The sequence below is a fragment of the Patiria miniata genome, unplaced genomic scaffold (assembly GCF_015706575.1).
Source record: "Patiria miniata isolate m_02_andy unplaced genomic scaffold, ASM1570657v1 HiC_scaffold_29, whole genome shotgun sequence".
Taxonomy (NCBI): Eukaryota; Metazoa; Echinodermata; class Asteroidea; order Valvatida; family Asterinidae; genus Patiria; species Patiria miniata.
Genome location: NW_024037068.1, coordinates 20,136,014 through 20,280,192, shown reverse-complemented (window position 1 = coordinate 20,280,192; position 144,179 = coordinate 20,136,014). Strand labels below are relative to the sequence as shown.

Sequence of the window (144,179 nt, the reverse complement as noted above, 5' to 3'; positions counted from 1 at the left end):
ATATTTTTTTAATGAAAAAAAAAACCCAACAAGTTAGTACATGCACCAATGATCACCTGGCGCAAAATGAGTCGGCCAGGTGCCGCTTTCAAAGGTGTACCGACGATAAAGAGAAACCTCGGTGTGTGATGTCGTTTGTGTGATATAGGTCGGATCATCGACATATGCAGATTGTCACCTGGGGAACACTTGGTAGTAACAACCGCGACGACCTTAGCACTCGCACCACTTTTTTCCCCCACCGAAACCAAAACGGCATGAACTTGCCGCTTTTTGGTGCAACAGTCACGTCCTTGTTTGAGCGTACTCTGCGTGACGGGTGACCCCAATGCAATGCAATGACTGGTCGCACTGTTAAACCAGAGGAATTCTTATTCTCTTGGATGCGACAGCGGCCTCCGCTCCGTACCCGTTTATGGAATGATGAAAGCAGACCTTTATCTGGTACTCCTGATTGATCACAAATCATTACAAGCACATCGTATAGTACGCCAGTCACACGTTCATCACAAGTACAAGTCATCAAATCCAAAGTCACCTCACAAGCTTTTCCAAAATGAGCTCGGACAAGGGCATTCCTTTGTTCTTGTTCGTTCATCCCCTGTTATTTGTGACTGTACTTGATGTGATTTACCTCCGACTGGACTTGTGATGTACATGTAATTGTGATCGGTCACAAGTACCTCTATTATAACACCTATAAACAGAGAAAGCTACTCTGGTCATTATCGGCATCCAGGCCCCTATAGCTTGTTTAAATGTATTTGTTTAATATTTGCTCAAGCACATTCAGCCTACATTGGAAATGTTCAGTTGCGTTTTGTCGCATGATACCTCTCTAACTTCATTTTTTTACTTGGAGTATTGCCCTAGAAAAAAAGGGAACTCTGTAAAGCGGCCTTGGACAAAGCCCTGGTCTTGCGGAACCCGTTTATTTCCAAATCGCATGCTTCTTGGAACAGTTTCGATAACCCAATAATATTTTTGTCCCGAAACCTCCCGCCAGTAATTAAATATTTCCTTGGGAGTTTTATAGCTTGTGGCTGTGTTAGCCAATAAATAAATAATTTGGACGGGAAGCTTGAGTGTTGCGATATGGGCAGGTCCCGGGGGAAGGGAGGTGTGTACACACAGTCAGGGTGTGTTGCTTGGATGTTGTGACTCATTTTTTGGGGTCACCCACCACTTGGTACTTTCAGTTTAACATCCTTTGTCAACTAGACTCGTATCCAGCCGTGCCGTTTACTCTACCGATCCGGCCCATTTTAACTTTCGATATGCGTGGCTCTATTTGCCCATTTTGGGATTGTTGAAATCGAGTTGCGGCTACTTGAGTGGGTTTCTACGTCACAGCTATATAGTTACGACGTTACAGAGAGAGCCTGGCTTCTGCTCAAATATGGACTAATGGACTTATCATCACCTCTGTAGTGTTCTGCGTTATTTGTGAAGAAATGGTTAAGCTTCCTTGCACACATGTATTTTGTGCATAGCGAAAATGATCTGATACACGGTACCCTGTGGAGACATGTGCGTATTAAATAGGGAACAAAAGATCGTTAGTATAGTATACGTCTCCATAGAGCAATTTCTATAGGTGAATACGTCTCCACAAGGTTATCACGAAATAGATATATGGATTTCACTCAAAAACTATGTTTTTAAGGTGCGTTGATTTATCGCAAATTGAAGTATTTTATGTAATTGTATTGTAAGGGATATTAAGTCCAAATTTCAGCCCAGGAAATTAATTAAGGTTAAAATAGGAGCAAAAGTTAATTTGAAAGTACACTTTCAAACTCGAAAACTTTAGTACACAAGAACAAAGAAATGACTCCACAAGGATACAAATTACATTTCCAGTATATATGTTCGATCCAGTTTACCTTATTAATTAATTCGTCACAGGATACTGCAATGAAACATTTATATTTGATCATCTGAAGTCAGTGTGTAGTTCGTGGAGCTGGCTGCGGTGTTTTTATCTGCAGCACACATCGTCAATGGATCATGATTATTCAGTTAGTCGATGTTTATTCATTAGAAAATAACAATGACGTCACACCATTGCTATCACTCAGCCATGCACATTAAAGCATTAAGAACGGCTTTCGTTGAGCTGCCACAGTGGCCTATATTAGACAGTGGAATGAACTATATGGATTGCAAGATCTGTGGTTCGAAACCATGTCCATGTTCATCAAATACAAGTATTTTTGTTGGTTGGGTTAAGTTAAATTTAAGGGAAAACACTACGAGAACCTAAGTGTATTCCATCCACACAGCGTGATGAATATTCATGTTAGGGCGCGTGATATGATTGGTTAAAATACGATGTATGCTGCAAAAAAAATACGCGAGCTGGCTCGGTGGTTTTCTCCAACTTCTTTCTTTTTATAGCGCTACGTGCGTTGCATGGTTTTATCAATCAAGAATTTGATTGTGAGTTGCTGCCGTTTTCATTGTGCCAGTAAAGTACTTCATCTGTAAATCGTTTGGGAATGTTAACACAAAGCGAAAATGAAATGAATTTTTTTTTGTAATAACAAAAGGTTGGGACACGGCGTGTGTCTTTTCTGAAAAGGACTGGCCCCGTTTAAAGCATTGAGTCCGGCTGCTGTGTTCGACCTCCTTTTGGTGTCCACTGGGGCAAGGAAGAAGGGGCCCATTCCTTTTCTAATTGGCTTGAATCGGATCGGAATGTGCGCGCATTCCTGCGTACCGCTAGACTGTAGCAGCTCAGGAGATTATTGTATACAGTGCATTTTTTTTCGGGGGGGGGGGGTTGTGAGGGGAGGTCATTGGAATCCAGGGGACATAGTCATTTGGAAAAACCCTCAAAAATGCGCCTTATTATACAATCGGAATCATTGGGGTGCCTGGGGAAAGAATGTTTAAATCGAAACTGTACGAGTTGGCTTGGTCGTGCTTTTACTAGACGGGGGTGCATTCATTTTTGGAGATGGGTGTGTGAACAAAAATATCATATTAAAACTCAGGGATTTGTTAAGGTTAATTTGCAAAGCATCTAGGTTTTGCAAAGGCATCCCCATAAGATTGGTGCTCTTTCGTGAATGTATGCATTTTACTGCAGGTAGCAGACTAGCAGGTTTCAGTTAGGCATACTTGGGATGTCTTCATGTGGAGTGATTCATCAAAAATAATACTTTGGCTACTGCAATATGTTGTGAATGAGCTAGGCATGTGGTTGTAACGAGACATTGTTAGTACTGTAAAGCTGGCCCCATAGTGCATAATATTCTATTTATTTGATTCTGAATGGCTCAGAAGTTGGTAGAATAAGCTGAATAAAGAAAAGTGTAATGACGTACATGAAACAAGCGGCACCAGCCTATGATGTACATGTGGTGTAGTGTAGGCCTAGATCCTACATTACAATGTACGTAGATGAAAAGGCGAGTTTGGAACTGGTTTGGAACCAGCTGCACACTGGTTTGGAACCAGCTGCACACTGGTTTGGAACTAGCTGCACACTGGTTTGGAACCAGCTGCACACTGGTTTGGAACCAGCTGCACACTGGCTCGGAACCAGCTGCACACTGGCTCGGAACCAGCTGCACACTGGTTTGGAACCAGCTGCACACTGGTTTGGAACCAGCTGCACACTGGTTTGGAACCAACTGCACACTGGTTTGGAACCAGCTGCACACTGGTTTGGAACCAAGTGCACACTGGCTTGGAACCAGCTGCACACTGGTTTGGAACCAACTGCACACTGGCTTGGAACCAGCTGCACACTGGTTTGGAACCAACTGCACACTGGTTTGGAACCAGCTGCACACTGGTTTGGAACCAACTGCACACTGGTTTGGAACCAGCTGCACACTGGTTTGGAACCAGCTGCACACTGGTCTGGAACCAGCTGCACACTGGTTTGGAACCAACTGCACACTGGCTTGGAACCAGCTGCACACTGGTTTGGAACCAGCTTCACACTGGCTTGGAACCAGCTGCACACTGGTTTGGAACCAACTGCACACTGGTTTGGAACCAGCTGCACACTGGTTTGGAACCAGCTGCACACTGGTTTGGAACCAGCTGCACACTGGTTTGGAACCAGCTGCACACTGGTTTGGAACCAGCTGCACACTGGTTTGGAACCAGCTGCCCACTGGCTTGGAACCAGCTGCACACTGGCTTGGAACCAGCTGCACACTGGTTTGGAACCAGCTGCACACTGGCTTGGAACCAGCAGCTGCAAAAGGCAAGCCTTGTGCAGCTGGTTCCAAACCAGTGTAAGTCACATGTGACGGTCAGTCAATGAGATAGGTAAGTAGTCTGATTCACAAGGGACAGTCAGCAAGTAAGTCAGATCAGACAGGTGCAAAAAGGATACTAGGCTGGCCCCTCTGGGACTAGTACAAATTTCTAGATATTGCATCTGTAATCCTTATACCTCCCCACTTTGGAATCCCTCGGGAAGTTCCAGAACCCCGATTCCATGAACCCTTCCACACTAGCAAGAATCCAACATGGTTTCTACACGGATCCAGCGCTCTACACGGGTGAAATCCAACCCTGGTCAGGACCAGGGTTGTGAGGCTTTACCCGGTAGAAAAATCCAAAATCTTTGGCCGACCCATTTACAGCCTGGCGTAATATGATGTGAATGGTATGTGAGCCTGTGTTCGTTGGGACCCGGTTCCGCTCAAGGTGGGCCCGTATTGATTGCTACACGTGCAGGAGTTATCCATTTAGACTGAGGACTTGGGACAATGGGGTGCGTGCGATTTCAATGGGCCCGAGGACCTGGGCCCAGGTCCTCAGAAGAATTTCGTGTACAAACCTTATGGGAGCTTTCGAGGGAAAAGTTACAGTACAACCAAAAAGGGAACAAAAGAAGGAAAGGATCAGGTCCTCATAAAAACGAGCTGCGTGTTTGTGAGTTTGTTTCTGCAGTCAACAGGGGAAGTTGAACAATATCAGACAATAGGGTCCCCAATTTGAGAAGGTCCTTACTTTGGCGATCGTGAACAAAACATATGGGAGGTCTTCCTAACAAGTTGAAGTACAAATGTACAATCAAAAGAGGGACAATAGGGGTCCCCGATTGCAGGCAAATACACACTTTTATTTGTGCGCGTGCGAAAAGACACAGCCTCATATTGCAATAAGTGGGTAGTGTGTTCCAATTTGTTTGCCGTTTAAGTTCTAGGCTAAAGGCGACTTTAAAATGTCATGACATTTCCGAGGCGCTTTTTGCTAACCCGACTCCGCAGCCAGCTTGAGAAACGGCGAAAATCTGATTTGCGCAATATCGGGTTTAGCACTTGGAGCTCCAAGGAGGGGCATAGGCCCTACAGGGGGAAAAAGTATAGACAGATTTATTATGATGGTATGGAAATGTTTGTTTGGTCTGCCAGTCACGCCTCTTGATACTATTGGAAAGGTATTTCTTCTGTTTTCGGACTTCTCTTCGGCCGGATCGGACAAACCGGCATTTGCATGTACGTCAAAGGGGGATGTTGGCAAAGAGGTCCGTCGCCGTGAGCGGGTTCACTTCACGTTGTTTCTGTGAGCTTAAGTTTGTTCTGCGCAACCGGGTAAAGTCACCGATCATAATACGCAAGCGTGAAACATATACCACGTCTAATTCTAATTCCAGGGGAAGGTCACGTGATTTTTTTTAAGATCTTCAAACTAGTCTTTTGTTTGATCTTGATAAATCCAGTCCTACTTTTCAATTAAATGATTTTTCCATTTCCTTTCCGAGTCATTGCTTCGGAGATTGAAAGTGAAGTAATTTCCGAGAACCGCTCTAGACCATGCACGTTATGGTCAACGGCTTTTCCTGGTTGTAGAAAAAGATAATTACAATACAAGCGGGCAGGGAGGAGGGAGTAAGGCCCGGCGTTACAGCGCGACTCGACGGCGTGGTATGTCGATCGAAGCTCCCTCAGCCGAGTCATTGAACCCGGGCCCTTGTCCCGGGACACTGTCGGTGACCCGGCTAATGCGCTGGCCTGGATATTCGGCTGATGCGATTTGTAGGTGCAGTGGCGACGCAGACATTTTTGTCAGGCTTAGGAGTGAGGTTTAATCGGTCAAAGGGGAGATTGGGGACAGTGGCAATAATATGTATATGGTATATCCGCCCTGGAGCATTCTTGCAGACGCTGATCTGTATTCTGCATCTGCAACATTTTTTTACTGGTCTCATTGGGCCAGCCTCGTATCCTCTTTGCAGGACTGACTGACTCACTGACTGACTGTCACTTGTGACTTAGTTTGTTCGTTGGCTGTTGAAGAGTACCGGGCAGTGCTATCTTATAGGAGTACTCCGTATTTAATTCTACCCAATTCTACCAGATTTAATTTAATTCTACCAGATGCATGAAAAGACTTCTAGTGAATGCATGGCCTTTCTGAATCAATTGAATAGAATTTTGTGCGATCTGCATGGGAACAGCTTCACAATTTGTTGACCTGTATTGTTGAACATTCTGTAGTGCATGGGAATAGTTGAACCTAAAAGGAATAGAAATTTAATAACATGGTATTAATCCGTGAGCTTTGGAGAATAATCCCACTTCTGCGATCGATCAAACTCTCTTTTATAGGCTCATTATACGTTTTTGTTAAAGGTGTTTTTTGTTAGTGTTTGGCTTTAAAGCTAGCTTCTTCGTAAACGATTACAGTTTCCAATATATTCATCGAATTCCCGACCTCCCAGTGTCTGGGTTAATTTCTATATAAATATTTATTGGAAAAACCACAGATTTGATGCTTGAAATTCACGGCACTAATCCTCTTGCTGGAACAGAAAAAAAAACATCTTGGAACTCCCACTTTCATTCGTGTTTTTGCTCTGCTCGTATGTCGTCCAAACTAACTGGATGCCAACTTAAACTTTTAAAGCTTGTGGTAGTACTTATACTCGAGTACAAATTACGAATTTCTCTCCTTTGAAAATGTGCAAAATTTTGCCAGGACCGAAGATATGTGTGTTGAAAGCGGAATGTCGTCCTATCCGATTTCGTGTTAACGGGAGTCGACTAAACTTTGCTCGCACTATCAAAACAAATCCGCTGGTGCACGATTGAGTTGAAACAGCGGCTAAACTGGCAAGCTTAGTAATTACTGTTCTTATGCATCAGCATATACATGTACACTGCCTATATTGTTACGAGGAAGTAAAGTCTATACGGCTACGTCTATTGTCAGCCATTTTGTCATTCTGTTGTTATGGCTGTGGTAATAATCGAAGACCTAGCCATAGCCATGGTGCAAATTGCCGTGGTACGTGGGTTCGAACCCTGACAGGGAACATGGTGCTTGTGTTCTTAGGCAAGGTACACTGCAACGATCATTGCCTCTCTCCACCCAGGAGTATGGGTATACCTGTGTGGGTTGAGACCAGATTGAGCTGATCTCGAGCTGCTTCAGAAGAAAATAGTCTCAAAGCCTGATAATAACTGCGAAGCGCTTATGAGACCGTTGATAAAAAGCCCCAGCAGCACATTAATATATAGCCCTAGACGAGATCGGAGAGAAAGTTGGAAGGGGTTGCGAGCCCCTTTAAACATCACGGTTTAATCCTGGGTTGGTTAACGACAAAGACACTTCAGCCGCTGCACATTGGATGATTCTTTCGAAGTCTGCGGCCTTCGTTAGTCGAATACCAGGCGCATTATACGTAAAGGTTGAGCGAGGAATTTTACCATTGTAAGGTACAGGTCCGTGATGTGTGACGAACGACCGGGCTAGCTCCAGCATGCAGCGGTCCAAGGCCGCAGGGGCCGCGGGCCGGGCCGGGCTGGGGTCGCAGGCAGAAACGCGGTCGCGCAGAGGACAAGGTTGACCATAGGGTTGAACAAGCGCTGGGGGCGTCGCGTATAAGCTACTAGTAGGACCTCGATCGGTACAGCCGGTGTGGGCATGTGGACTGGTCGCAGGCGGATGTTTGCTATCCGTATCGGAAATATTTTCAGACGAAGTTCTGGAGATGAAAGTTTAAGTTCAAAAGAGAAAAGGAGCTGTGGTTTTTTTCTTGTTGAATTCAGTTGTTTTTCATGGCAAATGACATAATTGGTTCTTGCCATATAATCTTTATACGTAGTTTCAGCATATCTCAATAATATACCATAATTTTGTCTTACTGAGAATAAATATCTTGATGAAACATTTCGCCGGTATGTAATTATACAATTTTGTTCACCGAATTTGATGTAGTTCTCTTTTTTAGACTGCGACTGTTGTGTCACTCGAACAGGGAAATCTCCTGTTTTCTTGTGATTGGTAGTGCGGACATTGACACTGCACCCACGGAAACTAACAATGTTTCTGTGTATTTAGTCTTTGGAGACATTGATCATAACTTGTTCTTTGCGAATACCCGAAATTTTGGCTTCATGAAATAGCCGTCTGTATCAAAGCGGTTATCTGTACGTGGACCCATTGGAAAGGATTCCAGCCGCATTTTTGTGCTAATTTACGACCTCCCGCCGTCGGCTAGGCGTGTGCGACCTGACCTGACGGGGCCGGGCTCCCCTGACTAGCTGTAGATCAGCTGCTCCTTAATAACTCCCTTGTCCCCCCCCCCCCTCCATGCACCAAAAAAGAACAAAGAAGGGTTGCAACTTTGCTCCACCTTTGATGTCCAATTTAGGGGTCACTTTTCTCTCTCTTACTTTTATAGGCTTACAGTGGAATTTGTATGAAAGGGTTCTTTGTTGTATTGATGGAGATTGGCTGTGGTTGGTGTGGCCTGTGTTTTTATTTCTCCGTGGTGTGGCGTACTATTAATGGCTTAACGAGGACCTTCTTTTATTTTTAGTCCCCTTACGCCCGTGATGACGGCCACACCGATATTATATTGCGTTTTAGCGGCCGACCTGGTGTTCTGATTGATGAACTTTTTAGGAAGACTTCCCAGCAAGTTGGGTCAAAGATAGTGATGCGTGTTAAAGTTGCCTAGATCATGTGATGAGCGACTCCCATTGTTCCTTTTGTCACAACCTTAGAGCGCATGCGTATTTGCAGGTTCCATGCCACAGTTAAAGTAACTTGCTTCAGTGGTCGTCATTTTGCAATTTCCAACACCCATGCTTTCCTTCATAATCACAGAGGAAATTGAACAGATCACCAAAGTCTGCATGAAGCTTCTAATCAAGTGTGTTTTCGTATTTTATTAATAATGGCACGTAATTATACTAAGTTGAACAAAGAAATTGAATGTAGTGGGGTGCGAACCCGAGCGACCTCCGGATCGCCATTCCGGTGCTCTACCAACTTAGCTATCTGCGGCCCTATGTTGGTGGTGCCCCATTTTGTCAATGTCTTTGTTCGAAGCGCGCTACACTAGAAAACACCTAGTTATAGATTTAAGGACTTTGTTTAAAGTGCGCTAATCTATAAAAAAAAAAAAAAAAACCCACCTAGTTCGATTATTTTGACTAGAAGAAAGTCATAGTTGCACCCAGCTGACTACAGCTAGGGTCAGATGGGTGCAAGTGTGAAATTGTTTTCCAATCAAATTTGAGTGTTTTATAGCATAGTTTAGAAGCCATTAACCGGTAATTGCTATATAGCCATGGATCACGCCCAAAGTCGCGCTGCTACCAACATTAGCCATGTTGCAAACTCGGGAAATAGCAAACAATATGACGTGTTTCCCCTGTTTTAAATTTTAAAGCTGTACAATATTACGTACAGACTGAAGCCTCTCAACTGTCCTTTTTTTAGAACTCTGTACTCTGTTTTCGAATTCCCAGAATAGTCTTGATGTTATATCCATTCAATCTAGTGTAGGAAGGAAATACGCTGGGTAAATGTCAAATGTTAATTGGACAGTGTGCATGTATTCTTGTCCCAACAAGTTACGTTGACGATCATTATTGTACCATAGAGAAACCTCACTTGTTTTCGAATGTAGTTTGGAATTTTTTGTCCATATTTATACTTTTTCTAAAAGAGGTAAAATAATATTGGTATTTTTAGCTGTTTCGGTATGGGGTTGAATTTTGTGTTTTTTCAAAAGTTGTATATAGATTGGGATTGATGTACCGCGCCGATTAATGAAAACCCCTTTTTGCATATAACGAAATTCCACCATAGGAGTCAAGTTTCTTAGGCCTATATATTTTTTTGGTATTAGACAAAGATGCCCATGTTAGAAAAGTGACGTAACAGGAACCAGTCTGTTGGGATCAAGCATGCATGCAGTGCTAAAACCCGTACTGGTAAACAAAAATGGCGGCTTCTCACAACTCATGTTTGTCTTGAATCTCGTGAAAAGTCACAGACATGTTCTCATTCCTGAAAACTTTACTCCGAAAATCGCTATATTGCTGTTTGTAATAATTATGACTGGATCGTTTTGTCTTTGGTTGTGGTGCTATTTTCTCACCACGAATGTCACTTTCACATTTTGTCAAAATTCTCATGTTACCGACCCATATGTTCAATTTGTAGTCGTCAGAATTTGCAGTATTTCGCTCACTATAAATACTGAACATAAACAGAGATATACAAGCATATAAAACCTCTCTGCTCCGTGGTTTTTGTTCGTTGCAAATGTTAGTAAACGGGGCTTTGGAGTTCAGTATCGATGACACGTCCAATCATCGTTTCATCCCGCCGTTCGATGCCCGCCGGTGGCACATGTTTGCATCGCTTCGGTAACGTTATCGCTTCCGTCGGGAGAAATTCCAGCTACGGTGCAACAGCTGGGCAAGTACCGACAGGAATCGATTCCTTTCGATCTCAACATTTCCAGTTCCGCAATAACCGCTTGTGATCTTGATGGTTCAACTGCTCACGCCCACAACGTACTGGTATCGATTCCAGTAATCGACACCAGCAGTATTCGATTGTGCTTGTGTCTGCGTGTGCTTCCTTATCCGGCCCTAGCTTGTATACTTAACCGACCGCGACACATAATTAGTGCCGATTCCACGCGATCCGTATCGAATGTTTCGAATTCCGTCGGTCGGAATTCAAAGGGGCTCCTTTGATCAATTGCATGCTCGTTACATTGGTTATAAATAGTACCCACTCAATCGTTCCAGTTGGGCCACCTTCCAGTGGAATTGTTTAATTTCTAGTATTCTACACGGATAAAATTTAATGGCTTTGGTGTGGTTGACGCGATTTTTTTTTTGAGGCACGGGCCTTTATAATCCGAGTCAAATCTATTTAACTCCTATACGAACAATTTAGTAAAATGCACTAGACAATTTTTTTAAACCTGGTTTTGACTACAGCTTGTCTGAATGGAGCGCTTTGGGCTACGGCTTTGACAGTCGCCTATTGGCATTTACGGTATCACGAGCCAAAGCCACTTATAACACGACCTGACTTTGCCATTGCACAAACATCGGCTTCGTTCTGGATTTGGCACCCTCTCTAACCCCGGATCCATTTGTTGGCATTTACAAAATGTAATGCTAGAGCCATTGAAACGTCTGCTTCTATTAAATTTGTATGAGAAGTGATGTTCCTGTTGAAAGAATGACGAAATTGAATGTTGAGCGGGAATCGTGAAATCGTGAAACTATACAGCCATATTCTTAAGCCGGAACGAAGCCAAAGTTTCGAGAAAATTGCCTCATACAGCCTAATGATATTTATATTTACATGTACATGTATATTAGGCATGCACGCGCCCTTTAACGTGACCGAGGGATGCTCGGTCGAGCAACAGCCGCATCAACAGACCCAATCATCCGTCAGGGCTGATCATTAATTAAGTTACGGCAACACTAGAAGACCGGGATATCCTGTCAGACCGTGTAACCTCTTCTGCCCCGCCGCGCCAGACAAAACACGCGTCTAATGCATCATGTTTTTTAGCGTTGAGGGCGTTGTTACGACTGTATTTTCTGGGTAATTCCTTGCTCTACTGTGAGGGCGCTGTATTTCTGGGTATGAGCATGAACAATATAAATATCATGTTTGTCGAGGCAATTTGGTCGCCTTGACATTGATCTTAAAATTACAGATTGTAGAAATGTATATTTTTGAATTCTAGCAACAAGTAAACTGATGTCAATCACAATGGATTTACGTTTGTTGGTTTCCAAGCGTGACGTCACGTCCCCTTGAATAAAACGGCTTCTGTCTGGCGCCCTCTATAGCTTTGCCCGTCTAAGTTGGAATCCGAGGCCGATTTCAAAGATATGCTGCACGGAAGTAAAAAAATCGAAGCAAATTGTTTGCTTTTTAGAGAAAAGCAATCTACATGCAAACGATCACTTAATCACTTGAGATTAAAGTTTTTATCTCCTTTTTTTTTGCGAAGTGAATAATTCCTGTGCCTTTTCTTAAGGCCTTAAGCAGCTCCATCGAGTAATTATTAATGGTATATTTAATTAAACTTCCACAGCCAAAAAGGCCGAATTGCTGTATAATTTACAATCATTACTTAGAAATTGTTGAGCCCGGGGCCCTTAATTTCAAGGTGTTGCTAGAAGCTTTAGACAGGAAGTTTAGCAGACAGTAATCTAATTGAATTGATGAATCGGTAAATTTCATCGGCACATCAATAAAAGTGTAGTCAAGTATTTTAGAGAAAATTGTTTTTCCTTACAGTACATTCCGTTGAATGTGCTCAGCAGCCTGGCTGCTAAGTTAATAGAGTTATATCAATTATTGTGAAACGATTAGTGACACGCTACTCGGCCTTGGCCCCAGACATCCAAGCTTTCCTTTTTCCAGGGGGTATCCGATTTGCTAGCCGTGACTCAAGGTGTTGTCATTTCCGACCGTATGACTCGGCAACAAAATACTTCCAATCATTGTGAGGCGGTTCACAGGAGTAGTCTTTCTTCAAGTCGCTTGCAGTTTGTTTTTTTCTTTCAATATTTCCCAAGCAGGACCTAGGCACTCAAAACAAAACAAAACCACCAAAACGTGTATTTGCTTTGGATCTTAAACAGCAGGTTTAGATAGTATTATTTTAACAAGTATTTTGGTACTCTTGTTTACATTGGATGCAAAACAATGAAGTATTTACTAACGGGTTCCTTTGACATATTTTGCATTTCAAGATGTTATTTATGAATAATCTTCTTCATGAGCAAAGGAATTTATCTCCGAGAAGTTGACCAGTCGGTCAAGATCTCGTCAAAAAAATGGATCTGCGCAGCCAGAATAAAATAGTCATGGTTTACAGTGACGATTCACTCGCTCCAACGTGGCGCATACCTTTGCGTATAGGTGCTTCCCATTTTATTGAGTGTTCGCATTAGTAATCATTACAGACACCTACGTACTGTAAAAGCCACGAGGCATGTCACAAGTGAAGAGAAAAAAAACACGTGATTTCAAAATTGACCCGCCAACTGTCATGCTCAATAAACTCGTTAAACAACACGAAGGCTATATGCAAAGGCTAGAATATTCTTGCTTGAGGTGTTGGACTCCGGCCAACCCGAGACAGTAGACATAAGAAAAAATCTCCCCAGGTATTTAGTCATAACTGGATTTCCGCGTTCAAGTGGCAGTTTAATAGAGCTGGCTGAGTACGTACATGTACGTCAGAGATGCTTGGGATCATTCGGTGTCTGGCCCTAATGTGTATACGTTGTACATGTACTCTCGACTTGGCCAGCGTGTTTGTCTCTAATTGATGATTGCCGAGTGTTGCGAAGATGTCTTGTTCTGGACGGATGCGGGTGAGTTTGATATACGACAGTAAGACGATAAATAGAATGCATACTGAGGTGGCACCACGCTCGCGCGCAGGTGGTACGCGCGCACTCGGTGCTGCGTCCTCCAATAGGGTTGATTGAAATACACGCGCGCGTCATATTAAGAACATGCGTTTGAGCGTGGCGTGTGCTATCTCAGTTATTGACCTATAGTGGTATAGAATCGCGTTAGAATCGCGTCAGCGCAGCTTGTGGAATATTGTCGAATTACATGATATACAAATGGACGCGGAACGCACAAAATCTGAGACAATTTTTTGTGTACAAAACTCCGTAGGGTTGTCTATAAGGCGCCTGGCTAAGGCCGTGTCCGAAACGGGCTTCCAGAGCTACGGCTACGTCTATTGTCAGCGCGTCCCCGCGTATTTTCAATGGGCGCAGACCTAGACCTAGCTCTAGCCAACTGATTCGGATGCAGCCTTACTCGCAAATGGCGATAGGTAAATACTGATCGCCTTTAGTCTATGAAATAGTAAATTTAGATACCTCCATTTTGTTTTGGAGTTTAGCTCTAATACGGGAATTATGAATTGTTTCGATTCTGTGTTTAATATAAAATTCTTGCTTTTCCTGTATGTCATTATTTTCCCTTCTGTGTTTTTAAATTATTTTTATTGATGTCACTTTTTCAATTTTTGTATTGAATAATACGTTGGAACTGAGCTGGCGTACATGCGTCATGCGCAGTCATGGGCGTGTATTTGCAAGGGAGGGGGTCATGCTCAATAACAAAACGGTTCAAAATAGACAGCCATAGGGGAAAAAATCTGCGTATCGACGCATATCCCCGATACGTACATCCGTATAACTCATTGTCTTGTACAAAAACGCATGCAATCCGTACGGGAAAAAATACTGTAGCATCTGGGTCTGTACAGTATGTTCGCTAAAACCACACGTATCCGATTCCGAACCGCCCATTCTCGCAATACGATCGTATCCGGCACCGGAACAAATGCATCATGCATTATGACCGCATCGGTATGCAGTTAAACTACGTCTATGGGAAAATTCCAGGTACGCAAAATGTATGACTTGACAAATACACGACAGTGGAAGTTAAAAATGTACGGATTATTGAGTTATTCTTAATGACACTTGAATGGCAAATTGTATAGTAGGAAAATGTTAACAGTGTGGACCCTTAATTTGTAGGATGGCCCATAATATGCTATTGTCTGTAATATGCTCAGCATATCTTTGCAAATCAATTTATACGGCAATATGCAGCCATGATATTGCAGAGGTATTTACGACGAACACTACTTGTTAATCATGCACATAATCAAAGTGACAATTTAAAATCCCATACATATTACTTTGCATCAACCTTCACCTATTGCTCCTCACGCACGACTGGACAAAGACAATAGTTCCTCCGCGCCCTTCCCACCCACATTGTGTTCGAGACGTCCAGGGACCCCGACGACCTTTGACCCGCACGTGATTGTTACTCATCTGGTCGCGTGCTCAGTCGTCACCGCGTGGCGTTGGAGGTAATTAAATCAATTTTATAGCCTTCAACATCTGCTGGTCGTATCATAATACATGTACTTGCTTCTCATTCCCTGTCGTCGGATGTGTGTGTCACCTGTTTCACCTTTGCTTGTTTAAAGCCGCCAATAGGGGGCGTTTTATTTTATTTTTCGTTTGCGTCATCTTTTTTAATTTTGTCGTCTGCGTCATTTCTACTTCTCAATTTTTTTTCATTGGAAATCAAGGGACTGTCGGCTCATCAAAATCATGTCGGATATTCTGATTATGTTGTTCAGAGATGTGCTGTACTATTGCCACGTCATTGTGCTTTCCGGGTTGGACGCGTGCCAGTGGAGTCGAAACAATCGTTCAACGAGTGTTTTGCTTGATGGTCTTGTCTCCAATTGGTATAGGCTTCAAATCAAGCTACCTGCACAAAGCTGAAGATGAAACACATTTATATACGATGTTGATGAGCGCTTAACTTGAAGATGTTGCTACCATGGAGTTATAGCTCAGTGTGTTAACATATTAAAATTACCTTCCCCGTACGCATGCTCTTCAACAAACTCGATTTTTTTTCTCTCTCTAAGTATATTTTCAACTTTCATATTTTGTAAGGGCAAAAAAAACCCTTTATTTGGTGTCTGCAACTGTCTTTGAAGAATGGTTTTATTTTGGGCTCCAACAGACCTGCCTTACGAGCTGACTGGCTCCCGATCCGTACATTGTCGATAATGGTCTATACCTTTGGTGAATTGAAACAGCGCCCTCCTTCATCTGCGTCATAATTATCATATATGAGGCATCATCCATAATCAAGGCTTGGCTACGGCCGCACGGGCGTATAACACGCGCACCTATGGAAGCCACTGGCTAGCGGCTGCAGCCACTTTCCATAGACTCGTGTGTTATATCCGGCCGTAGCCAAGTAAACTCGGACCCTGCCTAAGACACGGTAGGATGAAGAAGGTGCAGTGCAGCAATCGCGTCCGTGAGTTGCATCCCGACAAGCTCGACTACTTCCCTGACTCCCAGCTCCAGGCTGACCGTCCAGCCTAGTGCAGTGGGACTCCTTTAGTCCGGCCAACGTCTTTCCCTTTTCCCCCCGTTTGCCGCTATTTTTATCTCCCCGAAGTAGGGCAAGAGAAGTGGAAAACAACTTCGCCCCGGGGTCAAATCGCGAGCAAAGCAAGTCACGAGCTACATGCGCTTCTTTTAAAAAGGAAAGGGTAACGAGAATTTAAAAAAAAAAGTGAAGAAGAAGAAGAAGAAGAAAAAGACGGAAACTCAACGCCACTCTTCTCCCACTCTTTTCCGCTTTTGACCTTTCCTTGTGAATCTCACGTGAATTCACGAGGGTTCGCACACGGTCGCGCGTGTCTCGCGAGACTGGATGCGGCCTGGATCTCGCGAGAATTTGACATTTTAACGCAACATCTAGGAATTTCAAGGTTCATTGGGGGAATGGGGGGAAGACGAAAAACCGAGCGCCTTGTTTTAATGTGATTTTTCAAACCATGGACCTCAGCTTCGGCTCTGTCACACTAGAACCCAGAAATCATGAAGCCGAAGCTACCCCTTAGTGCTGTGGTTTCTCAAGTGGCCGACCTGAGACAGTATAACTTTTAGAATGTGTTTATGACGCTAGTGACGACATCTGAGCTTTTGGTCCAAGTTTTTTTGTTGGCTTTGACCCAGAATTTTCAAAATGCCAATGGATAAACACAAGACAACATTGCTTAATTAACGCCTGCTTAATGTGCGCACAAACCCAATCGCCCGGAATGTTTTGCATATCTTATCGAATCAATTTGCCCTTTCGGCTCTCATGAGGAGAGATGTTGGCGTAAAAGGAGGGGCACAATGCGGAGGGTTCGCTTTGAAGATTTCGAACATGTCACGACATGTTCAGCTCAAGGAGTTGGGACTTATGTCATTCCAGCAGGGTCGGGTTTTTTTTTTTTTAGCCACGCCGCATTCAGCCGGATGTTTTCCCGGAGCACAAATGTTTGAAATGTCACATCGCTGCGTAAAGCGCTCGTAATGGCTGTCTGGTGACGTCTTTCCGCTTGGAGCGCCCTCTATTGACACTCACTCCCTCTTTGCGGACTTTATTAAAGTTGGCAAGAATTGGCAAGACTTTTACATTATGTTAAGTAAACAAAATATGAGGCTCCTTCCGTTTTATATCAGCTTTCTGATTAGACACACATATAAAGTGGCGGATAATAAACTGCCAGTGTTTAAGGTCAGTCGCAATAATTATAGTCATTTCATGACGAGTCACATATTGGAAAGTCCAGTCTTAAATCAAAATCGCAAGCTAATCAAAACGGCTTGTGACAAAGCCATTCCTTTGTTATCGCCCATGCCTTATGTGACTTGTGACTTTCCTTGTGATTGACTAGTAAACTCGTAATTGACTTGTGATTTAACTTGTGATTGACTCACTAATACACCTCTTAGCGATGACGTTTTTCAGCTTTGTTATCTCGACAATGCAACATTCATTACCATGCGCACCTTTACAACTATATTGTATTGGTAAAACAAAAATGCACACGGTGCTTGATAAAAAATGTGGCCCAAAGTTGCAACCGTCAAGAAGTAATCGCATACATTGAGTTATAATCGCCACTCGTGGCTGAAGCATGTGCCATTTTGATTCTCTGTAATTGGGAAGTCGCAATGCGGGCGAAATCCGGTTTTCCGTAATACGTGTCCGGACAGGATCCGACGTGCACAAAAGACGCGCGTGGCTCGGCCAAAAGGCACGCTCATTCACTTCCAGCAGTTGGTTTTATTATTAGATAATGCGTTCCATATATCTCGGTAACAGGAATAACTTATTGACTTCTGTATGTAAATACTGTGTTATTGCATCTGCTCACTCGATTTGTTTTCTCTCAAATGCACGATGGTAAATGTCATTTGAAAAGTAACAATCGAAATTCTGTTAATACGAGTATGTCGGTGGAGGTTTGTTTGGAACGAAAAGGCTTGAGCGCTTTCTCACAACCATTGATAAATATTTTGTATTATAGAAACTCGCCAAACGTATGCATCGCACGGTATTGGTGATTATGCTTTTACAACAATGTATCGTTATCAATAAACTTGAGGTTAAGACCCATCTAAGTGAGACAGTTTTGAAACAAATTTTCATCCGGATTTGCATCGCCTATGCAGGGTGAGTCAAAAAACACGAAACCCAAATGTGGGGACTATTGTTTTATTAAAGTTCTGCATGTAGCACTTTCAAAATCTAGGATTTGAAAGCCCAATTCATAAGCTTTCTTTTAGTACAAGTATCATTCAAATCACTCACGTACTTTTCAGGTTACGGAATTTTAAATACAACCACCGTTTTAAAGCTCTGCCCACGGATCACAGAAAAGGTGTGCGTTCTTTCAGCAAACCGGAAACAATTTACAAACATCCCTATGTGTGATTTGTTTTCGTTTTGCTGACAGAACACTTACCTTTTGTGATCCGTGGACAGGACCTTAAAACGGTGGTTGTGTTTAAAATTCCGTAACTTGAAAAGTACGTGACTGATTTGAATAATTCTTGTACTAAAAGAAAGCTTATGAATTGGACTTTCATACGTCAGTTTTTGAAAGTGCTACATGCAGAACTTCACTAAAACAAAGGTCCCGACATTTGAGTTTCGTGGTTTTTTTACTCACCCTGTAGAAGAAGTTTTCTATTTGGCTAGGCCTATTGTCCTCTTTGCGCCTTTCTGGTTTCCTAAATTCCTCATTGACCGACTCACTGACTACTTAGGCAGCTTGTAGACTGGTGGAGAGAATCGGGCTTTGCTATCGTATTGGTTAACCCTGTAAACGCCAATGAATGGGCTAAATCCTGCCTACTTATTAGTAGATCAGCTGCACGTAAAGGCTTCCAATGAATAGGCATACTGAATCTCAATTGAATAAAATTGTGTGCACTCTGGTGCCAGTTTTACTAGGATTTTTGCCTATGGTCTTGGTTATACAATAGTCAGGCGATACACTGTGTATCGCTCGATGTTGGTTAGTTGTGCTTGATAATAAGTGTGGGTGTAGCGAACAATCTTTGGGTGGGGTGGGGCAGGGCAATGGCATGGGTCAGTGGTAAACCAGAATTTTGCATCCGGATTGGAATGTTTCGTGAAAACGTAATGACCACTTTGGAGACTCGGACGTAGCTGCCAGTTAGGTCGTGTGTTGTACATCCTGTATGGAGTAATATTCCCTGTTGACGAATGTTTGGTCTTGCTGTCATTCTTGGAAAACGGAATCCGTTACACGTTTCTGAATTGATTTTATATCACCCCGACGTGAAATTCCATCTTATAAACGTTTCTGAATGTTTACCAAAAGAAACCTAGAGATTATGGTCACGCAGACAGTAACTTTAATGGATGTTATTGTTTTACATTTCTTTTTTGAAAGAAGGTGAAGGTGAATGGTAGAAGGTGCGTCTACGTAATATTTGTTCAGTGGAACATGATAGAGGGACTAATTTTCCCAAAGAAAATGCACCAGTCAAATTGAACATGTTAATGTTCTATGCGTTGTCAATTCCACATAGGTAGCAGAAAGTTGGCTTCATTAATCCAAACCCACTAGGCCTTTTTGCTAGGATCCATCCTCAATCCTTTAAAATCCTCCAACTGCCTCCATGTAAAAATGGATCCAGCCTCAATCCTCCTAAATCATCCATTGCTTCTTGAATTTGTTCAGTGGAGAGATGACCACGCACTGCCTCAATCTTTCAAAATCCACCAGCTATCATTGTAATACAATGATGAATTGCCGATGATTATGTCGGCCTAAATGTGTGTATTGCTTACCATAAGCAACACAAGGTGCAGCCTAGACCTTGACACAATACATCCTCCAAAATCAACTGACACAGTTTTGCCACTAGGCCTCAATCATTCGAAATCCGCCACTTGTGCGATGAGGATTTTGGAGGATTTACAATCGTCATGGTTATAAAGTGTCACGAAAAAGTGGGAGAAGAAGTCAATCGAACAGAACAGCGATTAAAGACAAAATAGGGAGGATTATGAGGAAACAATGGAAACTTTACCGTATTACTAAATTTTGGAAATAACTCATTTCGTGAGACAAGATAGAGTATAAAATAATTTAAAAGGGTTCAAAATGTCGTTAGAGCTTGTAAAAATCTTCGTATTGTGTCAATGGAAAACATACCATCCGTTCGGGGAAAGTGTTCCACAATTTGGAAATTGATTTGTTATTGTAGCCTGCTTAACCTTTGAAATTTTTGAGGGAAGAGAAGGAAGATTATTTTTTTTCTTTTTGGCCAATACCCTTTTGGAATCATGCCGTATCGAATTCCCTGTTTTTGTCCCCGTAGGCTTCGCGGCGAAAGCAACAACGCATTGTCCGAGCGTAGCGCGTCCGGGGAACCCAAAACTTTTGAAGAGAGAAAAAAAGGCCTTTCTTTTTTCCGTTTTTACAAATTGTTGGGTTTTCTTTATAGCCTCGGGTATGCGGGCCCTGGATTTGTGTTGTTTTCACCCGTGCTCTCTGACATTTCCAGCGGTTGAAAGAGAGACAATGGGGAGGTAAATATTAAAAGTTGCACTTATAAAAATCCGGATTTCGTCAGTATAATGTCTGTGCGTCAACCGATGTGAACACAATAATGTCATTAGAATTTTGTCATTAATAAAATGTAGCCCTAAAGGTACAATTATTCTTGGACGTTTTAGCGCAGTAATCACGCCAGTGCACTAATGAGGGAATTTGTTGTAAACAAGTTACAGTAGCATTTCATTTGTAAGAAAAAAACACATGCACGACTGTTTAAATTTTTAAGGAATCGGTTCTCCAACCATAGAAATTCCTACGTACAAACCGTGACGTCATTTATCGTGCATTTTTATGAAATATCAACATTGCATGTTTCACATGAACTCTTTTTTAAAGACAGAATCGAATGACAATTGCTGATGTTGACGTTAAACTGAATTTGAGGATCTCGCATCAAACAGAAATGTGGTCATTTCCTATTCGAGGGTAGACGGGAAAGGCAAGGCGTTAGGCTCAATACAACTATCATCTGATAGATCATTGTTTTCATGCAACAGTCGTCGTACAATGATACACTAAACATCAAACACTCGACTTGAGCTGCACGTCTACTCAACGCGCGAACCAAATCTGGAAGTGTTACAGTCAACAAACCGCGATTTGATTTAATATACCACGAGTATACTCGCGTTTTTAAAAAGTAAGAAAGAAAAAGGTATACAGTGTAATTGTATTTAAAAGATATAGAATATCCGAATCTTATATCACTCTTCACTGCTCTGATAGCCTCTTATACTTCTCCAGGTTTCTATTTCCGTATTGCGGAACTGGTCATTGTGACTGACCCAGAATGATCGGCCTGGTTTTTTATACCGTGAAGTGGCGGGTACAAATTAAAAAAAAAACTCCCGTAACGACATTCATCGTTGACCCGTGCCGTGTCACAAGTTCGTTGACGGCTCTGCTGGTTTTTGTACCTATTTTAGATCATGGATTGAGTAACATTAACCAATGTTTTATTCATAGGGACTTGATATTTATTTTGGATGATCGATTGTGGTTTCTGTCGTTTATTATTATAGTGAGGATTCCCCACGTTTTGTGGTTGAAACGATAAAGGCCAGACTGACATATTTCTGTAAACTAAGAATGTCGGCTGATATTCGGTCATTGGTTGTAAAAATAATAATATTAAGGCCAAACAAATATTGTTTACTGTAATGCCCTCATAATTATCCCGGTAGATATTTAGGAAAATATGTATATTTGTGTTTTTTATGCCTGTCTGTTCATCTTTTGTACTTATACATGTACGATGTTTACATTCAGTACCTTTAACAGTATTATGTTTAATTAACCTGTTTAGTGGTTTAATTCAACAACAACACACACACAAATTGTTTTCAAAATGTGCGTAATTCTAAATTTTGGTCCAAACGTGGCAATAAAAAGTCAGAGGTCGGAAGTTTGGCTTAAAAAACACACAATGTAAGACGGATTATCATAAACACAAAACAATCACGCCTATATAATGGTGGATTTTCTTGGCCGGTTTAAAACACTATGCTTAAGACCGGTTGGAGTCTCGGCTCGGGGAATTATCAGCATCGAAAATTATAAATTTGTTCAACAAATTTACTTCATGTTTTTGGGACACCCCTCTAGCTATATGATTGTATCCAGTCTCACGAGTAGACGTAACAAAAACCTCCTTATATGGAGATTGGCGTGCGCGTCGCGCTATGTGCCACAGAACGCAGCTGTGCCGGTGTATTGTGAATTTAGGACTATGAAATACTGACTCGCTGCAGTATAGTATTGGGCATGCCTACGTCAGGATTGTGAATAATCACCAAAGAAAACGGCAAAAGGCACCGGATTTCATAGGAGTCCAAATTTCATCTGACACTGAAAAAGTGTTTAAAACCAGTCAGCCATGTCCTTATCAACCGTTTAAAACTGAGCACGTGATGGGCTCTCGACCAATAGGAATGGGTGAACTGTCTTACTATGAATCTTCATTAACCTGGTGGACTCGAAGCAGTGCGCCCCACGTAAAACTGCAGCGTGTGAATGCTATACTGAAGGACACAATGGGTTCTAATGTTACGCGCAGACTAGTGACTGCGTCATACACGCTCACGCAACACTGACTTCTAACGCCAATTGGCTGAACAGCCATCTTTGCGCTTCTTCCGGTACCATTGGTTCCAATGCTACACAATGTGCAGTGGGCCGGGCGTGGTTAAAGTTGAAACGGCATCACACGTACGAACCGGATACGGGTTTGTGTATGGTTGTGCATAATTCACTTAGAAATTAGTCACGCGTACTCCGCGCGCTATACGTGAGCGCGCACGCGCTGCGTCTTACATTTACCTCGGGTAAAAGTAAGGTAATTGTAAAGGCCACACATGGTCTCTTACTGTTCATGCAAGGATTCTGTAAGGCATGGTGTTTAAAAATAGTGAGCAAACCGAGCTCATTTTATCTGCAGTCTAGCGGATAAGTAATTCACTCTTAAACAGCTGGTCAATTAAGACTATATCCGAAAAGATTTTGTCACTGACGATCTATCTCTCGATAACGTAATGACCCTCTTTATTCAGTTGATAAAGTGAACCACTCTGACTATCCAAAGTGCTGCTGCTGCAAGAGGACAGATTGAATTTGGTAAAAGGAAAGCAAACATCCCGATTTTGTCTTTATTTTTTGGGGACTATGATGTAAAGTCAAGAATCAGATAAGATACATTCCTGTGAAAATGCACACCTGGGGCCATGAGGATCCGTACCATGCTATAGTGACTACTGTCACTAGTGACTGGTGATTACTGGTAATTGTAACAATATTGTATTATAATAAAAAAAACTTTGACTTAAGTTTTCTTGTTAATCGGATCCCTGACAATGTTGCTGGTCCCAGAGGGCCATTCCAGGGTCCTCTTTGTACCTGTCTCACTGGCTGACTTACTGAATGTTAATTGTTAGCCTGGCAGTGCTGTCGCACAGGCTACCAGCCAGTGACATTGTACAGGATTAGCCATTGTGAATCTATTAATATAATTGTGTGTGCTCTGGGACCAGCACGCACTAGCTCGACTAGGCTTTTCTTGTCTTGTTTGTGAGGGGATTCGATTCGTTATCATATTATGATTTGTAGATGAAAGTATTTATATTTCACATAAGTGACTTGTCGACAGGGATAGATTGCCTAATTCGGGGCAATTTCATGGATCTGCCACGCCAAGAGTTTTTCTTAGCCCAGAAAAATATCTTCTAAAGCCCGGTTCATACTTCACGCGAAAGCGAAAGCGAAGCGAAATTCGTGATGTCAACAATACATTCGAAGCGCGTCTACCATTGTTGACGACATGAATTTCGCTTCGCACAAGCTTTCGCGTGAAGTATGAACCGGGCTTTAGCCTACAGACTAATCCGACGAACAAAATTTGAAGCTATTTTTGAGGGGGTACCACGTTCGCGCGCATGTCGCACGCGTTCTTAAAAAGGAAACGTGCGCACATTTCGTTGACCCTATTGGTCAAAGGAGCCCGGAGTGCGTGCGTACTATCTACCTGAGCGCGACTCGCGCGAGCCTGGTTGTCACCTCAGAAAATGGCTTTCGCCGAAATCCGGTTCGTTAGTGAAAACGTCATACACACGCGCGCACCACTGATTACTTGCGCCCATTGGATAGACGCTCGAGCTGCGTTAACTTCCGGTTCCATTCGTGCAGTGCTGTATGTACCGTGTGAAGTACGCATGGTTGAATTGAGCGAACCGGATAGTCTATGGGCTCCGTGTGTGAACAACAGAGACCGGTTTTTCACCACTTTTGAGAGACCCTTGGACGGGACCGACCAAAAAAACCCCGCAAATAGTGAGATTTTTTTTCGACAGCTATAGCTAGCTCCAGGTTAGGGCTGGAGCTAGCTATAGCTGCGTGCCATTGAAATGGGATTTACAATAGTACTAAATGTGTATCGGATACCAGCATGTCTGGTCGGCATGTGCACTGTGACGTGACAATTCGCTGAAATCATTGTTTAGATGCCAGCAACATTGACATCCTTCTGTCGGAATCACGAGACCACCCGAGTCATAAATAATTATTATAGGTGACGTCAGAGTCACATGATGAGTGTCAGTGCGACCATGGAGCTATAAACACACCGACTGGAAACACGTGAGGAAATCACAATAAAAAGGTGACAAATATATGAGAAGGTACTCTCGTTTCGTTCCAGTGCGTTACTCTTTATGTACCTAGGAGTGTTTTCTGGTGGTAAACATGTTTGTTTACGCGCGTCGTTGCCATGGAAACTGTGGGTCGCACGAATCTTTGGGGTTTTTTTGGTAAATATAATGCTGGACTAGATGTGAATCTTTTTTAGTGGCTCAATTTCGCTCTACGCTCTGAACACATAATTCATGCCGGACGCGAATGTGTTTCCGTGGGCGATTGAAGCACTATCATGAATAATTGAGTAGTTTTGATGGGAAAATTATGTTTATGCATGAGAAAAGAACAATGACGTCAGAGCATTGTTACTGTTGGGGCAACTAGTAACATTGAAGCATTTTGATAATAAATTGCCACGACTCCCCTGTGCCCAACCACCCCCTTCGACAGAAATTAGGGAAGGACAAAAAGTGAGCTTTTTGATTGTTTAAGGCTGCAGGCCAGTAAATAGGCCCAAAATTGTCTATGCCAACCGAATTAAGAATTGCATGCCCTCATTTTTTGCTATTAGAGCATTTTGTTGGCCATGAACTTGAGGGTTTGAAAAAATAAATAAATAAAGGGTGGAAGCCGTGAATAGGACTGCAAGCTCCCATATTTCTGTAAATTCGGATGAAATTGGGCCCAAAAATTTCTCGATTTTGCAATGGAGTAATGCATTCTTCTTTTTTTTAAATGGCGATGAGCTTCGCAGGACTACCGGTACTTTAAGGAGTGATCATCTTTGGATGGATTTTCTCCCAAAAGTCATTGCTTAACCCCCCCCCCCCCCAACCCCCTCAAAACACTTCGAACAGAAAATGAAAGATGGTGAAATAAACTTAAATATTATTGGATGTGTGTCTCAAGCACCTTGGGGAGTTGTGATTATTTTCCCTATTTTTTTGGAAGTGGGCGTAATTAGCACTGGAGTCTATGGCAGTTCATTTACTGGTCTGCAACCTTAAACGTATTGAGTGTGCTCTCCGGAAAATTGGACCCCATTTATTTACGCCACTGCGCAAGCTGCACAACATAAATCTTCATTGCACAGAGAACTAATTGTATTTTAATAGTAGTTTTGTGTGATGGGAGATCAGTGAGTTTTTCTCACTGAATGGATCACCCAGGATAATAAGAAATAAATAAATAAGTAAATAAAACTAGAGTCTCGATACTAGGATGAAAATCCTGATTCCTGGTTTTTCAGTTATTCGCGACAAAAATAATGGGTCCACGCCAAACCTCGCCAGTCCTTTGCATTTGTGCTTTCAATCAGCATATATGATGCATGACGAGTGGCTTCCATTTTCAGTTTTACTCTTTTTTTTCCTGGTAGAAATCCCACGAGGATCATTAAATAAAGAAGCCCATCATTTTCATCCCACGTAACGACCAGTACTTGTTTCGCCTTGTCCTTTTGTTGCAATCCAAATAATTGATGAATCTTTTGTCTGAATCTGGCAACGCCTACCTAACGGCCAAAAAAAAATCAGCTCTTTGTTTAAGTCGAGAATTTTCGTGGAAATCAGTCATAGTTTAACGGTTTTGTCCTTTTCCGGCGGCCGACTGACTAATTCATGCCCTTCGTCCGTCGGGTATTTTTCATGTCAGCTGGCAAGCGAGAACGTATCCGGGTTTATGTTTAACAACAAAAAATAATAATTTGAGGAGTAACTTTCGTGATGGATAACACAGCACAAATGTCGGAACATTTTTTAATTGTTAATGTATTTCGTCCGTTGTGTTTCGGGGCGGTGCCGGATTTCAAGAGATCGGGAGTGATTTGTGTTTGTACAAAGTGGCTTTGGCGTGGCTTGGTTTGTTAGGTGGAGATATTTAACTTTAAAAGGTAATATGCAACATTTGCAAAAAAAAATAAAAATAAAAACTACCAAATTATTATGAAATTTGACGTTGGTATGTGACCTTTGACATCATTATCACGTGAAGGTTCCCATGTTACATCCATGACCCAAGCTTGGTTCCAATTGGACTTCAGCCTTCGAAATGAAACCAATTTTACATGTTCAGCCTATTTTACAAATTGACCCCAGATAACCTTTGACCTTGGTATGTGACCTTTGACATCATTATCATATGAAGGTTGCCACGTTGCATCTATGACCCCCGTTTGGTTCCAATTGGACTTCAACTTTTCAAATGAGACCAATTTTACGAAACTTAAACCAAAATACGACATACATAGACATACATGGAGATAATTTCCTGAACAAAGTCCAGGCGAGACAATAAGGAGGTGACATACGGAGCTCATCTTTTATTCTTATGTGGATTGTTTCAGTGTTAAAATCAAGTCCAGTCAAATCAAGTAATCTTTATTGAAGCTCACATGTCGATTCACTAGTCAATTGATAATTTGTAACAAGGTTTGAGCAGTAACAATGGGACACCTTAGGGTTGTGCAGGCATGCAACTTTTCCTCGGATCAGCTGATTTCCTCTTTTTTCACTTCCAATGTGTGCCATTGAAATAGAAAAACACTGTACAAAGTCTTGGAAAGATTTGAATTTCCTCTTTTTTTGTGACTTCCAAGTTGCATGCCTGGTTGTGAGTTGACTTGGGATTGGATGACTTGTGACGACTTTACTTACGATACAACACAAGTAGGTCGACTGCAAATCTGGATTGTGGGCGATGTTATGAGGGGTTTATTTAATTCAAACGTGGTAAATTGGATGACGTTCGTCTTTCATATTCATTCCCACCACCACAACCTCCATCCCTACCGTACCGCAGTCACTCACCACCATCATCACTACTGTCATCACCATCGTAACCCCATCATCAGCACGTGTCCACCAGTGAGCCACGGCCACCTTCATATCCTCAGCCGTATGCAACTCGAATCGCAGCCAACGTTGTCAAGTTTTTACCACCCTCGTGACCTTTGCTTCCACTGATAGGCCTACTTGTTACCCGTTATCACCACCAACATCATGCATCCAACTCTTTATCACCACCATCACCACAACCATCTTTGTATCACCACTATTATTTACATATCCCATCTTTCACCCTTCACTACTACCTAGCTCACCAAACTTTCTATTTTTCCACGCCACAAACAAAAAATGTGAACGTCTCTCATCTGCGTCTTGGTTGCTGCCTCAACTCACCACGGAGCTGGGATAACTGCAGGGCGAGAACGGTGACAACTGACACGATATGTATCAACAACTACAATTGGTCAGAAAGCCACCACCACCCACGCAGATCCCACATCACACAGCGCGGTCACATGACGCGCTCCCGATCCCCCGTGCATGCGCACCGTACTCGCTCGACCTTAACTTAACCACCACCACGCGCGCACCGCATAACGTGAACAGACTCAAAACATCATTGATAACTGTCCGCCTGAGCCTGACGTATCATCATGCATACCCGGGAAAAGAAAGGAAGGAAAGAACCCTCCTGTCACTCAGCTGCCGATCGCACAGGATGCAAGGATGTCTTGCAGGTTACTGCTACTATAGTTGAGTGGTGAGGTAGGCGCTGTTACTTCTATAGGCGAGCGTTTTGACACCTAACGGGACGGTAGCGTAGGACGCACTTACAGTATCAAGCTTTGCACGTAAGTGTTTACCAAATTATTTCACTCTTCATAACGAAGTGCAACTACTTCTGGGTTTTGTTAAACATAGAAGAGATAAGTTTGTCAACATTTTGGTCAGCTACTTTTTGATTGCATAAAATCAGGAGTCTTTTGCAATTTTGCTGCCACCAGCTCAACTTAATAACTCTGTTTTCTGTTTCCATGCTCAACATTGTTAAAGGGAATGTACAACATTTGCTTTTGCTGCAATTTTCAGAAATAAATGGATTTGGAGGATTAGTATGGTATATAAAATATTGTTAAACTGACTTGTTTCACGTTTTGGGCTTGTAGATGCTGGAAAAACCAAGAAAACCTATCATGTTCTTGTAGTCTGGTTCCCTGACCCCACTTAAGATGAAACGAAGCAATTAATACACTTTGGGGAATTGTAAGGTCAGAGAATTAGTCTAGCAGGCTTGTACCCCTTCACAGGTGTGTGATCAATTGCAAAGGAAAGTCAGAATAACTAAATATGAAAAATTAAGAACAGTTTTTGAAAAAAGCCAGTTTTCTCCAACGCTGGTCGGCCGACCAGCGTTGGAAAAATATAGTTTTTCTTGAAAATGTCAGCCAACCAGGAGTCACGATTTTAAAGGATGCTTTAGACTATCAGTTCCTAACAATTCAGTAAGGTATTTCGTGATAGTTTGATAATTTCGTTTTTTGATGTTTGCAAATGTTGTATTTTCCCTTTAAGATATTACTCATGCCATAGTCTTTTTCCCCTTGCTAACCGTCAGTAGTTTGACCGAGAATGCTTTGTTGCATAGGCCTACCCTTGATTGACACTATCGTTGACACAGCGATGGATTTCCTTCACAATAATTTGCCAGACTGGAACTAAAACTAGCCGTTTTCTCAGAAACCAGGGACCTGCGATGTCCGAATTCCCTTGAGCGTTGTGTTATTCTGTCGCTAGCTCGCCATTCGCTACGAGCAGCAGTGCAACAACAACGTGGATATGCTGACCTGAAGTTTTATTGAAAATGACTATAAGTGTACATTGCAAATAGCCAATATCTTTGGAACTATAGAAGTGAAGAAACGGTTTTTGGTTTTCATATTTTGAACGTTTATGAGAATTTTTATGGTGCATTTTTTTAAACGTATATTGTCTGCAGTGGCTTTTAGGATATGAGGTATTTATTATACGACTGCATTTTCGAGGAGTGGCAACTTAAACGAAAAGTGAACGAGTTGTTGGCGCATTATACAGAGTTAGTTGTAAGCCGATTAGGAGTTTGTGCATGAATCCAGGCCTTGGATTTTGTCCCTTGAGGTGGCGACGAAAAACACTTTTGTTGAGAGAGAAAAAAGGGGGAAGACCCAAAATCAGGAAAGGGGAACTTGTAAAGGCCAACCACCAAACTATTTAACAGGGGTAGCACGCGCTAATGTCTTTTACACACGTACTCACTTCGGTACTCCATAGAGTACCGAAGTGTGCCGCGTATTCTGTTTCACGCGCATAGTATGTGAAGACCAGCGCGCGTATCAGCGCGTGAACCAGAACAATTAAAGACCACTGACGTAAGACTTCCGCACTTCCGTACTACCCACTGTATCGCATGCCGCACGCGTAAGACGATACGCGTGCGCATTTTTGGTAACCTTTTTGGTCGGAGGAGCCCGGAGTTTGTGTATACTACCTGAGCGCGACTCGCGCGAGCCTGGTGCCACATCATCAGGAAATGGCTATCGCCGAATTAGTCTATAGCTCGGCTGCCTACACGGTATAGACGCGACGGAGGTTTTGGTTCAATTTGGTTCCAACAAGGCGCTTCCGTCTTTAAGAGCGCATACTGGCCTCGTTGTCGCATACAGCGTCACAGCAGCGTGGTGGCGATCATCCAGGGTTGATAGCGGCAGCCCCCTCATCACCTTTGCACCGGATGCGGCCCTGGATTTTTTGTAAAGTCAAAAGAAAGGTTCGTCTTAGAGCCACACCATCACACAAGAGATCGATGGCGCTACCGCAAACTTGTTTAACTCGATGTTAAACCTCTATTAACGTAAACTACGCTCTTAAAGAAAATCTGTTTTTTGTCTATCATTAAGTACACGACCCAAAACGCCCATTAACGATGACAGTGTCGTGATACGTTTAAAGTAGACTTGATGACGATTCAAAAATCCTGAAGTCATTTACTTATAATACTTCCATCTTAAGCAGGTGTTTGGGAAGTTAATAGAAAGTTCGTGCGCACTTTAAGTGTCCGTGTACATTACGGGTGGGTTTTGATGGTCGTTGATTTCCATTTTTTGACACTGAACTCTATTCAGAAATGACAAATGCTAAATATATTTGTTAGTGCGTTTTTATTCTTTGCCACCTTCTGTCTCTGGATAACCGTGGGCCCGACGATCCTCCTGGGACACAGTTAAGGTATAAAAACGGAACAAAAACCATAACAACAATCGACTGATCCACATTTGGCTTGTCCTCGCTCGTGTGTTTTATCGAGCCTGGGAGAATCGTCCCCTCAAATAGCTCAACAGTGGGGATTGGATTTCCCAGGCTAGTCCAGCCTCCTCCGTTCAGAGACTTCAGGTTCACAAAAGGTCGGAACTCATGAAACGGTTTTTCCCCCATCCGCAACGTCAGACCCGGCCCTCACAGACGTCATCGTGACGTCGTTTGCCGGTAAGACCCACTTAAGGCGCACGTTGTTCTCTCCCGCTATGACGTCATGATAATTGGATATTGAGTTGAAACATGCGCCGCGCCGCACGAGATGAGCATGAATGGATCCAACAATGGTATTTTAGCCGTTGATGGGGGATAGCGCGATGCGCACGAGCCAGCGCGAGCTAATTGATTGGGAAAGCCTCTACCTATATCATGGAGGGCCCCACTGAAAGCATTAAACTCACTGCCTCATTGAAACCATCCGCTCCAGCATCCTCGCATCAGCTCTGACAACGGAAATATATCAACTCTTCATTTCCTTGGTTGTCCTGGCAACCTGACTGCCTCCATGACAAGCGCCTGCAAAGTGCGCGCGTGGAATCGTGCGTGCTTGCGTGCGTGCGTGGTACCACGGCCATTCTGCTAGCTACCGAAGATAACTGATGAACTACGTGGGTATAATGAATTATTGACATAACGCGGGACGGCTCGGGCGGCGGACGGAGTGGAACTAGTGGCTCCATTTTTTTACTTTTACCTTCGAACTCCCACTTGCCGATTCCTCCTGATCTCTTGTAACGTTATCCCCTTGTTGTCTTATCAGCGTTGTTGAGACGGTCAGTCAACTTTTATTATATGCCTTCACATTGGTGAGTAGTGCATTAGAGGATCAGACATTGACGAGGTGTTTTGAAGAACTCCGATTCATGTTACCCGTTAATTGCACAACTTTTTTTTAATAACTGGCTTATGGTGTATTTGTCTTACGTGACTCGAGATGATGTGTAGCTCTCTTGACATTTTCTCTCGTGGCGTTTTCCAGCCTAAAAAAAAAAGAAATTTTCTGAGCCTTTGAGGAAAATGCAAAACAACTGTCAATCTTCGAAAGGTTTTCAAAGGAGATTCGCCTTGCTGTTATTCGGTTCTTTGTTTAACAAACACGCCTGTTTTGATTTACATGTACTGGTATCATTCATGCATACTGACCTCTCTATCTTTCTGTTGGCGTCAACAAACTTTGAGAAAGACACTTGATTATTTTGATTGAAACTTTTGTACTCTGCAGTGGCATTGTTGTTATAACAGCCCGTGATTAAATATTAGTTTTGAGTCCTTTAGCCAGCTGTGATAATTTCTCCTTGATGGTTAAGTTCAGTTTTTCAAAAGTTCAGTTTCACTACTGCAGAAAGTTTTTAATAATTTCAATATCTTGTGCCAAAATATGAGCAAACATGTCATTTCGGACGTAACATTGACACCGTGTGCATGTTACATCCAAATATGACATTTGTACCTTTTTTTTTAAATTTCTGTAAAACATTACCCAAATTAACTTTATGTACTTCTTACTATACATGCAACACAATAAGAAAAGCTTTTGTTATGGTAGTTGGGTATCAAATTGAGCAGAAATGATAGCTTGGTTGTGGCCGTAACATTGACACTGTGTCAACCAACAATGTCACACTTCCATTCAGTGATTTTGACACCGTTACATCCACATTAAGGTATTGTTTCTGCTATACTTGAACCATGACTATACCAAAACAGAAGCTTTTCTTGGTGCATTAGGTGTCCAGTCTAGTGATATATATGCAATGTCAGTTTGGGGAATATTTTACATACGTGTAAAAAAAATGGCACAAAAAGAATATTTGGATGTAAAATTGACAAGGTGTCCGAATTAATACATTTTTGCTCATATTTTTGTCAAAGTATATTCAAATGGCTTCATACTTTCTCAAGTATTGAAACACCCCAAGACAAATATTACATTGAGTGATTTTTAATGCATTTCTAATGAGTCTTAACATATATTGTAATCAACTTTTTTTGATAAGTAGTTTTCTGAGCTTTTTAAATGTATTCTAATAACATTCAAACGAAACCTTTATAATGGAATATTGTAGTACTATATATTGAGCTTTTTATATGTTTTGTAATAACTTCTTTGTAAAGCGCATTGAGATTTCGTATGTAATGCGCTATATAAGAATTAATACATGTAATGGTAGGCCTACCATTAAGGAGGCACGTTGTCGTAATTTCTTCGCACGATGAGAGACATCGGTCATTAGGGAGACATTTTCATGTCTCCCTAATGTCACAGCCCCCCTTTAGAGGCAAAATTGTACGTCGCAATAAGATTATATTTGATGCTGGTGGTCTAAATAGTAAACATACCGAAATCTGTGAAAAAAGGACAAGGGAATATTGGGTTAGGGCACATTTAAGTTTGAAAAATGCACAAGTCTATGGGGATGTCTCCCAAATGTCCAATCCAGGGTATTATTATTATTTCTATTATTGAGCAATTGTTTAGAATGCATTGAAAATTTAAATCATATAACCAAATATTTTGATGTAAAATGCAGTTTCCCAACCCGGTGGAATGCCCCAGTTTGTACCTATCTTGCTGACTGTGACTGACTGACAGACTGACTGACTAACCGACTGACTGACACTTGTAACTTGTTTGGCTAGTTTTAGGCTGGTAAAAAAAAGAGCCGGGCAGTGCTGTCGTAGAGGATTACGCCATAATGCCAACAAATAAACTAAATCTGGCCCACCGTGTAGACCAGAGCACATGAAAAGACTTTGAATTAGTAGCCGTTCTAAATGTATTGAATAGAAAAAAGGCAGCTTCTTCATTAGTCCTCGAAAATTATAGATTTTGCAAAACTTGTTAGCTTGGATGTTTAAGTCCAAGTTAGTTTGCTGGGGGATGAGGCATTGCGGTCGTTGCATAAAAACACCAATCAGTGGCCTGCACCCGTTCAAAAACATGTAACCAATAGCAAACAAAATTTGGACTGAAAAGGGGTAAATTTGGAGTAGTAATTGAAAAATAGTTAGGTTTTTCCAACGGTGGTCGGCCGACCACCGTTGGAAATGTTTACAACAATACAATTTTCTTGAAAATGACTTCACACCAGGTGCCATAATTTTACAGGATGCTTTAGACTGTCATTTACCAACATCCTAGTAAGGCATTTCGTAATAACTTGGTAGTTTTATTTTTTTATGTTTGCAAATGTTGTATATTCCCTTTAATGTGGTTCCAGAAATAACCCAAAGAATGTGGAATTTGTTTTTAATTTAAAGAAGCATTCTGGTTTAAATTTCTGTTTTGTATCTCCCCTCTTAGGCTGCATCACTCCTTAGTATTTATTAATTGTTCAGGCTTTGGGGTTAATACTTTTTGTTCCCTGTCATTTCACAATGTGTAGTTGATGTGTGGTTATTGCCGTAGGCAAGGCATCGTCACAAACATGAAAGCTTGGAAAATGAAAGCTTGAAAAAGCAAAGCTTGTAAATTCATATACACTTTCCCACACTTATGCAATATGGAAGTTTAGTTCTTCCCTTTCTAATTCTCTGTGAGAAAACTTATGTGGGAAATCTGAGAGTTTCAAACCATTCAAATGTTGCCTTACATCATTTGTTGTGATCAGAAACACATTACATCATTTGTTGTGATCAGATACACATCTCTTGGCGTCCAAGCACGCGGTGTTTTGCACATTGCAGCCCCTGGATATTGGGTTTGCATTGGACTGTTGAATGAATTGAATTTTTTAACAGCCAGTGAGGTCAATAAAAAAAACAGTTTTCCGTCCCCACAACTTCCCTTTTCCCGCATGCCTCCTTTTTTTTCTTCTTCTTTAATGATCATACATTTGCAATATATTTTGGCTTTCATTTGTTTCAATCAACCTTGTTGCTTTGTATGCAAGCTCAAAATGGAGTAGAAAAAAAGTCGAGGAATTGAGGAATCCGAACACTCTTTATGAAAATCACCGTCTTGGAGAGGGGCGGGGAAGGGCTCTTCCTTCTTTTTATGTTCAAAATGCTCCGACAAGAATTGTTTTTTGTTTTTACCTGGCCTAATCAATGAACAGGAAACATAAATAATATAACAAGAAAAGTCCATCTGTCTTTTTTAACAAAAGTTTTTTGGTTTATTTTTTTATTTTTTATTTGGGGGTTGTAGGAGACAACATTTGGAAAACCTTGTGTCAAATTTGCAAGGAAAATAATCCAAATTCAGTGTAGATTATTAAACAAATTTGGATATGATTTTTGTATAAAAGTTTGGATTATATTGTATTCTTTTAACAGGTTTCAACAGAGCCTTTTGAGACTCAGAGCTTTGAGCTTTTACTTAAGGAATCCTTTTTTTTCTTCTTTCCTTACCCAAAATACAACATTGTTGTATAGCTTGTTTTTATATGGACGCATTAACACAAGATGACACTTTTGGACCACTATAAAGAGCCCAAGCTTGGGGGGGGGGGGGTTGACACCCATGTGTCACTCTTACACAGGCATAGAAGTGGGGTACTTCCTTTGTCTTCGTGTACTAAAATTTTGCAACGTCGCACACTTATTTCAAAATGCTCTTATTTTAACCAGAATTAATTTCCTGGGCTGAAATTTGGACTTAATATCCCTTTTCTAAAACTCTTCCATTTGTGACGGATCAACCCACCTTGGAAATTCCTAGTTTTTGAGTACAATCCATATATCTGTTTCGTGAAAAACTTGTGGGGTACCAAAACGGTACCCTGGAAGTCGGTGGGCATTCCTTGTGGGGTATCTCCCATTGTTCTGGTACCCCATAAGGCAGTATTTATACGTTCATGCTGGTTCATGCAATTATTGCGCGAAGTAAGCACAACTAATACAGGCATGCAACTTTTTCTCGGATCAGCTGATTTCCTCTTTTTTGACCTCCCATGTGTGTCATTGAAAATAGACAAACTCTGTACAAAGTCTTGGAAAGATTTAAATTTCCTCTTTTTATTGTGACTTACTAGTTGCATGCCTGCTAATATTATTCTGTAGGGCAACAATCCCTTTGAGCATCAAGCTCAGTCAGCAATGCTCCCGAAGGTCCACTATGCAAAGCCTCAAATATCATTCCATTAAATTGGAATTTAAAAACTTAATGATACTTGCAGAGGGTGCTTTATCAGGTGCCCCAAGAGAAACTTCCTCCATTTTTATAAGTTCATTGGGATGTTGTGATAAATCAAGTAAATTCAAGCTGAATTTATTTTTGCTTTTTTGTGTGTTTTGCAGTTTTCTTCGTCATCCCAGCGCTCACAGCCCTGGATGCCGTGTCGGGTACAGCGTGGGCCTAAAATGATGCACTACCGTTGTCTAGACCCGCCTACCACGCCCGTACACCAGCAGGCAGAGCCTTCTCCAAGCGCCAACATCCCTAGTCCTGCTACTCCAGTCTACAATGCAGGTAACGGTAAGGGTTCATCTCTCAACATTTCTTACATGTAGCTCTCCTGAAGACAAGCTTTCCTTTAGCTCTCCTGAAGACGATCAGAGCATACTGAATGGAACGTTGAGTTTCACAACCAACCAGTTCTTTTCAGAACCACATTTCTTCTCAAAAGAGATTATTCCACATGGTGTTTATATCGCAAACCTCACTGCATGTAGTATATCCAGGATAAATTGCTGACCAGTTTTTCTGCAGTAGGCCAGTTGTATCAAGTATTTAGTTACATGATTTCGAACAACATTACGTGTAATCTTACCAAAATGAAGTTTACAGTGTGCAAACAATGCTAAGGAATATTCCATGGAATTTGCTCAGAATTTTGCAACTTATACCCAAAAACACAGTACGACTGTTGTGGATAAAGCTGCCCGCAACTCTTCTCATGTATTAAATGAAATGACTTTTTAAGATGTTGCTACATTTCCACGGACTTTCGTGCAAATGATCTGTTACTTTGTGGTGAGGCAACTATCCATGATTTGTCACTTTGTGGTGCCGTACCTACCCATGATACGTCACTTTTTGTTGCGGCCAACGATAAGGGAATGTCTCAAAGGTCGGAATGCTTGGAACGTTCCACCAGGCAACATCGCTTGTCCCAATTGGTCACATGCGTCGTTCCCACTGGGAACAGTCCAGGAACGCTAGGTGTTCCCGCGTGGGAACGTCTGTGCGTGTGCATATACTCTAATGGGAATGGCCTGTTCCAGTTGGAAACACGCTGGATACAGAGCAGAACAGAACACACTGTTCCTAAAAGGAACGTTCTTATATGGATAGGGAACGTTCCGACATTGAGACGTCCCCTAACACTGATGATTTGGAATTTGCAGGTGGGATGGCGTTTCCTGACTGGGCCTACAAACCGGAGAGCAGCCCGGGCTCCCGCCAGATTCAGCTCTGGCATTTCATCCTGGAGCTCCTGCAGAAGGAGGAGTTCCGCGACGTCATCGCCTGGCAGGGCGACTACGGAGAGTTCCTAATTAAGGACCCAGATGAGCTGGCTAGGGTCTGGGGGGTCCGCAAGTGCAAGCCGCACATGAACTACGACAAGCTCAGCAGAGCACTCAGGTGAGTGATTTGATTCGCCGTGGATTCACCCCTCTCCTCAATCTAGTGGAGCTAACTAGCTCTCTAAACTATCAAATAATGTAGCTTCTGTGAAGTGCATGGTGTGGCTTGGACGTAGAGTCATACTTACCTTACACTGAACTTGTATCATTTCAAAATTATTGAACTGATAAAGATTCTGACTAGCGTCAAACCCTTTCTCAAGTGAACCTATCTCTATGTTGCACTCTGGGTATTTTAAGTCCATGGATGGCTTTGATGTAGATTCAGACTTCAACTGAACCATTTCAAATCTAATTGTGGACCATACTTTCTGACTAGCGCCAATGAACAAAGCCATCGACAATTTTGGGAGACCACCAACATAGGGCTTGACGGCTCTGAGAGCTTTTTTGGAGGTTGCAGGTCGAAATGCCAAAACTTCTTTGTTCATTTTTGATTAGAATGCTATTAGGTTATTGATGGGAAAGTATTTGGCTGAAAGCCGTCAAACGTGTAATTTTAAATTGTCTGGGATTGGAGCCTCTTGAAGTCCTTTCTGGTGTAGTTTATACGCATGTATACACAGTCTTCTTCATCTAGGTTTATGAAAAGAACTCTCAAGTTAGGAATTTGACTTGGAAGATACAAAAACACGAAAGTAATGTCAAAATTTAAGCCATACGGTACGTTTACCCTATATCACCTATAGTGGTTAAGAATTTTTCTTGGTATTCCCTATTTTATAAAATTTTGCTCCTGTGTTTTCCCCCCATTTTAATGAGTAGATGGCAAAAAAATATATTATGTTGGATGTTCAAAGTTTGGAGTACATTTTGTTTCATTCTTTTTTAGGTATTACTATAACAAGAGGATCCTCAACAAAACAAAAGGAAAGCGCTTCACATACAAGTTCAACTTCAGCAAGTTGATCTTGGTGAACTACCCCGGAACTGACATGAAGTACATCCCACAATACGTGCCTCCGCAGTCGGCTCCCGCCAACAATGCCAACTCCCCTGATGACGTCATCCTCATTGATGATAACTTGAAGTCTAAGGAGCGGCAAGGAGTCCGCACTATGAGTGAGTCCTCAAGCGACTCGCAGGAATCTTTGGAGGGGATGAAGCGGCCTCCTCCTGTTCGGCAGCGGTCTCACAGCCTTGGAGATGCGGAGCCACTGGGTATCAGCCAGCCAGGGATGCGGAGTGACATGCAGCCCCCAGTGGTCCCCATCGATGCCAGACCACCTCCCTTCTCGCCAGGTTACGTAACCCTGCGTCCCACGTTTTACTCCCACTCGTTGCCAGCGAGTCCCTGTTATCTCTCCCCGATGCCAAGCCCAGCATCTGCCTTGAGCCCGATCTTCACAGCACCCTGTCCGAGATTCACTTACTCCCAGGCTGAGATTCGTGCCCACCAGGAGGCACAGTCCAGACTTGAGCACGACCGCGTCACCAAGCTCAGGGCCCAGACCCTGCCCCAGACCCTGCCCCGGCCGTTTGCCATGTCCCAATCCCCCGGAACAATTTGGAGAACTCACACTGAGAACGAGGTCCGGATTGGGGTGCTGAATTTAGCCCAGCAAGAACCCCAACCGCAGCAGCATCACGAGAACGTGGTCCGCATTCCAGATCGGCCACTCCAATCCGAGCTGTACCTGAGAAGAATGAACGAGCGCAGGCAAGCCCAGGCAGCCGCAGCCAATCAGAAACCCTCCACACTCTCATCTCCACCGGAGATCAAAACACCCTCTACCATCACTTCCCCACCGGATAATGACAACAACACCATGAAAGCACCCGAGCCTGTGCGCCCATGGCAGCATTCATCACCACGGAAACCATCCCCGGATAGGAGATATGCAGCGATGCGGTCTCCAAGGCCATCCCCAGATAGGACAAGAATGGACACAGAAAGTAACAAGGCGGAAAGCACAGAGGGGCAGCAGAGAAGCCCAACTCAAATGGAGAAGGAGGACACAGAACGGAAAGATAAAGAGAAGTGCATTCCCATCAAGCTTCGGGTCAAACGGAAGTGGAACCGGGACAACTCCCGGCCACCTTCTTACCAGGAAGTGGAACCCAAGTCCCCCAAGATCACCCTGGAAAACAAACCCTCTTCGCGATCCCTCCCTTGCACTCCTACCCAGAAGTCCAGTTCCATCGGCACTGTCTTCCAGTTCCCCCCGACAGCCGAGGATCCAGTCAAGGAAGAATCCATGCGTAGGTTCCGAGATTATTTCTTCGACACGGGACCCTCGGGATCCGGCGGTCACTCTCAGCCCATGTTGGAGCTACGCTCCCCAGGTGCTTTCAGTCACTTCAAATCGGAACGCTCTCAGCGGACTCACCTGCTGACGCCTGACCGTGCCTTGGTTCCAGAGAGGAACCTGGTCAAAGTAGAGAGCGACTCCAGCCTTAGTAAGAAGCGATCCTTGAACTCTGACCTCTCCGAGGAGGTGTGGATAAAGCGCGAGCCTCGTCCAGAAGCAAAAGATCCGTAACAACGGATGTTCAAAGATCTTCCAGTACGAACTGTAATCGTTCACCAGCACAATGGTACAGATTCAGCAGTTAAGTACACATAATCTGCACAGTTGACTTTCCGAGTTCAAAGTGTTGTTGACATCGGCAAACGGTTAACTCTGAAAAGGAAAATACTTGTACCTCCTTTCCCTCCTGTGGAACCATTTCTGCCAAAAGCTAGAATGGTTACACCACAATTATCACACTGACTTCGCCATGATATATTTATGTACCATGTACAAGTACCACAACATATTCGTTGGATGTGGACTTAAATTCGATGGCAATTTTTTCTCAGCCATGCTATTAAGTAGTACTGTACACAGTTTAGTTCGCTCCAGCGACGCACCCAATGGGCATTCTCAAGCATGCAAATCAGGTGCCATTCTAAAACAAAAATTTGAATGGCCTACTAGAAACATGAAAATCTGTTATTTTGTGTTGACGGGAAATGACAGTGAAGTTTTGATATTGCCCTTCAGGCTGGAATGATCTGCGTTTTGGGAGTTGCCCTTTCACAACCTTGTTTCCAGGGTTGATGTCTTCTTTTAGTCTCCCCTGGCACAAACATTTCTGCCAAACAACCTTCTCACTAAGTGGCGGGGATTTAGTTACCATGCCTTGGTAAGGTGATACCTGGAATTTTAATGTGAAGTATGTGTCATCTGCCAGAAAAAGCAACTCTTAGAGCTTGTAAGAACAAAGTTTGGTCCCTACATTTCAAACCTTGTGTTTGAATTTGTTTTGGCCAGAGACTCAAGAGAAATTCTCCCAAATGCATTATGGAATCCTGGGAAAGAAGTGCCTTGTGCAACTCTTAAGTAAAAGATCATGAAACCATGACAAAGTACAGAAGAATGCCACTAGGGGCTCCGTGCGCCAACAAAAGAGGGTGCATTTTTACCTCTTTTGAGAGCTCTTTGGACAGGACACACAGCGTGCGCGTACTGTACTGTGGTTCGTGCGCGAAGTATGCACGACTTCCTGAATGTGCAAAAGCTATAGCCACCGTGTCCTCGCGTGAGCGTCAGGCGTCGTCGGCGCACGAATACGTTCGAATTCAACTTGTGATGGTCTCCGAAACTAATCCCCGCCTCCAATGACTTTGGATACATACAAAATACACAGTGGATGGATCGGGAACCAGTCTAGGTCACCCCAACTATCCTTGTGCACGGAGCCCATAACGAATACTTTATTGTACAAACCAGTGTTGAAGTCGACCAGCACAAGACCATTCACAAGAGCACCTGCAAGTATCAGGGGACAAACAATAACAAAGGAATGCCATTGTTGCAGTTCATTTGAACAGCTTGTGACTTGAATTGAGACTGGAGGTCTTGGGTTGGTCTTGTGATGGTCTTGCGATGGTCTTGTGATGGTCTTGCGATGGTCCAATCATCCCCTTTTGCTCCCAAGTTAATGTACATGTATATTAATATCAAGTATTGCAAGCAGAAATGATGTTTTGTGTTCCCACTGTGTTAGCTTTAACACAATGTTAATAACTTCATTGCAATAACCTGAAAGCATGTAGATTTAACAAAGTACACCCCTCTTTCCTCCGGAGGTATTAGTCCGGCCACGTCGGAAGTGGGCATTGTTGCATATGGCTAGGGCTTTTTGCTGTATCGTGCCAGCGGCACAATAACCTGAGCCGTAACCTGGTGGATGTTTTCTTCACAAGCCTTGAAAACAGTGACTCGGCACTGAGTTACTACTTGTAAATAAATCTTGGAAAAGGTCAATCTCAATGAGCTGCTGAACAAAACCTGTTGCTAAGCAACACCCACAGGTTGCCCAGCAACATGGAACAGACCATCAGTCAGTGGGTTATCATGTCGACAAGATATTTACTCCATACATTTTACATTGTCTGCAACAAGTTTGGTCAGCGGGCAAAAACATTCTTGGGAAAAAAAAAACAAGCTACAATCCTGGCCAAATCTCGTTGGGCCCCCAACCCCCTGCCCCCCACTCTATGTTGTCTCTCATTGCGCGGTGTGTGCTCCATCAGCTGGAGAACACAACATTGACCAGGGGAGCGGGGGAGTGGGTGACCGTGGCAGGCTTAGTAAGTGTCCCAACCATTTTGGCCGGGATTGTAGCTACTACAGTACTAGCCGAAATCAACTGGCAAGTACCAGCGAGTTTGGCCGGTAACCAGGCCTGTATGGTCCCTTCAGCAGCTCATTGAAAATGTGCCTGGATAAAAAAATATAATATAGTTTTTCAGAATATTTGAAAACAACTTTGGAATCAGGAATTGTAAAGTAAAGAAATGAGACATACACGGACAATTTTTCTAACTTTGTTTATTTTTTTATACTGAGTGAGGTTTTCTTGGTCACAGGGCTGAATTTTTTCCGTTTTGTCTTGGACATTTTCTCTGTGAATTTTGTATAAAGATATCATGTGGAATGTGAAAAATCCTGAAACAAACAAAAAAATCAGTTGGATCTCAATTTTAAAAAAAATTAATCTGGTTTTTTAAAAAGAATTCAGTGTTCATGAGCCTTTTGAGGGTAATATTTCCAGGTACTGATCATAAGTACAGAAGTGATTGAGTTTCTTTAATGAACTGTTTGTGATTGTTAACATTTTTACAATTGGACAAAATTAAGAAAAATGTGTATTTTCAAAAACGGATAGTTTACATCAGCTGTGGACATTTTGGATATCCCAGGCCAGCAACAGTCGAGTTGCAGCCACCTAATTTTGTAGCCGCAACTCCAATGTGGCCTTTAGTTTATTCAACATTACTACAGATCTGAGGCCACTTTTGGTGTCCACCTTTTTCATTATAACTCAACTCTTATAAAAAGGATTCAATGCTAATCTGATCCTTCACTTGCTTATAATTTATCAGATTCATGATGATGAGGTATTAAAACCATGCAGTTTCCGAAGAAGGAATTTCGGCAACTTCTCAGAAAGTCTTGATTAATTTGACCTCTGACTTGCGTCTTAAACTCCCAAGATTCAGTATTTGAATTTTGCCAGATTTTGTTTCCATGACAACGTGCATTTTGAATTCCAAATGCAAGGCCATTTTTTAGTTGCATTAAAATAAAGGTATATAGTTGGTTTTATGCATTTTTGTGTTTATCATAATACTTATGTATATTGTAATCTGGTTCTTTTAATATATACCTATATATGAATGTATGTTTGCCTGATTAAACATTTAAGTGTAATAGTAATTGAACAATTTTTTTTTCCTGATTTGGTTAAAGGTCACTTCCTTGGGACAACATTGTGGAAATCTGAATATTTTTCTGATCAAAATTGGTGATTTGAAACCCACATGTTGACTTAGTCCTGTAATTGTTAAGAAACAAAACCTTGGACAAACACTATTTATTTGTTAGAATTTATATTTTAAAAAAATACAAATAATATTTGTAGTTTAATTTTATTGATTGATTCAACAGTGTTATTCAGTTTTAAGTCTCAAGTTTTAATTTAATTTAATTTCCTTTATTTTTAGTGAATTGTAGTAATTTATGCAGTTATTTTGTGAACGCAATGTCAGAACATTGAGTTATTTTATTGTCGTTTTCTGTTCGTATATATACCCATTTTCAAGTTAACCCTACTTGATCTACAATGGTCTTCCAATGACGTCACTGGCTATTCGCTAAGAGCGCCCTCTATTTTCGTTCAGAAAGACCCCCCCCCCCCCTAAAATAATTATTGTCATTATTTGACAATTCTTTTTTACTTAGATGTTTCTATTGAATGCTCATGAAAAGTTCTGAACAGAAAACGAAAGAAAATTCGAAATCTGATTTCTTTTGCGGCATTCCCCATTTCACTCAATATCAACATAAGCGTGTGATACCACACGCAAAATTTAAAAAAAAGCTGTTACGCGTATCAGCTGGTGTTATTATATTTTGCAATTTCTCTCAAGCTCATATACAACAGTCGAGGGCATTGATGTTGCTTGCTTCCTTGCAACTTTGTCGACCGCCCAAAAGCTTCGTAGAAAAGGTCATCAAAAGCAAACACATTTATCAGACACATGCAATTTACATTGCAGATTGCTTAAACAAATTCCTACGCTTGCAGCTCTGTCGTATTTGCTCCCATATGTAATTGTCATTTTTTTTTTATATGTTATACTTCAGTAGCACGGTGATATTTTGTTCCTTGTGTTTAATGGCACCGGTACGGTTTACTTGAAGAATGAGACATTATTTCGCTTCAGTAATATGGTGGTTATTTCCATCGTTTTTACGAACCTTTTCGGCTGAATAGGGTTCAAAAGTACAAAACTGCCCATGTGTAAAAAAAAAGATGACGTTATGTCTAGTGGTGACAAAAAATCCTTTCGACGAATCCTTCGTGAAGCTAATTTGACTTGTGCATTTATACGAGAATTTACAATACTCGCGAGAGTTGGAGAGAAAAAAAACAAGACTCCAAATGTCATCCGGCAACGAAAAACAAATGACGTATGTAATTAGCCAAGTTAATCTTGTAGTAGTTTTAATTTGTTTTTATTTTGAGCGTTTTACTCTAACTTTTCACAGCATTGCATTACAAATCGTCTCAAATAAAGAAAATCACGGTTACCTTTGGAATTTTATACCTTATTATATCAAGTGGAATTTTCAAAGGCTTGCAAATTGTGATCTTATATTTGTCCATTAAACGACTTGGAAAATCCCAAAAAAAATTCTCTGGTCTTTTGTTTTTTGGTCCCAGGGGGCCAGGCTAGTGTCTTCTTCTTTTTTGCCCCTTTTAGTCTGGTGGCTTATGGGTGGAATCGTGACCGACTGGTCCAAAGCACCAAACCTGGCAGATGGATTCTAAAAGCCCTAGAGAAGATATTTAGAAGGGGTGACGCCTGAAATTCTTTTGGGAAGGGTGTCTAACTTGCATAAATCGTGAATAGCCACCATGTTATATGTTTGTTACCATGTTTTTGTACATTTTTTTGGAAAAGTATATTTTGGGGATTCTACTTACATTATTATCCTTACTTAACACTTTCTGAAGCTTATAAGCGATTGGATATTTATGATGACATGAAAAATCCAAAATGGCTACCATTATACCCTAAAAGTTTCGTGCACTCACCTTTTCCTCAGATATCAAGTATAGTCGTTCTCAAAGTCGCTTCAAGTTCGCATAGTAACCTTCAGAAAACTATAAAGAAAATCATGTAAATAATGATTACATCATAATATAAAGCCCAAGGGCGGATCCAGGGGGGGGCCATGCCCCCCCCCCCCAAAAAAAAACGAAACCATTTTTTAATTTTTTTATAAGACGTCGCAACAAAGGCAGGCAATGAGTACACCACCATCTTTTCCTCAAAAAAATGGTTAAAGTGGTCAGCAATTGCCTCAGATCGCACCACAGAGCATCTAGAATCAAAACAAAAATTCGGGGCCCTTAAGCGAGCCCCGAACCCCACGCCGTATTTTTTGGACCCACTTTTTGGGGGACCCAAAATGTTTTTGGCCGCCAAAGTTTTTGTTGCCCCCCCCCGCCCCCCTCAAAAAAATTGTGTTCTGGATCCGCCCTTGATATAGCCCAGAAAAAAGGGGGGAAATACGTCTTCGTAAATTATTGGACGACAAATTAGGAGAAGGGTGGTCTAACGTGGGAGAATAGAACGAGTTCAAAGAATTAGACTGGCTACGTAAATCACGGACTGACTGTCAATTGTCACTTAGCCTACAGTGGTCTGGAGAAGCTAAGACTCGCGCTGCAACTGCTGCTTTGTGACGATTATTTTGGTATCAGCTTTACTTAGGCTTGCTTTTCTTTTTTCCTTTAAAAAAGCTTGAAGCAATCCCAAGCACATACCGAGTGAGCACTTGCGGCCAACCCACATGTCAGCGATGGGGCTTGAGTCATGGAATATCATTTGATCCAATCTGGTTAATTTTTTTTCATTCCCTAAAAAATATAAATCACATTGTAGGCACTTGAGGATTATCAAGGGGTTTGTTCCAGAGCTGGTAAATTCCCAACGCAGAGCGCCATGACGTATATTATTACAAGGCCATTGTAAAGTGTCAACGACATGGTGTAGTGTTTGAAATAATGAAACTTTATCTGGTAAGCGTAGAAGACTTGAAGTGTTCTAAGGGCTAGTTGCAAACCCTCTCCCAAAACCCATAGAATCTTGAGCCGTGCGAATAATTCAACAAATAATATTCAACCACCTTTTCTTCTATCGGAAGCAGCCATTTGCTAATGAAGGCTAATGTGATACTGCATATTGGCTGGATATGATTGTAACATTTTAACTTCGAAGAAAATCGTGTTTATGGATCTCACGCTGGGATGAAGTATTTCTGTTTTTATCCCCGACACAAGGGCGGATCCAGGGGGCCAAAGGGGGCCATGCCCCCACCCCCCCCCCCCAAAAAAAAAAACACGAACCCAATATTTTTTATTTTAAGTGACGTCGCAATAAAGGCAGGCAATGGGTACACCACCATCTTTTCCTTAAAAAAAACATTGGTTTAAGTGGTCAGAAATCGCCTCGGATCGCACCACAGAGCATCTAGAAAAAAAAAACGCCGTAATTTGTTTGGACACACTTTTTAAGGTATCAAATTTTTTTTGGGCCCCCAAAAAATTGTGTTCTGGATCCGCCCTTGCCCCGACACCGCACACAAAAACAAACACTGATTAAAACAAAGCCAGGCACCAGACTATTCCTAATTTGCATACATGTTAAGGATTTTTGAACATACAGATGATCCCATACCAGGGTGAGAGAGCAGTATATAATGGTCATTTAAGCAAAGAATGTGTTTCCAAACTCTGGTCAGTAAACCTATAAACACAGTAGCTTACCTGAGAGTTGCTTTGAGGATTGGAGGGGTGGGATATACGATCCAGATTGTTGCAACATGTGGCAAATCACTTTTGTAAGTTGGTGAGGTTCTGAAGAAACCTTAGAAAAACCTCAACATTTCGTACAGTATATATGTACGTTCGCTCTGCCCTAGCCCTTCGTCATGAGACTGGGGGATTACAAAGGTGAAAAGGCATATGGTGACTGGAAGCTTTCAAACATGGAGGTGTGAAAGATGCAATTATGGAGAATACGCTTGGGCAGGGGATACCGAAGCTAGTCTTGGCATCTGTATTCTCATGCTGATGTTGTGTCGTTTTGTTTCTATAGGCAAACCAACTGTCTGCTTCCTTTGCCAAACGGGCAAGATCAGACGCGACGAGGAAGAACTCTGTGCGGTCAATGGGGCCGAGTTTGATACCAATGAGTCCTCCGGCTACTTTCATCATCTGGTATGCAAACTTGTTCCAAAGTATGATCTGGACCAATAGCAAAGCGTTCGAATGCCTCGCCAAGTTTCTCCCCATACTCTCCCTTACGTACCGTTGAGGGGGTATACTTGTGCACGGAGGCAGTCAAAAAGGGTTGCAAAATGGTGTCCATTTTGAAATCCAAGATGGTTGCCATCTGCAACACTTCAGATTTTACCGACATGATTTTTCTTGTTCCTTAGAGTTTAATTAAGGTATCTAGCTAGAGGCAGGTTCTAATCATTCAGTGCCTACGGGACCTAATTTCATGACTCAAGCTCGCCGACTTTTGTGGGTTACCCTTTGCCCTGCCAAAGCCCCAAAATACCTTCGATGGTGAATTGGTAGAAATGTCACACTTTGTTTACTATGTGCGTTTGTAAGGGCAAGCTAATGCGTCTAAAACAAATCAGCTGGTGTGCAACCTCGTTCCCAGGGTGTCGAGCTGCACTAGCGCCCACCACTACCTGCTCTCTCACCCTGGTATTGGATCATTTGCATGTGCAAGACTTTTGAACACGTATGCAAATGAGCAATAGTCTGGTGCCTGCCTGTGCGTTACATTTGCATTTGTTTTTGTATGCGGTGTCTGGGGTAAAAACAGAATCAATTCGTCGCTGCGCGAGCATGGCATGAGCTTCGAAAATAAGATTTTATTTTAATTAAACTGTTACAATCTTAATGAGACAACATGCAGTATCACATTTCATATTAATTTGAACAAATTGGAAAGGAAATGAATATTTAAAATAGGCGTCCACGAATGATAGCGAAAACACGTACTGCACGTTGTGAATAACAACACCAAGTACACGATATCAATCCATTTCTAGCCAATTGCGGTATCGAATCAGGATACAGGAAGAAAGTTTCCTATACAGGGCTTACTATTGGAAACGAGGTTGGAAATAACGTAAGCACTTGGGACGAGGTTGGCTGGTGTGTGCTTTACTCCACAATTAGGTGAGCGCGGACGTACATCCAGGATTTGTATACATTGGCTTATCTAGCTCCCAGACTTATGTTCTTGAAACTCAATGGTTCTTGAGTTTTGAGTACCGAATGGTAACACATAGCAACCAATGAAAACTGACGTCACTCCTCCCTGATCTATTGAACCCTGCAATTGTTTACTAAGAATTATGGAAACGACAGCTCAACAATGACCACAAAATAGATGCGATTTTTTTTTAATCACGTGAAAAAGACAACTTCATATCCACTTAAGACAATGCTACAATTCGGGTACTTCGATGACAACTTGGCAAAATGTCTTTAATGGGAATCAAATTGCTTTATTTCTAAAAATCCGGTCTACTTCTTTGATGTGAGGAAGTGACTACACATCCATATTTACGAGCTTAACACTTCAGGCCCACCTTATACGGTAAGACGTCAATTGCCTGTTAATATGTGATGCCCGAAGTACCCCTATTTTTGTTTCGCCTTTAGAGAGGACAGTTGAGCACAAAACGGACGTTCTTTTCCAACACCTCAGCCGGCGATATTCTCAGTTTAATTCCGTTATTTTGTTATAATATCCATTCAACATTTCTCCCCCCGTCCGGGCCAGAAATAACAAGACACGCAGGTTTTTTGTATATATATTATTCGCGCGTAATTCCTGACGTCAACGCGGCCCGACTCGCGGCCAAATATAGTCTCTCACGCGCCTGCCTAGAATTATTCAAGTTTGGCTGGGATTATGAAAGCGTAGAGTCCTCGGGAATTCTGGAGAAAGAGAGAGAGAAAAAAGAGCGTCGAGATTTTATGAGGCTTGCGTCGGACGTGCGTACCCGGTGACAATAATAGCTCAATGATGTGTGTTAAAGCAAGAGCTTGTGAAGAATCCAAAGTCTACTTCTCTAAAAAAAAAAAAAAAAAAAAAATCGCTTGGCGAATTTGATACGCCTTCCGAATCCACAGACCAAGCGCGTGACATTTCGATTTTCGATCGCGCGCTTCGGAATCTGTCCACCGCTATTCGTTTTTTTCTTTCTTCCTACAATAGAAAGGAAAAAATGCTCTCCTGCTCTCTCTGTCCCGCTAAAGAACTCAAAATCTTCGCTTACAGGTTGGATTCAAGCCCAACGGAAGAGTGGTTGTCGGACGCAGTTGAATGGGATATTTTTGTTGCAAGTTTTGTTCGAAGTGGATTCTTTTTTATTTATCTTCAAATTCGATACTAATAGTTATCAATCTCGCCGAATCTTTTTCCGTGCTTTCTTTGCCACGGTGTATACGATGACAGGTGACCTTTCGAGAAGCGAGAATCGAATTACGGGGGAAATGTTTGTGCCAATTTGGCAAGACGGGGAGGCGTTGACGGTCCCTACTCGAATGAAAGAGTCCTTCTTAATCCCGCACAAACATCTTTTGTGGTTTCGAGGAGAATTCATTTCCATTAACCCCGCCCCTGGGTCGTTTTCCGATTATTGACTTTGCAGAAAGGGTTTCATTCCATTTTCATTTATTGAAAATTAATTGCAGACTTAATTCAAGAGAGAGTTTGCAGCCGTGGCGTAAATCTGTGCCGGCGAGTGAAGGGGATGACCAAAATCAAAAAATTGCCCGGCCCGAAATTCGAAAAGCGGGGGACCACATTACACTTGGGGCGCTCTTCAGGATATAGATGTGTATCAATATGTATGCTCGCGCTTACATCAAAAGAGGTTTACCCGATGTTCCCCAATACCTATGTTCCCCAATACCGATGTTCCCCAAAATCTTTAGGATTAGGGTTAGGTTAGGATTATGGTTAGGGTGAGGATTTCGGGGAAGATCAGTATTGGGGAACATCGGTATTGTATATTGGGGAACATAGGTATGCACCCCATCAAAACAGCGCATTTTAAAAGCTTGTGTACTTTGTTTTTCAACTTTTCAGTACTATTGAATACATTTTAGTTGCTGGGATGTTCGAAAAATACCTCGATATCCGCTTTTTTTTTTGCTCATCGCGAAAAGGGGGGGGGGGTTTGATTCAGTAGCCCATCCCCTCCCCCGGATTTACGCCCCTGGTTTGCAGACAAGCAATCATGCCGAATTAATAGAAAATGGCGGCCTTAGCAAAATTAGTGAAGGTTGGTTGCACTGCAAAGTTCTCACACTAACACTTCTTGCACTCATACCCATGACAAAGTACACATAACTGTACAATTCGTCTACTCCTCATCAAGTATCATACTTGTACTCTTCTGGTACTTTGACCAATCAACAGCTTAGTCCACATTTCTAATTGAAATGACGTCACAATTTCTAAAGTCGACTCCGATTGGCTGGCGTGCGGGTCGCATAAAATTAGCATTGCTCACATCAGACGTTAATTTCGAGAGGATCATTGGTACTTACTGGTACTATTTTTTATGGTAGTCGGTCTAATTAAAGTACCTTTATTTTCAGAAGCATGCCAATGTAGCAAGAAAAAATGAACAAAAACTTCCTTCATATATTATCAACTTTTCCAAAGAATTTTAGTTAAAATACAAAAACTATTTGTTAAATAGATATTCAAAAACAGTTTCCTCGTGTGCACTTTACGGAATACTTAAATCCATAAACGTGCGACTGTAAGATGAAATGAATTTCTTTGTATTGATATCTGTCCCTAAATCGAGTTGGAATGTGTTCGAGGGTCCCTTAGGAGTCATTCTAGGAAGTTTGAAGCAATTTCATTTTTGACCACAATTGACAAAAATAGTAAGGGTTTAGCCTTACATTTGTAATGATATTTGGCCAACGGATGTGAAGTTCTTTTTATTGATATTATCTTTTCCTAAATCCAGTTGGAATGTGTTCGAGGGTCCCTTAGGAGTGTTTCCAGGAAATTGGGAGCAATTCCATTTTTTGACCAAAATTGAAAAAATAAACAATTTGCAAGAAAATGACTTTCTTCATAATGACATAATCTGTCCCGAAATCGAGTTGCAATGTGTTGGAGGGTCCCACAGCAGTCTCTCTAGGAAGTTTGGAGCAATTTCGTTTTTTGACAAAAATTGACAAAATTGCAAGGGGTTAGCCTTACATTTTAAATGAAATTTGGCTAAGATATGAGTTTCTTTGTATTGATATATCTGTCCCTAAATCGAGTTGCAATGTGTTGGAGGGTCCCACAGCAGTCTCTCTAGGAAGTTTGGAGCAATTTCATTTTTTGACAAAAAATTGACAAAATTGCAAGGGGTTAGCCTTACATTTTAAATAAAATTTGGCTAAAATATGAGTTTCTTTGTATTGATATATCTGTCCCTCAATCGAGTTGGAATGTGTTCGAGGGTGCCTTGTGAGTCTTTCTAGGAAGTTTGGAGCAATTTCATTTTTCTGACCACAATTGACAATAATTGCAAGGGGTTAGCCTTACATTTTTAATGAAATTTGCCCAAAATATGAGTTTCTTTGTATTGATATATCTGTCCCTAAATCGAGTTGGAATGTGTTCGAGAGTCCCTTGGGAGTCTTTCTAGGAAGTTTGAAGCAATTTCATTTTTTTGACCACAATTGACAAAAATTGTAAGGGGTTAGCCTTACATTTTCAATGAAATTTGGCGAAAATATGAATTTCTTTGTATTGATATATTTGTCCCTAAATCGAGTTGGAATGTGTTCGAGGGTCCCTTAGGAGTCTTTTCGGGAAGTTTGGAGCAATTTCATTTTCTTGACCACAATTGACAAAAATAGTATGGGTTTAGCCTTACATTTTTAATGATATTTGGCCAACGGATGTGAAGTTCTTTTTATTGATATAATCTTTTCCTAAATCCAGTTGGAATGTGTTCGAGGGTCCCTTAGGAGTGTTTCCAGGAAATTGGGAGCAATTCCATTTTTTGACCAAAATTGAAAAAATAAACAATTTGCAAGGGGTAAGCCTTACATTTTTAATGAAATTTTGCCGAAATATGAATTTCTTTTTATTGATATATCTGTCCCTAAATCGAGTTGGAATGTGTTCGAGGAGCCCTTCAGAGTCTTTTCAGGAAGTTTGGAGCAATTCAAGTTTTTGACCAAAATTGACAAAAATTGCAGAGGGGTAAGCCTTTCTTTTTTATGAAATTTATCCCAAAAAAATGACTTTCTTCAAAATGACATAATCTGTCCCGAAATCGAGTTGCAATGTGTTGGAGGGTCCCCTAGAAGTCTTTCTAAGAGGTTTGGAGCAATTTCATTTTTGACCAATATTGACAAAAATTGCAAGTGGTTAGCCTTACATTTTAAATGAAATTTGGCTAAAATATGAGTTTCTTTGTATTGATATATCTGTCCCTAAATCGAGTTGGAATGTGTTCGAGGGTCCCTTAGGAGTCTTTCCAGGAAGTTTGGAGCAATTTCATTTTTCTAACCAAAATTTACAATAATTGCAAAGGGGTTAGCCTTTCTTTTTTATGAAATTTATCCCAAAAAATGACTTTCTTCATAATGACATAATCTGTCCCGAAATCGAGTTGCAATGTGTTGGAGGGTCCCACAGCAGTCTCTCTAGGAAGTTTGGAGCAATTTCGTTTTTTGACCAAAATTGACAAAAAAATGCAAGGGGTTTATAGCCTTACATTTTTAATGAAATTTGGCTAAAATATGAGTTTCTTTGTATTGATATATCTGTCCCTAAATCGAGTTGGAATGTGTTCGAGGGTCCCTTGGGAGTCTTTCTAGGAAGTTTGAAGCAATTTCATTTTTCTTACCACAATTGACAAAAATTGTAAGGGTTTAGCCTCACATTTTTAATGATATTTGGCCAACGGATGTGAAGTTCTTTTTATTGATATTATCTTTTCCTAAATCCAGTTGGAATGTGTTCGAGGGTCCCTTAGGAGTGTTTCCAGGAAATTGGGAGCAATTCCATTTTTTGACCAAAATTGAAAAAATAAACAATTTGCAAGGGGTTAGCCTTACATTTTTAATGAAATTTGGCCGAAATATGAATTTCTTTTTATTGATATATCTGTCCCTCAATCGAGTTGGAATGTGTTCGAGGGGCCCTTTAGAGTCTTTTCAGGAAGTTTGGAGCAATTTCATTTTTCTGACCACAATTGACAATAATTGCAAGGGGTTAGCCTTACATTTTTAATGAAATTTGCCCAAAATATGAGTTTCTTTGTATTGATATATCTGTCCCTAAATCGAGTTGGAATGTGTTCGAGAGTCCCTTGGGAGTCTTTCTAGGAAGTTTGAAGCAATTTCATTTTTCTGACCACAATTGACAAAAATTGTAAGGGGTTAGCCTTACATTTTCAATGAAATTTGGCGAAAATATGAATTTCTTTGTATTGATATATTTGTCCCTAAATCGAGTTGGAATGTGTTCGAGGGTCCCTTAGGAGTCTTTTCGGGAAGTTTGGAGCAATTTCATTTTTTTGACCACAATTGACAAAAATAGTATAAAGGGTTTAGCCTTACATTTTTAATGATATTTGGCCAACGGATGTGAAGTTCTTTTTATTGATATTATCTTTTCCTAAATCCAGTTGGAATGTGTTCGAGGGTCCCTTAGGAATGTTTCCAGGAAATTGGGAGCAATTCCATTTTTTGACCAAAATTGAAAAAATAAACAATTTGCAAGGGGTAAGCCTTACATTTTTAATGAAATTTTGCCGAAATATGAATTTCTTTTTATTGATATATCTGTCCCTAAATCGAGTTGGAATGTGTTCGAGGGGCCCTTCAGAGTCTTTTCAGGAAGTTTGGAGCAATTCAAGTTTTTGACCAAAATTGACAAAAATTGCAGAGGGGTAAGCCTTTCTTTTTTATGAAATTTATCCCAAAAAAATGACTTTCTTCAAAATGACATAATCTGTCCCGAAATCGAGTTGCAATGTGTTGGAGGGTCCCCTAGAAGTCTTTCTAAGAGGTTTGGAGCAATTTCATTTTTGACCAAAATTGACAAAAATTGCAAGGGGTTAGCCTTACATTTTAAATGAAATTTGGCTAAAATATGAGTTTCTTTGTATTGATATATCTGTCCCTAAATCGAGTTGGAATGTGTTCGAGGGTCCCTTAGGAGTCTTTCCAGGAAGTTTGGAGCAATTTCATTTTTCTAACCAAAATTTACAATAATTGCAAAGGGGTTAGCCTTTCTTTTTTATGAAATTTATCCCAAAAAATGACTTTCTTCATAATGACATAATCTGTCCCGAAATCGAGTTGCAATGTGTTGGAGGGTCCCACAGCAGTCTCTCTAGGAAGTTTGGAGCAATTTCGTTTTTTGACCAAAATTGACAAAAAAATGCAAGGGGTTTATAGCCTTACATTTTTAATGAAATTTGGCTAAAATATGAGTTTCTTTGTATTGATATATCTGTCCCTAAATCGAGTTGGAATGTGTTCGAGGGTCCCTTGGGAGTCTTTCTAGGAAGTTTGAAGCAATTTCATTTTTCTTACCACAATTGACAAAAATTGTAAGGGTTTAGCCTCACATTTTTAATGATATTTGGCCAACGGATGTGAAGTTCTTTTTATTGATATTATCTTTTCCTAAATCCAGTTGGAATGTGTTCGAGGGTCCCTTAGGAGTGTTTCCAGGAAATTGGGAGCAATTCCATTTTTTGACCAAAATTGAAAAAATAAACAATTTGCAAGGGGTTAGCCTTACATTTTTAATGAAATTTGGCCGAAATATGAATTTCTTTTTATTGATATATCTGTCCCTCAATCGAGTTGGAATGTGTTCGAGGGGCCCTTTAGAGTCTTTTCAGGAAGTTTGGAGCAATTTCATTTTTCTGACCACAATTGACAATAATTGCAAGGGGTTAGCCTTACATTTTTAATGAAATTTGCCCAAAATATGAGTTTCTTTGTATTGATATATCTGTCCCTAAATCGAGTTGGAATGTGTTCGAGAGTCCCTTGGGAGTCTTTCTAGGAAGTTTGAAGCAATTTCATTTTTCTGACCACAATTGACAAAAATTGTAAGGGGTTAGCCTTACATTTTCAATGAAATTTGGCGAAAATATGAATTTCTTTGTATTGATATATTTGTCCCTAAATCGAGTTGGAATGTGTTCGAGGGTCCCTTAGGAGTCTTTTCGGGAAGTTTGGAGCAATTTCATTTTTTTGACCACAATTGACAAAAATAGTAAGGGTTTAGCCTTACATTTTTAATGATATTTGGCCAACGGATGTGAAGTTCTTTTTATTGATATTATCTTTTCCTAAATCCAGTTGGAATGTGTTCGAGGGTCCCTTAGGAATGTTTCCAGGAAATTGGGAGCAATTCCATTTTTTGACCAAAATTGAAAAAATAAACAATTTGCAAGGGGTAAGCCTTACATTTTTAATGAAATTTGGCCGAAATATGAATTTCTTTTTATTGATATATCTGTCCCTAAATCGAGTTGGAATGTGTTCGAGGGGCCCTTCAGAGTCTTTTCAGGAAGTTTGGAGCAATTCAAGTTTTTGACCAAAATTGACAAAAATTGCAGAGGGGTAAGCCTTTCTTTTTTATGAAATTTATCCCAAAAAAATGACTTTCTTCAAAATGACATAATCTGTCCCGAAATCGAGTTGCAATGTGTTGGAGGGTCCCCTAGAAGTCTTTCTAAGAGGTTTGGAGCAATTTCATTTTTGACCAAAATTGACAAAAATTGCAAGGGGTTAGCCTTACATTTTAAATGAAATTTGGCTAAAATATGAGTTTCTTTGTATTGATATATCTGTCCCTAAATCGAGTTGGAATGTGTTCGAGGGTCCCTTAGGAGTCTTTCCAGGAAGTTTGGAGCAATTTCATTTTTCTAACCAAAATTTACAATAATTGCAAAGGGGTTAGCCTTTCTTTTTTATGAAATTTATCCCAAAAAATGACTTTCTTCATAATGACATAATCTGTCCCGAAATCGAGTTGCAATGTGTTGGAGGGTCCCACAGCAGTCTCTTTAGGAAGTTTGGAGCAATTTCGTTTTTTGACCAAAATTGACAAAAAAATGCAAGGGGTTTATAGCCTTACATTTTTAATGAAATTTGGCTAAAATATGAGTTTCTTTGTATTGATATATCTGTCCCTAAATCGAGTTGGAATGTGTTCGAGGGTCCCTTGGGAGTCTTTCTAGGAAGTTTGAAGCAATTTCATTTTTCTTACCACAATTGACAAAAATTGTAAGGGTTTAGCCTCACATTTTTAATGATATTTGGCCAACGGATGTGAAGTTCTTTTTATTGATATTATCTTTTCCTAAATCCAGTTGGAATGTGTTCGAGGGGCCCTTTAGAGTCTTTTCAGGAAGTTTGGAGCAATTCAAGTTTTTGACCAAAATTGACAAAAATTGCAAAGGGGTTAGCCTTTTTTTGTTTTATGAAATTCATAAAAAAAGACTTTCTTCATAATGACATCATCTGTCCCAAAATCGAGTTGCAATGTGTTGGAGGGTCCCCTAGAGGTCTTTCTAGGAAGTTTGGAGCAATTTCATTTTTTGACCACAATTGACAAAAAAAATGCAAGGGGTTAGCCTTACATTTTTAATGAAATTTGGCCAAAATATTTCTTTGTATTGATATATCTGTCCCTCAATCGAGTTGGAATGTGTTCCAGGGTCTCTTGGGGGTCTTTCTAGGAAGTTTGGAGCAATTTCATTTTTCTAACCAGAATTAACCAAAATTGTAAGGGGTTAGTCTTACATTTTTAATGAAATTTGCCCAAAATATGAATTTCTTTGAATTGATATCTGTCCCTAAATCGAGTTGGAATGTGTCCGAGGGTCCCTTAGGAGTCATTCCAGGAAGTTTGGAGCAATTTCACATTTCTGACCAAAATTGACAAAAAATGCAAGGGGTTAGCCTTACATTTTTAATGAAATTTGGCGAAAATATGAATTTCTTTGTATTGTCCCTAAATCGAGTTGGAATGTGTTCGAGGGTCCCTTAGGAGTCTTTTCGGGAAGTTTGGAGCAATTTAATTTTTTGACCACAATTGACAAAAATTTTAAATGATATTTGGCCAACGGATATTATTGATATTATCTTTTCCCTAAATCCAGTTGGAATGTTTTCGATGGCCCCTTAAGATTCTTTCCAGGAAGTTTGGAGCAAATCCATTTTTGACCAAAATTTACAAAAATTGCAAAGTGGTCAGCCTTTTTTTTTTTTATGAAATTCATCCCAAAAAAATGAATTTCTTCATTATGACATCATCTGTCCCGAAATTGAGTTGCAATGTGTTGGAGGGTCCCCTAGAAGTCTTTCTAAGAGGTTTGGAGCAATTTCATTTTTGACCAAAATTGAAAAAAAATTGCCAGGGGTTAGCCTTACATTTTTAATGAAACTTGGCCAGAATATGAATTTCTTTGTATTGATATATCTTTCCTTAAATCGAGTTGGAATGTGTTCGAGGGTCCCTTAGAAGTCTTTCTGGGAATTTTGGAGCAATTCCATTTTTTGACGAAAATTGAAAAAAAAATTGCAAGGTTTTAGCCTTACATTTTTATATTTAAATTTGGCTAAAATATGAATTTCTTTGAATTGATATATCTGTCCCTAAATCGAGTTGGAATGTGTTCGAGGGTCCCTTAGGAGTCTTTCTGGGAAGTTTGGAGCAATTTCATTTTTCTGACCAGAACTGACAAAAATTGCAAGGGGTTAGCCTTATATTTTTAATGAAATTTGGCCAAAATATGAATTTCTTTGTATTAATATATATGTCCCCAAATCGAGTTTGAATGTGTTCAAGGGTCCCTTAGGAGTCTTTCCAGGAAGTTTGGGTGCAATTTAATTTTTTTTTACCAAAATTGACAAAAATTGCAAGGGGCTAGCCTTAGATTTTTAATGAAATTTGGCCAAAATATGAATTTCTTTGTATTGAATTATCTATTCCTAAATCGAGTTGGAATGTGTTCGAGGGCCGTTAAGAGTCTTTCCAGGAAGTTTGGTGCAATTTCATTTTTCTAACCACAATTAACAAAGAAATTTGGCCAAGATATGATTTTCTTTTCAATAGAATATCTGTCCCTCAATCGAGTTGGAAAGTGTCTGAGGGCCCCTTAGTAGTATTTCCTGGAAGTTTGGAGCAATTTAATTTTTTGTCCAAAATTGACAAAAATTGCAAGGGTTTAGCTTTACATTAATGAAATTTGGCCGAAATATGAATTTCTTTTTAATGATATTTCTGTCCCTAAATCGAGTTGGAATGTGTTCGAGGGTCGCTTAGGAGTCTTTCCAGACCAAAATTGAAACAAAAATGCAAGGGGTTAGCCTTACATTTTTATGATGAAATTTGGCCAAGATATGAATTTATTTGTATTGATATATTTGTCCCTAAATCAAGTTGGAATGTGTTCGAGGGTCCCTTGGGAGTATTTCCAGGAAGTTTGGAGCAATTCCGTATTCACGGACAATGCAATTTTTTGATTATTCAAAACACGTCACAAGGTCCTATAGTTCAATAGATAGCAAACTTTAGCATCACATGAGTTTGTTTATTCAAAATTCTGCCCGAGAATGCATTGCTCACACGAGATATCGAATTGGCTTACTGTTATCCAGCGAGTAATGGCCATGGGTTATCTAGACATTTTTAAAAATTACGCATGACACAAATATGAACACCAAAAAGTTAACAAAACAGGCATTTTTGATAAGACTGTGTTTTAATTTTCACAAAATCTCACACCAGCAAAATACTAAAATTACAAATAAATACATTACAGTAAAATCATCACATGATTGCAAATAACAAACCATTAGACTTCAATGGAGTCTATAAATAGAAACAATGACGTATGTACAAAAGTGTAGTCTCCTGCACGTGCTCTTCGGTCGCAATGGCCTACAGGCAAGATTCAAGCCCCGGGAACACGTGAAGGAGGCTACGGTTTCGCTTCGACCACTAAGAAAGCTTTGCGCGCGCATGCGCGCAGGGGATAGGGCCGAAAAGAAGATTGGGTGCATGAACACGCCTCAATCCGCCTTCCCCTTCCCTGATTGGACAAACCAAAAGAACCTTCTAACCAATAGGGATGCAGCAAAATCAAAGCCAGTTATTACGTAATCACTCTGAGGCTTATTAGAATCCATCCCCTAAAGGACAATCCAATGTGTTCACACTACATATACACACAAGCATCACTTTAACTTTGAAATCAAAATTGAAGGTGTCTGAATTAAAACCAATCTTTATAAAAGACAAATTCACATTAATATATATATGCTAGAGTGATTCTACTCGGTGAAACAATCCGGTGCACTGCTATGTGGCTGTATAAAATGTGTACAAAGGAGACTAGGTAAAAGACGCAGTACCGTTACACGGGAAAATCAGTCAATTATAACCATGTAGCAAGGCAATATGCTGTAACTAAATCCTCCAAACACGCAATGTATATGGCTGTTGAAGTTCAATTGCAAATAATGAAAAATGTAAAACATCAGACAAACAATGCTATAATGCCATTCTCTAAACAAAATTTGGTGCATTTCCGCTATCACAACATTGCACACTCCTAAGGGATACGTGCAAAAAACGAGAACCATCTAAACTTGCAAGTACTTTAATCCTACAGTTGCGACAAACACTGTAAAATATTAAACAGTACTACGCGTGAGCTTTACAAAAATAACCGAGCGTATTCTATTGTGTCTGACTACGTTTTGACATGACTTCACCTGACTTTCACTGCCTTTAAAATGCCTATTAAATTTTGGGGTGAATCCGAATATAACTTCCTTGTACCTGATTGATTGACTTAACCTGCGAGCCGGGCAGTGCTGGTATATAGGATTACCAGTATCAAACGTCACCGAATGAGTTCTAAATTTTTAGCTTATTGTGCAGACCAGATGCATGAAAAGACATGCAGTGAATAGCCATTCTGAAACAATTATGCGAGACCTTTGAGACGGTGGTGGCAGCAAACACAACGGTCCTGTTTCTATTGTTTGCGTCATTTTGAACATGCGCACATTAGCTTAAACATGGCGTAAACAATTAAAAAGGATCGGTGAGTTTGCTGCCACCAAGCGTCTAAAATGTCTCCCACTGAAAAATGTTTGTTTATGCTCTTAATTTGGGACCATTTTTACTGCTATGCTTACGATGCCTTGTTTACAACACGGACCACTTACACTGGTCCGTGCTTACAATCATAATTGTTGCTCTTCATTGTGCCTATTAACAAATGCCTTGAAAATAACTTTTGTTTGTAAAAAGACAAAAGAAAAACTTTGCATCAAGACCTTGAGGAAACACACACAAGATTTAAAAAAAAAATTAACAATGTCTAATGTCGATCTTCTTGCACCTATCTGCAAAATGGCTACGAAATTATTTTCATTCATTTAAAGACATAATACTTAGGCAGAAGAACAGTTTGAAACAAATGATCACAAAAATACGGGAAAAATTCTGTTTGCCTTTTGATTTCAAAGGAGCAGTTTTAAAGAAGAAAAAACCTCGCTTCTACACAAAAAGATTATAATCTTTTGATGAACGGTAAGAGTCATGCCCGGATGTACTCAGATTCCTGAGAAAGATAGACGTATCTGCAGAAAGTTAACTACTGTACTAGAAAATCCCAGTAGATAACCGCGTTAAAGATTATACAATAGCTATGGAAAAACCAAAGGCTTTACCCTAGACGACTGGTAATGGAGCCTATAATCGCATAACCCAATTTGATTGGATGAAGATTGGTCAATAAGGACAAAACTATTATCGCTCTCTGTTTCTAAATCCACTAAAAATAATAAGTTTTAGAAATTGTATTCCCCTTAAAAAAGGACAATCAGAAAGCAGAAATCACAGCATTTGAACAGTTCCACAAGTTAGTCTATAGTATGTTGTTGGCTGAAGGCCTAGGGCAAGTACAGATAGCCATTTTGCAGGTATTTGTGGGTTTTCTTTTTTAAAGGATCACAAAATGTCCGTCTTTTCCGCAAACTGGCAACAATCCAATCGACTTTGATTTTATTCAGCTATACGACCCCTTAGGCTACGGACGATTAATACCTCTAAAGTGGCGCAAGATTCAGATCTTACCGGCTTTGGAGAATCGGGGAAAGGGATTCTTAAGTACTGATAACACAGTTTTCAAGGGGAGTAAAATTACATCCTGCTAAAACAGCCTTGAGAATTTTTTTTAGACTATCAAGCAGGAATGTTGATGCTTTAACACTGCCGAGTAAAATTCAGCTTGTAGACTAATCCCAGCACGTGACCACTATTCACTCACGAGGACCCCTTCAATGGAGAAACCATTGTGCTAGCTATTGTACAAAGCTGAATAGCTAGCACAATGTTTTAACCACTGAAGGGGGCCTTCGTGATAAAATTGCTAGCAATGCTCAGATTTTTCTACAACTAAGGGATCATTTTAATGGGGGTGGTACATGTAAGGCCAAGTACAAAAATAAACCAGTTCTCGTCCCTGCCCGCTTCCTTTTTTTTCCCCGGCCGCCTTCTCTAGTTCCCCTCCCCTCCCCCTTTTTCTTTTAAATCATATATTTGCAATCTAGTTTGTTTTTGTATTTGTTTCCAGTGAAATTCTATCCATGGACGAAGTTCAAAATATTGTAGAATGGGTGACGGCTCCTTTGGACACAAAGGTATCGGCAAAACAGTCCAGAAAATGAAAGAATCCATCTTAGAATATCTGTCATCTTGGAGAAAAAAAAAAGGGGGGGGGGGCAACTCCTACCTTAAAAAACCCCGATTTGCTCCTTAGCTCTACAATGCTTGACAAAAATCTTGCCTGTCCGAAAATTCTCATGGCTTTTTTATAAGGACCAAAGATCATTAAAAAAACTACATGGGGGGAGGGAGAGGAAATTGGCAATCAAAATGCAGTCCTGCTGAAAAACCAAAGTGAATACAGACTTTCATAGGTGTAGCTAACCATCTACATTAAGGCGCCCTCTTTTGGTTTACCCAGAAAGTGGCAGGCAAAAAACTCTTGAGACTTTTTATGTACACAATCTTCAGTATTTCCTGATAACTGGTGCCAGATTTCAAGACATCCTATCAGCATGCCGCATTTAGTGAGACCATGTTGTGAGTTTTTAGTGAAAATTGCAAATGTGTGCCATGTATATCACTTTGGTATTGGGCGAAATTCCATCAACAGTGATTCTCTTGATGACCCATGAAAACTGGCCAAGATTATTTTGCAAAATGCATACCTTTCAGAAACGAACCAAAGAAATTGATGCATGCAAATCCAATTATCAAAAATTATACTTGATAATTATGACGCCCTCGTGGTCACCACTTGCCTGCCACTTTAAAACTAAAATCAATAGAGGGCGCTCTATACATAAGTAAGACAGTAAATAAGGCAATCGAAATAGAGCTTTTTCTACAATTTCAAAAAGGTACAAATTACACATTTCTGTTAAGCACGCAAATTTGCTGGCAAAGGAGAAAAATTACAAGCCTTAAAAAAGGTCACCACCAAGCTGTTATGTTAACTTCACTGCTTGTTGTGCTCTGCAAATTAATACATAATAGCAGTATTTTATGTTCCTTTTGTGCTTCCAAATTATGCAAAAACTGTAATTATTCACAAACTTCACACAAAAATCATGTCGGTGCATTGACTTTCTTCAAAATTTTGTAACAAAATAGGTGCTTTCTGCACTGCAAAAAAAATCACAAAGCTAAATTACAAAGCTAAGGCTAAATGTGATATGCATAAAAACCACCACAATTTTTTTCAAATCACTCAATAATCTTATCTATTACATTGCACAAATTTTTGAACCTAGAAATTACATAGTCCACAACACCCACCAACACCCTTCCCATCTTAGTCTTAGTTCCAGATGCACATCAATATTTGGTTCCCCTAACACATGCCAGTCCCTTGGACTAAGAGTCAGTAAAGGGCACTATCGACATCATCCACTTTGGTTGGAGACTAGTTTGGGCTATTTGATGCTACTCTTTTTCCATGAGTGATCATGTTCATGGTATCCCACTATAAGTGGTTTTACAGTGTGTTAGGGAGCAAAATCTCAATAGAACATCTTGAATCAAGACTAAATTCTCAAAAGAATTAACCCAAATGGAAACTGGCAAAAAATGTTTCACCAAAGACAAACCAAAATTGTCGCTCTCAAAATAAGCTTTTCTACTGTTGTGTCAAGATGCCCGACTATATTACATCACTATACTGTTTGTCGTTTCTCTTTGAAAACTCCGGCACGCATTTATGCCGAGTCCCAGAGGACCAGGCTACTGTCCTCTTTGTATCATTCCCACTGACTGTTACTTTAGCCGGGCAGTGCTATTGTATAGGATTACCCTGCATAAATGGGCTAAATCTGGCCCATTATGTAGACCATGCATGACAAGACTTCCAGTGAATAGCCATTCCGCATCGATTGAATAGAATTGTGCACGCTCTGTGAACCACCTATACTACGGTAGGCTTACCTTGTCTTTGTTTTGTTTAGAGAACAAGAGCTTCTCAAAAAGAAGCAAAACACATGATCCCTCCACTACCATAATCCTTTAACAATTTGTCTATTTCGCTACATCTGAAACTATCAAGATCTAAGTAAACTGATGCTAATGACACCAAGACAACATCCAAATTGTGACATTTAAACAGATTCATAGAGCAATGAACCAGAGTGTCAAATTTTTCAAAAGTATGGCTGTACAATTTTGAAAACCTTGCTAAAAAAAATAACTGAATGGTGTCAATTATGACATAATACAAATCACTTTGTACAATGATGCCAATCGAACGAGCCATCAGGCCCCGCTCACCGCCCAACAATGCCTCCACTGCATGTTCCACCATGCGTGTCGTATGCGAGTGTACGCATGTCGGACATTTGTGCAAGCATGTCGGACATTTGTGCAAGCATGTCGGATGCAGGCATGTCGGACATAATTCACGGCTGTAATTGGTCAGAACATTGTGGGCGGGGCTTAGTGGGATGGTCTATTAAATAGAGACTAAACTGCAGTTTGCGATCAGTAGGCCTACCAAAAACAAATTTTTCCCGATCAAACACATCAACTTTTCCAAATATGGGAATTCTAACAAAATAGAACATTCACTGTTGCACTTATGCTGGAGTTTTTAAACCACAATTTTAGTGGTTCTAAATAAATAAAGAAATTCATTTTTTGAAATGTTGACTACATGTACATCATTGATCACAAAAATCTTTTTTTTCACATGCCAGATCCATTAACCACAAATAATGAAAACGCTCTATTTTGACGACGCAAAGTGGCAGGCATGTTTTTGCGCGAACATGTTTCCAAAGTTACAATTCATCACATTATTAAGAGTCCATCTACAGTAATACAAACATTATTTTATTTGTAAAATGCAAAAATATGGAGTTTATATGTAGATTACAAACAGTCCTGAAAATTGGTAATAAGTTTAATTTTATACAGCTTTCGACAAACCGTCACAATTTCATTTTTATTTTAGTTTCTCTAATCACCAATGACTTATTCAAAACTTCCCACTCATTTTTTTCCCTGGCTGGGAACGTTCCCCAATCCTTCAAAATCCACCATTATGAAGGAACCTAATGGGAGATTACTTATACCTCCATTTTCAATGAAGGAAAATCAAGCCCTATGCAAAATACATGTAAAATACAGTGGTAAGGTAAACTCTACCTTCCTAAACCCTACAAAATCCTCCAAAACTTTCCCTAGTGGATTTTGAAGGGTTTGGCTAGTTTGTAATTATTAAAATGATGCACAAGCATCTGTGGCATTCACCAACTATTATACTATGTATACAATAATGAATGTTTATGAGTGCAATGGTAAGAATAATTTCATTCAGTGATGGAATGTTCCATCGATCACTGATTCACCTCGTGGAATGGAACATTCCATCTGCCACTGAATGAAATTATTCTTTCCATTGCACGAATGTGAAACATTCATTGTTGTTTTATACAACACCTGAATAAATCCTCATCTATTATTCTGAGCCACCAATAGTGTGACCGTGCAATGAAACTTCTATTTACCGTGGAATAGAACTTCTCTTTTTGCCGTGCGGCCGGGCCGTGGGTTATGACGAATAGTTCATTGACATGTGATCAACGACCCACCAATCAGACAACAAGGATTTATTCAGGCATTGCGTAATACAACATGTACACCTATTATTGTGTACTTCGAGTACAACTCTCATTTTGACTCGTCCAGGGTTCGAATCAAACAGTATAAAAAAAAATAATAATTTCGTGAATTTTTCAACATTTCAGTTTCTGATTGAGATTTTAGTAGCTGTCAGGTTTTGCTGTTAGCTTGTTTTCATCAAATGATTGAACCATCACTTGAGAAAAATGGTTCACGGTTCGAACCCCATCCTCGACGAGCCACAATGATCTAATGCATCTACATGTATGTAATGATTTACTCCATTCCCTATACACGCTTTGATATTTTGATGGTCAAAATTTGGAGTATTGTTTTTCCAGGGGCGACCTGCAACTCTCAAGTTTTTTTTGGTAGGTGGTTCGAGCCCAACCCGGTGACCCGATTGAGACCACAAGTAGGAAAAATCTGATGCACCGCCCTTCTGAGATTAACCAGTACATGTGCATGTCGAACTAATTATTTTTAACACAAATATTGATGAATGACATTAGGATTATGCTTTTGATTCATGTACAACTCGAAAACTTGCATTCCCCTGGTTGCCTGTTCGAATCCACATCTGCGGTAAGCAGTGTAAATGCGTCTCATTATACATTTGCAGCAGATTTGGCGTCGAGTCCATCACAAGTCCGTCACACGTACGACCACAAGGAACAGTGGATGACCAAGTACAAAGGAACGCCTTCGTGCCACAGCTATACTGAGTAACTTGTAGCCCGTCTTGGGACTGGAGGACTTGTGATGGACTTGCGAGAACTTGCAAGGACTTGTGAGGGACTTGACACTGCTTCGCAGTTTAACATCGTTTGAAAACTGGCGATTTGTAATATACAAAATGGGATTTTTGTTTACAAGTCATCTTTGCATCTACATAGTGATAAATTGCACAGCAATATTGTCCTACGACACAACCTACTATATGTCTGATGGTTTGAGGTTCGACCCCAGCCTGCAACAAATTTCTGTACAATATATATTTCAATGCCTTTTTTTTATTTGATTTGTTTGAGCCGATACCATGAACTATACACAATTGTTTACTCGTTATTGCTTGTCTGCAGCTGTTGCTTACCTTTCATTGTCTTTCATTGTTGTTGTTTACCTTTAGTTGTTGTTTACAACTGTTAACTTTGTTTGCGTGTCTACAAGTGGCGCTAAGATGCTGGATCCTTAAACCTCCAAACGTTGCATGCACTACGCTTCAGGAATTCTGAATTCAAGACAAAAAATAACATGACTTAGGTTAATAAAACTAGCCATTGCATAAAAATGGGCTGTCCGTTTCCCAATAAAAAGTATTCGATTATTCAAAACTGCATTTGACCGAATATTCAAAAATTTTAAAAGTTTTCAAGTTTAACATATGCCAGCTGCACCAGCATGCCGCACCGGTCAAAAGTTGGTGCAAAGCTCGCAGCGGAGAACATTTGTGTGCTGCGTCAATATTATGGGCCGCTGGCGTGTTTTGCAGTATGCCTAAGTACAGAGATGCCACAGGACAAGCTTGAAACAAAAAACGGAACTGGGTCTGCTTGAAAAAACCGGAACGGCTGCTTGAAAAAAACCCAGAACTTTTTGTGTGTGTGAAAAAGCCACTCCGAGTCCGACACAAAGTCCCTGTTGTCATCTTTATCTTGTAGCCAAGCCCGGTTCTGTTAAGTTTTTAATTTTGCTTCTATGGCCTTTAAGCTGTTGGTTTGTTCGATCACATGGACTTTTTCCATATTCCTAATATTTATTCTGCCTACCCGAATTTCCAACGCAATATTCGACACGAAACATGCACGATTCCACAACACTGCTGTCGGTGTACATGACCTTTGCAGTTTGCACTACGCGATGCGCTCGACGAAAAAATGGTTGGTACCCGGCGTTTTTTGTATTCACATATATCACTGCGATCGGAAACCACCGACAACTGAAATGATAGACTTGATTTCCACGCTGAATGCTCTGTGTGCTTATGCACAACACGCCCGCACGCAGTGAAGCACGCGCGAGGCGCCGTTGTATACTGCGTGCAAGTACACGTACGTTGGCCGCCTGTATCGCATGCAGGCTCGGCAACAACAAAGACTGATTTTAAGACTACGTTGTGCCGTGCGTGTGCCTAAATCTAAATCGAGAGTGCTAAGGAGGTATAAAATCAATGCATTTCCACATTTTTTTTTTCGGTTTATTTTGACAGTCGGAAAAACCGGATTTTTGTGAGATTAAAAAACAAACAAACAGAATTCCGGTTAAAACCAGAAATGCTTTAATTCCAGGATTTTGCAGGATCGTGGGAACCCTGCCTTTTAATAAATAGCCCCCTCGCTTGAGCTTACTCGTTTGCCGTGTCAGACCGGCGAGCCGATAGCTTTCTCCTTCCCCTGCCTAGCGTCAGCCGATAACCTCCTCTGCTCGTCCGTGACTTTCCCTGTCTTGAGGTCGCCCGTGCTCGAGGACCGGCCGCCGCCGGGTACCGACAGGCTGCTGCCTGTGCTGCTGAGGGGTGTGGTCGGGGAGGGCGACTCCCCCTGGCGGCTGTGATGCTCCGCCCCATTCTGGAGGTCAGTGCTGGAGCTGTACGGCCGACTTTTATCTTTCTTGTCCTTCTTCAGAAAGCTGAAGACCCGCTTCTTCATGCGACTTGGCGATGATTCTAAAAAAAAAAAAAAAAAAAAAATGCATATTGTTCAGGATATTTGTCTAAAGACTTGACATTTCTGTGAAGTGATAAAATGGAAAGGAGTCACCAATTTCATGGTTTGCAATAAAAAATTGTTTAATAAAAACTAATATTTGCATACACCACTCGAAGCAGTCAATATTTGCTTACTACACCACTCGAAGCAGTCAATATTTGTACTCCTTACCACTCGAAATAGTCAATAATTGTATACCACATGTACATCACTCAAGGCAGCCAATATTTGTATACCACACATAGAGCTATATTAAATTACTAGAGCGCTAACTCTTCATTCTTGCGCACAGAGACGCTTTGAAGCCGCTCTGGGCGCAGACATTTTGAATTTATGTGCGTGTTTGTAGAACACAATCAAAATAGATGGATTGAATTTTGAAAGTGTACTCTAAATGCAACGCGCAAGTAGAAGATACACAAACATTTTAAGCGAGTCATGACGGTTCAAAATACGTCACGGAGAAAAGCATCTGCAGCGGAGGGACGCGCACACGTTGCACTGTTTGCATAGAGCAAAATGAAACGCTCATTTGCTGACCGTGCGTTTTGGTTTTGGGCGTATCGCCTTCGATAACGCACCGGTATAGAATACAAACGCGGATATGAAAAAAGACGTACAAAAGCTGTACAAATTTTCTAGTTTTCCACAGGTTTGTGCACAAACATGGATGCGCCCATCAGGCATTACTTTGTACATCGAGTTAGCGCTCTAGTAATTTAATATAGCTCTATGATACCACATCATTTGAAGCAGTCAATATTTGTATTCTACACCACTCAAAGTTGTCAATATTTGTATACTGCACCCCTCAAGATGTCAATAATTATTTGCATACTACACCACTTGAAGGGGAGTCAATATTTTTATACACCATGTTCATCACGTCAAGCAGTCAATAGTTGTATACTACACCACTCCAATCAGTCAATATTTGTGTACCTCGCCACAGTGTTTAGACTGACCTCTGCTTCTACCACTACTGGGGACATCCAGTGTGTTGGATCTGCCCTTCCGCGCGTCGCTTCCTTTGCGCGCCTCGCTGCCCGGCGTCTCGGACCCGTTGACGGATGTGTCCTCCGTGCTGCTGGTGCGTCGCTTGTCCTTGTCTTTATCCTTCTTCTTGAAGTTGAAGAAGCGGCGTTTGCTTCCCCTAGGAGACGCATCTGTAAAAAGATGTAAACGAATAAAAAGCTATCTGCAATATTGGATTACACGCACCGAATGAAGGCTAACTAAATTTTTTTTAACTGAATATTCAATGAATGATGAAATAACTGTCAGAAGCAGGACATATTCTGCAGCCAATGGGCTCCGTGCGCCAACCAAAGAGGGCGCGTTTTTACCACTTTTGAGAGCTCCGTGGACGGGACACACAGTGTGTGCGTACTGTACTGTACTGGTTCGCGCGCAAAGTACGCACGACTTCCTGAATGTGCCAAAGCTATCAGCCGCAGCGTATTCGCGTAAGCGTCATGGATCGTCGGCATGCAAATACGTTCGAATTTAACTTGTGATGGTCTCCCAGACTAATCCTCGTCCCCAATAACTTTGGATCATTCGAAATACGCAGTGGATGGACCGGGAACCAAGTTTTGCCTGCAGCTCTTACAAAATCTAGGATATGAAAGCCCAGTTATTAGTTTTCAAGTTATGGAATTTTTTTACACAAACACTGTTTTAAAGTTCTGTCCACGAATCACAACAAAAGTGAGTGTTTTTCAGCAAAACAAAAATCAATCTCATTGGGATGCATGTGAAGTGTTTTTGTTTTGCTGAAAGAACACTTCAGGGCTTTCATATCCTAGATTTTGAAAGTGTTACAGGCAAAACTTCATTCAAAATTGGTCCTGCCATTTGGGTTTCATTTTTTTTTTACTCACACTGTATACTGACAGTTTGAGTCTATATACATCAGCATGGTTTGTCGGCGGTATTTCAGATAAATGTAGATCATCCGGTCCAAAGCTCAAACACTCACCTCTTTTTATGCTATCACCTTCCTTGGGACCGAGCGGATCGTCTGTCATCAGGAAATCTTCTGTGGGTGTCTGTGGGACATGACAACATTCCAGCAACAATGAAGCACTTCAACTGTTATCAAAATGCAGTTTTACTTTGGATACATAAGAAGCAGTGTTGCAGTGATGTCTGGTTAAAAAGTAAGATCACAAGTCCCTTCATCGATCCAGTCATGAGTAACAGGGGATGGACAATAGAACAGGAATGCTTTTGTCACAGTTTGTTTGAAAAGCTTGTGACTTGACTTGAGACTGGAGAATCAATCACAAGTCAACCACAAGTCAATCACTAGTCAATCACAAGTCAACCGCAAGTCAATCACAAGTCAATCACTAGTCAATCGCTAGTCAATCGCAAGTCAATCACAAGTCAATCACAAGTCAATCACAAGTCAATCACAAGTCAATCACAAGTCCATCACAAGTCACTCACAAGTCAATCCAAAGACAATCACAAGTCCATCACAAGTCAATCACAGCTAAATCAAAAGTAAATCACAAGACAATCACAAGTCAACCACAAGTCAATCACAAGTCAATCACAAGTCAATCACAAGTCAACCACAAGTCAATCACAAGTCAATCACTAGTCAATCACAAGTCAATCACAAGTCAATCACAAGTCAACCACAAGTCAATCACAAGTCAATCACTAGTCAATCACAAGTCAATCACAAGTTCATCACAAGTCAATCACAAGTCAATCACAAGTCCATCACAAGTCACTCACAAGTCAATCACAAGTCAATCACAAGTCAACCACAAGTCAATCACAAGTCAATCACAAGTCAACCACAAGTCAACCACAAGTCAATCACAAGTCAACCGCAAGTCAGCCACAAGTCAACAGCAAGTCAGCCACAAGTCAATCGCAAGTCAGCCACAAGTCAACCACATGTCAACCTCAAGTCAATCACAAGTCAATCACAAGTCAACCACAAGTCAACCACAAGTCAATCACAAGTCAACCACAAGTCAACCACAACTCAATCACAAGTTCATCACAAGTCAATCACAAGTCGATCACAAGTCCATCACAAGTCACTCACAAGTCAATCCCAAGACAATCACAACTCTATCTTAAGTCAATCTCAAGTCAATCGCAAGTCAATCGCAAGTCAATCGCAAGACAATCACAACTCAATCACAAGTCATTCACAAGTCATCGCAAGTCCATCACAAGTCAATCACAGCTAAATCAAAAGTCAATCACAAGACAATCACAAGTCCATCACAAGTCAAACACAAGACAATCACAAGTCCATCAGTCTCAAGTCAAGCGAAAGCTTTTCAAGTGAACTTTGACAAAGGCATTCCTTTGTCAGTGTTCATCCCCTGTTAGTTGTGAACTGACTTAGGATGGAACTGACTTCAACTCTGCTCTTTAGCAATTACAGAAAAGTTCCCTGTAGTAAAATATATTGACCAACTACGTACCAAGTCATAAATGACAAAGTTCATTTACGAAACACGTCAGAAAGAGTGACTTTACACTTAAACTTTACAAAAGTGGTGCTGTTTGCTGCAAAAAGCATTTTCACAATGTACTGAGCACACAAAGTCTGAAGTAATGAAATTTGACCATAAGTAAGGAGTCATCTTGTGAAATATCCGTGATAAATAAGTGACAAGTTTATCCCCAATTTGGGGTGTGCATTTACGGGTAGGGCAGGAACCGGGTACCCAACCGAAAAAAAAACCAAGGGTACCCGGGTACCTATTAAAAAAACCTGACCCCAAAATTCAAATCTCAGAAGTTCAGATTGTTCATTGATATAAAGGTCCGCACAATAACTATACCATGTGCATTGGTGTGTCAATGCAGCAAGATACACTCAGCCAAAAAAGAAAGTCCCCCCTTAATCCTTTTTGTCTAACTCAAAAACTACTGGGCACATGTTGCTCAAATTACGACTGATCAGTACAGAAATTCCTTAGCATTCCAGCCATACTCTTTGTTTGGCCCAAAACAGTGATAATGCGTACAAAATTATGCAATTCATGACAAATGGTACAGAGAAAAAAGTTGCACTTTTGTGTACGTGCAAAGTGAGTGTGAACCACAACTTGCACGTATGCAAAAGTGAAACTGTTATCATTTGTCATAAATTGCATAAATTCGTACACATTATCACTGTTTTGGGCCAAATAAAGAACATGGCTGGATTGCTAATGAATTCTTTTACTGATTAGTTGTTATTTGAACAAGATGTGCCCAGTAGTTTTTGAGTTAGACAAAAAAGTATTGGACGGGGGAGACTTTCTTTTTTTGGTTGAGTGTACATGTACAACTGTGTACCAGCACAGAGCTTTATAGCTATGGTTTGTTTTCGCATGTAGCCTGGTTTTCATTTTGAAAATTCCCCATGAATGACATTCAAAACCTTTCTTTTTCATTGAGAAGTCACTGAGTAATTTGTCAAATTTGTTGCCCGATCCTATAATCTGGAACCGGTTCCTGACATCAACGGTCGGTACTTGGGCACCCGGTTCCGATGCACAGCCCTACCCACAATAGGCCCGCCCCTTGTATCGGGTATTCGCTCTTTTCACACTTCCGCCATGGGCATGCAAAGCCTCAATCGAGCAACTTGACGCAATAAATATAGCCGGTTCAGTGATTCCCGTGTCGGGGTTCAGATCACTGAACCGGCTATTTTTATTGTGTAAAGTTGCCAGATCGAGGCTGTTGCATGCCCAATGGCGAAGGGTGAAAAGAGCGAATTAGTTGCAGAATTTTGCTGATCTCCCATGGAAATTATTTTAGCAATTCGTAAACGGCGCTGGTAGCTTCACTGTATGGAGGAAGTTCTGGGGAAGTTGTTCAGCATTGTCCAGCACTGCAGGCCTTTTGCGTATGAACTTGTATACAACTTATCTTGGATGTTTAACCAGATGACTCCTAAACTTATCCTAAGAAATTGACTGGAGCTGGGTTGGAACCTTTGACCTCTGGAATGCTGTATCAGCTCTCTTCCAACAGAGCTATCCAGCCCTATGCTGCATTGCCAATGTTGCTAGCGTCGTGACTTTGGGCGTGGTTCCTGGCCACATGGCATACACAGATTTATGGCTTCTGACTAGCAGTCCTTGAACGAAGACACTGACATATGGGGAACAACCAACATAGGGCTGGATACCGGTAGCTCAGTTGATAGAGCACCGGAACGGTAATCCGGAGGTCGCAGGTTCAAGCCCTGCTCCAGTCAATTTCTTTGTTCAAATTTATGTACAGGGTGAGTAAAAAAAAGCAAAACCCAAAATGTCGGGACTTCTGTTTTAGTGAAGTTCTGCATGTAGCACTTTCTAAATCTAGGATATGAAAGCCCAATTCATAGACTTTCTTTTAGTACAAGAATCATTCAAATCACTCATGTACTTTCGAAGTTACGGAACTTTAAAACCACCGTTTTAAAGTTCTGTCCACGGATCACAAAAAGGTGTGCATTCTTTCAGCAAAACGAAACAATTCACACACATCCCTATGTGATTTGTTTTCGTTTTGCTGAAAGAACACTTACCTTCTGTTGATCCGTGGACAGAACTTTAAAATGGTGGTTGTGTTTAAAATTCGGTAACTTCAAAAGTACATGAGCGATTTGAATGATTCTTGTACTAAAAGAAAACTTATGAATTGGGCTTTCGAGTCCTAGATTTTAACAGTGTTACATGTAGAACTTCACTAAAAAAATGGTTCCGACATTTGGGTTTTTGTTTTTTTTTACTCACTCTGTATGTCAAGTTTCCCTTTGTGGTTCATATGATTACAAAAGTTTTAAAATCGAACTAAAGGATGTAATATCTCCTACATTGTTGGAATGGCTAAACAAAATATGGAAAAGTATTAAATGTAGATTTGTCTGAAACTGTACGGAAATCATATAATATGATTGGCAAGATAAGATTCGCGAAACACACAATTCGTCTGATTAATGGTAAGGAACACAAGTTGACTATGTGGCAATGGGAAAATGTAGCTAAAAGAAAATATCAAACCGAAATTTTAAAAAATGGCATTAAGCATCTCATACATGTAGGACAGGCAATGACATAGCTGACATGCAAAAAAAAAACCAACATAAAATAAACATAAAAAGGGAAAATATGGAATTCCAAAATGGCACAACAAATATGTCTAAATATAAACTGAAAATCAAACAGCAAAGTGATGCAAGGTCACAGTTCAGCATGAAGCATGTGATAAAAGCAAACTTGGGAGAAAAAGTGACATTGGTTGTCCAAAAAAAACCACTCCAAATTACACTCAACTTGGGTTGTATTAGCTCTTGATATTTCATGCCTAGTGTACTATTTTGCCTAATGTCCTATTTGTACCTATCTCAGTCTTTCTGATTTGAAAATCACAGGCGTGTGGAAAAAGGCACACCTGGATTTTTTCTAGGTGTGTGTTTTTTCTAGGTGTGTGGTTTTCTTGGTGTGTGATCTGTAGTCCAGGGAAATTCAGGCGTGCAATTATTCGCACTTCTCAGGAAGCTTTTAGGTGTGCGATGGTGTGGGGGTGTGATCGCACGTCTCAAATCGGAAGGACTGCTATCTCACTGAATGACTGACTCCCCCTGTGAGCCGGGCAGTGCTATCATATAGGATTACCCCAAATTGGCTACATCCAGCCCATTGTGTAGATCAGATGCATGAAAATACTGCCTTTCTGAATAGCCATTCTGAATCAATGGAGTACCGAAGTGAATACGTCACGCGCACAAAGTGTGTGTAAAAGACATTAGCGCGTGATTCAGCCCGTGAACCAACACGCGCGCGTACTCCATTCGTTTGCACTACACTTTCTGGTTCTAAATGACGTCACACTTCGGTACTCCATTGCATAGAAGTTTATGCGCTCTGTGATGAGCTTTATGAGACTTGCCCGGACTTGTTTTATTACCCCTTTTATCTTCAAGCAAACTTGAATCCTCGATCCTGATTGGTCAATTCATGGCAACAAACCGCGCTATATTGTACCTTATACTGTCGATATCGCACTCCATGTATCGCGCTATTCCAAGATGTGAGCACCATTCCAGGTGCATGTGCAGATAACTGCTAAAAAGGAAGTGTAAAGCATGCTTGTTCCAACTCTATCATGCGTCAAGTTTGCTTGAAGATAAATTTGTCATCCCCCTAGTACCAACTAGGGGGTCCCACTACTATCAAAAATAAAAAAAAAACATGTATGGCTTTTGCCGTTGGGAAGGCCAATTGCTCGCCAAGGGGGGCCCGGCCCCACGTGGTCTCCCCTTGGCGACGGGCCTGCTCTGGGCACAAATTAAGTACCGGTACTCCCCAACAGTTACAAAGAGAAAGTGGGGGGAGACCACTGGGAGCCCGACTCTTGAACGCCTAGCTGATGGCGAATGACTCTCATGCCAAGAACCTTCAGGTTTGCGTACACTCAGAATAAAATTAATGATGCTTACTATGCGAAATACGCAGGGGAACCAGTGCGTGAATGCCACAGTTCCCAAGAATGGGTTTGAATCATCTTGCCATGGATTGGAACAAAATCGTAATCCAGTCTTGGATCCAGACTAATCTTTTGCAATACAGGGTGAGTAAAAAAAACCAAAAAACACCAAATGTTGGGACCATTGTTTTAGTAAAGTTCTGCTTGTAGCATTTTCAAAATGTAGGATATGAAAGCCCAATTCATAAGCTTTCTTTTAGTACAAGAATCATTCCAATCACTCATGTACTTTTCAAGTTACGGAATTTTAAACACAAGCACCGTTTTAAGGTTCTGTCCACGGATCACAAAAAGTTCAGTGTTCTTTCAGCAAAACGAAAACAAATCACATAGGGATGTGTGTGAATTGTTTTCATTTTGCTGAAAGAACGCATATACTTTTCTGTGATCCGTGAACAGAACCTTAAAACGGTGGTTGTGTTTAAAATTCCGTACATGTACCTTGAAAAGTACATTAGTGATTTGGATGATTCTTGTACTAAAAGAAAGCTTATGAATTGTGCTTTCATATCCTAGATTTTGAAAATGCTACATGCAGAACTTCCCTAAAACAATGGTCCCAACGTTTGGGTTTCATTTTTTTTTTACTCACCCTGTAGTTTGCATGGTACGCACAGGTTCTTTTCTTCTGAACGTGCGCGCAATGCACACAGCGGTAAAGGCGTTCAAGTATCTGTCATACCGGTATCTCTCCCTGTCACCACTGAATGGGCTTTTGTGCACAGACTCCCCAGCTTGTAATGGGTTGAAACTGAAAAAGTCGGTTCATACTTTGCGTGAAAGCAAATGCTTATGTGAATTTTACACCAATAAGCTTTTGTTGCGAAAATTTGACGTGGCGTCACAAGTTTGCATTCGCGTTAGATTTCGTGCCAAATATGAATCGGTCTTTAAGGAGGTTTTCCATTTCACACAGCCGTTATCACTGAAATGGGACTACGGATGATCGGAGAGGGAAAATAGCTTTAATTTGATTGAATTTTTTTGTGTTCTACACATGACAAATTTGCAGCCTAAAAAAAAATGGCAGTTTTGGAGGCTGCATAAAGCATGTGAAAGCAAAAGCGAACGCGAATCTGTGACGTCATGGCAAGTATTCGCGCTGCGAATTCGCAAAAGTTGAACACATTTCAACTCGGGCAAATTTCGTAGCCAATGAATGCTTCGTGACATCAAATTGGCTTCGCATTCGCGTTCGCATGAAGTATGAACCGGGCTTTATGCTACCGGTAGTACTTATCAAGCAAAAGACAAGTGTGTGCAGATTCATTGATATGGGCATTTATCAAACCTTGGCTGCATACATGGCTTCGGCTTTTCAGATTCAGGCCCCTGATTTGGAGCACATTACCATACATGTAGCTCAGTATTGGTCCATGTTGGTGCTTGAGGAACATCACATCTTATAAGGCTATCTTTTACACAGTATATTGGTTTGATTGGACTACAAGTACAAAGGCTCAATGGGGCTTGAGATGAAGCCACAGCTGAAATGTACCCAAGGTTTGAGAAATGGCCACTGAAATGGACTCTAAAGAGAAAGCTGAGGAAAAAGCTAGTCTTGGTACAAGACTTGATTTGTGGGTTTTTTTCCGTATTGCTTCCAGTTCTGAACCCCGAAAAGTGCAGTCAAGCCACAAGGGTGGCAGAGGTGGGATCAACAAAATGAATCCAGTCCAGTCTTGGGAACTTTCACAACGATACAAAAGAACTCTGAGCATGTACCCCACACGCGCTGTCTTCAAGCTAATGCACGCGTATGAGGTATGCTCCGCATTTCTCGGTTACCAGTGCCAAACTTCCCAAAACAATTCATCTCGTTGATAGCACCCTACACCCTCACAGCCGCTTGACCTGCTAGGGACCGGGACCGCTGCGTCCCGAAATCAAAAATCCAGTCTTGGAACAGGACTAAGGAATACCATAGAAAGAGGGAAGAAGATGTGGACAAGGGTGAGGTGGGTGATGACAGGGACATCATGCAAGCAATCCACACATTGTACTCGGCACACCTCGGCACACCACGCAATGAATGAATGAATGCTGTGAAGTCTAAGCAAACTGTGCGAGGTCTCGTAACTACATGCAGCACCACAGACCTTATTCACGAGGAGGCCATTTTGGATCTTGTTCCCTGAATCTATTTTATATATTGCAAACTGTTGAATGGGATGGTGCCAGACTATTTTATGATTGGAGTGCGTTCCAAGCCTCACTTTCAAATTTGTTTGTGTAAATGTGGCTTAAAACATTAGGGTCTGTTTAATCACAGATGTTTAATCATTCATCAGAGCCGACTGGTATTAATGTGTAATGAACTTTTTATTTTATCACTTTCATTTCTATTCGCAAGTTCCAAAAATGAAGACTTTACCTCGCTTTCAATTTAATATGGCGGACTCGTGAATAAAGTCCATTCTACCGTAGCTGTATCATTTGCTTTGATACTGGAGTCGATATTTTTGTTCTATTGCCCTAAAATTCAAAACAACCGAAGTGTTTCGTGAAATCGGCTGCTGAAAATTTGATGGCCCCTCCTACAGCATCACTTCTCAAAAATGCTCCCAATTTCTCTCAGCAAAAAACTTGAGCTACATGTAAGCACAAATAAAAAAATCGGCTGAGCATTCTTTGTTTTATGACACTTGGGTTAATAGTGGATTTTTTGTTTACCTTTTCACCGCCAGCCTCCTGATAGTGACACCATACCACACAGATACACAGAGAAAAGGGGTGACACATAGGGTAATACAGGAGGGAGGGGGGAAGGGGAAGAAGAGAGATTAAAAGTGAGGGCAAAGCTGAGACATAAGCCATGTCCGAAAGAACTTTTTTTTAGTCTACGGCTACGGCTAGTCACTGTGCCATGCCGATGCCTAAATGCCGTAGCCATAAAAAAAAGCCAATTCGAATATGGCTTAAACAACCATCGGTAACCAAGAGGTGAGCACTACATCCTATGAGTTCGTACTGGTACCCACCAGTCTCATCCACCACTGCTGGGTACAGACTGATCAGATGCTACAGAATCTTGTGCCTAAAATGCAATGCATTGTGGGTGACCCTGGATGTGGCTTGCTTGCTGTACACATGCTAAACACCAGTAGCTTGACAACCAATCAGATTGCATTTCAAATCAGTCTGTACCGGGACAGCTTATGGATGGCTCAGTGGCTGGGTACGAGTAGAAATTGGTCTTAAAGGCTGGTTCATACTCGGTGCGAAAGTAAACCCGAACGCGAATTTGTGATGCCAGGGCAAGTTTTTTGCGCTGTGAATTTGCGATAGTTGAACACATTTCAACTCCAGCAAATGTCTCATTGAATGCTTCGTGACGTCAAATTTGCATCGCATTCGCATGAAGTAGGAACCAGCCTTTAGAAGTACCAGTGATGGACAGAAAATTAGTCTGAAGTTCTGTGGAATGGGTTAGTAAGTTTGTTCAATGTGCTGGTTTTGTTTAGGTGTAAAACTACAGTTTTTCAACCTCATGTTTTTCTTTCTGATCAAAGTGGCCCTAGAATACGCAGGATTTTCCTGCAGAGTTCACATCTCCCGTCAATCTTTGTGTGTTTTCAATTGCCTAAATTAGGATACCACTTACCATACCCTCGTATCAAATTTTATTGGTAAAAACACCTTCACAGTATTAAATTTTACAGGGACTTGAGATTTCAAAAGGGATCCTATAAAAATCCTGAAATCAGGAAAAATTCCTGACAAAATCTTTTGAAATCAGGAAAAATCCTGCCAAATCTCAACCTTGTCAATCTCGAACAAAACATTTTGAGGACAAGTAACAAAATTGCAAAAAATATAAAAATGGTTGCATTCTTGGGATAATGTAAACAGGCAAACGTAAAACATCTCTCTGGTTTTCAAAGCAAGAATACATTTGAAAGAAGAAACAAATTAAAAAAAATTCCTCGGAAATAATCTTTCAGGCAAGGGACCTAAATGAAACAAATAAATACCAAAAACCAAGCTCTGGCAAGCAACTGATAATCAAAAGATAACCCACAAAAAAAACCAAAAAAAAAACAAAAATGAGTTTCATCATTGCAGAAAATATCGACGTCATGATGCATTTGTGGTGAAATTCAGAGTTGAAATGTGTTTCGCTTTTGCGAATTTCCATCACAAATATTCCTGTTTGATTTCTCGACCAAGTACGGAGTAGCCTGCAGTCGAACTACGGTTTACCAACGCTCGTTAGTTTGTAATTATTTGCCAATTAGCCGGGATTGGCCACGAAAGTCTCAACAAATTTCTAGTGGGTCCCTCGATACAGGATGTGGAAGCAAATGCCCAGAATGATACTCTGGAGAAAACCCACGGAATCAGGTAGGGACTGAAAACCCATTCCACGTATTGGCCCAGGCGGGAATCGAACCCGGGTCACAGCGGGATCTAGAATTTGAGCAACTAACTTCCGAAGGGGTGAACTGTATGGGTAACTCATTGATTTTAAAAGTTGAAATAATCTTGAGAATTTTGCTCCCTATGAAAGATTTTAAGGGGGATTTGAAACCCTGTGCCACACCATGTATGATGACTTCTAGATCTGGCACAAGTTACTTCCAAAAGGGAAACCAATTGGAAAGTCTTTGGTCTTAAAACTTAAAATTATCTTAAAAAGTTTGCTTCTTCTAAATTTTTTCTTAGTGGGATTGAATCTGCTGGACCGACCTAAATGTATGATGGACCAACCTACCAGTAACTTTACTTTACCAGGGACGGTTCTGGCAGCCATTTACTGGGATGCTTCCACACCACTGATCTCTATATAAAGACTGGATAGCGGATAAAGAGCCGCACAAAGAATGAATTTGACGCCATATTGGTGAGACAGGTGAGACCGGCTGTGGTGATCTACAAAGGACAAGTTGCCGTCTTTACAGACAGCACGATCACTTTTGTAACATCGCGGTTCACTAACCTCCACCACTGACCAAGGTTTACAATTTTTCTAACGTCGTGGTTTACTTTTTTTTAATGCCGCAGTTCACTTGTTCGGCGTTTTGGAAATAATAATCACTACGGAAATGTGTCCTTTTTAGAACATCATAATATGTGTCCGTGACTAAAATGCGTGTCAACTGTTGATACAACGCGCGCTGTAAATACGCGTAGAACGTTCGTATTAAACGCGGCCATCTTCGTGAGACCGGGGGCGAATTGGTCAATATGCAAAGTCTACTGTGTGAATGTTGTATGGATATCCGCTATCCAGTCTTTATATAGAGATCAGTGTTCCACACCTGTATGAGCGCCCATACCATGTGCATTCTGTAAAGCTCTGAACACGTTAAATGCCAAAGTGAGCTTTGGAGCGTCCCAGTAATGGTGGAAAGTCAACCCAGTAAACACAAAACAGCGGGCAACGCGGATTGGTCTATTAAGGGAAGTTATAGATCGGGGTGGAGTGACGTCAGTTTTTCATCGGTTGCTATGTGTTGCCATTCACCACTCCAGCAATTTCCAACGGTTGCTACGTGTTACCATTCAGTACTCCAGAACCACGAACCATGGAGTTTCAAGAACATACATATGGGTCAGGGAGCTAGATAAGCCAATGTAAAAAAATTCCCAGATGTCCGTACCCACCTACTGACCTTGTAAAACCCTGGATAATCCTGAGAATTTTTACACAGAAGAAAGCTTTTTGAAATGACTTGACCAACCTGTGCTAGGCCGTGTATGATGAGCGTGCTCTTCTTTGTGGGTGTCCGGGGCCGGTCGTCTTTGGAACTCTCCGAGAGGTGTTTGATAGCCGTGTCTGCGACGGAGTGCGGCCCACCGGAAACCACCAACATTTCTGTCGACCAATCAAATGAGAAAACAGATAATTTTTGGATGAATATTCATTCAAGGCAAAACGTTGGCAACTTCTACTGTCAAGATCTCTTTAGGGAAGGCTTCAATGCATTGACTGTCTGTAGAGTCTGCACAGTATTTGAATATTCCTTCACAACTCCAGCAGTAAGCTTGAGTGAGAAGTAATAAAAAAAAGCATGTAATTTTGCCGGCCAATCGCAAAAACAAAGACTAATTTCATGATACCGGTATGCATGTTGTTTAACAGATCTATGTTGTCAACCAATCAGATGCACTGTTTAAAGGGAATATACATCATTTGCTTTTGCTGTAATTTTCAGAAATGGATGGAATTGGCGGGTTGGAAATATATAGCAAATATAGTTACACTGACTTTTTTGAGGTTTTGGGTTCGAAAATGCTATAAAAACCAAGAAAAACAATCATTTTCCTGTAGTCTGGTTCCCTGACTCCATATAAGAAGAAACAGAGCAGTTTACATACATTGGGGAATTGTAAGGTCAGGGAACCAGTCTAGCTGGCTTGTACCCGTTCATAGGTGTGTAATCGATTGCAAACAAGTGCGATGGTCAATTGGGGCCAGTATTTGAAAAAAGCCAGTTTTTTCCAACGCTGGTCGGCCGACTTTTCTTGAAAATGACAGTATACCAGGTGCCATGATTTTACAGGATGCTTTACACTGTCATTCACTAACAGTCCAGCAAGGTATTTCAAAATGATTTGGTAGTTTTATTTTTTGATGTTTGCAAATGTTGTATTTTCCCTTTAACAGAAAACGAGATGAAGCCTCTAAAGCTGGTCACAGTGCTCACAAAATTCTGACTGATTGAGAATGGCTGAAAAGTCCACAGAACAAGCTTTAAGTTATGAAATGAAAAATCCATGATTGGCATTCACATGGAGACTTGACTTATTGCCTACACGTGTATCATGGAAGTACATGAAAAAAGCAGTGCCAGACTATGTGGCTAAGTTATTACCGGTACGTTCACATACATGAAGAGGCAAGCCTCTCAAAGTCAGTGAGGTAGGTAACCAGTCTAAGTCGCAAGTGACAGTCAGTTGTCAGTGAGTCAGTCGGTGAATCAGTGAGATACGAGGACACTTTTAATCAAGCCAGTAAACTTTCCGTCAACTTTCTGTGGGCTCGGCAAAACGTTTGAGTTACTTGTAAACCACACACTGCGCAACCCTAAATTTTTGCACAGCACAGCAGTGACATTATATGCAATCTCTGCCTACATGTATGTACATAAGTTGATTTTTTGCATTTAAATGATGGATTGCGTACTAGTGAGATGTCACTGTTATCATGAATAAATTTTCACTGTCCTCAATTGAGTACAATGTATGTGCGTGTGAAGCTGTGTTGAAGCTTGTTACTCTTGTTAACACAAGTATGGATTCAGTGCAACGGTTACAGAGGAAGAGTTGGGGTAGAGAGAAACATTTTAACTTATTGCTTACCCTGGTTGAGTTTTCAACCCCGCCTCATTTCACACTTGTTTTGTGCAAACCAAGCTTATTTTGTTCGGTTACTACTGTTTTTAATCCGGGACGTGAGTTTCAACCCGGGTTGAAAACCTCAGCTCTAGTCTGGAGCAGGATTGAGTTCAACCTGGGGCGTAATTAATCTCGGGGTTGACGCAGGGTTGGCGCAGGGTTGAACATTTTCAAGTGTGAACCGCTGCATGTTTTCAACCCCGCGTCAACCCCGAGATTTGTCTAGTGTGAAAAGGCCTGAAAGTGGTCACAAAGTCCCATCTACTGTTCATGTACCAAGTTCATTCTATGGAGTGCATGAATGCAAAAGTATACCCTCAGCCTTGAGGACGACTATATTCGAGTTGTGCTTTAAATTACATGATTCCAAGATGGTGGAAGGGTAACCAGTGTAAAAACTTTAACATGATTAATAGCTAATATTTAACAGTACTTCTTGTTTCTGACGTTTCATTTTGCATCATTCAATGTCATAAATATGATACTTTTCGGAGACCAAATTTGTATCTCAATATGTAACTTGGTTCCAATCCAGCAACTTCGCTCCGAGAATAGACCAATCCACTCAGCCCTGCCCCATCATGTTTGGACCAATCACAGCTGTGAATTATGTCTGACATGCAGGCACACATGCGCAACACATGCGCAACACATGCACTCGCATATGATGCGCGCACCTGCATGCACTGGCCTATTAACTCTAACTCCCCAGCCTAATTTACTAGGAACCATACCCATTCTGGCAAATTCCAACACCCACATGGGAAATTGTACACACACACTGTTGGACTTAGTTTCTGGAGGTATGCCAACCCCAGTGTAAAAGTTTAGGGGTACTGTACCTATCCCAACAGATTAAAACAAAACCTGCTGTTGAACTTTGATGGGTTGAGTTCGGTTAGGGTTAAAGATGTGCGCACCTGCATGCACTCGCGTGTGATGCTCGCAGCATGCAGTACGGCATATGTTATTACTCAAATGCGCAGTGGGCGGTGCTTAATGGATCGGTGTCAATGGGCTCCGTGCACAAGTACCCCCTCAACGGTAAGAAGGGAGAGTTGGGGAGACCACTGGGAGGGACATTCGAACGAAGTGGCATTGCTGACGAAGCCCGAAGCTCAAAGAAGCTATGGCTTTGTACACATTCAAAATAAAATTAGTCGTGCGTACTTAGCGCCATACGCGCGCGAACCAGAACACGTGGTGTGTCCCATCCACGAGGCTCTCGATGGTGGTAAATAAGCGCCCTCTCTTGTTCGCCCACGGAGCCCATAGTGTCTGCTACAGCGGCAGCCATGTTGTGCATGCCTAATGATGACATTGATCATTTGAGCAATATGACCTGAATGTTTATGTATGCAACATCTACCATAAGAGCAGCATGTGTAAACCCTGTGCAACAAAAGAGCCCTCGCTTGCTCATTGTGAAACGGTCAAATAGCGCACACGATGGATGTTTGACTCATTTGGCGACAGCCATTTTCTGAGGTGGCACCAAGCTTTGCATGAGTCGTGCTCAGGTTGTACGCACGCACTTCAGGCTCCTTTGAGCAATAGGGTTACCAAAATGCATGCGCGTGCTTCGTCTTTAAAGATATAGTCCATCATATGTAATTTGTGCATTTTGTTCGTTTGAAGCAACAAAAGTGTTCAAAATCTAATGGAGGATACTGAACAACTAACCTCATGAAGTTTCAGCTTAGCTTCAGCTGTATATTCCGAGAAAAACAGCATTCTAGGATCTCAATTTCAAATCAAAAGTTACTGAATCATGTTTTGAATTGTTTTGAATTGCAGCTATACGCGACATCGCGCACTGATCCGACGAATTATAGCAACCGCGCGCGCGTGTGCGTCGTGCCAATGCTTGCGCGCGCTTCGCCGAACGAACTACTAATTTAAATTTTCCTACGGTGCGTCTTAAGACCCACCGTTGGAAATGCCTTCTTTCATTGATTACTTCAAAATGACAGCTTCCCAGAAAGAATAATTTCACAGGGAGTTTAGTTCCCTTACTATCTTTCAACCAAGTTAGTTTTTCAACAATAATTACGCCAGTTACTTTTCGGATGGCTGCAAATGATGGACTATAGCTTTAAGAATGCATGCGGTGTGCACCCGGACGTGGTTCCACTTCAAAATGGCTGCTTTTTTTGTTCGCTGAATTAGTCTATAGTTAAATTTTTGTCTTTCCAAGCACTCAGCTTTTATGTGCAGTTAACGATTGCATGTGTTTAGTAATGTCACATGGAAAAGCTGACCAATAGGATCGAGGCAAGCAGAAAGAAAAGGGAGAGGTATAGCCCTGAGCATGCTCACAGACCTTCGACCTTAATCGTGATCTTGGGCTGGACTACAAGGGAAAGAGGAAGAAAACAAAGAAACAAACAAAACCACACAAACCAGATTAGTACCACCGACACAGTGCTAAACTCAGGCAAACTAAGGTCACTTGAGGTCAGTTGAGGTCAACCAGGCTCAGCTGAATTCGGGCAATTCACAATGCAGTGCACCACCAAGAGTTTGCCACGAAGAGTTCATTTTTCCCAGTGCATTGTGGGAGATGGTCGACAAATTCGCAGCACGGGACATTTGAAATTGTTCGTTTTTCCAGTTAGTAGTTTCTTATTAAAGCGTATGATTCGAGTATCTGTTTGCCCTTTTCTTTTCTTTTTATCAATATGGTGTTTTTTGTAAGGTGGCAGAACGCTATGCCCCAGTCTATAACATATAAGCTCAAGTTGTCTACTGACACTCATTCAAATGGCCATGTTTTGTCGACCGTAAACTTGAAAAATGGACTCTCCATGGCAAACTCTTGGTGGCGCACTGCATTGTGAATCGCCCGAATTAGCCAAATAATTTGTGGCCAGGTGACATCAAAAGGTCAGATCAGGTCAATTTAGGTCCACCTAAGGGCCGATGAGGTTAGCTGAGTTAGACGACAACAGTGAAAAAAAGGAGAGAAAAACAACTCTCGGATGTGTCAACGTTCAGAAGCATCCACAGCAAAGTCAATACAGGTTTGCGTAACATTCAGCTAAATATCTGGGTGTGTACTCTATGTCACATGATCGCCAACAAGTGCACACAAAGTCAACATTGCCAATATTTTTGCCACTGAGGGATACTTGTACATGGAGCCAATAGACTGATCTTTTCTCAATTGACTGCAATGCTCATGCACACACCACTTTATGGGTGATTTTTTTTTTTGTGCGTGGAAATATCCGTGGTTTCTCTGGCTTGTCATTATGCAACAAAATTGCCAACAAATGTCCGAAATGCGTTCACTTGCGTATGAGGCGTGTGGTTGAAACATGCAGTATGGCATTGGGGAGGTATACATGTTACTATGGGCTCCGTGCGCCAACAAAAGAGGGCCCATTTTTACCGCTTTTGAGAGCTCCATGGACGGGACACACAGCATGCGCGTACTGTACTGTACTGGTTTGCGCGCAAAGTACGCGAGACTTCCTGAATGTGCAAAGGCTATCACCACTGCATCTTCGCGTGAGCGTCAGGCGTAGTCGGTGCACGAACACATTCAAATTCAACTTACGATGGTCTCCAAGACTAATCCCCGCCTCTAATAACTTTGGATATATTCGAAATATGCAGAGAATGAATCGGGAACCAGTCTAGTCACCCCCAACTCTCCTTTTCTGGCCGTTGATGGGGTACTTGTGCACGGAGCCCATAGCCATGAAAGAGCAGCCACTGGCCATGACAGCATACTGTTCAACACATTGGTCACGAGGTTGAACTCAAGTATTGCTTCAGACTAGAATCCCAGACACCATATTCAAGAACAAACATTGAGTTGCAGTATTGAAAAGGCACCCGACTATTCCACACCAATATCCCAGATATTTGGATATGCAAAGGATCCATTACCACGTCAAGACAGCAGCCTGTGGTAGTACAGTGGAACGCCGCTATAACGAACATCGTTGGATCCACAGAAAGCGTTCGTAATAACGATCGTTCAGTATAGCGATTTTGAACCGCCGGTACCTTACCAATAGTGAACTGGCATTTCTCATGAGTGGTTTTCCCTTCTATTCCTTGCGGAAATAATAGCCATCTATCGCTCTTCCACATTCAAACATGATGTAACTATGGGTCGCTTGATGTTCGGGAATTAAAAGTGGCCCAAATAGTACATGTACAACCGGTAGATTTTTTGTTAATCTGTTGACTTTTTTCAACAACAATGTTCGGTACGTTTTGTACATTAAAACCAGGAGCCAAGGATGATGTTCGGTATAGCCGAATGTTCAGTATAGCGGTGTTCGGTATAGCGGTGTTCCACTGTACAATGTTCAACGCCACAGACTGTCTCATGGATGCCATCATCTTTGTTATCACTTGGTAATTATTGAGAGTATTTCATTACGTCCCATCATGCCATTGTATCCACTGCATGATGGGACCTTTTTTTTCTTCTTGATGAAATGCCCCCAAAGATTAGCACGTGATCACAAAGATGGCGGATGGGATGAGGCTACAATAGAGGGTCATTGGAGGTCATTGACCTTTTAACCTTTGACCTGTACCTGGGTCAGTCATGGTAGAGCTGTTGCTGTGTCGCTGCTCAGCTGGTACCTCCATCGTGTCGGCCGGCGGCGCGTCGGTGAAAGTAGCCAGTTGTGGCTCGGGGAGGATCGAGGACGTCGTCAATACCCTGGTCGGCATTTCTGGGAGAATCAACAGAATAAACAAATTAGATGGTTAGAATTTTGAGGAAAGACAAAATCATCAGAATTAACCTTGAAATAGTGAGGGGGCCGAGACTGCATTTTGGATTCTGTTCTCCTGGTGCACCCCGTAAATTCTTTGTTCCTGTATGGGCTCAGTGTTCCAACAAGAGAGGGCACTCTTGAGAGCCCTGTGGTCAGGACACACCGGGTTCACGTGCGTACAGCACAAAGTACACATAACTTATTTTGGGGGGTGGGTGGGTGGTTTGGGGTTGGGTGAGGCTGGAAGTCCCCGCCCCATTCCTGTAAGATTACCCCAAACCCCAGCTCTTTTAGGGCTAGAAAATACACTTTTTAATGTTGTCTTTGGTGTTTTGTACTTCTGACTTCCATTGACTAGATCCTGGAGGTATTCCCAAAGTGAAACGGTCGATCTTTCAACTGAAGTCGCTCCTTACTGTTCAAAAAGTCTTGATGAACTTAAATAAAATCTTTGGAGTAACTTGGAATAAGCAGTGGAACTCTGGAGTGACAGACAGTAAGTGATTTGATATAAATTTGAAGGCTTGTATCATTTTCTCTCACCGTTGCTGGGTCCGCGTCGGTCGCCCAATTGCTTGGGTCTCGCCGTGGTGGTAGTCACCGTGGTGATGATGGTGCCGTCCGGGGCCACGGTGCGCTGAGTCTCCACGCGCTTAGTCGGCGAGACCGGGTGACGGGGCTTGAAGCCGGTGGAGTCCATCCAGACCTGGTCGGCTGGCTCCATGAAGAGGAACTATGACAGGGGAACAGAGAAAGAGAGTCCAGGGTGAAATCTGGATCAGGCTTGGGCAGCTCTCACCTGTCTTAGGGTGCGCTCCACTCAAGCTAACACAGACTTGGGTCAAGACGTTGTATATTGGTGAAGCAATCACCCACTGGAAGAGGGCATTATCAAAACGAACCGCTATCACCCCATAAACTTGCATCACAACAACGTCTTGAGAATCGCGCACACATCTGTTTTGCCTAATGTATGTAGCGTGCATTCAACACATTGTTTCAGCTTCGAACCAAACTCTGAAATGTTAGCCAGTAGCACACAAGATGCCACCAGACTTTTGTGCAACATTGTGGTAGCTCTTTTCTCACAGGTAGTACACATCATGCTACCAAAAATGGACCATATTTGCCTGCAGCAGTAGAGCATGTGCATCAATTTGCCCCAATTTGCAGGGGGAGATTTTACAAGATTTGACGTCGTTTCTCAGACCCGAGAAATTATGTGCTTACCTCACGCAGGCACGTTAGTTTTACAAGCTCAGTGAAGCTGCTGCAGCAGTAGAAGGCGCTATCAATGCAATGTATCAAATCTGATCTTGGGAACTTTGGCACTCAGACCCGAGGACCTTCCAGGCTTACCGGTACCTGACGCACGCACATTTGCTCTACAAGCTAGTCAAGCTGCTGGCGAGGCAGAAGGCGATGTCGATGATATGAATCAAATCTAATCTTGGGAATTTTGGCACCCGCACCTGAGAAATTCCAGGCATACCTCACATGCACATAAGCTTGCATATAGTGCGCATAATAAGGTACATGTATGCTTTGAATTGCTCTGCTCTGAGTGCAGTTTTGCCATGAGTGGATAGCATGACAAGGCAGAACGCAAGCCAAGGCAGCCAGTTTGCCAAAAACAACTAGCCAATCATGCCCAATGAATGGGAGGTTTGCGGTAACACCATGTGAATGACACCTCTTAGTGAGTTGTATGGTTCTGAGAAGAACCAGTTGGTTTAGCTCGACGTTTAGAACAGCATGCTCTGTTTGTCATCAGGAGATGAATTGTGCCCAATTGCATGAAAGCGACACCTCTTAAACAAAACTTGCTTAGCCTGTATACGTGCTAAGCAAGAGAACCAGCCACAAGCAGTTAACATTACATGGAGTGTTTGGTTGGTAACCTGCTCTTGCTAAGCAAAATGTTTTCGCACATAGCAGTTTTGTGTCTTGTAAGCATTGCCCATTCTAGTGGGGCAGATAGGAGAAATCTATCTATTAATAACCAAGTATTTTTCTCATGACATACTCTGACTGTGTGCCAACTTGCATGTTTGTATCGTAAAAGGCGCAATCCCATCACCTATGTGCAGTACTATTTTATCTTGGGAGAATTGCTTTTTCCCATAAGAACACAAACAATTCCAAATCTAGAAACATTCCTAAAAGTAGAAGAAAAGTTTCACGTTTTGAGACATTCCATTACTCATGCCACCCTTTTTACATGCTTTAAAGTAAAAGTCGAATACGCATAAAAATTATATACATTTACAAGTGTCAATGTTTAATGAGTACTGCCACCAAAGGTTAAACTCTTAAAAAGTTGCATTCATTTAATAGCCAGGTAAAAAAGTTACATCAATTTCTGTACAGAGTTCATGCAATGCAGAAATATAAATTTAATGTATATGATACCTATCATGCCTATAGTTATGTGCTTGAATGGACTCAATGCACGAAGACTAGAAGGCATTATTTTCTGGTTTGTGTATGTACATGTACATGTATTGTGCAAAGTACTGGTACATTTATACACACAACTTTTTTTTTTTTCCAGGTGAAAAATTTCAGTTGAAACCAGTTCAACTGGTTTAGTACACGTACATTGTACCAGTTAAGCTAGAAATTGTTGATCGGTTTTGAAATGGTTCAACTGGTTTTGAACTAGTTAAACCTGTTCAAAACCAGATAAACCAGTTACCAGTTCAAAACCAGACACTAAGTTCCAGTTGAAATTTTCACCTGGGTTAGTATCACGAAAATTGTTCATGGCGTTCTATCCAGATCTACAAAAACTCATAGGGAGGGCTGTAGTCTATCATAGGGGACATTCTACAGAGATGCAGAATTCTTCCCACGACCGGTAAACGAGGATTGCATACATGTGTCAATCAGTTCATGGCATTCCGCAATCTGTAAGTGGTGTAGCATTCCTGATCACAGACCTATACAAGACCTACATTAAACACAGAACACTGAACAAGCAAAGGGTCTAAAATTCCGCTATGGCTCCAAAATGCACATTCGCCTTGCTTTCCGTTGCACAAACAAAATCCCTGATTACCATAGAGCATGCTTAATGGATTAATGTTTCCATGGGAAACAGGAGCAAGGGGAAGGGGTCTGGACTCCGTGCACAAACAACTTTTCATCAGCAGTGCGTATAACACTGTCTATGTATGGGTGCGTTCGATTAGCTAACCCGGGTCGTCTCGAGTTAGCCCCGCACCGGCTCTGACGTCATACTCGGGACAGAAATGCTTTGGTGATTAGGCAACTGTGCATTAAGGTCCATACGTTCTTCTGCCAGGAACACGACAATTTGAAGTCCAAATATAATTGTTTACTGATCTCATTGCCACTTATGAGGCTATTATTCCAGTTCAACGTTGTTACTTTTGGATGTTGACAGAAAAGCAGATCTCAAAGTCAGACTCGGTCTAAAAGGGGTTTTTCACAAGGGGCCGTATCATAAGTCCGACGCCTCATAGGTCCGACGCCTCATAAGTCCTAAATTTCGGACTTATGAGGCGTCGGACTTATGAGGCATAAAATTTATTTATTCCGCCTCATAGGTCCGACGCCTCATAAGTCCGACGCCTCATAAGTCCGACAACGGAAAAACGAGGCGTTTAATTTGTCGGACTTACGAGGCGTCGGAGCTATGAGGCGTCGGATCTATGAGGCGTCGGACTTATGAGGCGTCGGACCTATGAGGCGTCGGACTTATGGGCCTTTATTTGGTTAGGGGATGCAATTTTGTCGGACTTATGAGGCGTCGGACCTATGAGGCATCGGACTTATGAGCGGACCCCTTTCACAATATGGCTGTGGTTGTCATGAATGGGACTAGCCCCTTGGGTGCACAAAATTTAGACTGTGACCAAGACTACCTCTGCCCGGTACGCACGCACTGATACCAGAAGGAACAGGGAAGGTGCACCAGCTAAAAGATTACCGCTAAATAGCGCCCTCTTTAGTTCATGCATGGAGTCCATTGGGAATGAGGTAATTAGGGGAAAGAGAAGGGGGTGTGGGTTCAGCAGGGAGAGGGGTAGTTGTGGGAGATTCTCACCCCTTCATTTGCCTCCCAGCCTTGATCTCCGGGGAAAAGGAACTACAGGGAAGGACAAATTATTACAAAATTATTTTAAAAAAATCAAAATAAACATTTTGAAGTTGCTCTCCCTACACTATTTTTTCAGTTTCACCATAAAAAAAAAAATATTTTCTACAATTTCTATTTTTCAAGCAATCGAAAAGTTTTTCACTTTTCAGTGAAAAGATGAACAAAAAATGAGTCCAATATTAATTATGCAATAATTTATTTTCAAATATTGAATTATCTGTGGGCCAGCAAAAGTTTTGGTGGTTCATTTTGTGCAAAACTGCACAAAAGAGTACCAATATGAATTTTGTTCCAGTTGGTTGCAGCCGCCAAAAATAGATGAATTATTTTAACCCACAGATTTCAAATTGTTAAGAAAAAAAAATGAATTTGTTCAAAAACACGAGGAGACTAACTATTAACTGAATACTTCAAAGTACACCAAGAAATGTCATGGGCAAGTAATAAACTACTTGATCAATTATTTAAGCACAATACGATCTTAAAGTTGCATCAACCGTGCTCTTTAGCAAATTTGTTTGTTTCTGTTTAACAAGAATTTACAACGTGTATTTTTGATTGAAACCCCAAAATTACTCTTTTTATGTTTTGGGCGTCCGAAACCCTCTGAAAAAAAGAAAAACACATTTATATCATATTCAGATTCACCTCTACGAGCAGACTGGTTCCCGGTCCGTATATTATCGATACTGATTGTGGCATGGGAACCAGCCTATCCAGCGACGACAGAATTAATGTCAGGCCTTAAGTAATTTGAAAGTTGTGAAGTAACAATTCATTTACGAACTACAGTTTTTCTGTCGTCGTCTCATTCAAAAGTGAATAACTTTTGTGTTAATAGAAAAATAGCAATTAAAAAAAGGAGCGCGGAGAATGCATCTTTAAACCTTTACAAGGGGAGTCAGGTTGCCGTAGCGGTACTTTCCTCGCCTTCCACCGCTGTGATCCGGGTTCGAATCCCCGCTGTGACCCGGGTTCAAATCCCGCCCGGGCCAAATATGTGGATTGGATTGTCTTCTCTCTACAGGTTTCTTCAGGCTTTCGAGCCTCAGTACTTAGGGTACTTTTGAGGAATCCTTGGTTTCATTAACAGAAAGAAATAAAATTAAAATAAAAAAAAACATTGGAAATACAAATCATTTTCACAACAAAAAGAACATTGGCCTTATTTTTCCCTGTTGTCAGAACCAATAAATGAGTTACATCTATAATGACATTGACATGTTTGCATTGCAACTACTCCTTGCAACGATGGTACCTCAACTTCTCACCATGCTCAATTATGGCTGTTGGTGTGTCAAACTCAAGTTACCAGTCTTATTTATGGCAGACCGGCAAAAAGCAAGTGTGTACACACACTTACAAACTAGTGGTTCTATCATGAATAAAAATGTACATGCAAATTATGCTAATTATGCTAATAAAATGCAAATTTTTATGTTTATAATGTGTCGTATACTGGTTTGTACAAAAACTGTGTATAGTCACAAAAAGTGCTGCTGTGGTCAATGGCAGTCATGCTATCACTGCAAATGCTGATTTTTTTTCAACCAACCTTTTTGGGCCACAAACAAACAATTTGGCCACAAGCCCAATTTTGGCCAGTGTTCATTTTTTGGATACCAACTCATTGTTACATGTAGGTGCAAGTCCATTTTGGCCATTGGCTCTCTTGTTACTAACCAATTTGGCCATCAGCCCAATTTGTTTTGGCCATCAGCCCTTTTTTTGGCCATCAGCCCTTTTTTTTGGCCATCAGCCCTTTTTCGGCCATCAGCCCATTTTTTGGCCATCAGCCCTCTTTTTTGGCCATCAGCCCATTTTTTTTGGCCATCAGCCCATTTTTTGGCCATCAGCCCATTTTTTTTGGCCATCAGCCCATTTCTGGCTGTCAGCCCATTTTTGGCGGACTACTCTTTTTTGGACATAAGACAATTACTGACCATCAACCCACTTTTTGGCCATCAGCCCACTTTTTGGCCAACAGCCCACTTTTTGGCCATCAGTCCACTTTTTGGCAAACAGCCCATTGTTGGACATTTCAGCCCATATTTGGCTGACAAGCCCAAACTTTAAGTCCAGATTTTTTTTGGCCACACATCTGTGGCCATCTTCCTAATACAAATGTAAATGTACATGTACATGAAGTAAATGACATCTGTACATATTTTAAGTGACTTGCACTGTTTTTTTATGCCTTGCACTGTTTTTTTTATGCCTTACACTGTTTTTTTATGCCATGAGAGGATGTCAGTTCTGAGTATGTATGAAGCTTGATCTTCTTTTGGGTCAGCGAGTATGAAGGCTTGCCAATCATAGGCAACTGCAGAATTGTGAAGAAGGTTTGCAGACAATCTGCAGAAGCTTGCCCTAATTCAGTTGCCCTTTACTTCTTTAAACGCTAACATCTTCAGAACCTGGACTGCTTTTTGCAAACGCTGTATTCTGGGAGGAGAGCAGATGGGTTGAGTTGGGCTGAGGTGGGTTGAGATGTGTTGGGGTGCATTGTGTTGTGATGTCTGGGTTGGGTTGCGTCAGGTTAAGGTGGGTTGGGTTGGGTTTAGTTTGTTTCTGCATTCAATAGGGGACGTTGAGCAATGGAGGACAATAGGGTCCCCAATTCCCGAAGGGTCCCCAATTTGGCGATGTGTACAAAACATGTGGGCGGTCTTCCCTAAAAGTTATAGTACAAACAAAAGAGGGACAATAGGGGGTCCCCGATTGCAGGCAATGGGTTGGGGATGGGTTGGGATTAGGATGGGAGCATATATGCATTCTTGCATTCACTGTTTGCATCAAAAGTTGAGGGTTTGTTTCCTCACCCGTTCCTTAGCAGAGGGTTCTGGCGAGAACTCTTGAGGACAATACACAAACTGGACAAAACCAAAACCAAAAAAAAAGGGGGGGGGTGGGGTGACAAAAGAAACAAAAACACATTCGTCACGATATCTAAATTTGGCACATGTTGGATATAACAATAAATCAAGAGTGGAAAATACAAAATTACGAATCTTTTGAAACATTAAAACGATCCTTTAATAACCCTAAAACAGGCAAGGTTTGTACATGTAATTTACACTCATACCTTTTTTCACTGCTATGCACTTCGATTTCTCTTGCTCAAAATTTTTCGATTTTTATAACATTTGGACAAACTGTTTTTAAGCAAACTGTCAATTTTTTTTTAGTCTGTTCATGTAACTGGACACAACTTTGCAGATGTACAATGTATATGAACTAAGCTGGGATTTCCCGACAACGAAATTTGAATGAAATCTGTCGCAGCGAATATAGATGAACAGGAAATACCTGGATTTGTGAAAACTGATTTATGAAATGACTCATGAAAATTGTTCAATTGAAACCTCTCGGTATCGACTCAGCTGGAAAAAAAAAATCGTGCAAAGAACCCAGAACACCAAAACAGGCAAAAGCACTTCCCCAAAGCTGTAATAAGTCTACGGCAAGACAATCACAAGTCAAACCCCAAGTACAGTTACAGGTAAAAGTTTAACCCTAACCGCCCTGAATCCTTCAAACTCCTCTTTGCCAAAGTGGAGGAATTTGGAGGATTCAGGTTACATGGCAAAAGTGCGTTACTGATTTCGTAGGATGCACTTTGTCAAGGCCTTGGGCCGGACCTGGTGTTGTTTTTGCTCGGCCATGCATCAGGCCTGGATTATGCTTGAAATCCTCCGTACCGGTACTCCAGGATGTCACTGGCCAAGCCTCAACATATTGACAGTCACTGCCGCAGGATTTTGCAGGATTCAGGCAGTGGTCACCCCTCCATGGACCATATTCAAGAAATATTGGAGGATTTTGCAGGATTGAGGCTATATGCTATTTTTCAATGAGGCCAATTGGAGGATTGTGCAGGATTGAGGCTACATCCTAGCAAAAAGGCCTAAGGAGTTAGGGTTAAGAAGCATGAACTATAAGGCAAAAAAAAAAAATAGTCGGTCTCTGGTCAGACTGAAGTTCCGGGATTAATGCGGCGACGCGGCTTCTTTTTTTTTTCAAGCTTGTATTGTACAGACAAGGTGGGTACTATTTTGCCTTTTTGTGTCCTCATTATACATTGGTGTCCTCCATAATTTGCCTTGGTGCCCTTTATCATTTGCCTTGGTGCAATTTCCCCATTCCCTGGTGCTCCTTGGTACAAAAATTTGAGGAGGCGCGGCAATAGAGGGCGCTGTTGTAGCTTCCGTGTTAATTTGAAAAAAAAAAAAAGGTTGATGCGCATGATTAAAATTGACGCGCGCGCTGACCAGAGACCGAGTATTTTTTTTTTTTTTGGCCTAACAAAGGAATACCTTTGTCACAGATCACTTGAATAGCTTGTGACTTGACTTGAGACTGCAGGACTTGTGATTGACTTGTAATTGACTTCTGAAGACTTCTTTCTAATTCTTTTTGCCCCTCTCTGTTTTTTTTTTTTTTTATAAATTATATCATACACTGAACAAAAACACTGACAGAATAGGGAGCAAAACTTCTACAACCTGTAACCCACCACCAAATCACTGCCGAGGCCCACTATCTTTCTTCTTCAAATCCGAAAAGAAATCATGGAAAAATTTTTTAAAAATTGGCAACACCTCGGTGAGTGGAACGCATCCCAGAAAATGAATAGAAAAGTATCTTCAAATTTTTGTATTTACCAGTACATGTAAGTCCGCCGTCTGTATTTGAATATTCAGCATGCCGCGACGATCTGGGCTGCTTTGCGCTGCTTTACTGGCCTCTTTGCTCTTTTCAGTTGGTGCGGCGCAGTGTGGCGCAAAAGTCCTGGGCACAGCTCATTACGATTGGATAGTGTACTGACAGATTTATTCTGAAAATTGGGACACTCTACCTGGAAGCCACACGGCCCACCCAGCACGCCGTTAAGATATAGGTGCTTGGTTTGCCCTGGCGCTAGCCGTGAAGCCTGTTGTTATTTATGCATTTTCCACCAGTGTCGCACTGCGCTGCATATTGGCACGTCGAGGGTGACCATAATGCAGCGCTGTGCAGTGCTGTGTGCGGCACAGTGCGGAAGCTCTCGGCATGCTTATGAAATTTTAGTGGACGGCGGCCCTAATCGTAAAGCAATACCCTAGGAAACTGACATATCTGAAACACTTTTGTTTTGGACAAAATACCTGAAACTGAACAATGACCGCGGTTATCCATATTTCAGACATTCTGTCCAAAACAAAAGCATTTCAGACATTTCTGGAGCGTGAATACTACATGCAATGTATGAATGAAGCTTGATTTTCGTTCTCTGTCTATCAATGGCTCAAATGCAACGTTATTGCAAGCAATGGAACTCAGCATTTTTTTGAGACTGGATTTTTCTCACCCTCTTCAACATTTCCGATTCGGTTTCCTCGGGCGACAGTGAGAACACAAACTAGGGGAAGTGACAGAAGTGCGTATAAAAGGTGTTATACTGGTAGTGTACAAGCATTACATTCACTGTGTGGACTTCCGAACAAAAGATGTCCACATAAAGCAGGTAGCAACGACGTTGTGTGGACTTGCCCACGTCCACACAGTGTTTGCCCCTCTCTGGAAAACAGGTTCAGAGGCATTTTTGGGTTAGGTTTATCCGTCGCAAAATAGAGAGAAATACTCAAGGGAATCATAGAAAAAAAGCAGAGTTGTAGTCGAGTACCGGTACTTTCCGAGTACCAGGTTTACTTCCAGATATTAAGATGGCTTTGGTATGGATAAAGCTGCATAATACAGACATTGGACAGTAAATTCCTACCAAAAGAATTAAAGACTTTGGACAAACAGAATCTTGTAAAAACTAAGCTTTTGAGACAAAAGCATTTGAAAAGTACTCGCCAAGTACTTTCCGAGTACTTTTCGAGTGCTTCCTTTCCAAAATTTGAATTGAAAATGTATTTTTGAGATATGTCTGAAGTCTCAGGTTTATTTGTTTCCAAACGTTAATAACATTAGCTATCTACTGTCAATGTTTCTCTCGCATTGTTTACAAGAAACAGCTCAATATTTAGTAGCAAACAAATTACTCGAACAGTACTCTGAAAGTACTCAACTACATCTCTGAAAAAAAGTTGTGTTTGGAAAGTTTTCACAGTGTGAGTAAAATATTTTTTTCCTCCGGTTTTCCTTAACTGTGTGAAAACAAAGGAATGTCCACATACCGGTAGGGTAGGTAAGGTGGGCCTGTGTGTACTCATAGTGCATTCCCACTAATGCATGCAGTGCGTACCAAGTGTGCTAAAATTCTGGTCAAGATTTTGAAACGAAAGTCCCTTGAAAAAGTCGGCTCTCATTAGTATAGGCCACACCGCACTATCTGTGGCTCCTGAACTGGATGATAATGCTTAGGGCTAATAATGAAGCAAACCAGTATCGGTACCAAGACCTATCGGTATCAATAATTTGATATTAAACTTAACCTGTAATATTATATTTCAATTTATTGTAAACACTGTACATCCAAGGACAGCATTGAAATAAATGTTACTACTACCACCGGTAGTGTCACGCCTCCCACACTCACGTGCCGGACAACCATAATCACACGCCTCACAATTGTTCTAAAAACACATTTTTGGGGTTGTTTTCGTGTTTGGGTTAAAGTTACAGCCCATCATGAGCAGCTATCCAAAAAGTAACTGACGTCTTATTATTGTTGAAAAGCATACTTGGTTTAATTAAAGAAAGTAATGGGACTAAGGGGCCATTCAGAATTTTCAATGTTTTAAAATTTCGATCTTTTTTCCAAATTGTGGGTGGGTGGGTCAAGCTAAATAATTGAAAATCGAAATTCACTTTCCATGGAAAAAGATAAAAAAAGAAAAGAAAGATAGATCTTTTGACTTGCCTGAACTACGCGCAAGCGTTCCGATATCGCGATGCGTGTTTCTTTTCCAGCTTCGTCCCCTGTATGTACTGTACATGTACATCATGTACGTGTAAACACCGGTACTAGACCCACCGTGGCATGAGAGGGAGGTGATTTTTCAGTAGACTTGGACGCCGGGTGTTTGTAGCGGTTAGGCCATGCAGAGGCAGCAGGGTACCAGGTGTACTAGATCAGCTCTATAACACGCCGCGGGCATCGATTACCAATTGCTATAAAAACTGGACTATTCAACCACTGGACTCCAAGTCTACGAGGACCGCAGCCTGTGATGTGATGTCTGCCCAAACCTGATGTTTTTCTTTCACTCGTACCCCCCGCCCTGCAAACAGCTACCTCACGTGACAGGCACAACCTCGTATGTCACATGTCATCCACCTCATCCAGAAAACGACAAAACCACGGTCATCTTTGTGGCTTCCAAAACTGCAACCTGTCATTCCCAACAGCATATCAGCTGGCAAGACACAAGAAAACTGAAGGTCACCAGTGCAAAAGAGGAAGACCGACAACTTCACGCCGTCACTGAACTAGACACACATGTACATGTACATGGTGTTCAAGTATATGTACATGCAAGTGCATGTACATGTACATGTTCAGTTTTTTATTAATCGAAATTAGGGGTGGGTGGGTGGGTCAAAATAATTTGGAAAAAAAGTCGAAATTTTAAAACACTGAAAATTCTGAATGGCCCCTAAACTCTCTGTGAAATTATTCTTTCTGGCAAGCTGTCATTTTGAAGAAATCAATAAAAGAAGACCATTTCCCACTGTGCGTCTAGACATGCTAGAGACGCATTCTTGGAAACTTCCGTTAGTATAGTTCGTTTTTAATTCTGCAAAGCGAGTATATTGAATTGGACATGTACACACATACTGAAAGTTGTATCCTTGTGGAGACATTTCTTTGTTCTCGTGTAGTAAAGTTTTCGAGTTTGAAAGTGAAGTTTCAAAATGCTCTTATTTTATAACCAGAATTAATTTCCTTGGCTGAAATTCGGACTTAAACTCCCTTTTCTAAAACTCTTCCATTTGCGACAGATCAACCAACCTGGGAAATTCCTAGTTTTTTAGTAAAATCCATATATCTATTTCGTGAAAACCTTGTGGAGACGTATTCATCTATAGAAATTGCCATGTAGAGACGTATACAATCTTTTGTTTCCTATTGTGTGCACGTCTCCAGAGGGCACGGTGTATCAGATCATGTACATGTATGTTAACTGAACATAGAACATCTCCATGAAATGGGACCCTGAATTCTGCAGACTAAGAATAAATTCTCACTACAACCCTCCCTCACCCCTCCCCAGAAAATGACATTACATATTTACTGGTACCCTGTACCTCCTCTGAGGGTATGCATTTCCAAGGCATCTGCTGCCCTCTACTGATCACACTTTACACCAGTGAACATTTAGCAGAGATACATGAGCCCCAAGGAGCCAGAGTTGTAAACAAGCCTTCACAAGTCGACACAAGTCCTCACAAGTCATCACAAGTCAATATCCATGACACGTCAAGCAACTATTCAAATGAACTTTGACAGAGGCATTCGATCCTTTGTAACATACACAAGTCACCAGCCAAAATCTCAGCCCATGTGTTCATGAACGTGCACATACATGTACATGAATGTACATGTGCATGTGACTCGTGATTGACTTTTGTCCTGACATGTGATTGACTTGTGATTAACATGTGATTGACTTGTGATTAACATGTGATTGACATGTGACTGACTTGTGACTAACTACATGTACATGTACATGTACATGTACATGGAAGTTACATGTAAGCACTGTGAAACATACTACCTGTATCTGTTTCTCATCATTCCTGCATGGAACCGCAAACTGCACCACTTGTCCGCGTCTCATCACCACTCATGTACGGTACATATAAATGAAAGTCCACTCCCACAAGACCTTTCTGTTCCCACAAATTGAACGAGATTTGGAGTGCAGGGATATCGAATCCAGACCCCCGAGTGTGCATGAAGCATGGATGTGTGTCATTCACTCATCACACCATGAGACTTGTCTGAGACTGCATCGGAATCGCATGGCTGTGGCTAGCTGCTATTAGTGGATTTAGCTGCTATCCATAGACACATGGAACTGCTAGCCGTAGTCGAGTAAGAAGAAGACCTAACCTTCACACAGCACGTACATGTACAGTGTACATATCCTACTGGCTTACGTGGTGGCATTTCTTACCCCCAGCGGAGATGACCTTTTGATGTCATTAAAACTATGTCTGTCATTTATCACATTGGTGTTGGCGATGACCGAGCATAGCACAGATACCGTACCTCGGAATTTAGCATGCGCAACTTTTCCGAAGGCGATCCCTGGATGCTTTCAAGTTTCATTAACCCAAACTTAATGCGAAGAATCCCCACTATCTATAGCATCAAATTCTGCGCTAGTGCTCAGTGTTCATCAGACGTGAGGACACGTCACTAGACAGTCTTGCTTTGTCTGTTGGCGGCGCCAATATCTACTGGCACGGCGTAGTGTTTCTTATCATATGCTGGGTTTGAGGTAGTCTGAGTATCACCCGTTATCCACGGAGCCAAGAGTCTCCGGTATAATGTCTGATATGTCTAGACATGCAGATATATGCAAGCCGCGTGCCAACCAATCGGAGTCGACGTTACTAAATCATGACGTCATTTCATTCCCAAATCAGGACTAAATGGTTTGATTGGTCATTTCAAATGCAGTTTTTGTAATGCAACAACAGCCGGGTGCGATATCACATAACATGATACAGAGCGCGAGACACAGTTTTTTTTCCATCCATTGTCTATGACGCGCAACGGGTGAATGACTGAAGACCCGATATAGAAAGCACCCTCGCTGATTGGTCAAAATCTAGAGATCAAGAGGCAGTTGTCTTGCCTAATTAATCAGCGAATCTGCTCGCATTACCATAGACCATTCGCCGTGGTCTATTAATTAGACTAGGTTTGAGGTGTCTAACATGAATATTCATATTCTCTTGATTCTTAACCAATCGGACTGCTCTGTCCACATCTGGTAGCAAGTCCCATGGGTTTGTGTACAAAGCCGGAAACAAGCTGTTCAAGTCTGTTATTGGAGTCAGAGTACACACATATTGGGTCGAGGACGTACAACCACGCATCCCTGTGAGTAAGTGCAATACCGCATGTTGCAAGTGATTTGCGGGGTGGCATGTGGTACCCGTCCATAATGTCGCGCAGATCCACCTCTCGGGCAAAACAAACAAATCGCATCGCGATCCAAACAAAACAAACAAACAAACAAACGGATCTCGGATCAGGATCTGTACGAAACAAACGGGCCCAGTTCTTTACATTTCTACTTTTCGGTTCAAATATTATGAATGTTGGAAATGTTTTACATCAGTGCCCGTCCGTGCATATTTCAATTATTGTGTCCCAAAACAAAGAAGGTTCAGACATTTTAGGATTTACGTGTATCCGCTCCGTTCACCAGTACCCCCTCACCGGCAAAGAAAGTACAGTTAGGGGTGACCGACCGACGCCATCTTGCCTGACTGCAATAATTTGCCGTGACGCACGGCCGTACCACCAGTGTGTGTGCATAGTACAAATCCCCTGGTGTACATGGGTCACATACAAGGAACGGTGCGCATCAACCAGCTAAATGTCCCGCCCATGGGACGTCGTTGCTAGGTAAAAGGGCGCCCTCTTTGTTCGCGCACGGAGCCCATAATAAAGACTGTGGCATGCTCTCAAGTTGAACTTGCACACTGTCAAAATGTTATCACTTTACATCCAGAGTCCATTAACCATAATCCACTGGTATTTTTTGATAAGAGCCTTTTATCCCCTATAATTCTCAACTGCTCCGGATATCAATTGAATATTCTTTCTACTTTCGACTTCCTAAGCTGTGCAAGCAGATATCGTTAAATTCTATTCTCCCTGAGATATTTGCGTGTTTCGTTGCAGCCCCCAACCCAACAACTACAGGGCTGGGACAACAGCTAATCCGGTGAGCACTGATCTACATTAACTTTTAATTTTCTATGCTCTATACACAGTGCTACGCAGCATTCCTACATTTTGTTCAACTACAGGGTATTGTTGGAAAGAATTGAAGAGCATCCCACTGTACAAGTGAACAGCCACACAAATTCTTGATAGGTCATTCAAAGACAAACAATGTACACATGTATGCGCATGTATCAATATCAATTAGTGATCCAACTAGAGTGAGTAGTCCCATGTGTGGTTTTCATTGTCTACACAATGTATCAAATTAACCAGGAGATTGTAACCATGCCTGCAATCGAGTGGAGTGTCATGGCCTAGCGGTTAAGAGCACCGGACTCATGCTCTGGTGTTTCAGAGGCAACAGTGACGTGGGTTCGAGCCCGCCGGCGGACACTTGTGCCCTTTAATAAGCAAGGTACTTAACCATTCTTGCTTCGTCCTTCAGATGGGACGTAAAGCCGTAGGTCCTGTGTGTTGTATAAGGCCTAACGCACGTAAAAGAACCCAGTAACGCTTATTTCGCTAAGAGAAGGGGTTCGCCCCCGTGTTTCTGGCAGGAAAGATGTGTATACATCATGTGCGAGTATACTCCAGTGGAGGTTTCTGCACAGTTTAGGAAGATGATGAGATGATGAATGTCTCTTTGCGAGCAACTTGAAGCAGGGGTCACGCACTATGCCTTCGTGCTAGTCACATGTGTAACGCCGTCACCAGCAATACTTTCAGATTTTTGAAACCCTAAACTCATCATCTGTTGTTCGAGTAGACTGGTTCGCGGTCCCCACATTGTGAGAGGTGGCAGAAACCAGTCTGCCCTGCAAGCACTGAAGTATGTCAGGCCGCAAATAATTACAAATTTGTCTCGTACTTAATCCATAACTAAGCATAGGCAGTTTTTTTTGTCGGTCGATGTGTCATTCAAAAGTGAATAACTTTTGCGTTGATAGAGAAAGAGTGATTTTACATGTAAAAACAAACCTATTATTTTTTTTTTGGGGGGGGGGTTTACACTTGAAAACACCATGGACATAATAGTGTCTTAATTTAAGCTAAATTACACATCTTACGACAGAAGGTGCATTTCACACGACTCATTTATAAAAAAAAGCATCTTCTTGGTTTCAGAGCTGCTGAGCAATCCCTGAATATTATTAACCCTGTCTGGAAATTAACCATGTCAACTATGTATGTTCTTCTCACCTCCACCGTGAGCGATCCCTTGATATTGTCGCTCTCGCTCAGTCGGCCCTGCAGGGGGATAATCTGCCTACTGCTCGGGTTGCGCTCCAGTGAGTCCAGACAAATCAACGCCTCGCCGAGAAACTCGTCTGGAAAGCAATCAAAAATTCATTAATTCCAAAGATGAACAAAGGAATTGACAGGAGTGGGGTTTGAACCAGCGAACTCCGGATTACTGAACCGACGCTCCACCAAATGAGCTATCCAATCCTACCGAAATGTTGGGGCCAGTTCCTCTTTTTGTCAGTATCTTTGTTCAAAAGGTGCTAGTGAGAAGCCATAAACCCATATGTGACCTGTTCTGTCAAAAGCAGACGCTTCTGGGCAGAGGTTGAAATTGAGATAGGGCCAAGAAACGCTGTGGGGGTGATATTTTTCCATTTTCTAATTTTTGCATATTTGTAATCCTGAGCATGTCTAAAATATACTATAAAAGTTTGAAACCCTAATTTGATCTCTAATTATAGTATTTTTGATGATTTGTTAAGGTATATCAGTTAAAGAAATGTCTGTTTTGTGACGTTCGTGTCCATTTTCTCTGTTTTCTACTTTTCGACCCAATGAACTTCAAAATAGCATAACTTTGCGCAGGAATGACCGGTTTCAAAAATTAAACCACCTATAAAAGGAAACAGATAATATTTGAACAATATGCAAAAATCTCATTTTTGACCATATGTCCAGAAAAGTCTGATCTTGACAGAACAGGTCACATATACATGTATGCCATGTAGAAACCCCCACTCTAGATCCGCTTCTGTATGTTTATACTTTAATTTCTGAACTGTAGAGCGTGTCTGAGGTGACATCACACCAACAGCGCCCTCATAAGTCAGGAACAGCATGTTGAAAAACAGTACAATTTCAAAACCATTAAACCGAACAATGGTGTCTTATTATTTTTACATGTACACGTAATTTGCAGGAATAATTTGCACGAAATATGTTTATTGGAAAAAATATCTTTAAAGTTGTGTTTCCCACGTTCTTCAATAAATTCGAGTTTATTCTGTTAATTAGTATTCAACTTGTAGGTTTTGTTCCAACCAAAAACCTTTTTTTTCCCCTTTTAATTTTTTTAAATTTTTTTTTGAGGGGCACACAAACAAATCTGCTTTTCGAGCAGACTGGTTCCCAGTCCATACACTATGGTTCCCAGTCCATACACTATCTAATACTGATAGTGGGGCAGGAACCAACCTACCCTGCGAGAACAGAATTATTGTCTAGCAGCAAATAATTCAATCTTGTAAATTAATCATTCAATATCTAAACATGGGCCAATTTTTGGATCGATGTCTCATTCAAAAGTGTATACTTTTGTATTGTTAAAAAAAAAACAATTTAGAATAGATTTTTATTTCCCAGGATTAAATGCAAAAATGGCACGGGGACTGCACCTTTAATTGCCCCTTTAAAGCTGATGTAATAAGATCATGCTGGTTTAAGAAACATAGACATGTGCCAGTCATCATTAGGCCCTGTCTGTTTGTGTACAAGTCCGCCAGAGACTTGCATTGTTGGCATATTTCTAGAATGATCCGTCGGCTGGCCGCGCGGCATAAGTCCCCAAAATAGACTCAACTTTGATTGACGGCATGCTGGGAAAGTTCAAAGGTCAAAAGGTCATGAGGGGCAATGTCTCATTGAATATGCGTTCTGTTGCGGTATTTGTCAATGCTGGCTTACCACATCAAAATTCAATTAAAGGTGAAATGGGCACCGTTTGCAAACATTCAAAAACAAAACTGCCAAAATGTTATTGGAATCCTACTTGACTGTATTAGTAAATAAAAGGATTACAAGCATCCTGTGAAATCATTGCTCCTCGTATGCTTTCATATTTCCAGAAAGGAGGACTTTTGTATTGGTACCAACAATGGTTGAGACCAAAGCATCACTGTGAAAAATATTTTTTTTCAAATACTACATCCATTAACAGGGCATGAGCCAGCTACTGACTTCGTGTGCACGCTCGGTACACTTAGAACATGCACATGTACATGTATGTATGTACATTTTTCCCACGACACAGCCGGAATTCAGGCATGCCCTGGGACTGCTGCGTTCTATACACAACAGATTCAGCGTGCTGCACTTTGATGGTTGAAAACAAACATCGTTTTTTCCCCGTGATTTTCCAATGCCAATGGACGCAAAACACGGAACAGCTCAGTGGAACGTTGTCTGTTATACCGGTACCTATATAAAGTACATGAACTAGCCCTTCAATCGGTCAATTTTATAAGCAAAACAAAATTCAAATTACAATGCGGCAGCAACAAACTAAGTAAAATGTGCCGCAAGCCAATGTGGCCCATCAGGCCAGCGTTTCTCTCCAGTTTCAGTAGCATGAAACAAATGAGGATATTTCTACTCCCCCTGGATGGGATGCCAGTCCATCACAGCTTACTTCCAAGCTAATACTCCTGGGTGGAGAGAGGCAAGTGGGGATGAAGTGGCTTGCCCAAGGACACAATATATGGCCAGCAGCTGGATTTGAACCCCTGACCCTCTGGTCATGAGTCACAACCCTTACCACTAGGTCACACCCCCCCCCCCCTCCCCAGTGAAGGCTGTGCTAAATATTTGAGTTTTCGATCAATAATGAAATATTCAAACTATATTTCACTTTATCAGAAACAAATGAATTGAACAAACGGTATGCAATGAGGATGTCTCAAAATTAGACGGATAATTGAATATAATATTTTTTATTCAAACTCTTGGAAATGAGACACTTTTTGAAGAAAAAAAAGAGTTCAAGTCTTAAGAAAAAATTCTTGAAAAAAAAAGAGTTCAATTCTTAAGAAACAAATTCTTGAAAAAAAAAATTCAATTCTTAAGAAAAAAAATCTTGAAAAAAAAGAGTTCAATTCTTAAAGGGAAGATACAATATTTGCAAACATCACAAAACGAAATGATCAAATTATCACAAAATACCTTACTGGATTGTTAGGGAATGACAGTCTAAAACATTCTGTAAAATCGTGGCTCCTGGTGTGCTGTCATTTTCAAGAAAAATGGGATTTTTCCAACGCTGGTCGGCCGACCAGCGTTGGAGAAAACTGGCTTTTTCAAAAAGTGCTCCTAAATTTTCATAATTAGTTATTCTGCGTTTTCTTTGCAATTGATCACACACCTGTGAAGGGGTACAAGCCTGCTAGACTGATTCTCTGACTTTACAATTCCGCAAAGTTTATAAATTGCTCTGTTTCATCTTAAGTGGGGTCAGGGAACCAGACTACAAGAACATGATTGGTTTTCTTGGTTTTTCCAGCATCTACAAGCCCAAATCGTGAAACAAGTCATTTTAACTACATTTGCTATAACATACTAATCCTCCAAATCCATTTATTTCTGAAAATTGCAGAAAAAGCAAATGTTGTACATTCCCTTTAAGAAAAATATGCTTGAAAAAAAAAGGTGAAATTCTTAAGAATCTATGGTGGTCTTTGGTATAACTCAAGTGTAATATTGAACAAACCGTTCTGCATTACATCGCTTTTTGATTTGTGGTACAGGCAGTAACATTTGCGATGGAACTTTGAAAAAAAAACAATCCGCTATAAAGCTGAAGAAATTTGTGCCGCTCCGTACAAAGCTTTGGTGTTGTTATCGAAAATCCAAGAGAAGAAAAAGCTGTAGAATCTCTACTGACAAAAAAGAATTCGCTAAAAATTTAAAGACATACAGAACATTAAGAAAGTACTTGTACAGTGTGTAGTGCTCAACCATGCAAACAGTAGAAACACAGACAAAGTTGGCGTCTTTTGTGAATTTAAGAAACACGCACTAGGAAGCAGGAATGTTTGAAACGCTTTTGTTCCGCACAAAATGTCTGAAACTGAACGATGATCGCCACTGTTCACATTTCAGACGTTTTTGTCCGGAACAAAAGCGTTTCAGACATTTCTGGTCCATAGTGATGTACGGTATCTTGACCATGTAATTGTCATTGGAATGTAGGGTTGGGATGAGGTTTTTTTTTTAAATTTTTTTATATCCATTCATCATTTACATGCATAATAATGGTAAAGAGTATTCTTTGGGTTTTTAATAATCTTTTTAAAACAGACATCTCTGTATCTGACTCTAGAGAGAGTCAGGTTGGCGCAGCGGTTCTTTCCTCGCCTTCTATCTCTATGGTCGTGGTTCGATTCCTGCCCTGGTCCACATGTGGATCAGGTTTTCAGTCCCTACCTGCATGATTCTGTGGTTTTTCCCAGAATATTCTTCCGGGTTTTCCTCCCATCTCTGAAACTGTAACTTCTTCTTATTGTCTTTTCTCAACAGGTTTCTTCAGGCTTGCAAGCTGCAGTGCCTAGGGTGCTGTTTCAGGAATCTTTGGTTTCGTTGCCAGATATAATGCATATCCTCAGACCCCCTAAAACGACGTGGTCCTATTTCGACGCACTCACATTCCATTTGCGTTGGACAACGCGCGCGTTGCAAGCGTTTCCTGCGCCGATTATGGTGACTCGAGGATATAAACTGGAAACACAAACTTTTGCATTTATCTTTCATTTGCTACTTTTTTTTTTAAAACATACTTTGGTTCGGGAAAAGTGCTTGAGCTACTGGCCCTGTCGTCCAGGAGATTTTTAACTGAGACATGTCTCAGAGGTGGTTTTCAGGAAAAACTATTACGCAATTTTGTTACGATAATGACGCATTCCATTTTGTAAACAAAATCACACGAAGGGTTCACAGTGAAAATATCTGTCACTACGTAGTTTCGTCTGGGTTTACACTGTTCAAAATCAACAAAAAAAGGGAACATCACATTTTCACAGCTTAAATTGCTTTTGCGTCTTTCTAACATCTACCGGTACAAAATATATACAACAGTGGAAAAAGTGGAAAAAATGAAAAAGAAAGTAAAATTTCTCTGAAGAGTGTACTCACTGCGATTGACAAACTGAATGCCTTTTGTAGGATGAGATTAACAGAAAGTTTGAATGAGTCAACTACATGTATTACTAAACTGACTTCAAAACAAAATTAAGAATGACAAATTTTGATGAGGACGCAAAGAAAATTCTGCATTCTAAAAGAAAAGCACCGCTGTTCTGCACTTCCCAGTCCCGATGTGGTTAAGCTCTAACAGGGTTCCCACATATATCTTTTAAAGAAATTCCATGACTTTTCCTGGGCACGATTTAGAGGCCTTTCCATGAACAATTCCGATGCTGTTTTGGCATCTCAGGAGCCTGCAATGAACGTCACACTGAGGCAAGTCTTCCAGTTTGACACAAGACCACTGAGCACCACATAAGCATCACAATGGTGGATTGAATAAGCAACAAGAATACAGCATACATTTTGTACACTGTACATGTAAAAAAAAAAAAGGAAGTACATTGTATATAAAGCACGAATGCAAACTGGAAGACTGCCGCAGCCACGGATCATCACGTATAAGTTTTGCAGGATTCCATGACTTTTCCATGACTTTCCATGACAGCTTTAACTTCCGGGCTTTTCCAGATTTTCCGGGCTTTTCCGGGATTTTTAAGGATTTTTCCGGGATTTTTCCAGGATTTGTCCTGGATATGCTCGGGATTTTCCAGGCTTTTCGTGGATTTTTCCAGAATTTTTCCGGGATTTTTCCAGGATTTTTCCAGGATTTTTCCATGACTGTCTGTGGGGAACCCTGTCTTAGTATGTACACTGCTATGCAAAATGAGCAGATGAGAATGAGCAGATGTGGCAGCACAGCACATACATGTAGGTTGGCTGAAAACAAAAACCTTTTTGCTTCTTCACTTCTTAGCTAGTTGGGCTGTGCCGAATAAACCGAATATTAGAATATTCGTTCATCCACCGAATATCGAAATACCAATTTTAACATCAAATATTCAAAAAAAGTGAGTGGTCGCGAGGTGATGACGAAAAATTTACTCGATCGCATAGGTTTAGATTGGTTCATATTTGTCAAAGGCCACTTTGTTTCGTTGAAAGCCACTTTGTATGCATGGTTTGAGAGCTTGCATGAAGACTATTAGCTCAAATTTCTTCGTTAAATTTGGTCAAATATCATACCTTGAAAAAAAAAGCGTATCGACAGAAACATGATGTTCTCCATATTATTATAAGTTCTCTGTCAATTTATGACAAGCGCCGGTGTACGTGAACCCAAACGGTGACCAGTTTCGGCAGGAGCACGTAAAACTTGATCAGCGCATTTCAAATATTCGAATATTCGATCCAGTCCAAGACAGAGTAATCGAATACTAAATTGTTCAGAAATGCACAGCCCTACTAGCTAGAGAAAATGTATGCTTAGCACTTTTCCTGCCTAAAAGCTCATCTGTTTGTTTGTTTCTTTGTTTGTTTATATTGTTACCTCTCAGCATCCGGTCTCTGTCGTAAACTTCAAACCTCAGCTCGCTGGAGTAATTATTCAGCTCACTGCAAACAACCAAACAAAATAAGTCGGGCACTTTCATTGTTTTTCTCACGATATCCCTTTAGACCATTTTATGCATACCGCCATCTTTGGGATCACGTGATAATATTTTGGCGCTGACAAATTTTGGCAAAATTTGGTATGGATGTAAAGACATCCACACTGATTGTATCGGTAATGTTTCGACTCATTCAAACAAAACACATTGAAATTAGTGCCATGAATAATGCACACTTAGCTTCGTGAACGAGCACTTTATATAGATAAAGGTCTAAGCTACTCTGGTGAAAAATGTGGGACTGAATTTTATAAAACAGGTGCCAAACCTGTGTAAAAACATCAGTCTAAAATCCGGGAAATGCATGGTTGTCATGAAAACAAAACAAAAAATCTTGTTATGATATCAGACAAATGTACATTTTAATTTCTTTCATTTCTACTCGAAACTTCCAAAATTGAAGAGTTTACCTCGCTTTCACTTTAAGCTCTCAAAACTGTTCAAAGAGTGCCATCCATTGTTCATGGATCACTACTCACAATAAGAAATGCTCGTCCCAGAACGGGTTGACGGTATTGCGGATGATGTTGGTCTTGTGTTTCTGACTGGGCTGATCAATGGTCACCACGCAGTAGGGGTCACTGGCGCTGGTGCCATCTCTCTCACGCAAACCGTTGGCCTTGATAACTGGAAGGGAAACAAACAGCGGGAAAATAAAAACTTGCTTGGACAACATGGTGGAAGTGCCATGGCCTCGTGGTCTGGAGCACTGAATTCGTGGTCTGCGGGTAATTCTGCAGGTTGTGGGTTCGAGCCCAGTCTAGGCCATGACACTTCTAGGCCTAACATGGGTAGAGGCATTATTAATGCCTTGCAGAGGACTAGTTTAGCCATCCCAACCCTATTCATACTGTGAAGAGATTAGATTATCTTGTCTTGTTTCAGTGTGAGGGGCTGGTTCCTCCACACTTTCCTCTGTTGCCCACAGCTCGAGTGGCCTTTGGCCTTGTGATGGGCGATTTGCATAAAAAACACCAACAACAAACGGTGAAGTTTAGGGCTAAATATCACGGCTCTGCTAACCACAGAATTCCGTGCTTACGATCACCATTCTGTGCTAGCAAAGAAATTCTGAACCAGCCACATCTACAATGTATAGGCACATTAATTTCACCCTCCCTCTCTGACTGGCAAATTCAGCTACACCACCACAGGCGTCAAGATTAATCAAGTGACTGTTTTTAACAGGTAAGTATTCCCTTATTAAAGCTATAGTCCATCATTTGCAGCCATCCGAAAAGTAACTGGCATAATTATTGTTGAAAAACATACTTGGTTGAAAGATAGTAAGGGGACTAAACTCCCTATGAAATTATTCTTTCTGGCAAGCTGTCATTTTGAAGTAATCAACGAAAGAAGGCCTTTCCAACCGTGCGTTATTCGGCGAAGCGCGCGCAAGCATTGGCACAACGCACGGTTGCTATAATTCGTCGGATCAGTGCGCGACATCGCGTATGGCTGCAATCGGCTCAGTGAGAACGTGTCTCGGACGCTGAATTCAAAACATGATTCAGCAACTTTTGATTTGAAATTGAGATCCTAGAATGCTGTTTTTCTCGGAATATACAGCTGAAGCTGAGCTGAAACTTCATCAGGTTAGTTGTTCAGTATCCTTCTTTAGATTTTGAACACTACTGTTGCTTCAAACGAACAAAATGCACAAATTACAAATGATGGACTATATCTTTAGTTTGGTATAGCCATGCTTTGAATGAAGGTGACTGATGCCAGCTCTCCCAGTTACCTCTTTTGACTGTTAATGGAATTAGACTAGTCACAGTGTTTACATGAATTCTGACTGTTTTTTTTTTCTGTGCACAAATGCATGGCTAGGGAAGTAGAGAATATTTTGACCGTCTGTGGCTGATCAAACAGTAGGAGAGTTTTAATCCATATCCGGTGGTTGTGGGATATATGCATGCGCACAAGCCATAAAAATAACAGTCAAGTTTTCCAATTTCGTGGAACACAACTTTTCAGGAAATGCTGTGTTGCTAACAGTATCGAGGAAGTACGCTGAGATAATGTGACAATCACCTCCACCCAGGTCAGGCTGACTTCCTTGACAATGGTCCATGTGCATTCCATAACAACAACATGTACTTTTATAACACACATACATGTAATCACAGATAATTTGGCCTATGTCTGCATAAATTGTTAAGGTGCCGGGGTATGAACCTGTCATGAGCTACGGCCGACTGAACATAAACGGTGAGTACGCCAGCGAATTTGAGACACGTTTTTTTAGGGCTAGCCTGGTGAGGGCCCTGTGAGACAGAAACATTTACCTTTGACCAACAGTCTTCTGTCTGCTGCGGTCAGGGTGCGACCCATCGGCGTACCAGTCATTGGCTTGTTCCGCACGTTGGCGTTCGTCTGTACACAAAACAAAAACAAATAAAAACCATCCTTCAATAACCTCAATCTATCGAACTTCTTAGATGCAAAGGCATACAGGATCATTTGCTTGTCATGCATTTTGCAGTGTTCAAAACCTTTAAAGGGAATATACATCATTTGCTTTTGCTGTAATTTTCAGAAATGGATGGAATTGGGGGGTTGGAAATATATAGCAAATATAGTTACACTGACTTTTTTGAGGTTTTGGGTTCGAAAATGCTATAAAAACCAAGAAAAACAATCATTTTCCTGTAGTCTGGTTCCCTGACTCCATATAAGAAGAAACAGAGCATTTTACATACATTGGGGAATTGTAAGGTCAGGGAACCAGTCTAGCTGGCTTGTACCCGTTCATAGGTGTGTAATCGATTGCAAACAAGTGGGATGGTCAGTTGGGACTAGTATTTGAAAAAAAGCCAGTGTTTTCCAACGCTGGTCGGCCGACCAGCGTTGGAAATGATACAAAAATATCACTTTTCTTGAAAATGACAGTATACCAGGTGCAATGATTTTACAGGATGCTTTACACTGTCATTCACTAACAGTCCAGCAAGGTATTTCAAAATGATTTGGTAGTTTTATTTTTTGATGTTTGCAAATGTTGTATTTTCCTTTTAAACCTGTTGTAGTTTCAGCTCAGTGGATATTACACTCGTTGAGAAAACGGTGAAAGACCATGCACAGTCTTTTGATCACAAAACACAATTTCGTCAAAATAGAGCACCGAAGTGAATACATCACGCGCACAAAATGTGTGTAAAAGACATTGCCCGTGAATCAACACGCGCGCGTACTCCATTCGTTTGCGCTACACTTCCCGGTTCTAAATGACATCACACTTCGGTACTCTATACCACTCTTTATTCTAAAAATCAGTCAACTGACTGATCGTTGGACATTACCCACATTTCATGATACACAAATAATGAATGTTTGTGAGTGCAATGGTAAGAATAATTTCATGAGGTGACAGATGAAATGTTCCATTCCACGAGGCGAAGCCGAGTGGAATGAAACATTCCATCTGTCACCGAATGAAATTATTCTTTCTATTGCACGAACGTGACACATTCATTATTTGTTTTATATAACACCTGAATAAATCCTCGTCATCTGATTGGTTGACTTTTAATAGCCAATTTATTCAAGTTAAAAATTGTTTACAAGTTTGACGAGTTCAGAGTTATCATATTCAATTTTTCTCAATTTAAAACTTTTCCATAAGGTTAGAACTCAAACAGTTCAATACCGGTAAGTCCAGAACTTTTATTGCCAATTTAAACACCACAGCGCCACTATCGGCAACATGTGCAGTGACAGTGCAATGGTACAATATACTTCTAATCACAGTGCAATAGTACGGTACTTCCATTGCACTGTGCGCTGCGCGCCAGGCGCATGCCATGCATTGGTACGAATAATTCAATGACATGTAATCAACGATCCACCAATCAGATGACGATGATTTACTCAGGTGTTGTATAATTTCTTCTAACTGCAAGCCAGGTAGAATAATTTCAGGGGGTATTTAGTACCAGTGCGATCTTTAATCCACATCTTTTTGATAATAATTCGGTAAGATACATAGAAATGATCCCATATGCCTTTACAAAACATGTAAAATCAAAAAGTTTTTTTCAAGAACTACGCTATCGGTATATGTCAAAACACAACAGAAAAAAGAAAACATACACTAATGAGTGCTAATTATTCATTAGTGACAAATGAATCTCAGAAATCAATAAAAAAAAAATCAATATAAACAAGGTGGATGGACTGCAAACAAAAAGGACTGGCGACAAGAATTGTGGTACTCTAATGTGAGATTTATATAGACAAAATCAAATTGTGAATTGTAGTGTAATTTTTTAATGTATACAGGTGACCAGGGTAACGTACAGTACATAAGAAAATTCCAGGACGTTTGTGAAAAAGCAAATTCTGTAAATGCAAAGTTCTCTCTCGGCTCTACTTACACTAAATTCAGAAGCTAAAACCGACATGCGAATTACAGGTCTAAACTTAAGAATTGTGTACATGTAGATATGTGCTTTTGCTTTGACTGGACAGAAGAGGAAAACATTGTACTGGTATATTTTCTTTTTGAGTAAAAACAATGACAATGCAAATCATTTTTTTAATTTTTCAATATCAAAACTAAAAAGTTTAGCAAATAATGATGGTAAATTTGTACAGAGCATTTGCCATTAGCAATAATGTACATGATTTGACAGGAAAGCAACCAAAAAACAAAAAAACAGAAAAAAAACAGTGGTGTATTTGCCAACACACCAGTTCGCGCACTTTTGATCAAATACGCGTACACCGTGCACAAACCTGCACAAGGTGTACAGTGGAAATGCATCAATGAGTCCTGCCTAAAAAGCAGGTTCATACGAATGTGAATGCAAAGCAAACTTGATGTTGCAAAACATTCGCCGCAAAATTCGCCGGAGTTGAGGTATGTGCAACTTTTGCGATTCATTTGCGGCATGGAAACTTAACGCGATGTCACAAATTTGCGTGAATTCGCGTTCGGTTTCGCGCTAAGTATGAACCGGCCTTTAACGGGGTACTTGTGCAAACGGTGCCGTTTACACTCGCCCAATATGCGTGGCCTCTATTTCGTACAGCGTATTGGGTTCTCCATTGAACACAAATTTGGCAGGATGGCACAGCAGGTTTTGAGTTGTGATCTGGAGTTCCAAAGCCACGACCGCACAGGGGGTGATCAAAACACAGGACATCACCAATTGAAATTTTGTGCATCAATTTCACATTTGTATCAGGACTTGTACGTGTACAAGTGGAAGGTTTGACACAAGTTTCCCTCAAAACATTTTGGCGATAAGACACAGCCCTTGCATAATGTACATGTATAAATCCTCTACAGTGGTACATGTAAAGTCAGGATGGATAGTATCTGCATGTGGTAGGATATATTTTGGGGGGGGGGGGGAGGAGAGAGGGAGAGGAGAGGGGGAGAGGAATTGGGGGGGGGGGAACCACGTTTAACAGACATTCCATACAATTTTGACTTTCACCAAACTCCTATGTACACCTTACTGTCACATGCCAACACAATGATCAAGGCATTCAAGGGATTTAGATTTCAGGATTAATTATTCGGGAATCTTGATTAGCAATTAGAAGTAATTAAATGGTAATTAGTAAAACGAAGCTGGCCTAGAACCAAACTCAAATTTACCAGTAAATTAGCTATTAATTGGTGCAAGGCAATTAACTGTTATTAATACATGTACACTACCGGTATGTAAATTTATACCGGTACTTCATGCCGTGGTCCTACATGTGTACATGTACATCAAAGGTGATCATTTTCAACCTCGCTTGCACAGTATATTACTTGAGATATCATTTTGTACCATTTGGCACTCCATACTTGCCGAGCAACCTTTGACTTCTTGTATTTTTGGCAATATTTTAAAAAATACTCAACCTTAATGCCAAGAAAATCACTATTTTTACTATTTGGCACTCCACACTTACCTCAAGTCACCTTTGACCTCTTTGTTTTATATAAAAAAAACTCAACCTCAAATGTACAGCAAATTACCCAGACAGCATTTTGTACCATTTAAGTCCCCTTTGACCTCTTATTTTTTTGGTCGATATTCAGAAAAACAGAGCACGTGACACAGCAGCATTTCTAAATTATACTCACTTTAATACCATGCATGGTTTGTGTGCAGAACCTCAAAGTGCTGCAAGATACTCACATTACTCTTGTGAGGTTAAAACAGCCTTGGCTACAATATACATGTACAGTACATACATATGTCTCAGTATTACAAGCAACACGTGCAAAGCTGTTGAGTGCAAATGGACAACCAAGGTCCCTGTTCAATAGCTCCTGAGGTTCATGCATAACAGCCTGAGGTTCATAGATACATGTACACTGTAAATAAATAGGTGGAAATATTTTGCAATGAGGTTTGAAAGGAATGCACAAGGTTCACACTTACTTTGGACATGAGCATGCACGAACCTGTGAACCTCTGTGGCTCACAGAGATAACATCTGAGAATCTTTTAGACTTATATAATCCTTTGAGGTTTGCATTAATGAAGCTGCACTAAAAAGCACTGTTCTCAAGAGGCCCAACATCTACATGTATGTATGTATTAGTGCTTTGCAGCTCATGCATCACTTATATGTCACTGAGGTTCACTGGGACTCGAATTGGCCCACAATATCTGAAACTCACAGGGTTATACATGTACAAGTATAATTCCTCTGAGGTTCACACAGAATCTTCATGTATAGCTCAAGCGCCTCACTGTCACTGTTGCATGAACCTCATCACAGGAAATGTCTGTGGCATTTACAGGCTCATAATCTCTGCAACGAGGCACCATTCTGTACCTGGTGGATTGCCAACAGGTCTGAGGTTCATAAACCTCATTCACAAACCTCATCAGAGTACAAAACTTCTTCACTTTGCATTAGCTCAATGAAAAAAAAAAGCCTTTGATGAGGTGAGGTTGAAGCAGTGCGCCACACTGAACCTCGTAACACAAAGCACATGAACCTCATGCAAGCACAGTGTGAGACAGCCCTCACAGAGCGCAGCCGCTCTCTGAGGTTTGAGGCTGTCCGGCAGCATTATCCAGCATACATACCCTGATGGAACAACGGCCAGTATAAGAGCTACATGTAGACTGTAGACATTTTTAGTACGTACGGTAGCAGAAAAAGTAAAAGCGAGAAACACCAACAGCACACCGTTAGAACACATGTTAAAAGCACAGACACAATGTACAAGTACGAATACACAATGCAATGGAACAAAACACACACACTGACACAATCAATACAAGTATGGAAAACAGAGATGATACACATCACCAAGAATGTCTTGTCTATTAAATGTGGGAAAAATTCCACTTTATTTTACTTGTGTATATGCTGCCTGAAAGGGTACCGAAACTATTAGCATGAGGTTCCTTTGTGGACAAAAAACCTCCTTTAAGTAAGAAAGGCATTAAGTATTAAAGAAAGGCATACAGTTTGCATAAGCACCATTTGGTAAAAGTTGTGTACCTCGATTTGAGAAGTTCCACTTCCGGGGGTTGACGAACCTAAAATCTCCTGTCAGGGAACATGGCTAGTCTTTGTCCAAGGGTTTGAATTTTGTTAAGCTAATTCAGTCGGACCTAATCCCTTGCAAGCGCGATCAAGCCACGGTACAGGCTGCTATCAACAAGCTAAATCACATTCAGCCTCGGGAACATTGGCAACCAGACCTGAGAGATTCCACGAACACCTCATTCACAGTTTTGCGCACCGTATTCAAACTACTGCGGGTATGTGTGGTACCTAGGCTCTGAATTTCCTGGATCCGGGCGCCTACGTTCCCAAGACTAGATTTGTTTATCTCCAGCTTTGGATTCCTCTTGTCAACAGCGCCCTCTACCGCCCCAGCACCTTGACCGTGCTTCTCAGGGAACCGCTGCATTAGTCTCGGACCAAAACTAGTCAAGGAACAGACCCGTGTTCCTACTTTAACATACACAAGCATCTACTCATACGTACTGGGGGCTGGTGGAACGCCGTACGCTGCGACATGTTGATGGGCGCGGCCGTGGGCGTCAACAGCTCTCTGGGCACCGTCTTGGTGGAAAGGTCAACGCAGGTCATTGCCCCCATGACAGCCCCGCGCACTATCTCCTCCACCAGCATCAAATCCACCGGATCATTCTGTAAAGCGAGGTTTGAAGGGAATTTTTTTTAAGAAAAACAAAATAAAGATCTGAACTTCACACAAGATCAGGGTCAAGATCACTTCACAAACTGGAAAATTGTCAACTAGAAAAGATATCGGTTCTTGGAGATTTGTTTTTATCTGGGATGTTCATTAGTACATCAATTTGGAGCTATTTTGGCTGTTTATAGGACTACTTTGCATGCAATTCCCGCCAGGTCCAACCCACCAGCCTTACATGTACATTGTACATACCTACTGTGGACATTCCTTTGTATTCGTGTAGTTAAGAAAAACAGGAGAAAAAACTTGCACTGAGCACACTCTTTCAACCAAATTTTTTTTATCATGATTTCCTTGAGTGTTGTTCTTCATTTTGCGACAGATAAACCTAACCCAAAAATGCCTGTTTTCCAGAGAGCGGGAACCTAGTGTGGACGTGGGCAAGTCCACAAAGCATTCACGCTTTCTGCATCCTGTGGACCTCTTTTGTTCACAGGTCCACAAAGAGTATGTACATGTAAGGTTTGAGCACACATTTTGGACAGTGTGACTTGTGAGTCGGGCAGTGCTGTCATGTAGGATTCCCCATAATGCCAATGAATGTGCTACATCAGGCCCATTGTGTAGACCACATGCATGAAAAGATTTCCAGCTACAGCCACTCGGAATCACTTCACTAGAATGTTGCGCACTCTGGGACCAGATTTACTCGTCTTGCCTTGTCTCGTTTTTCAACATTAAAGGGGTACTAGGTCCTGAAATCCCCGAAAATTTCATGTTTTGGATTATTTAATTAGCCTACATGTATTTCAAAAATCTGGTTGAAAGGAAACCAACCTAATGTCTTACCGTATAGACTTTGTGTGGATGTTAATATCCTACTTTTAAATGTTATTTCCGATTATCATCATCTCGTTCAAAGCGCGTTTTGTAGCCCAATTGGGCTGTTCCGGGACCCAGTGTCCCTTTAAAACCCATTGAGTGCACACCTCCAGAAAACGAGTCCCTCCCAAAATGCCCCTTTAAAATTGAACCCTCGTCGCCATGCTTACTCCACTGTTTACCTTGCTGGACGTCTGTGGTCGGACCGTCAACGACAAGTCCGGCTTGCTCTCAAACACAGCGTTGACCTGCAGCAGCTCATCAGACACACACTGCACTTTGCATTGCACCTGGCCAGGATGGGGAAAAAATGCAAATAAACAATGAGCGAGGTTAAATTTATATATATGCTGTTTTGTATTCGGGATTTTGCCTGGAGTGCAGCGACTAGGTGAACGGGATGGCAGAGTCATGAAATCAATACAGTTATATATGGATTAGACTGGTCTCCAGTCCCTCCACAGATTATGACTTCGAATGTGAGGACAGTGTAGAGACAGCTGCCCGGTGGAATAAACATACGGTACACTATGGAATTAGCATACACAGGAAGGAACATACATGTACATGAGCCACATCATTGTGCGCATGTGCAGCTAAAATACCAAACTGGTTTATAGTCAAACTGGAAGAAAATTGGAGAACGCAGACCCACTCTCCCCCCAATAAAAACCAAACCAACTAAACAAATGAAAAACAAACAATTCATTAACAAACAATGAACGGGAAAAAACCCAAAATACCCCTTTGCATGACAATGTACCGGTACCGTATCTACCCATCTACATTTGTGCTGAAACTTCCGGCAAACATTTATAAAATAAAAGTGGCTGAAAATTGGCTTTCTTCCAAAAAAGTTGAGACCTCCAGGTGTTTTCTGTCTCTAGAGATATACCAAATCTACAGAATGCATGAAATTGGACCACTAGATATGGCACTAGACATATATGGACATGTACAAATGTAATTATTCAGTATTTTTCAACCTGTTTTGTTTTTCCATAAAAGCAAACATGCATGTTTAAATATAAAACAGCTGAATAAATAAAAATTGCATTCATATTGTCGCAACTCTGTCTCATCACATATGAAATGCAACACACATTGTACACTGCATTAAAACCCAAATAATCGCAGTACTACTAGTGCCTGAAACCACCCTGCCTATTACTCACTGTAGCACCTGAAACCATTTGAGCACTCTATGGTTTTATTGATTCTTCAGTGAATAAACACAATGTAATACAATGTAGTACAAGTGCTAATGGGTTTAATGGAAGCTACCGTCACTGTAACGGTACCAGCACGTTCAGATTTGGGAGAACGCACACCCTAAAGAAATGCTACCAAGCAATTATACGCACGAAGCAAACAGAAAAACACTTGAAATTATCACTTTTTATACATTATAAATTTTGGTATTGCTGCAAAAATAGCAATTTAAAAACATTTTTTTTACGAGTTGAAACTCAAAAATAGCATGGGGAGAGCACCTTTACGAAAAAAGCACAAGTACATATTTATACATACTGTACATGTACTGGTGAATTTGATACATTGAATACATGCACCGGTGCATACTGCATATGAACATGTGTATTGATTCAGCAAGTTGTACGTGTGCAAACTGTAAATGACATCGTTATTACAGTACAAAACCCATTAGCATGTGAGAATCTGCATCCAGTGCAGCCATCAAAAATGGTTTCCTTCAGCGTCAGTGAGGAGCGTTGCCACGGCAACTAGACACTGCAGATGAGTTGAATGATATGGAGGGATGTACGGTATCCGCTTGCATCTGTGAGCTACAATTTGTTTGTTTGTTTGTTTGGTTTTAATTTTGTTTGTTTGCAAATTGCAGTTACTTTTGGTGAGTTTAAAGTAGTAAAAGGCAAAGTTCTCTGTAACATAATTCAACAGCTTCCACGCCAAATTCGGAATCAATTCGGGCAATTTACAATTCAGTGCGCCATCAAGAGTTTGCCACGGACAGTTCATTTTTCCCAGTGCATTCTGGGAGATAATCGACAAATTCGCAGTGTGGGACATTTGAAATTGTTTGTTTTCTCCGGTCAGTATTTTCGTAAGCGTATGATTCGAATACATGTTCGCCCTTTTTTTTTTTTTTTAATCAACATGGTGTTTTTTTATGAGCTAGCAGAACGCTATGCCTCAATCTATATTAACAAAATTAGCTCAAGTTGTCTACTGACACTCATTCAAATGGACCTCGTTTTGTCGACCGTAAGTTTGAAAAATGGACACTCAATGGCAAACTCTTGGTGGCACACTGCATTGTGAATCAACCGAATTGTGGATGAAAAAAACCCCGTAAATTTAACTTATCTTTCAACAGAAAGTGTTACAAATTTATGCAAATGTATGCTAACCATAGCTCTACATACTGACATGTGAACAAGCAAAACAAAAAGAAAGAAGGGTGTAATTTACCTGGGAATGCCAAAAAAGAAAAAAGACGAAAACCAGAAAATGTGTCGTTAAATTATTTGTACATTGTCAACCAGAAATGAAGAGTTTGTTCCAACTTGCTATAGGATACAAGTTTTCCAAGAAACTGTGTGTAGCCCTAAAAACTGATGTTTTATGAAGCAAAATGTGTTCAAATTTTATTCAAACTTGCCCATATAAATTGTACACTGTAAAGCTGCACAAGTTCGAGGTACAAGACAAAGACAGGGACTGCACACTGACATCATAAAGCCCGGTTCATAATCTCATGAAATTGCAAAACGAATATGGCGTCACAAAACATTCGCTGCAGAATTTGCCGGAGCTGAAATGTGTTCAACTTTTGCGAATTCGCAGAGCGAAGACTGGCTGGGAAAAATGAACTCTCCATGGCAAACTCTTGGTGGCGCACTGCATTGTGAATCGCCCGAATTCAGACGACGCAACGTACATGTACATACTTTCTGGCACAGAGCTCATACACCGTACATCTACTACATGTAGCACATTAAACAAATATGATGCTTGTTACACAACAATAACCACATTGATGACAAACGATAAAAAGAGAGAAAAAAACGTAGCGACTGTAGACAAAACATACCTGTACTCTGAGCTACCGGGGTAGCATGCAAACAGACAATAGAAGAATGTGGAAAAAGTGTTAATCATTTCAAAACAGTGCAAATACTGTTCAAAAAAGTAATACGACAAACAGGAACATGTTATTCATTTCTGTAAGTTGATCACTCATATTGTTTGATCACAGACACAGACAGTCAGATGAAATTTAATCCACTTCCCCTCCCATAACTAATACCTGTCCCTCGCTAGTCATCAACAGTCAGATTATATTTCTTGTACATGTACAAGAAATATAATCTGAAACAAAATCTGCAGCAAAATCAGGTAACTGGTAGGTACAGCTGGCTTATCAATCTCTTACAATCAAACTTCAAAGCATACATGTAGCTGTATCAAGTTCACAGCTCGTCAATCCAGCTTTATGTTGGCAGGGAGCACTGCTGGTACGGTATATTAAAAACATCACGCACACAAATATTGATAAAGGTGCCCATCATGCTTTGAAAATTGCACAAAACAACTGCTCTACAGGCATCTAATGATTCTTTTTGAACATATTTGTGTTTATTATATATGTATATATATATGTATATATATTTTTTAAAAATAATTTTATAATATTTTTAAACCAGTCCTGTAATTGGCGGTTTTTTCTGCTGTTGGATGTGGATAATAAATAAATAAATAAATAAATAAATAAATAAATCTTTGAATTTTTGTACAGCAAAGCTGGAAGGCCGACAGCGGATATCGCAGGTCCCATTTTCAAAATTGGAATTCCATTCAAACGTAAGGGAAAATTTGTGAACGATTTTTGAGGTTTTGTATTTAAACATTTAAATGTACACTCGTTAAATTAGTCTAGCTAGATTCTAGTCTTGGCGCAAGACTGAATTTGTTTTTTGTTTTCCTAATGCAGCCGGTCCCGAAACCGTGCAAGTGCTGTCCATTGGCCGGTTATAAATGAAATCTAGTCTAGGGAATATGCGCTCAGATCTGAGAAATTCCAAGCATGTATACGTGAGCACATTAAAGGGAAAATACAACATTTGCAAACATCAAAAAATAAAACTACCGTACCAAATCATTTTGAAATACCTTGCTGGACTGTTAGTGAATGACAGTGTAAAGCATCCTGTAAAATCATGGCACCTGGTATACTGTCATTTTCAAGAAAAGTGGTATTTTTGTATCAATTTCCAACGCTGATCGGCTGATCAGCGTTGGAAACAACTGGCTTTTTTTTCCAAATACTGGCCCCAATTGACCATCGCACTTGTTTGCAATCGAACGGGTACGAGCCAGCTAGACTGGTTCCCTGACCTTACAATTCCTTAATGTATGTAAACTGCTCTGTTTCTTCTTATATGGAGTCAGGGAACCAGACTACAGGAAAATGATCGTTTTTCTTGATCGTTTTTCTATAGCATTTTCGAACCCAAAACCTCAAAAAAGTCAGTGTAACTATATTTGCTATATATTTCCAACCCCCCAATTCCATTCATTTCTGAAAATTACAGCAAAAGCAAATGATGTATATTCCCTTTAAGTCTCCAGCTGTTTACCTACAGCCACCTCTTCCCCTGCCATGCCTTTTACACCTACTGGTAGGCTAGTCACCAACTGTCATATTTCAAGCAAGCACTGTGACTAGTCAAATTCAGTCCACAGACAAAAAGCAGGCAAGAAGTACCGGTAGGCACAGCTGGCTTATCAATCACCTACAGTCAGAGCATAGCTCTATCAGGTTACCGAAACAGTCACAGCCAGTCAATCCTGCCTTGTGTAGGCTGGGAGCTCTTTAAAACTGTTGAAAATATAGTCACTTTGACTGAGTGAACAGTCACTTTGACCGATTTTGACCGAGTTAGTGAAAGGACAACTTTGCGCAGAATGTATGTTTGCATAGGAGGGTTAACTGCACTTGTCGGGGATCAGACCAGCTGTTGCGTTTACAGAAACAACAATCCAAATCCAGTCTTGAGCCAAGCCTGTCTGTCTGCTGACTACCCACCTTCCCGATGAGTTTCTCTATGGCTACATCGCAGGTGGACAGTTTGACACTGCTGGCCGTCTGCTGGGTGGCAAAGATGACAAACGCTACCCCTGTAGCCTCTACCTGACACGTCACAGTCTGTGAATGAAAACAAAAGATAAAGAATGGATGAAGTAACAATAGTTTCAATAATGTGGTGCTTACATTATAAATACCAAAGTCTCAATAGGGCTCGCTCAATGACGACCATGTCTGTAGGAGAACTGCAACTGCGTACTTTACGCAATCAAGCACGCATTCCGCAGTGTTGAAAATGTTCCATACACGCGCGTTTGTTGCTTGAAATGTGTTCGAAATACGACGCAGCCGATGCGCGTTATGCAAGTTGACGCTCAAAATGCCGATGCACGCGGCTGGTCTGTAGGAAATGACGTCATTTGAACGAGCCCTATAATGCTGGTTCTGAGAACCAGTTTACTGGCAGGTTGGATAGATCAGTCTGTGTGCAAAAGCAATCCTACATAAAAAAGCCTTTCTTAGGCCAAAAAAAAAAAAGTCTCCGGTTTCTGGTATGCACGCGCGTCGCCGTAGCCATGCGTGTCGGCAAAATGAAAAAGTTTTTTTTTCAATGAAAGATGATGTCTCAAAACCGCCAAACTCACTGGTTTGACTGGAATCCTGCTGCTGCACAATTTTAACGTGTTTTTAGATTGGGTTATGGTCGAGAATAAGCTTTATGTGGCCTCTCTGGACTCCCATATATTTGCACTAAGCTTAGTCGGGCACCATTTGCAGTCATCAGCCGACATTTGAAGCAAAAAAGTCAGGTAAAAAAAAAAAAAAGCCGCGTCGCCGCACCACTTTTTGGGCAAGCTCCATACCAGAAACCGGAGACTTTTTTGGGGGGGCCTTAGAGGGTTGCAGAGGCTCAAAATAGAAAAATAAAACAGTTCTTCTGAAAGTAGGGGGGGGGGGGAATCCAATTTTTAAGCTCTGGCAGGAGCGTTCATCTGGATCCAAATGATTTGCATAAAATAGTGGCCGCATGAGGTCGCTGTTCGCGCTGTATTTTTAATGCACAGTATAGCGAGGACATGCCGCCGGTCGTTTACCGTGTACGGATGAATGACGAACGCCTTGACCAAGGCTAGCTCTGACAGGGATCATTTTGATTGATTTCATGCAAGACTTACACCGGTACCGTACGGTACATGCAAGACTTCTTGCAACACTAACAGACCTTATTGTGCATTCGCACTTGTTTGAAGGGTCTTGACTTTACAACTTTAATGTACAGTACCATTACATGTATTGATAATATCATGGTGAATAAAGAAAAATTAATTTGAATATTTATATAGGTGGAGAGGTGAATGGTTCATGTATAATTTCCGAAAAGGGAAATTTCTGAAAAGAAAATTACATTTTGTAAACACACATGTTGAAAATTATCCCTTTACATTTGTGGCTATTTGGAACTTTTCACTATGTGCAATTGTGCATGGTAAAAAATGTAAAAGGTAAAGAAAAAATAATGTTAATTTTTTTGGGGGGGAGGACCCATATTGTCCTAAATATTTAATGTGCAACATGTGAATGCACAGAATATTTCAGTAAACATGCACATGTACATGAATGCAATTACCTGTGTGTATGGAAAATAATGTCAAAGTGATCTTCATGGTGACATTTGTTTTAATTAAGGTTTAACATTTCCATCATGTGTATTAAGAATACATACAAAATGTACTTGTGCAAAATTTGCCACAATACCAAATATTTGCTACATGTACCCACATGTAAATTTATATTGAATTTACATGCGTGTGCACGCACGTTCGTGGCCAATGTACCGGTGGTAGCTAGGCCAGTGCGTTAGTCTTGCACCCTGTGTTTATTGCGTTATAAGCCTCCGCGATCACATTACGGGGGATGATTAGCCATTACGCACGGCCTTGCCAGCAGAGATGGGAATGTTCGGGGGGAGGGGGGGTACACAAAAGGTTAGGGGTCACTGTGGATATAAACATGCAGTGAACACGGCAGAGGTTTCCCCGGGGCCAGTGCAGTTTGGACGATTATTAAAGGTATACACTCCAGTTGTACGCGTAAAACCTTGATTTGGAAAAGTATGGGCAAAAAGTAAGTAACCGTGCGACGTGCGTTCAATGTAGCCTACATGTAGCTACCCATCTACTGGTATTACAGTACATACGGTACATTTATCCCTATTCAGTTTTTGGCATTTTTCTCAGCTACGGCCCGTGCCTAATTCTGTCTCATTTTGACAGAACGCATCACAAGTTTATGACCTATTGTTAGAGCCATCTCTATTTGTAGAATTATCCCCTCTCAAATATGACCTGTTGTTTAGAGCCATGCATGTTGTCATAATTACTATGCAGCATTATTTTTCGGATGTGTGACGGAAAAATTGAGTGAAAAAGCAAATCAAAAAATCAGTACCAGGTTGATATAAGGGGGGTGGGTGGGATGAGAGGGTGGAATTTTTTTGGTTTTTTTTTTTTAGTCTAGTAGGGCCCAGAGTATGCCCCCTGGAAAATTATGAAATCTACAATGCTTTCTCCAGCATTCTAAGGCATTTCAAGAAGAAATTTAGGAATGCGCTGGTTTGCGGAGATGCGTTCATGCAAAATTACATGCAAAAATAAGAAAGGGAGAGTTGGGGGAGAACACTGGGAGGGACATTCTGATCCAATACCGTCGCCCCTGATGCTCTTACCGGGTACAAAGACACTTCTTTGAGCACATGCAGAATATTAAAAATAAGTTGTGCGTACGTTGCACTTAATGAGGCGTGTCCTGCCGGTGAATTTTGTTGTTCCCCCAAACGACATCCGTTTCCCATCTTCTGATTGGTCCATTACATGCATATCTAATGCCTTGTTCTCCACAACACAAACCCAAGCTAGGCTTTACGTCTTGTGAGCAATGTTCCTTCCTCACTTTAATTATTTAAAAGGTAAAATGAGAAGAAGTGAAAAACGCTCACTGAGATTCGAACTCGGATCACCTGATCAGAAGTCAGGACTACTTCCGACCAGTCTACGAATCTGCTGCCAATCGTCGGTGATTTGAACAACATTTATTGTTATAACTTATTCTCTAAAGCCCTGGACATCATGAATATGCAGAGAGAGCACCGTCTTTTGATATTGTCCAATCTCGTTTGGGAAAACGGGGCTCTCAAAAGTGGTAAAAATGCGCCCTCTCTTGCTCGCTCACGTACCCGTAGCTCATTGCGCAAGGTTGGCTCTACTAATTTTATTCTTTGCATGAGCGTCAGTCACCATCGGCAACGCGTTGAGATATCCCTCCCTGACATGCCTGAGTGGTCTCCCCCACGTCTTTCTTAAGAACTGCCAAGGGGATACTTCTGCATGAGGCCCATTTTTCAAATGTACCGGTAGCTAAGATTTTCTGATGTAACTGATTTTCCCTCCTCCCCCTACATGTATATAAGCCACGCCCACAATGTGGGGAAGAAGCAGCATGCCTGTTTATAATCCCTCCAAGCACTCCACCAATGTTAATGTCGCACATGCAATAGCCATTCCGTGCGGCAATCAAACATGCCAGACATGCCTGCAGACGTGCATAAAAACTATCAAAATATGGAACATACCACCGGATCACAACGCTATAATCCATGCAGGAGCAGATGAAAAGAAAAATGGGGTACATCAAATAAACAATGTTAACACATATATGATGTCAATGTAAGTCAAGCATTGATCTGCCGCTAATGGATGTGAGAGAAAAGTAAACGTGAAACACATGCAACAATTAATGACGGTGGAAGTTCATGACTTTATGGTGTGACCTGAGGCTGAAGATCTCATGAATATGCCAAGTGCATGGGGCAATTTTTGCTACCTGAGGCCAAACAAACAAACAAACCGCCCAACAAACAACCCATCAACAAACAAACAAACAAAAATTGTGTGTTTACGATAACATCCTAAACCCTATCTAGTCTTGGTACACGTACATGTAGGTAGTAAGGAAAATGTTATTATTAGTTAACATTTCTACATTGGTCATACCGGTACTTACCAGTAATTTGTTTACATGTACATACTTTGTTTTCATAGCACCGGTACATGTATACGTGTACTTTGATTACGGTATTCTGGTTAATTAACCTGTTTAATTGTATAGATTGACCAAGAGCACACAAATCAACTTCATCAGGGTAGACTTATTCTTACTTTCAAAATATACTTTATCAATGTAAACTATTGGCCAAATGTGGCAATGAACAAGCTCGATCGGAAATATCTCGGAAGCTGCGGGCCAACGAATTTGAGTTAAAAAAAATCAGGTTTTTTACCCCCGGGCCCCATGATGACCTTTGACCCCAGTTTGGTCATGTGACATGTTGGGGCTGGGCTACTGCTACCTTTGACAAAGTTTGGTTGAAATCGGTCAAAATATGTAGGAGCAACAGACAATTGTCAACATTTGTTACTACTACAGTAACAGCGAGACATGATGATTCAGTGTTAAGCTGCTACATGTACACATACATGTATGGCTCCGTGCACAAGTACCCCATCAACGGCCAGAAAATGAGAGTTGGGGGTGACCTAGACTGGTTCCCGATCCATCCACTGCCTTCTTCTAATGTTTCCAAAGTTATTGGAGGCGGGGATTAGTCTCGAAAACCATTGCAAGTTGAATTCGAACATATTCGCGCGCCGACGACGCTGTGGCTATAACTTTTGCACATTCAGGAAGTCGTGCATACTTCGCGCGCAAACCAGTACAGTACAGTACACGCAAGCTGTGTTTCCCGTCCACGGAGCTCTCAAAAGAGGTAAAACGTGCCCTCTGTTGTTGGCGCACGGAGCCCAAAGTCGGCAATTTGGCCACAAAAATCCAGGTGGTGTAGGATCACCCTAAACACACACTTTTTAATGCCTTTCAAAATAACAAAAGCTAATGCCATTAGAATTGAAAAAAGACTGACAAAAGCTGCATATTCTGAAATGATAAAAACACTCTCTGGACTACAAGCAAGAGAAGGGGCCCATAACTTCACAATCTCCGATGTAGTTAATACTGAATTTTGTGCAGTTACTTTTCACTCAGTGCCCCTACATGACTCTGTGCCCAAAAGCCATCAGTGTACTGTAACATGATAAAAACTCATAACAAAAGAGCGGCGTCGCCAGACAATAAAGCGCAGCGATGTGGCATGGCAGGATTGTCTACCCCTGGCTGACCGCGACTAAGCAGTTGCCATGGAAACAGCAATGAAAAATGCTAAGTGTTTGGGTGGTAGTCTAAAATTTGTCTCGCAAATTAAACCTCGCGTGACACAATGGTGATGCAGGCAATATTCTGTGTTGTATAGCATGCAAGCACATGACCAGCTTTTTCAACCAAATTTTCAACAAATCAGAGTTTAACAAAAAGTAGGTTATCACTATCAGGGCCTACTGGTATATTCTCAAATTTAGAATCTCTTGTGCCCAGCGTTCCATTGTACACACATGCACGTCAGTCTGAAAACGTTAAATTATCATCCATTTATATTTAACAGATATTTCATCAATGATTTTTAAATGTTCTATTGTGCTTTATTGTTTCTCTAAACACCTGTTATATGATTATCCTGTCAAAGGTAGATTAAAATAAAATTTAAAGATAAAAAAAAACACAGAATATTTTATTAGACAGTCATGTTTTTTGTGTCTCCAGGTGACACCCCCCCCCCCTTCATGGCTAAGATTGTAATTGTTATATTTGTCTTCGTCTGAAGTGTATGTTTGTATTGTCTTTCTGTGTCTTAACATTTAACATTTTAAGTTTAATTTAATAAGCCAAGAAAAACAAATTGTGTTTCCTATTATTATTAAATTGAAAACAAAATTAAAATAAATTTGGTGGGTGGATTAGTAAAAACAAATATTCAACAACAAAAAATTTGTGACCGTAAATGTTTATAGCCAGAAAAAAGAGGGGTGGGATGCTGGTAATAAAAGTCATGTTTTTTTTTTTTTTAATTTAGTGTTTCTTTTGGCATGCATTTTTAACAGTTACATTTGTACATGTATGTAACATGTGGATCAACTGTTCACTCTACGTTGCTATACATGTTCTGTTTAATGGCTGCACTGCACGGTGTGCCAAGACTGCACTGCCAACCAACTTGCAAAAATTGAAACAAAAAATAATTCAAACATTTCTTTATTTTTATTTTTCTTAAAAAAAAAATCAGGTTCTGCGTAATTTTATAGGTTGGGTAGGGTTAACCAGAAAAACAGGTGTTACTGATATTTATTTGGGTTCATTTTTATATAAGCCGTACTGGGTTTCCAGATGACCCTCATTCATAGATAAAACTGAAATTTTAATTTCTGATTGTACTGTGTGTACGTACAGATACATGTATACTTAGTGAAGGAAAAAACATACATACAGTGTGCATCTTATCAGATTTGACTTTATTATATCCCCTGGCCTAATGCACTGAAATTTCATTAAGTCAGCCAAAAAGATATAGCATTTTACATGTATTGAGGCCACTCTTTTTGCTTCTTCTTTTTATTAATATCCTGTTTCCCATTAATTTTTTTCAACATTTTACCAATTAAAAAAAATGAAAGTGTCTTGATGTCGCTAATTCCTTTGGCATCATTCCTTTGTATAGGCTGCAAACATGTGCATGTTAAGGGCACTAGGTCCTGAAATCCCCTAAAACATTATGTTTTAGATTGTTTACTTAGTCTATTTCAAACATCTGGTTGAAAGGAAACCAACCTAATGTCTTACCGTTCCCGAGAAAAGACAAAAAAACCCCGCTTGTTTACATCGGACATGACGGAGTATGAATACGTTGTTTGTGTCGTTCTCAGTGCACGATACACACGTTGTGTGTCTCGGGAACAGCGGTGACCAATCACCAATGCAAACAAGTGTTTTCTTCAACGTCCGCAAAAGGCGAACAATTTACGAATCAAATCACAACTAGCATCCAAACAGCTCGAACCTGGACCCTGAAATTCGTTCTCGCACGCATAATACAGGAATAACACAAAAACGCCCAATTTTGAAAGGATAGTTGTCTGTAGTTTATCTTTTAAATACTTTGTGTTTGTCTGCTTGTCTGTTTTGTACCCTGTATATGTCTGTAAAAGGACCAATAACCTGGGTTTTGTGTTCAATCTTTATATATATTGATGAAATAAAGATTTTAATATGTTCATATCCTACTTTTAAATGTTATTTCCGATTAACATCATCTCGTTCAAAGTGCGTTTTGTAGCCCAATTGGGCTGTTCCAGGACCTAGTGTCCCATTAAGTAGAACCGGTAGTAGTCCATGTTCACTAGCTCTTCTCCCAATGAAATTTTCTATTTTTAGGTGTATGGTAATTGTATTTTATGCTGAAATGTACTTAATTCATGAATTTATTTATGAAATATAGTAGACAGAAATTGTAACTACACACAATCAACTTATGGTTTGTAAAGAAAGCAGTTTAAAGTTGTATTCCCCGTGCTATTTTTCGAGTTTCATCCTGATAAAAAAAAATGCCACTGCAATACAATACAAAAGGTATTCACTTTTGAAAGAAAAAAACAATCAACGCATGTTTAGTGACTGAATTATGACTTCACAAATATTGAATTACTCGTGGCCCTTTGAATTCTGTTGTCGTGGGATAGACTGGTTCCCGCCCCACAATTTACTATCACGCCATGTTAAGATCCAGCTGCCACACTTCATCACGTTGGCAGGAGACAGACCTTTAGATCCTGCGTAGATCAATACATGACTACAACAGATTGGATTTTGAAAACCTCGATGACCGACTGTCACTGGTGACTTAAGCCTAGTTTCCCTATCGACGTAAGAAACGCAAAGTGAAATGCAAACAGGACTCAAACTGTAACGCAGACACACACATTTCATCCGAAAGTGTTGCCAACAAGTCAGACAGACGCAAACTACCTCGCAGGCGATCGGCAAAGTTGAACACGCTTCAACTTTGGCAACGGTTCCACGCACTGTCTGCGCAGTCTGCGTAAGAGGTTGTGGAATGCTCGAAGGCTTTTCCGTCATTTTTCGGGTACATGTAGCCTAAGGTGTGATGAAATAAAAATGACTATTGTTTCTGTCATAAAATGAGTACAAAAGGTACTTTTGAGAGCTGTTTTTCAAGTCCTGTCATGCCTGTTTTGACCCGAACGTGCAATTTGTGTAAAAGTCGTCGTTGCGGGCAGCAAACAAAACACAGCAAATCGTGACGTAATAAACAGGACTCCCGATGCAGAGTAGCATAAACGAGTCCTGTTTATTACGTCACGATTTACTGTGTTTTGTTTGCTGCCCGCAACGACGACTTTTACACAAATTGCACGTTCGGGTCGAAACAGGACCTGAAAAGTAGCTCTCAAAAGTAACCTTTGTACTCATTTCATGACAGAAACAATAGTCGTTTTTATTTCATCACACCTTAGGCTACATATACCCGAAAAAAGGACGGAAACGTCTTCGAGCATTCCACAACCTCTTTAAAGTCAATATGAAAACCAGGCTTTACACTGGTCTGATTCATGTCATCTGGGATCTACACCACATTGCTTGGTACTGGTTGTCCATGTACCAGTACTTTCATGACACCCAAGCAATAAGTCAAGTCTCCATGCGAATGGAAAATGTGGATGCTTCACTTCCATCCCGTTACCACTACAGCTTCTATGAACTTTTGTATCCATTCTGAATCAATTTGGCCGATTCACAATGCAGTGCACCACCAAGAATCTGTCATGGAGAGTCCATTTTTTAAGTTTACGGTCGACAAAACATGGCCCATTTGAATGAGTGTCAGTACACAACTTGAGCTAATTTGTTAAAGACTGGGGCATAGCATTCTGCCGCCTTACCAAAAAACACCATAGTGATAAAAAAAAAAGGGCAATCAGATGCTCGAATCATACGCTTACGAAACTACTGACCGGAAATTGAACAATTTCAAATGTCCCGCATGGCAAATTTGTCGACCATCTCCCACAATGCACTGGGAAAAATTAACTCTCCATGGCAAGGTCTTGGTGGTGCACTGCATTGTGAATCGCCCCGATTTGAATAGAAATCTATGCGCTCTGGTCCCAGGTTTACAATACCGATAGGCTTATGTTGTCTTGTTTTCTGTTGCAATTGCTTGGCAGCATCGTTAATCTGATACCACTCTGTCATCATGACCCGCGACGATTCGATCTTGTTACTGTCTCCCCAGCTATGTTAGGATTGGGGGGGGGGGGGTACACTGTTCTAGTCATGTGCTGATCTTTGCAGGATGTAAACCTCTCTTCTGCTAACACGATGATGAAGTGAGACAGCTGGATCTTAATGTCGTTAAAGTATGGTTTTGTATGTTTTATTTGTTAATGTAGTCTGCAGCTTGTTAAAGCTATAGTCCATCATTTGCAGCAATCCGAAAAGTAACTGGCATAATTATTGTTGAAAAACAAACTTGGTTGAAAGATAGTAAGGGGACTAAACTCCCTGTGAAATTATTCTTTCTGGGAAGCTGTCATTTTGAAGTAATCAACGAAAGAAGGCATTTCCAATGGTGATTCTTAAGAAGCACCGTAGGAAAATTTAAATTAGTAGTTCGTTTTGTTATTCAGCGCAGCGCGCACAAGTATTGGAACGACGCACACGCGCGCGCGGTTGTTATAATTCGTCGGATCAGTGCGCGACGTCGCGTATAGCTGCAATTCAAAACAATTCAAAATATGATTCAGTAACTTTTGATTTGAAATTGAGATCCTAGAATGCTGTTTTTCTCGGAATATACAGCTGAAGCTGAGCTGAAACTTCATCAGGTTAGTTGTTCAGTATCCTTCATTAGATTTTGAACAGTTTTGTTGCTTCAAACGAACAAAATGCACAAATTACAAATGATGGACTATATCTTTAAGGAGTATTCTGATACGCACAGGCATGAACATCAATTGGAAGAAACTGATGTACAGAGAGAAGTCACATGTATACACACAAAAAAGGCTACTGGTATTCTGGTACATGTACTATAGTATAATTATGTGAGGCTTTCTACTGCATGTACACTATATGTACCCGTATGGTGAGACTTTCTCAAATGTTCCATAGAGGCCCATTCTTGTGTCCTCTTATGTGACAATTAATGACCGACTCAACTTGTCAATTATACTGGTGGTTTAAAGGGAAGATACACCATTTGCAAACATCAAAACACGAAATGATCAAATTATCACGAAATACCTTACTGAATTGTTAGGGACTGACATTCTAAAGCATCCTTTAAAATCGTGGCTCCTGGTGTGCTGACATTTTGAAGAAAAACTGTATTTTTCCAGCGATGGTCGGCCGACCAGCGTTGGAGAAAACTGTTTTTTTTTCCCAACAACTGTTCCTAATTTTTCATATTTAGTTATTCTGACTTTTCTTTGCAATTGATATACATGTACACACCTATGAAGGGGTACAAGCCTGCTAGACTGATTCTCTGACCTTACAATTCCCCAAAGTGAAATAATTGCTCCGTTTCATCTTAAGTGGGGTCAGGGAACCAGACTACAAGAACATGATACGTTTTCTTGGTTTTTCCAGCATCTACAAGCCCAAAACGTGAAACAAGTCAGTTTAACAATATTTTCTCTAACATACTAATCCTCAAATCCATTTGTTTCTGAAAATTCCAGCAAAAGCAAATGATGTACAATCCCTTTAACTACACGTACACGGGTCATTTCAATACATTTTGGGTCCACTTTTTCCCCTGTCCCTGTTACATCTGACATCTCTGATTTTATCATTCCGATGCACTCCTTAATGCAGTCATCCTCCCAGAGTGATTACGAACCAACTTCGTGAGGCATACCACATGTGCATTAGTCTGGCCCCATTTTATTCATACGTCATGAAACATGCGTAGGCAACACAAATACTGGAATTTGTATCCTTGTGGAGACATTCCTTTGTTCTCGTGTACTAAAGTTTTCGACTTTGAAAGTGTAGTTTAAAAATGCTCTTATTTTAACCAGAATGAATTTCCTTCGCTGAAATTTGGACTTAATATCCCTTTTCTAAAACTCTTCCATTTGCGACAGATCAACATAGCTTGGAAATTCCTAGTTTTTGAGTAAAATCTATTTCGCGAAAACATTGTGGAGACATATTCATCTATAGAAATTGCCCTGTGGAGACGTACATGCAATCTTTTGTTTCCTATTGTACACACGTCTCCAGAGGGCACGGCGTATCAGATCAAGTCAATCTACATGTATACAGACTTTTCATTGCAACAGCGCCCTCTAGCAGCAATGCACAAAGCCAATGCACAACACTTACGAGCAGATCCCTGGGGCCGGCCTCCGCTCGGATTGCACTAATTTTAGGAGGTAGACTGCCCGCCTTCAGTCGGTCAAAGGTCACCTGAACAGAACTCTGCAAAGGTTGAAGAAAAAAAAGACAGACCAAAAGACACTATTAGTATTAATTGTGAATCAAAACTGAATTTAACCCTACGGTAACTCCCTAGGGGGTATGCAAAATGGTATTAAAATTGGAGGATTCAGGACTGTTAGGGCTATACATTACAGTATAAAATGGCCTAGAAAAAGTATTTTGTTGACGGTAATGCCCTGAAAATACTGGTAGGTAGGAAAACAATTTTACTTTTTAAATCTTTTTTAATATTTGTCTGTCCGTCAGTTATTGTTTATTTTAGCATGCGTATATACCTTTACTGTCAGTATTCTGTTAATTTGATTGACCAAAAACAAACAAAAAATTGCTGCATGAGAAAAAACTTTTTAGCATCAAAATATAATGTGTTTTGAATGTTTTGCCAAAGGTCGAAAAATTGGCCTAAAAATTCCAGGAAGGTCAGGTTACCTTTAAATCAAAGACTAATTTGTTTTTTATGCCTAAACACCTTAGGCCATATAATTAGATACAAGGGCGTCGCCAAGAATTGCATCCAAAGAATGAAATGCATTGCTTTTTTTTTTAAGGTTGTTCTGCAAAAAACAAAATTATTTTGATGAACTACCTGATGGGACATAAATAAATCAAAAATAGCTCCATGTACAGATGTATGTACGGTAAAAGGTGAGAAACACACATTGTATTTTAAATAGTTAAATAATGAAAAATCAACTGAAACAAATTTGAAGGGTGGTGCTGCATTTTACATTGAATTAAAATTGAAAAAAAAAATACTTTTGCGTCTGTGCATATTTGTAAGCAATAATAAAAACACTTTTCCATGTATTAAAATTAGAAAAATGGGTACCCAAATTTCAGATTCAGAATGTCACAGATGATCCTCTAAATCCATTGTTTGCTGCAATTACTCATAATATTGATTAAGTATTAACGCGAGCCAAATGTTAAGTAGATATTTCATACAGTGTATTGCAACAGTGTGTTACACAAGGCATGTAGTTATTGTAGTACACTGGAAATAGCCATTGCCCAGATGTACCGGTACATGTAGGTGCTCATTTGCATGTAAATGGACACAACTCAATTATCGTCCATTAAGGGTGGTTGTCAAAGGGGGGGGGGGGGGGGAGACAGACATGTATTCAACAAATCGACGGCCAGCCACGTGTACAATAATATTTGACCCAGGTAGAATTAAGGGTGCTTCATTAGCATGTAGCAGTTGCACACAGCAAATTCTGACAATCACCGGAGCGAGTGCGCAGCGCGCAACACACTGACAGGTGAATAAAGCCAATTAGGGGATGAAACACTGCGGCACGGCCAGCCACAAAGGCCCTGACTTTTAGTCCCCTGACAACGGAAATTAGGTCTGGATGTGGTAAACAAAAGCGAGGCTTTGCATCTGAACGGATACGTGTACACGTAGATTTAGCATAGAATCATTCCGTTGTTTCGTATCGCGTATGCAGACGGCCGAACGCATATGCTTGGTTATCGAAACCGTTGTCGATAAAAGTAGTTAATCTAAAATGACAGCCTACGATTTCTTCATTGGCTTCTCTTGTTAGGTTTCTTTAAAGCTATAGTCCATCATTTGCAGCCATCCAAAAAGTAACTGGCGTAATTATTGTTGAAAAACATACTTGGTTGAAAGATAGTAAGTGGACTAAACTCCCTGTGAAATTATTCTTTCTGGCAAGCTGTCATTTTGAAGTAATCAACGAAAGAAGGCCTTTCCAACGGTGCGTCTTAAGCCGCACCGTAGGAAAATTTAAATTAGTAGTTCGTTTTGTTATTCGGCAAAGCGCGCGCAAGCATTGACACGACGCACACGCGGTTGCTATAATTCGTCGGATCAGTGTGCGACATCGCGTAGGGCCTATACATGTAGCTGCAATCGGCTCAGTGAGAATGCGTCTCGGACGCTGAATTCAGGCCCAATTCAAAACATGATTCAGCAACTTTTGATTTGAAATTGAGATCCTAGAATGCTGTTTTTCTCGGAATATACAGCTGAAACTTCATCAGGTTAGCTGTTCAGTATCCTTCATTAGATTTTGAACACTTTTGTAGCTTCAAACGAACAAAATGCACAGATTACAAATGATGGACTATATCTTAAACCCTAACTCCCTAGGCCTTTTTGATAAGATGAAACCTCAATCCCGCAAAATCCTCCATTATTTCTTGAATATGGTTCGTGGAGAGGTGACCACTGCCTGAATCCTGCAAAATCCTCTGGCTTTGACTGTCAATAAGTTGAGGCAGAGCCAGTGACATCCTGGAGCAGTGCGGAGGATTTCAAGTATAATCAAGGACTAAATTTATGCTAGGCTGAGCATAAACAACACAAGGTCCGGCCAGTGTTTCCCCTGCCCATTCAAACGTGAGGTGGCCCACCTCGCTACTTTCAGTGACCACCTCGCTCAATTTTTGCCAATATCACCACCTCGCTGTGAAGATTGGCAAAAAAGGAAATATCAATTGAAAAATTTTCATTTTGTGTAATATATGAGCGTTTTCCTTTACCTCCATGCACATGTATCAAGAACTCACAATTTTGATGTGTTTTTGGAATCATCGCGCATTTTTGTGAGCGCTGCATTCTTTTCAGTTTGCAGACTGCATAAATTTCGTTTCAATCATCAACTTGAAATGTTACCACCTCGCCCAGTTCATTAGCCAGGGGAAACACTGGGTCCGGCCCAAGACCTTGACACATTGCGTACTCCGAAATCAGCAACGCACTTTTGCCATGTAACCTCAATCCTGCAAATTCCTCCAATTTGCAAAAAAGGATTTTGGAGGATTTGGTATGGTTAGGGTTTTAAATAGGCTTACAGGCTGCAGTGCCGTGAGTGGTTTCAATACACACTTGGTTTCATGACCAGAAAAAAAGGATGATAATAATAAATTGATTTTTTTTGCATTGATTGTGCTGTCATCACACAGTGAAAAAAGGTCACTGTAATAAACACGAAAGGATACACAGGGAAACAAATGTAGAGCATTGTGAACAATGGTTTGCATTGTGTATTTAAACCAAAATTTACATGTGAAGCCCAAATGAATGATTGATTTTGCAATGTAGGTAATCTGAACAGTCAATATCTGTTGACTGTAGTGTAGTCGTGGAGAATATTCTACACGCGTTAGGCATTTCAACACCTGTGAGATACAATGACACTATTGTGAATATCTGCGAGTTCATTTATTTGCCCACTCACTATTATTCACACAAATTGCATGACCACGCCCACCCTGTAATCAAATGACAATATTTTTGTGGCCTGTAATACATGCATACGCTGGGTTTTTGTTTTATTTTAATATATATATTTATTTATAATTTATTTAATTTATTTTGTTAAGGGGTGTGCGGTGGGGGATGGGCGCGGGAGGGGGGGTGCATGTTTATGGTATAAATCGAGGGCAAACAATACATAATATGAAGCATCATCAAATTATTGAGGACAGTGAGCCAAATGGAGGACGGCCTTGATTAGAAAACGTGTACAAAACCAACGGGAGCTGTTACAGTTATAGTTAACAAAAGATCGAAGATGGGGAACGATAGGAAATCCTTGATTTACACAATAAACAAACCTGTCCGTGTCTGTGTGTGGGGGGGGGGGGGGGGTGGATGTAACCTTGTTCCCAGGGTCTACATTGTACTTTCAATTTTAGGCTACAAAATGTTTTTCTGTAGGTTGTGAAAGGATAATACGGTAGGTCTCTCTCAAATGAGGTCGTCACTTCCTACAGATCGTCACGTGCATCGTCATTTTGGGCATCAATTTTTTGTGATACGCATCGGCTGCGCAGTATTTCGAAGACATTTCGAGCAACATGCGTGCGTGTTTAGAACATTTTGCCTACTGCACCCATAGCACCTGGTAGCACTGAACAAGCAGTTGTAATTTGCCTATGAGATGGCTGTCTACGTCTATCAGAGTGGTCTACATACAGGCAGGGTGACCGTAAGGTCATGACTAAATTGCTTCAATTTCAGGCAAAACGCGGTTGCGTCACAACGAAATCCGGTTCCCAGTGAACCTAAGCACCTAGCTAGACCAGGCAACCTTTCCTATTTTGCAAGGGTTTGTTTGAAAACAATTGAAGCTTTTGTAAACAAACGTACCATTTTTTTGGCAAATTTGCTGTTTTTCTGTCAAATAACCATTTTTGCAGAATTCTGCCAGAAATCTGCCAAAAAAATCCATTCTGTGAAATTTTCTGTCAAACTCGTTTTTTAACAAAAAATCTGTCAAAGTTAGCTGAAAATCGGCTAAAACGGTCACTATGCCTGTAGGCTTCCTTTTGCAATGTAGTACAAATATTGACTGCTTCGAGAGGTGTGGTAACACTAGCCTAATGAGATGATCCATGAAGCGTTCTTGTTGCTACGTTAGTTTCTATGCTGTGTTTACTTGTATATTTTTTCAGACCGAGGCAGCCATTACGGTCTTTATGACTGCACAGTAAGATAGTAAACATAACGAATTCCATGTGACTCGTTCTCGGCCAATCAAGATACAGAAACCTGTGGGTGAGGTGTTATAACCAAAAGATAGGCCTATTCAATAGATTCTAAAATTTGCTTAAAACTAGTGTCGACCTGGGCAAATAACCAGAAACAAACAATGACTTGTTAATTAAGTTGTGAATTTGTCAACCATCCATACCCCAAAAAAAACATCCACAGTGTGACTATTTTGCATAATATCCAGGATATTTTTACTCCCACCTCTTAAACTGTTATTTCCTTCCCCAACTTCTACCAAGGGACCTGGGTACTGGTACTTTGCCCAAACCAGTACGCACACAAGGTTTGTCCAGTCCACTGGGCCATTGAAAGTGATCAAAATGCGCCCTCAAGTTCGCGTCAGGAGCCCATATATACCTGACCCCAGGCATAGTGTTACATGGAGATTTGCGGTTTGATGCATCCTGATTCAACTTTCACTTTGTTTACCACATCCCATCCGGGCAAGCTTGGCGTTTGTATGCGACAGGTAAAACCCTTGTAATTCACATACAATGTACATGTAGCCGTTGGGCAGTTATGTAGACTTTTTTGGTTTGAGTCTTTATTAGGCTTTTGTATTTTTATTTTTTATCATTCCAAAATGACTTCTACAACCAATCTTTTAATTCTAATGACCCTAGACCTATTCTTGTAAGTATGACTTTGAAAAATATCTTTTGGTAGAAAATGCTAATTTTCTTATTAGACGTTTTATATTGTGATTATCGCAATCTTTATTTACACGTTATGTTTTGTCATCTTAAGCGTCGTGTTACCACAAAAACACCAAAAAATTTCCCTCAAAAACAAAAGCCCTGCCCTCTATCTATGACATTCTTGTTGGTTTTCAAGGAAAGAATGTTGCAACCTGACGCCACTTCTGCAGTTGTGTACAAAGTCTGTGGAGAGTCAAGAAAATGTTCAACGTATTTCCTAACAAAATTGAAAATGTTTATCAGTGCCAGATTCATGTCTTTGTCATCGTAATTTGTGAAATAAATGACCTTCATTGAGATGATATATGAAGAAAAAGTGGCGTCAGGTTGCAACATTCTTTCCAAGAACATCTAGTTGGGTGAACTCCAACATGTCCAATAACATTTAATTCTAGTTCACCAGAGCAGAGGCATCAAAGGAGACCCCTGACAAACTAAAGTCGCCAGCGCAGCCGATGTGCCGTAGGCCTAATTATGAACAAATCATAGAAAGCATCAGCGAAAATAACTTTTACTAACAAAAAAACAAGTTAGTAAAAAGTAAAAGGAACTGGCGCCGGCCAAATATCCACTGCTTCAATTAAAATAAATTATCTGCCATGTCTGCTCATGCAAAAATATGCAAATTAAACTTTAGTGATGTTGGTTTATATTTTTACACTTATCATTATGCACTTTTTACCAATATTGAATATTTTGGCCGGTTGGCGTAACGTAGTAAACAAATCAGTTCGGCCAATATCATGATTGAAAATAAACATAACGCTAGGATCATCCTAGCTAGATTGAAAATACCTACCCCTCGTTTTCTTGTCTGATCATTAAGTGCTTTTAACCAGGCCGTTAATAACTGTCCGGGGGCCTGCGACTGGTGCATATACATCCAAGCAACGAGAGAGTTCAACCACCGGCACGTCTCGGCGCCGGCCTCCCCGGGGCCTCCGGGCGTCTGGCCCGGCGTCGCCTCGCTCCAGCCGCCCCTTCCCGGACTTCCGCGTACGGCCCCGTTCCCGCCGTCCCTGCCGCCACCAGCAACTTTCTGGCCCTTGGGTCTCCTCATTGAGTCGTACCATGACACCGTGGCCACCACCACGGCGGCCAGAACGACCCAAAAGATGAGCAGAACGTCCAAAACGTCGATTTCTCCCGACTGGAGAGCCGACAGAAAGTACGCCGACAGGCCGGCCATTTTGTTGAGCCACTCGGTGATGCCGTGCGTCCACGCGTTGTTGTCAACAGTAGCACCGGTGCCGCTACTTTCTGCTGCTTGCACGGATGACATATTTGGCCAAAACAACAAACCGTGCAGAAGAAATTGTATACACGGGAAGATCGTTTAGTGTCCCGGGGAGCTCGTCTTCAGGCCTTGCAGCGGTCACACTGACATTTTTTATGAGCTTTGCTAGTGGAGCCGGAGACAGAAAAAAATCCTGCTGGAAGAAGTCGCGAGTTTGGCATTCCATGCGGTTCGTCTCATCCTTGGCCTTGCGTGCACGAACGATACGTCCGTCCGTACAGTACTACACAGCCGTTTTGTGCATGTTGTATTTTGTACAACATAAATTATGGCCGCCCGCCCACTTTAATACACATCAATATCGGTACAAATATATATAGAAACATAAAGAGTCTTGTTATTAAAATTATGCGAATTGGGGATTTTAAAGAGAATAGGACACACATTTAACTGACTTATAAACGTCTCAATCTTTGTTTTTTTTTCTGGAAAATATCAAAATCAAAGTCTTGTGTCTTTGTGATAAAACGAAATTGTTAGATATGACCGCAATTAAGTTAATTAATAGTGTCACAAAAAAGTCACAAAAATCAAGTTGACCCATTTTTTGAAAATGACGAAAGTGACCACCTTTAAAGCCAATTAACCTTGTAAGTGTATGAACATTTGAGCGTTATTATACGTTGCGACGGAAGCCAAAAATAAAGTTACAAAAAACAGGTCAATTAATTTGGTTATTCATTATTTGGTAAAGCCATTATTTATACCGCGGCTCAGCGCAGCCACGGCTATGTTAAAAAGCGCCCTCTTTTGTACAAAACTAGCAAGTGACAGGGAAAACAGTTGGGAAAACACTTTATCAAAATTATAGCCACAAATTACTTTTGAGAGAGTAGGGGTTGGAAAATGTGGCCAAAATAAAAACAAATTCGGGGAAAACAGACAATCATTGCGAGCCAAATAAAGCTGGTCTCACTGCCCAAAATTCTACTCAATGGGAGAAAAACACTGTGACACTGTCCTTTTTCATTTGTGTTGTTTTGAAGATGAGGTAAACAATGGACCAGTTAATGTTGCCACCAAGTACCTCAAAAGTCTCCCAATGATCCAGAAATATGAGAATGGCTATTCCGTTGGCATTGTCTAAGTCTTTTCGTAATCTACTCGTAATGGGCCGGATTCAGCCAATTATTGTCAGTCGGCCCGAGTCAGTTGGTCAATCAATGAGTCGGTCAGTGCATCGGGGAGTGAGTCTGGGGGGGAGTCAGTGAGTCGGGGAGTCAGTCGGGGAGTCGGGGAGTGAGTCCGTGAATCGGGGAGGGAGTCAGTCATTGAGTTGGGGAGTCGGGGAGTCAGTCAGTCGGTGTGTCAGTCAGTGAGTCAGTCAGAGTTACATTGTAACTATAACTATATGACTATTAGCCTTTAGTCAAGTCCCTCGTCCCTAGTCTTTTTACGTGTCAGCATCCGGGGTGCGTCACGTGTCCGGGTAAGCGCGTGGGACTTGACTAAATGCTATAGGACTATAGGCTGGCCGTCTTGTACAAGCAATTACTACATATTACAATGTACATCAAAATGGACTTGAATTTCTACAAGATTTGTATTCTTCATTGAAATAAATGAACATAATTCTGCATGCATGGCCTTTCAAATAGTCAAGTAATAATTAATGCCAAACAAGGAAATCAAACCAAACATTAAAGTACATAAGTGTTACAATTTACACTTTTAATTCTATT

General features: G+C 40.9%; 2 protein-coding genes across 4 annotated transcripts; one reads left to right on the top strand and one right to left on the bottom strand.

Moving 5' to 3' along the window:
- Positions 1-28,276: 28,276 nt before the first annotated feature.
- On the top strand, positions 28,277-41,984 carry LOC119735562 (ETS translocation variant 3-like). 3 transcript variants are annotated; one of them, XM_038209314.1, is made up of 4 exons: positions 28,277-28,526; positions 36,265-36,436; positions 37,315-37,552; positions 38,387-41,984. In XM_038209314.1, the coding sequence occupies exons 2-4, from the start codon at positions 36,298-36,300 to the stop codon at positions 40,035-40,037; spliced, it is 2,028 nt and encodes a 675-aa protein (XP_038065242.1). In that variant the 5' UTR covers positions 28,277-28,526; positions 36,265-36,297; the 3' UTR covers positions 40,038-41,984. The 3 variants fall into 3 exon arrangements, with proteins under 3 accessions (XP_038065242.1, XP_038065239.1, XP_038065241.1); XM_038209311.1 differs by having other exon boundaries at positions 28,278-28,526; positions 36,265-36,442; XM_038209313.1 differs by lacking the exon at positions 28,277-28,526 and adding an exon at positions 31,806-31,829 and having other exon boundaries at positions 36,265-36,442.
- Positions 41,985-66,414: 24,430 nt separating this feature from the next.
- On the bottom strand, positions 66,415-142,739 carry LOC119735612 (phospholipid transfer protein C2CD2L-like). The gene is made up of 21 exons (XM_038209382.1): positions 142,000-142,739; positions 135,855-135,950; positions 124,503-124,622; positions 122,508-122,519; positions 119,617-119,724; positions 118,381-118,545; positions 112,713-112,800; positions 110,901-111,048; positions 110,301-110,365; positions 103,913-104,040; positions 97,163-97,213; positions 94,635-94,685; positions 91,759-91,800; positions 88,230-88,419; positions 87,501-87,641; positions 81,285-81,418; positions 78,274-78,291; positions 70,079-70,148; positions 69,063-69,263; positions 67,738-68,054; positions 66,415-66,620 (listed from the first exon to the last, which is right to left on the bottom strand). The coding sequence occupies exons 1-20, from the start codon at positions 142,480-142,482 to the stop codon at positions 67,750-67,752; spliced, it is 2,616 nt and encodes an 871-aa protein (XP_038065310.1). The 5' UTR covers positions 142,483-142,739; the 3' UTR covers positions 66,415-66,620; positions 67,738-67,749.
- Between the last annotated feature and the right edge of the window lie 1,440 nt (positions 142,740-144,179).

What these genes read in the sequence shown, in the direction of transcription:
- LOC119735562 (XM_038209311.1), top strand. Translation starts at nt 36,298, where the DNA reads ATGCCGTGTCGGGTACAGCGTGGGCCTAAAATGATGCACTACCGTTGT. An exon ending in AGTCTACAATGCAGGTAACG is followed by an intron (nt 36,443 to 37,314) that starts GTAAGGGTTCAT and finishes TGGAATTTGCAG; the next exon opens with GTGGGATGGCGTTTCCTGAC. An exon ending in AAGCTCAGCAGAGCACTCAG is followed by an intron (nt 37,553 to 38,386) that starts GTGAGTGATTTG and finishes ATTCTTTTTTAG; the next exon opens with GTATTACTATAACAAGAGGA.
- LOC119735612 (XM_038209382.1), bottom strand. Translation starts at nt 142,482, where the DNA reads ATGTCATCCGTGCAAGCAGCAGAAAGTAGCGGCACCGGTGCTACTGTT. An exon ending in AGGGATCGCTCACGGTGGAG is followed by an intron (nt 97,214 to 103,912) that starts GTGAGAAGAACA and finishes CACTTCCCCTAG; the next exon opens with TTTGTGTTCTCACTGTCGCC. An exon ending in CCGACGCGGACCCAGCAACG is followed by an intron (nt 87,642 to 88,229) that starts GTGAGAGAAAAT and finishes TGATTCTCCCAG; the next exon opens with AAATGCCGACCAGGGTATTG.